General features: G+C 49.7%; 3 protein-coding genes across 20 annotated transcripts; all 3 read left to right on the top strand.

Moving 5' to 3' along the window:
- Positions 1-8,466: 8,466 nt before the first annotated feature.
- Positions 8,467-66,194, top strand: GLCE (glucuronic acid epimerase). Of its 12 annotated transcripts, XM_054214612.1 has the most exons (7): positions 8,972-25,497; positions 25,976-26,076; positions 29,371-29,554; positions 29,675-29,736; positions 54,650-55,215; positions 59,367-59,612; positions 62,181-66,194. In XM_054214612.1, exons 5-7 carry the CDS (start codon positions 54,663-54,665, stop codon positions 63,203-63,205), a joined length of 1,824 nt encoding a protein of 607 aa, XP_054070587.1. In that variant the 5' UTR covers positions 8,972-25,497; positions 25,976-26,076; positions 29,371-29,554; positions 29,675-29,736; positions 54,650-54,662; the 3' UTR covers positions 63,206-66,194. The 12 variants fall into 12 exon arrangements, 11 of the variants coding, with proteins under 11 accessions (XP_054070588.1, XP_054070586.1, XP_054070587.1 ...); XM_054214605.1 differs by lacking the exons at positions 29,371-29,554; positions 29,675-29,736 and having other exon boundaries at positions 8,972-9,651; positions 9,695-25,497; positions 62,181-66,192; XM_054214610.1 differs by lacking the exons at positions 29,371-29,554; positions 29,675-29,736 and having other exon boundaries at positions 8,972-20,237; positions 25,452-25,497; positions 62,181-66,192.
- Positions 66,195-74,184: 7,990 nt separating this feature from the next.
- On the top strand, positions 74,185-89,658 carry PAQR5 (progestin and adipoQ receptor family member 5). 3 transcript variants are annotated; one of them, XR_008468546.1, is made up of 10 exons: positions 74,262-74,687; positions 77,385-77,437; positions 77,857-78,089; positions 78,390-78,517; positions 78,631-78,836; positions 79,492-79,618; positions 84,989-85,085; positions 85,613-85,754; positions 87,052-88,575; positions 88,707-89,658. XR_008468546.1 is itself a non-coding variant. In XM_054215186.1 (9 exons), the coding sequence occupies exons 3-9, from the start codon at positions 78,039-78,041 to the stop codon at positions 87,297-87,299; spliced, it is 999 nt and encodes a 332-aa protein (XP_054071161.1). In that variant the 5' UTR covers positions 74,185-74,203; positions 77,385-77,437; positions 77,857-78,038; the 3' UTR covers positions 87,300-89,658. The 3 variants fall into 3 exon arrangements, 2 of the variants coding, with proteins under 2 accessions (XP_054071161.1, XP_054071160.1); XM_054215186.1 differs by lacking the exon at positions 74,262-74,687 and adding an exon at positions 74,185-74,203 and having other exon boundaries at positions 87,052-89,658; XM_054215185.1 differs by having other exon boundaries at positions 87,052-89,658.
- Positions 89,659-91,231: 1,573 nt separating this feature from the next.
- On the top strand, positions 91,232-109,196 carry KIF23 (kinesin family member 23). 5 transcript variants are annotated; one of them, XM_054215394.1, is made up of 24 exons: positions 91,232-91,370; positions 91,515-91,584; positions 91,714-91,842; positions 93,637-93,742; positions 94,424-94,560; positions 95,185-95,294; positions 95,886-96,056; positions 96,980-97,021; positions 97,456-97,568; positions 97,716-97,837; positions 98,409-98,511; positions 98,837-98,916; positions 99,007-99,126; positions 99,660-99,819; positions 100,358-100,525; positions 100,754-100,911; positions 101,297-101,470; positions 102,157-102,336; positions 102,706-103,011; positions 104,928-105,158; positions 106,175-106,257; positions 106,550-106,631; positions 106,744-106,814; positions 108,395-109,196. In XM_054215394.1, exons 1-24 carry the CDS (start codon positions 91,360-91,362, stop codon positions 108,408-108,410), a joined length of 2,943 nt encoding a protein of 980 aa, XP_054071369.1. In that variant the 5' UTR covers positions 91,232-91,359; the 3' UTR covers positions 108,411-109,196. The 5 variants fall into 5 exon arrangements, with proteins under 5 accessions (XP_054071369.1, XP_054071371.1, XP_054071372.1 ...); XM_054215395.1 differs by having other exon boundaries at positions 91,306-91,370; positions 91,518-91,584; XM_054215396.1 differs by lacking the exon at positions 96,980-97,021.
- Positions 109,197-117,746: the final 8,550 nt, after the last annotated feature.

The following is a 117,746-nucleotide window of genomic DNA, read 5'->3' as shown; positions in this document are numbered from 1 at the left end:
CACGGCATGGCACGAGGTGGGTGCCGAGGGACCCTGGGGAGACTCTGAGCCCCCAGCCGCGCCGGGGGGCAGGATGGCACCCCTCGGAGCAGGGGGAGCCCACGGCATGCGGCATCCTGCACCGCGTGGTCCCCGGCCCATCGTGCTGTGCAGAATGGGTGCTGACTGGTGTGGATGCTGGAGGGGGACAGGAGCCCAGCGCGGTTGGGGTGGCCATCAGCATGCCCTGGGCCACAGAGCCAGTGCGGTGCCCTGCCCTGCCCCTGGGCGCTTGCCCCATCCAGAGCTTTGCTTCCCCCCTGCTCCCTCCCTCCTCCTTGCTGGGGCCATTTGGGCAGGGATTTGATGCCTGAACCCCGCTGCCTTCCAGAGCCCATCACAGCATCCACCCCGTCCTGGGTCATAGAATCACAGAGTGGTTTGGGCTGGAAGGGACCTTAAAGCCCCCCCCAGTGGCACCCCCTGCCCTGGGCAGGGACACCTCCCACCAGCCCAGGTTGCTCCAAGCCCCGTCCAACCTGGCCTTGAACCCCTCCAGGGATGGGGCAGCCCCAGCTCCTCTGGGCAACCTGGGCCAGGGGCTCACCGCCCTCAGGGGGAAAAATTTCTTCCTAATGTCTAATCTAAATCTCCCCTCTTCCACTTTGAAGCAATTCCCCCTCATCCAGTCACTACATGCCCTTGTAAAAAGTCCCTCTCCAGCCTTCTTGTAGGCGCCCTTCAGATACTGGAAAGCTGCTCTGAGGTCTCCCCGGAGCCTTCTCTTCTCCACGCTGGCCCCCGCCCCCCCCAGCTCTCTCAGCCTGTCCTCGCAGGAGAGGGGCTCATTGCCGTAACGGTGCAAAGCTGCGCTGCTGATACTCCTCGTTTTGCCTGTGCCTTTGCCCGTGAGCTCTTGGTTCACCCGGGGCAGTCATGGCAGCTGTAGGAAGGTGTCAATGCAGCAGGGAGCCCAGGTCGGTGCCCTGGGCGGCGGCGGGGGCTGAGCCCCCTCTTCCCCAGTGCCAGCACAGTGCTGGAAGCTGCCCCCCGCACTGCCTTTTGGAGGCATGGCCTGAGCGAGGCAGAAACCCCCCAAAACTGGGACACGCACCTTCGCGCTCTTGTTTTTCCTGCAAGCCCTGCCGTAGCCCCTCCTGCATGAGGTAAAGGGGCAGGGGGGCGGCAGGGGGGCATCAGGGTTCCTTGGGTGACCCTTTGTGCCATGCTGTCCGTCCACTCCAACGGCCTCATCCCGGACCCGCTGGGATGCCGGCACAGGGACCACCAACCTTATCACTTAGCCTAAAACCAGTAGCTGATTTGGGCGGTGTGGAGGAGCTGGGCTGTGCAGTCGGCTCCAGTGATAACGGTGAAATCTGGAGCCAGAGAGGAGAAATCATTTGACGTGGGGCCGTGACACAAACTCGGTGGCTGAACCTGCTCTAGACACCCTGATAGATGGGCTGGGTAACGATCCCCCCTGGGTCACGTCCAGGGCTGCCACGCGATGGATGGAGAGACAGCGGCGCGCTCTCAGCTCCCCGTGAAAATGCAGCACGAGGTGAAGATCCCAAAGTCGAGTGTTAGTTTTTCTTAGCCCTGGCTAATGCGGGCTCCTTGCCTCCTCGGCGGAGCGGCAGGATGGAAACGGAAGGCAGCTCAAGGAACTGAGCTGCTCCGGCGGTGTCAGCGTGGGAGAGGGGCTCCCCTTCCCTCTGCATCCCACCGCATCCCTCCGGGGGTGTTCTCCAGCTTCAGCTCGCTCTGCAAAGAGCCTCCTCGGCTCCACACTCCCCATCGCGGCTCCGTCTCCCTTCCAAGCTTCGGCCAAGGAAACCAAACCTGCTCAGGGTCTTTGCAAGAGATCCACGCTGCGGAACGGAGCCGGGATGTCACCCCCCGGACCCACGGGCTGATCCGCTGGGGCACGGACCAGGACGCCTGTTGACCAGCGTTGCCGCAATGACAGCCCACGGCCTGTAATTAAGGCGGCTGTTTCAATCAGGGGATGATGTAAGCTCCTGCTCACCACATCCAAGGGAAAACCAGGACAGCTGCAGCCTCCTGGGGCTTGTGGGGAAATAAATATCTCCCCCCCGCCACCCCCCCACCCTGGCAGACGGAGTTACGGTGTTTCAGGGATATCTTTCAGCTACGCTCCCGGAATGACTCAATTTGTGTGCTTTCACATTGCCAAAGACGCCAGGGAAAAAAATAAAAATAATGTGGCAGCATCACGTGGCCGAGGAAAACACGCTCATCTCAATCATAAAGAAGAGTTAATTACATCTCCCTGCTCTCCCTACGTTTCGAGGCAATTATAAACAGAATGAATCATTATGCGTCTGCTGATAATCATTTCCATTCCGCATCCCTGCTGAATCGCAGGGTGCCGAAGCGCTCTGATGCTTGCAGCATCTCCAATAAAATAAAAAAAAAAACCAAAAAAAACCCAAAAAAAACCCTCCAAAAAAACACTCCAAAATAAAGCAAATTTGGCTCTTTTTTGAGCATCGGGGCGCCCAAAGCAGAAAGATTTTGGGGAGAAATCATGCAAAACATCCAAGACACGGGGCTGCCGCCCTGGCGGGAAGCTTTTGTAGGGCAGGAGGGTCTCGCGAGCCGTGCGGGCTTTGATTTTTATTTTTTTTATTATTTTATTTTTTTTTTTTTTATTATTTTCCCTTTGGAGGAAGGCGATGGGGTTTGGGGACGCCGAGAGGTGGAGCGTGTCCCCTTCTGCCGCCGGTAGGCTGCCCGCCAGAGCACGCATCACCGCCTTTTTCCAGTCGCGCATATGGTTTATCGCGAGGAATTTGGTTGCTCCTCCTGTTTTTGGGCTTGACACGTGCCGGGACGTACGTCCCCCCCCCGGCCGGCGCAGCGACGTGCATCCCACCCGGCACGTCGCAGGAGGTATATTTTGCTGCCCCGAAGCATCAAAGCATCTTGCAGGATTTCAGGTCCCTGCTCATCCTGACAGTGGTACCCAGCCCGGGGTGTTTTCCATCGCTGGTGGGCAGAGGAGGGCAGGGTGATGCTCAGCAGATGGTTGGGGGGAAACGCTCTCCGAGGGCGGTGGGTGATGGGTTGCAGGATGGAGGCAACATCAAGGTCACCGCTGCCACGATGAATCCTGAGCTGCTCACGTCCCGGCGAATGAAAAATTAACGAGTTACTTCCCCTTCCACCCGCAGAAGCTCCGTCAGCTGCCGTTTTTGCTCCGCGCCTCCGGTTCGTCGGATGTTTCCTTTGGATCCCAGGAATAAATGATTGAAAGATGTGAAAGTTGGAAAGGGGGGGGTGGGGTTGGGCGCTGGAGCAAGGCGGGTACCAGCAACTTCGGCTCCTTGGCCAACCCAAACCACGGCTGGGATGGGAAGCGATGCCCAGAGAGGAGCTGCTCCCTCCAAGCCCGGGGTCCGCTTTGGTTTTGGGGTTGTTTTTCACATTAAAGCAACAGGAGGCTCGGAATCAGGAGCCGGGGAGGCAGGGGGTGAGGTTGGGTAATGACATACCTCCTGATTAATGCCTTCCCTTGGCTGGCTTCATTATGGTGATTGCACTCTGGCTGTAGCATAGCAACAGCTAATTGTTGGTTGGATGCAAAGTGCATAATTCCCTGTATTAAAATTTTATTAAGATATAATTGCATTCATCTTGCAGCAGCGGATGCTTCAAAGATGCCGAGAGGAGGCGGCGGCGGCGCGCGTTGGGGCTCTGCCGGGTTTACCCCGATCCGCCGCTCCAGTTGATGGGTTTTCCAGTGATGTTTGAGCCCCCGGGACATCAGGTCTGGGCGTCGGGATGCCGGGGGTCCGCAGTGCCGGAGCGGGGCTCGGCACCGGGTTTCAGGTGGGAGAGGGTTTGGCTGAGGGCACCCGGGCTGCGGCGCCTCTGGCACGGAGTACAGCACGCGGAATATTCCCTGAATAACCCTCAATATACCCATTTTCGTCCCTTGACAAATGAAAATGAGGATTTGAGATGAGAGGTGATGAAACGCTGCCGTGTGTCGATGCTGCGGGGGGGGCGGCTGCTGTCAGCAAGAGAAGGTTTTTTGCAACGTGTTGTTAAGAATAAAACTAAAGTAGGAGCTTACGGCTGCCGACAGCCCTTTGCCACCCTGGTGCCACGTCCCTGCTCCTCCGAAACCCAGAGCGGGAAACCTTAAAGAAACTGTATTTATTAACAGTATGATCACCCTTGGCATATTCTATTACTAAGTGGTCCTGGTACATAGATATTATTCACTTAAGTAATCAATCACTGCCAACAAATTACAGGATACAGGGAATGAAATTAGCAAAATGAACTATGGATGTAAAATTCATTTGAAATTCAATTTAGGAGCAACATTAGCTTTCAATTAGTCTGCCCAACTGTTTGAGCATCATTTTGTCTATCAGATTTTTAAATAAATGTAATTAACCTTTGCTGTTAAATTGTTGTTGATTTCATTGATATAATTATTATGCGACTCCTAATATTTTGCTTGGATGATATCTCATTAGCTGGTGGCTTCTAATTAGGGAAACGAAGGACCGGTGGTGATTTCTGGGTCTTCCTGTTGCCTCTGCCTGGTGGGGCAGGGGAGGGAGATGCTCCTGAGCCGGGAGTTTGGGTGCGGAATTTTGCAGAGGGAGGGGATGGGACCTGCCCCTCCTGTGCCCGGCACAACTGGTCCCAAACTGGTGGAGCTGGGGACTGAGGAGCAGGGGGTGCCAGGGACAGGGGAAGGGCCATGGGATGCAGGACCAGGAACACGAGGAGGATGGCGGGGGGGTTAAATTAAATTTGGAATTAAATTAAGTTCTGGTTTTCGGGCAGTAAAACCAGTTTGGAAAGCGGGTGATTCCCTGCAGAGAGGAGGGTCGGGGACCGTCCCGCGGCAGGGGGGAGCGAGAGGCTCTGCCGCAGCCACCAGCTTCCCCTGCCGCCCTCCCGCCCCGCTTTCGAGGGGGGAGATCGATGAGATGGGGGAGTTAATTAAAGAGCAGTAACTCGTTACAGCCCCATTTGAGGAGCTGGGGGTCTCGGCACGGGCAGCAGCTGAGCGGGGCCCCAGGTCATGGGCAGCCCCCCCCATCCACAGCCCACGGCCCCAGTTGCCTTTTTTCCCCCCAAAAGCCAAATACCTTTAACAGTCACTTAATTCCCATGAGTTATTTTTGGCAGGTACAGCTTTCCCCCTTCAGCTCCGTGGAGTTTCGTGAGGTTACGAACCAAGCTAATATCTGATATATAGGGCTAATTCTGCCCCTGTTGAAGCCGATGGAAATGTTTCCATTGACGTCAGCGGGAGCAGGATTGATCTCCGCGCATGGACTATTTGTTCCTGAGGTTTTAAGAATTCATTTCCTCCTTCCATTGCCAGAGACAGATCGCAGCAGTGGAGGTAGAGGACTCGGCTAATAACCACACATTAATACATGAATCACCAGCTCGGAGCCCGGTGCGGGGGGAGGCGGAATGGAGAAGAACCGAGCTTGACGTCGGGCTGGCGGAAAGAAAGGATTTCGCAGACAGGGCACAGCGGCTAATCTGGAACAAGATAATAATTGCAATGTAAATTTATAAATTATTTTTTTTTCACCCTAGCATGCGAACCGCATCTTTTAAGCTCTATTTAAATGCATTAGGGCAGAACGGGGCCGCTGCTGAAATCCCTTATCCCGTGCTGGAATAAGAGCACCTGCGGGATTTCTCTACAACGTTCACTTCGAGGACACCCTTTGCTTTCGGAGAGACCCCTAACAGCGCTTAAACAAGGCAGGAGAAGCCCACGTGCCGTCACGCCGGCCAGGGGCAAGCAGGAAGGGGCCTTGAAGTCGTTTTTTGTTTATTAGTTTTTAGTATTGCATTTTAATGAAGGAAACTGTCACTTTATTTATTCTCCCCCCTCATTTAACGATGCCTCCCGTACAGCGCTTCGAGAGCTTCTCACACGGAAGCGGCGAGATGTATTCCGCGCGACCTGCTACAGCCACCAAAGCGCGCGAAAGCGCGGGTGGGACGTGGAACTCGTTTGCCATGGCAATGCCTCGGCGCGGCTGGCTGCGCTGGCACGCTGCCTCTGCGCGCCAGGAGGAACGGCGGAAGGCAATAACCTTTCATTACCCTAAAATCTCCTCGCAGCTTACCCTATGATTTTGTTTTCACGGCGTGTGACAAATAAGACTAAGGACCAACTTAGACAAAGGAGTGGGGGTGTGGCGCGTGTTGATCGCCATGGAAACAGTCTTTGGGGCAAGCGAAAAGAATAATTCCTTTAAGACTATTCCTGCGCTGCAAAGCCACTAAAATCCCGCCGTTTGAGAGCCGCGGCAGACGACCTTCCCCAGCTCATGCCACAGAACCAAAGGGCAGCACCCAGTTCTGCACTTTTTACACACATTTTTGCCTACCTAAGTGCGTCCCAGTGACTCCCCGCCGAGTCCCAGCGCTGCCCGTTTCCCAGCCCTTGCACGCCGTGTGCTGGGGCTCCCCTGTGTTTGCATGAGAGAAGATAAGGCCGAAGGACGGTGCTTTGCAACCCCAGGGCGAGGTGGTGAAGGCGAGTCCTCGCCTCTAGGAAACACCTTCCCGCGTCTGCTAATGAGCAATGACAATAATGCTGCAATTAAGCCACTCGCTGAATGTCTTCTTACTCGGTTAATTTAAGATCAGTGGAAGGTCAACCCGCCATTTCCAGCCAGAGCTCCCTAAACCTGGATTTTAGCACAGGGAGTCACCAGTGGTATAAAAGACCTGGAGGCAGGTGGGCTTGGATGAGGTGCAGAACAAAACCAAGCAGAAATAGAAGGAAAATATTGTCCAGCTGTTAAAAAGGAGAGGGGAATTAGTCACCGACAACGCTGAGAAGGTAGAGATTCTCAACACCTTCTTCACCTCCGCCTTTCCCAGCACTGTTGGGCCCCAGGCCTTGGGAAGAGCGATCCAGGCTGGTGCAAACTCAGCCCCGCCGCCAGTGAAGGAGGAGTTGGGATGCAAATCCTGACAATATCTGCCCGAGGGTGTTCAGGGAGCTGGCTGACGCTGTGAGGCCGCTCTCCATAGTCTTTGAGAAGTCGTGGAGATCAGGGGGACATCCCAGGAGACTGGAAGAAGGCTAATGTCACCCTCATCGACAAGACAGTCTTAAAGGAGGATCCAGGAGATTGCAGGCCCATGAATCTTAGTTCAGACCCCAGGAAAGCTATGGAGTGAATCCTCCCGGGGGCTATCACAAGTGAAGCACGTGATGGGGAAAAGCCAGCATGGATTCACCGAGGGCAAATTGTGCTTGACCAACCTGGTCGCCTTCTACGACTAAGTAACCTGCTCGGGTGACGAGGGGCGAGCAGGGGACATTGTCTACCTGGGTTTCTCCAAGGCTTTCAATGGAGTTCCCCACCACCACCTGCCAGAGAAACTCATGCGTTACTTGAACACGCATTCAAGGTAATGCTTTAAACATCTCTGGGAAATCCCCTTAATTAGCATGCTCACTATTTACGAGTGGGTGTATGTCGGCAGGGAGTCACTGGGACGCACTTAGGTAGGCAAAAATGTGTGTAAAAAGTGCAGAACTGGGTTGCAGTTCTACCCTCCTACCGAGGTTCTACCCTGCAGAACGGGCTCCTCTTGGACACACTCTTATCTCGACGCCATTCCACAGAGGACACATCTTGTCATCCCGTACTTAGCTCAGAGACCGGGAGCGCGGTCCCTCTGCGGGATTTGCTCGCCTTCCATGAGCTCTCGGTACGGTAATCCTTCAATAATTCAATTTATTTGATCAGAGTTTCGGTTAATCGTTTCTACACCTCGTCCAGGTGGATGTGCAAGGGCACAACTAAGTTTAATTGTTTCTACATCTAGTCCAGGTGCAAAAGGCCCAATTAAGCTTTAATTTCAGGAGTGCAGCTGAAGTTCGATCCGAGTTATATTCCCATTTTATAGAAAGCGCTTACGTGACATTTTAACCGTGTTCTTTTGAAATCAACTTTACAGCAAAGGAGGCGATTTTTAGTAAAATTTAGTTCACATAGCAAGCAATTACTTTGACTTCAAGGGAAAACTAGGCATAAAAAAAAAATAAAAATGTACAATAACATTTGTAAAAGGCGAAGTTTTCGGGGACCGCGGCGCAGCTGCAGCCCAGCCCCGGCCGGGTCCCACCGGGAGAATTCCCGCCCCAGGCGGCGGGGGTGGCCGTCCCCGCCACGGCCTGCCCTGCCGCAGGAAGGCGCCGTCCTCCAAGACCGCCGAACCCGCCTCTAATTACATTAATTAACCCCCGGCCCCGCGCCGACCGCTCCCACCCCGCAGCGCCCGCACCGCCCCCCGCCACGTGCGCGCTGCCGAGGGGCGGGGCGCGACGCAGCCAATAGGCAACGCCTCCCGCGCCCTGCAGGCCCGCCCCCCGCATCCCATTGGCCGACGGCGGGCCTCGCCCACACCCGCCGTTCTCGCGGGAAGTAGGGGCGGGGTCGCACCGCCCGCTCCCCCCCCACTATACCCCCCCCCAGCCTCCGGTGTTAGGGTTTCGCCGCGGCCGCCGAGCGCTGCCGGTCACCGTGAGGCCTCACCGCCCTCCCCGCCGGTCACCTATGTCGGCGGCACCGCGCAGGTAGGGGCGCGCCGGCGGCTGGAGCGGAGCGGGATGAGGTGAGGCCGTGGCTGAGGGGGAACGGAGCGGGGCCGGCACAGGGTGGATGGCATGGGAGGGGAGGGGCGGGAGCGGCCCCGCCGGTGCCCCCGGTGCAGCGAGCCCCTCCCGCCGCCGCCGCTCCCCGCCCCGCCGGCGCCGCTGTCACGGCGCGCCGCGCGCCCCGCGCCGCGCCCTCCCATTGGCCAGCCCCGCCGGCGCGCCCGGCCCCCCCCGCGCTCCCATTGGCGGCGCGGCGGGAAGGCGGGGCGCGGCGCGGCCCCTCCGTGCGCCCCCGCCTCCCCGGCGCTGGGGTTCCGCCGCCGGCCAGGCCCGCGCCGCCAGGTAGGGACCGGCCCGGCCTCCTCCGCCCCGCGGCGGCAGGCGCCCACTCCTTGCCCCCCGGGGAGCCTCTACGGAGGAGCCGCGGCCCCTCCTCAGGCGGCTCCCTCTGTTCTCAGCGGGCCGCCGGTAACGGCAGGCTCGGGGCTCTCCCCGCGGCGGGTTGTGTCATCCCGCGGCCGCTCGCGTGGGCTGGGGAGGGAGCCGGGGCCGGGCGGGCTCCCCGCCGTGGGGTGGGTGCGTAGCCCGCGTTGTGAGGTTTGGGGCTTCCCTCAGAGCCCGGTAGGGAAAATGCAGGAATAGGGGCTGTGGAACGCAGGGATCCGCGGAGGAGCCCTTTATTCCCCACCTGGTGGGTCCCAGTGCTGCGAGTCCTGCCGGGAAAAGCCCCACTTGAAGGTGAACCGAATTCTGGAAGGAGTAATTGCGCTAATTGAGGCCTCCCCGTCCTGGTAAAACACCGTGTGTTTTGTCCAGGGGAGGCCGAGCTGCCTCCTTGGCCTCAGCGCTGCCGTGGGGTGTTTGCTGGTGAGACGGGAGGAGGTTTGTGTGCGGTGGGAAGAATAAGGAATGGTGTTTAATTGTGCGACATGGCTTCTGCTGGGCTGGAGGGGTGTGAGGGTCTTCAGAGGTCGGCTCCTGGTGCAGAGCGAGATGCTGCTCACTCTGAATGTGGCGTACGGGGACAGGCCGAGGTGGCCTGGGCAGGAGCTGGGGTGTCCCTGGGGACGGGCTGAGGTGGCCTGGGCAGGAGCTGGGGTGTCCCTGGGGACGGGCCGAGGTGGCCTGGGTGGGAGCCGAGGTGTCCCCGCTGGGACGCGGCTGCTCTTCATCTCCGTCCAGGCGTTTTGTGTGCGTTTGTGTCTGCACCTGAGATGTTGAGGTATAACAAAGATGCTGTGAAGGCACTCGTCGGAAGGCCGAGATGCTGGGTCAGGCATTCGTAAAGCCGAACTCAACTTGGAGTATTTTCTTATTCTTTGCTTTTTCACTGGGAAGGTAAGGTGTGTTGGACTCTGTCAACACAAGCAAGCTCTGTTTCAAGCTCTGTTTCTCTCTTGTTTCAAGCAAGCTCTGAAACTACCGTACCAGCAAACGGCAGGTTTCCCTTCTCTGGAATTAGGGAAGTAACAACCACCTGTAAAATATCTACCTGAAGGATCCCCACGTGCTTCAAGGTAGCAGGTGTAAGGAGATGAAATCGGCTTTGTTAGGAAGGCTGCAGCTAAGTGGGGTTTGTGCTGGAGGTATGTTAGTACAGGAACTGTCACCCTCCTTAATGGGACTTAATTCAAAGAGATGTGGCCTATATGTGCTCTTTGTTTTGCCTCCTGGAATTCACACCCACTCGAACGGTGTGAAGAGGAGAAAACCTCATCAACATGCTCTCTGGGAAGGGGGAAATTAATGTCCATGTTTTTTTTGTAAGAGCTAGAATGAGTGCAAGTGAGTACTCGTATAATGAGGTCAGTACGTGCCAGGATCATACGTACTGTGTCTTCCTTCAAAATACAACGTGCGGATCAGCTGCTGCAGACCTTGCACATGAAATGGTGGAAGATCTCTCATAATGAAAGAGATTTTGGGCACTTTATTGTAAGACAAAGTCATGAGAACACAAATATGACGTGCTTATGCTGTAGTTGCGGATAAGGCTGAGCGTCCATGAGCTATTCTGCTTCTGCCCGTTTTGAGAATCGTTAAGAAGGATGCATGACAGTAGCATTATGATGCAAAGTTTCAGCTCATATATTCTGCCTTAAAGCAAAATTTTAATGTTGGAAAGGCAAATACCTGCAGCTTCCCAGGTAGCTGAAGAGGATCCGTGTACATACAGGAGCGTGATCTTCCAGTTCTTCCACGTGGTGCTTGTTGGCTTCAGGGGAATGCAGCACCTCAGACCCCAGAAGTGTGGGGTTTGGAGTTGGTGGTTTGTTGGTTGGTTGTTGTTGGTTTTTTTTTTCTTTTACTGTTAGGAACTTGAGCCTTTTGGCTTGTTCCATTAGACACAGGAGTTGCCAGTAGTTAATAGTTCTCCTACTTAGAGCTGGCCACGCAAGAAAGGTTTTTAAGGACGCTATGTACCTCTAAACTTGGCCAGTTGTAACAAGCCTTAACAATATTTAACATATCTGTAGAGGCAGCTTGCCCTACTAAGGTGTTCTTTGGCATAGTTGTGAAATCTGGGTGAAATATTGCTCTCTCTTTATTTAAAGGCTTTGTTTTTCACTTCAGTGAACCGCTGACCCTTCTGATACAGTTGGTGATCAATAAATATAATTGAGGTCAAAGGCATCTCGGTTATCCAGGTGCTCTTTGTACCTTTTTAGAAAAGCGAATCCTTTCTTATCAGGATGTGGCGTAACTTCCATGATTATTTTGGCAGCCCAGCTTGTGGAATGGCTTTTGACACTGTGCTCTAGTAAGGTAGAGAGACGTGCTTTAATAAGGAGATACTGGCACATGTCCCTTCAGGTGGTGCCTCGGGAAGTCCTTTAACTTTTCAGCAGGCAATAATGTCACTGCCTGCATTCGGGATGGTAGCAGTTCCTTCTTTTTTAATGATCAATAAAAGTATCCTAAAGCACTGCCTGGACGAAGCCGCCCCTTTTGTATCACGCAGCGTGTTACACAGCTAAAAATTAGTAGGGACCTGAAATGATTAGTAACTGGCTGGTGGCCCAGAAAGAGGGAAAGCTGGGTCTGGCAGCATTTGACAGTAATTTTCTGTAAGACAAGTGTCCTTAGCTCTTTCATTGTCCAATTGATTCCTTAACAATAGCGCTCCCATTTGTAATGCTGAGTCTATAGTGCTACTCCAGCAGGGAAAACCGGAGGTGCGCTGGTCGCAGGCAAGTGCGCGTGCTGCCGTAAACAGGAGGGCTGGGGCAACTGCTTCAGAGAAATAGGTAAAAGATGCTTTAAAAAAAAACAAAAAAAACCCAAAAGCCCCCCAAAACAACATTCACCAGGAGTGGCAATGGTGACCCGCGGTACTGTTGTAACATGAGCAGGTGATCGTCAAAACTGCTGTTTTGTGGGTTTTTTGCCTAATGATGGTCTTTGGTGTTTTCTTCTTTCTTTCTGTTCAGGGTCTCTACTCCTTTGGTGAGAAAAGGGGAATAATAAGCGGAATTTCACTGAGTTTATATTTAAAGTAGCTTTCTTTCTCTGAACACTTAATTGAGCCGTAAGATTAAAAGGCATCTACTTGCGGTATTCCTTAAACTGGTTACTTCAGTACTCGGGTATGTTTTTAATGAACCAGCTTTCATGTCTGAGCCGCAGTCAAAACTTCAAGATCTAATTTCTGCTGGTTTTCAAAGCAAGTTGACTCATCAGTTTAACCTTGTGCTGCAGACCTAAAATGTCGGAAGATGTTCCCCTTTTTTACAATATTGCCATTTTTCCCCCTAATGCTGAAATGCTGATGCTCCTAAATAAAATGTGGGGAATAAACACTTGTATTTAGGGACTATGTGCTCATGAAAGCGAGCCTTGTGCAACTTTAGCTTTTCTGTAGTTACGCTGGATTTTTGCTTAGCGTTTCTAGCACAAAATGGAAATTTGCTTTCCTGTCAGCCCTTGCTATTTTCTTGACTCCCCCCTCCGTGCTCCACACTTGCAGCTTTTCCTCCTGTTGGTTTTTTTTCACCTCGTCTCTTCTTGGCATCCTTTTTCCTTCCTGCTCCTTCACAGTGTCTTGACGACGCTGGAACGTGGCATGTCCCCTCTGCGTGATGAGCGGGCTGCCGGCGTTTTCATCCCTCCTCGCCTTTGTGGCCACTGAACTTTGTGCCGTACTGGCCGCCCGAGCCGCAGGTGAGCCTCGGCCCTTGCTTTTGATCTGGGGGAAGCAGTGCGCAAACCTGCGGCGAGTTAGAAGGACTTTGAAATGATCTAGCTAATATTTAACAAAGTTTACTTGAAAACCACGCGTAGCTTCTCGGCTGTGTTTTAAATGTTAATATTGAATTTGAAATATTGGAGGTGACAGATAAAATGTATGGTAATGAGATCCTTCTAAAGAAAGCTCACTGCTAATTCCAAAGGAAATGAGCTTTTAATTAGTGTCTTATCTCAAGTATGCCACCTTTTCTTTTTTCCTCGTTCATATTGCTTGTATTATTAGAGTTAAAGATCAGCTGGTGTCCCCTGATATTGGAACCAGTTGGCTGGTGTCACTTTAGAAAATCTGATTTACAGACTCCTGATTACATGTACAATATAAATTGGTTTGGCCAGGAGCTGGAATGTATTGTTGTGTAAATCCACGCTTTTGGAACCGAAGATGTTCAGGGAATACCCATGCCGCTGCCTGTGCAGTAGCTGCTGTATAGATCGAGAGTTTGGAGCACTGGATCCCAGCTCATTCAGGAATGATATATTCCCCGTTTCATTGTAAGGAAAACCTTGACACAGAATTTTCTGAAGCAACTGTAATTACTAAGCAGTAAGGTTAGCCACTCAAAAAAACCCCAACCCAAACAACCAAAAAAACAAACAAACAAAAAACCCCCAAAAACAAGCAACGAAGAACTAAAACCCTTTTAGCTTGAGCTTTAAAATGTATCTCCTGCTGACCTTGGTAAGGTTAAGAACTGTAAGTTTTATGTCTGATTACGGTTCTTTTCAAATGGGTTTTCCACGGCAATATTAGCTGAAGAATATGGGAAATAGCAGGTAAAGTTTTTATACTTCAACAAGTGTGCATGTGGTTTGGATCCAGATGGAGAGATGTGCCGAGATGATTTGGATTACGGAGTCCAGCCTACCTAACGGAGCTCACTTGAGCCAGGGATTTCCATGTCTTGCGGGGGCCGAGGTCTCAGGGTTGTTCCCTGGAGAAGGTGCTGGGGAGGTGACATGGTCCAGTGAGCACTCGGCAAGTGGGAATGGTGGTGATCCGCCTTTGCTGGGGTGTAGGGCTAATGCACAGACCCATGGAAAAGCAAGAGGAGGGAAAACTGGAGTGAGCGAGCGTAAAATGAGCTTGACTTGGCGGTGGAGCACTTCATCTTCTCCTACCTAGCGTGAACGAGGAAGGTTAACGCCTGGTTTAGCTTCTAAAGTGGCTTCAGTCAAGCTCAGTGTTCTCTGTACTGCTTCTTGCTTTGAAAAACGAAGTCTATTCCAGAGGATTAGAGCTTTTTTTGTGTCCCTTGTAGGGTGCTTGGGAGTTTAGTTTAGGCTGTGTGTTTCAGCGAGAAGCCTCCTGAACAGGCAGGTTGGACAGGAGCGTCCCCGAGCTGGTCTCGCACGGGAAACGGGGGCTGTTGGTGCGTTTCTTTTCCTCTCTTTAATTGCATTAAGGGCTGCAGGAAATTCCAGAAAGTTTTGAAATAGAAGCGGTTTATCAGGAGCTCCCAGAGCCAGTGAGGCTGCAGGGCTTCCCTTGGAAGTGCAAACTCAGGATCTTTGTTTGCGCTTCTCAGTCTTGGAGATACCAAAGGTTGAACTCGCCTTCAGTAAACGTGTCTGGGGCTTGAAAAGGCAGTTTTGTTCCTCTTAAACTGGCTTCCATGTTGAAAGTTAAATGACTTCCCCGTTTCTTCCTGGGTGTGGTTTTCCTGAAGAAGTATTTTTGCTGTTTTCCTTCTCTTAGAGAAAAAAGGAAGTCTAAATCTGAACAGAATGAGCTGCTTTTACCAGTTATTATATTTAATGAATATTTGAATTTCCCATAGGAATCTTCTCAACAATACCAAAAGATACCAATTAATTCCTGCAAAAAAAAAAAAGCTTGAAGAATTAAAAAATTGTTTCTAGGGGTCAGTCGAGATGGGTGAATGCCACCCACGCTTCCTACCCTGCTTCGTTAGCAGCCCATTAGCTTGGCTGCAGGCGTTCAGCGCCATCCTGGCGGCAAAGGTAGCTGCGGCAAGAAAATCATCCTTAAAAATCATGCCCTACAAGTGCAGTTCTTGTTGCTTACAGTGGGATACATTCCCACGAAGGACCTGAGGCTTCCGGATCTGCAGGCTTCCTAACCTCCCCAGGGCGTATCTCCATTTCATTTTTGAGAGCTTGTGGTATTTGCCGCGTTTTAAAATAGAGCTGAGTTGTTTAAATGGACCCGAAGGGTATCCAGTCAGGTAACCATCACACAATATCTGATTTCATTTTTTTTATTCATATTTTCTCTGAAAAGCTGTTGGATTGCCTCGTGTAGTTTGATGTTATACGAGATGGCTAGGTACTGTTTTGACTGACTAAGAAATAATGGATGGCTGCTGGCTTAATTTTCTTTCTAATGATTTGTTTTCAGCTGCGTTTGAGCAGGTGTAAGGGTTGTTAAATTGCTTATTGAGCTGGCTGTTTAAGAGCATGGTTTGCGTGTGTGACCAGTCGTCGTAAGCGGGGTTAGTGAGCTGACCTGAGTGTGTTTGGTGGCTGAGGGTCTCAAGACTTCAGAGAGAGAAGATGTCACACGTCTGCAGAAACTTCTCTCGCATTAACATACATTTCTGAAAATAGGGTTCTGGCTTGTGGTTTGAAGGCGAGGGGACTTTGAAAATACTTTTTTTTTTGGTCTGCGCCCATTTGATTTACGTTTCTGCTCTTTGATAAGCAGAAAACTTTTCCTTGAGCGTATATTGTTAAAAATGTTGACTTTGATTTTTGGGAAGTTGAACCGTGGCTTCAAGATGTATTTATTCATCAAGCTCTCCTGTTCACAAAGGTACCTGAACACCAAGTTGGGTACAGAAGGCTGCTGCTTATGTTGTCTTAGCTGATTTTCTTAAGTTCTTTTAAAAAAATAACATTGTGTTAACTGTACTGTGTATCTCAAGCTGAAGGACTAATCGGCTCTTGCCGTCCCTGCTGTTTAATGTAGGCTTTCTTAAAAACCCTAAGAAGCTTTCCTCTCCTCCTAGGGCTTTCAGATGTCTCTCTCCCTAATGATAAATGTCAACAAATGAGATCAGAGCATCTTCTGCTGCAGTAAGGGGGAAGTCGTTTACTCAGTGTGGGGTGGTTTGATTTTTTTTTTTTGATAAACTGTTTCTCCACGTAGCTGAGGAACCAAAATAGGTCACATACTTCATACCGCAAAGGCGGCAAGCGTTTTGGTGATGCGCGGTTGCCAGCGGGCTCCACTGGTGCTCTGGGACCGTCTGGTTTTACTGGAAGGGAAAATGAGGAAAACGAAGGATGAGGCATCTGTGGGAGATGAAGATGCTGAGTATAATTAGAGTTGTGATACTCTCTTTCTTTTTTATTTTAATCTCCTCTTAAATAGAGCTGTGCACCTCTATTTCATGTTATAACTGGTTTTGAGTAGGTTTTTTTTCCTTGCCCACACGATGAATTTGCAACGGAGCTGCCATACGGAAGGTGAATTTAGATAAAATCTCTGTTATATGCCAATCCCACAACCGAGGTGCTGGAGATCTGCGTGCTTTGTACAATGACAGCCACCTTCCTCCACAGCTTACTGGGTTCTGCTATATTTTTCGTGCACTGAGTATTCTTCCAGAAAAATCTGCATTTCCCAGGAAGTTTAAACTGTCAGAAAAGCTGCTCGCTTTTGGGTAGGTGGGAGGAACAGCTTCATCCTGCTCAGCCATATGTTAGTGGTAACTTAAAGCCAGCGGGGCTTTAGGATTAGAAGAGGGTAAGAATTCGGTCACCCCCACAGCCCGGACAGCCCAGGACCCCCAGCTCTCGGTGTGTGGTGTTACACCTCTACCGCTGCCATTTCGCTTGCAAAAATGCTTCTCGACGCCTGTGGCCTCGCAAGCACCAGGCTGTTTCTCACCCCGAACACGCTGCCTTTGCCCCAGCGAGGATGCCCCTGCCACCAGCTCCTGGGCTTGTGTTCCAGCTGCTCTGCTTGGAAGCCTGTCCCTCGCATCACAGGAGCATTGCAGCCAAGGGATGTGGTGTTTGTCTCCTTTTAAGCTATTATTTTCAGCGTCTCCCTGGGCAGACAACGAGCTTTCTGCAAACCACCGCTCTGTAGCTGAAACTTCAAGTACCTCCAGTGGGTCAGTGCGTGCCACCGATGCCGTGCTCAGCCGGACTGTAGCACTTCTGTTGGAAACCTGATGGATGTAACTGGACCTTGGCACTGGGAGGCTTGGCAAAGATGACCAAGGGACTGGAGCGTCTGTGTGCTGAGGAAAGGCTGGGAGCCCTGGGGCCTGGAGAAGAGCAGGCTGAGAGGGGATCTCACCAATGCTCATCAATAGCTAAAGGGGGGGTGTCAGGAGGATGGGGCCAGGCTCTTCTCAGTGGTGCCCAGCGACGGGACAAGGGGTAACGGGCACAAACTTGCCCATGGGAAGTTCCATCTCAACACGAGGAGGAACTTCTTTGCTGTGAGGGTGGCAGAGCCCTGGCACAGGCTGCCCAGAGAGGTGGGGGAGTCTCCGTCTCTGGAGACATCCCAACCCCGCCTGGAGGCGTTCCTGTGCCACCTGCTGTGGGTGACCCTGCTCTGGCAGGGGGTGGGACTGGGTGATCTCCAGAGGGCCCTTCCCACCCCTGGGATTCGGTGAGTCGTGAGCCCCCCAGCAGCAGAGCGTGGCCTCAGCGCAGGTTCTGCAGCAGCTTGCCGTGAAACCCCTGCTCGACGCGCAGCACCTTCCCACCTCCCTCGGCACCGCCGTAATTCCTCGCTTGGACGCCTGCGCGCCGCGAATCCTAGGTGGCCAAGCAAAGTAGGTCAGTTATTTTTAAGTGTTATGATTAATTTATAAATGCCATCATTGTGTAGAGGTAAGGTAGATCTGAATACTCGGTCTTACGTGATGGGTGGCTGTTTGCAACAGCAAACTGGCGCTTTTCAATAGACAAACGCTTTTGTGTGGCAGAGCTAGAAGTAAGTGGAAAGGATTATTTTTAAGCTTTAAGCTTTGCATGTCTGGAGATTTTTCTTTAACATGAAATGGTTTTAGAACAGAAAAATCTTCCGTGGTATGTAATGCTTCCAAAACCCTTGGCAGATGGGTAACTTTGTTTCCAAACATCAAATGTTTTAGCTGTTTAATGCCTGTTTTTAAGCATGAACAGCACTCCCGGAGAATGTTCATATTAAGCCTGCTGGGAATTAGACTTTTAAAAGAACTGTTGCTATTATGTTATCACAAAACCCGAAGAATTATGGAAAACTTAACGCAACACTTGGTTGCCTTTGCATAATATACAAAACAACATCACAGTGGAAAAAAGAGGGGAAGTACACTCATACCCCGGTGTGTGACCCTCTGTAGTTACTGGAAGGTGTATATTTGCTTAATTCTGGGAGGGAAATGGCTTTATATGAAAATAAACTGCGCACACACACAAACACGTTTTTGATGTGGGGTACCAAAACCCTTCAACGCTCAGTGGTAGGAGTGAGATCAGCCCCGTGCTGAGAGGTGAGAAAAGGCGTGCTTTTGGGTTTAACGTCTGCCACATGCTTCCCCTGATAGTCACGGGTCTTATTTCCAGTAGAGGTTTCAATTGAGGGCTTTTTTATCCCTGACTGCGTAGTTTATTACCGCTCTGGACAGGAGGCTATGGATCCCTATTGGTCTAGCCTGGAGAAAGCTTGTCGCAATACACATCTGGTCCTTAAACTCCTAGTTGATCTTTGAACTACATCTAGAAGTAAATATTTGGTGCCTTATATCTTACAGAAGTATTGCGTATATAGAAGGTGAATTTCTTCTTAAACTCTAAGGGGAGAGGGTCACGAAGCCGAGAGTTACAGTGAGCACCAGCAGTGAAGGTTAGGCTTTAGACAAAGGATTTTGCATAGTTCTGAGTTTTCTTGGAAAGGGACGTCTTGGCAGCGGCATTCAGAAACAGTAAAGTATTCTTGGTATTTGTGGACTGTAAAATTTATGGAGTAATAGATATGCAAATGGGCTGCCACAACACTGCAGGCTGTATAGTAATGTGTAAGTGTGACACGTTCTTTAGCTATTTGCAGAAATTGTCTTTCTTGCAGGCGTGAGATTTATCAGGTTCTCACCTTTTTAAAGATATAATTCTCAAGTCTCTTACCTAAATACATTTTTAAAAATTTTTTTTGTTACATTTTATGGTATCGGTGGCATGAGAAAACGAGAGCTTATGGATCATTCGCAGAACCGCCACGTTTTGATGGCCCTTTTTCATGTTCAGAAGACTTCAGGTGATGCTGTGTTTCTCTGCCACTTACTAAATTGCTTCGTCTCCTGACACGTGTGTTTATAAAAAAGGGCACAGTATCAGGAGGTCCGAAGCTGATCTATTCTGTGCCTGGCAAACCTGGCTCCGGTTTACTCTCGGCATTTGCCAGGGGTGCAGCGCTCGCAGGCTGCGTGTTCTTGTGATGCTGGAGCAGCACATGTTGACCCTTGTCAGTCACGCGCTCTGATTTTTGCCTTAAATCCACCTGTGTCATCCTAAAAAACCTGTCTTACATCTAAGTTTTTAAACCTATGTAAATGAAAAAATACGACTGTCAATCTTGCCCCTTTTTATAGTGCGTGGTGTCTTCCCTGGCACGGGTTATATAGCGTGCGGTTCTCAGCCCACGTATTCTATCCTGTGCACAATCCAGGGTGCAGAGCTCATTGCATTTGCTTGGAGATGTGGGCTGTAACTGGAGGCTTAATCCCTGCTGCCACAGCTACTTTAAAATGATGCTCTGTGCTAGAGTGTTTCTTGCTCCAGAAAGACCATTGACCAGTAAAACTTCTTTTTTTTCCCCCCACATTTGAGACTGGTCCTACTGGTTTCAGTCCTTACGTTTGGTTTCCGTTTGAGCAAATGGAGGTTATCTTGCCGAGATACGACTTGGAATGCTCTGTGCTTTAATACTCATGGGATTGGTAACAAGTTCCCTGCCTGATTGACAGTGAATTTCAAATTTTGCTGCTATAAACTTGGCCACTTCTCCAAGAAGATTTAAGCTTCCTTTGCAAAATGTTGCAGCATAGAAAATACCTAAGGAGAGGCTTGGCTTGACATGCGACATGGCGTTCTCCTTATTTTAACAGCCGCTGTGACTGACGGTAGTGCACATCTCCCCTTAGACAGTTCCCCAAGGTGGACGGACTCCTCGGGGAGCGGAGTGGGGTTTCTTATCCTCTGGTCTGGGCTGCCAAGGCAAACCCACCCGAGCCCAGTGCGGACCCTTCCAAACAGGAGTTGGCAGCAGAGGCGTTTGCTGTGGCTGGAGGAGAGCCCGAAGTTAGACCTTGGATGGAGCGTGCTGCGTTTCCTTGGAAGAAAAATGGCCAAACTCGCTTGTTCTGCTGCACGGAGGAGCTGGCAGAGCCATCCCCACGCCCTGCGCACGGTGGGTCTCTTCTCTCTTGGCATCCGAGTGCCCTCTGCTGGCACTCGCTCCTGCTTCCAGGGATGGAGCTTGGTCTGTGGATTTGATGTCACTTCTGTGCATCGCAAACCCCCTCCCCTCGGTACCCGGGGATGATTCGGTCCCCTTGGTACCCCAGGATGATTCGATCCCCTTGATATCCCAGGACAGCTAGCCCTCCTGCTGTTCGCCATCATTTCTTATGGGACACGCTTAAAAAAATATGTGTATTCCCCCGTTCTGCATTGCAAGCTTACTGTTGGTCTAGCTGGGGAGCAGGGGTCTGCGCGGAACCAGCGGGGGCTGCGTGGGGGAGGCTCGCGAGGCTGCCGAGGATGGAAAACGAGACGCCGCTAAAACCAGCGCAGCTGGGAGGGCGAAGCTGAGGATGGTGTGGCTGTTCTGCAGAGGTTTGCCCTGCTCGGGGACCTGCGGGAGCTCCTGCTCCACCTCGGTGACTGGAGCCAGGCAGGTCCTTCGCATTTATCCCAGAACTGTCTCCAAAATAATTTAGTCTGAGCATATTTTTTTTGTAGTCTTATTTTTTTCATAACCCAACAGGGTAGATCAGTCTTAAATGGGCACTAAATGGACACTTCTTTTTTTTTTTTTTTTACTCTAAATAACCTCTTTGCACTACGTTGCAGTCGGTGCAACCAGCCGTGTTGGGATTGAACGCTTGGGGAGGATGGTTTTCCTGCCTCGATGGCTCAAATTGAGGGACTTGGGGCAACAGCCGGCGCCTGGTTTAGTTGGGTTTAACCCCGTGGGCTTGAGTCAGGCCGGATCCTCTTTCTGTGGGACCAGAAGTTCCCCTCTCACCAGGAACAGAGATGGGTAAAGTTGAACACTGGCGAAAATCCGAGTTGAACACAAATCGGCTACTGAAGTGAATATTGATTACTTTTTTTAAAAGTATTTGGCGGGGTGGTGGTGGTGGTACAGTATTAGTGCAGCTTTGTTGCATGTGGGTTCAGACAATTAAGAACCCCACGTCCGCTTTGAATATTTCATGAATATGCATGCTGTCCTCCTACTGAGGAGTTAATTGGGTGCTCTCACTTTAACCACCTTATTCCAATTGAAAAGCGCTCTCAGTGAATGACGGATGTCGGTGTGAAGCTCCGGGTGTTCGGCGCGCTGGCAGTAGGCTGCTGCGCCTGCACCTTTTCTCCTCTGCCCGCTTCCCGCAGGCTGATGCCAACCTTAAACCCGGGAGTCCCCGCTGGCCTTTGGCATCTCAGGGGAGATATCGGGTTGCAGCTTCCACCATGCTCGTCTGACTGTCCGTACCATCGTCCTGTGCAGCTGGGAGGGTCTGGAAAAAGCATCTGTCCCTTTCCCGTGGATGGGCACGAGACATTAAGAGGAGCCGCGTTGATCACAGGCGTTGTACGAGAGCAGGAATCTTGGGGTTTCTGGCCACATCAGATACCTGATCTGAACTGGGTAACTTGAACCCGTCGGATTCTTGACTCAGATGGGAAAATATTAAAATGCAGCTGAGCGAAGGAATTGTGTGTCCTGCCTGTGCCTGTAGATGTGGCTCAGTGTCAGAAATGTGCAACAGCTGGAAGCAGAGTAGGGATTTTTTTTCTCTTAATCTTGGGCTTTAGAAACAACAAATTCTGTTTTATAGATCACTGAAGTAAAATATGAGGTCTTACTCTTCTGCCTGATAGAAACGAGATGAAATCCTCCTATCTGGGCATGAAGAGAAAATGTTATTTTTATGGATTCATGAGAGTAATGTGGACAAAATCAGTTAAACTAGCTTTGGACCTTGTCTTTGGAATGTATCGTGAGGGCCTTAGGATGAGGTCCTCTGGCTTCTTCTGCAAGTCCTTCTTGGGGGGCCTGAGTACTTGTCTCCTCTGTAGCTTTCCTTAGGCCGTCCCCTCTCCGGTTAGCTTTGCCTGCAGTCCAGACGTTCATTATCAGAGACGGAAAAGTCTTATTCTTTCATGTGAGGCTCTTAAAACTGTGTACAATAGCTGGAGTGACGCCGTTGCCCAACCTTATCCTGCTACTGGAAGGGCTGCGCCTCCTGAGGCAAGCTGTGGGCAGTGACAAGTAGTCCTTTTTTATCTCTTTTTTAAAAAAAAAATAAATTAAAAGTCAATTTAATGATTTAAAAAAATTTAATTAAAAAAAAATCATCACAAGTCCTTGCTGTTTGAATTGCCCTTTAGGGTATTGCATTCCCACAGTGTTTTAGAAAGCGTCAGCCTGTATCTAGAAACAGGATTTCAACTTCAGTCGGGAGTTTGGAATTGTGTAAAATCTGTGTGCTTGGCTATTTGTTTTGCCGTTCTGCGACTGGCACGTACCTATTGCTGTAACCCAGCAAGTTGTTAACACCTTATCTGATAATGCTGCTGTGGCTGTGCTGAAAGTGCAGGTTGCGAGCAAAGGCTTCTAATCGCCAGGTACACGTATTAATGACTTAGCAAACCCTGCTGGCATCTCTATGATTTCCGAAATACAATAAAAAGGGATCCAAAGCTTCATCTTGGGGCTGAAGCTGAGTTTGGAGAAGTGACGCTGAGTGGAGGGAGGCTTAAAACGAAGCAGATGGCTGGGAGCAGAGAGCAAAAACTTGTCTCTCCTGTTGGTTAGAAATCTTTCATTTTGTGCCTGTACCCGGAAAAGCCCTCGGTAACCGTGCAGCTGCGCATATGTGAATTTTTTTCCTTCAACCTGCAAGTCAACAGATTTTCTGTTGAGGTGCCCCCTGAGGAAGCCGACACATTGGGCTGCTGCTTCCAACCTGGCTTTGAGCCCCTCTGGAGGGAAACCAGCCGCTCTCCATCCCTTGGGGTCGCCTTAAGTGTCACTTGTGCCTTCTCCTGCTGGGTTCCTGTCCCTCCAGGAACCCTCCACCTACAGCCGTCCTGGTGGAGCTGGCTGAATGTCTCACTGCAGTGGGATCCCCCATCCCTCTTTCCAAAGGTCCCCCCGGGGATTTCTGTGCTTGTGGAGCGCTGCCCTCCTCCAGCCTCCACCGCAGGCTGTTTGCAGGAGCCGCCTCTCGCTTTGGGAGGGAAAGGGGGGTTCCCCCCTGCCCGGCTGCTCCGGGCGCAGCCTCAGGAATCTCCCGGGTTTATTTCCAGGCTCTGCAGCTGGTCTTTCCGCAAGCCAGGAGCAGAGAGAAACCCGGCTTGGCTGGATTGACTCTCCTGTCCGTGTCCAAGCTGTTGCAGAGACGCTCCGTGTTTATTCTCTGCTGACCCATTGTAACCAAGCCGCCCGGGACCACAACGGTTTCTGGAATTTTACCAGTATTTTAAAGACAATTTCTCCTCGATGAAGAGGTGCTAAGATATTTCTGCTGCCTATGTTGAAAAATAGAAGGAATGTGCAAATCCAAAGTGTCAATGTGTCTTGTGCCTTCCAAGTCAAACATGTTGATTACTTTTAAAACTTGTTAGTCAGACACAAGGTAAAGGATTTGTCTGGGCAGAATCTTCTAGACAGGTTTGATTTGGGCAGGAATAGAATTTCTGCAGTGCCGGCTGGTTTTTCTCCAGTTAGGGCTGGTTGGAAATTGCGCAAAGGCACAGCCCTGTTGAGGGAAATTTTGGGGACCTTCGGCAGTAGGCTGGAGTTTGGGAGAAAGAAGCCACAGTGTATGGAAAAGAGCCCATTCACTCCCAGATAGAAATATTGCCAAAAAGAGGTATTAAAAATCCAGAGGGCCCTTAGGAAGTGACTGCAGAGCATCCCAAGCCATCATCTTCTTGGTGTGGGACACGTAGCCCGTGTGTTGGCACCACCCTTTGTGTCCGTTGGACTGCCTCGGATGAAAATATCATTGTTTTCTCGTGGTGAAATCTTGTATTTTTTCTCTGGGAGTTGTTCCCGTATGACCAGAGTGCAAAACGGGGGAGTTCTCGCTCTGCCACTTGAAGGCAGTAGGGCGAACTGTTAAATAATGAAAATAAATCTCTTGGGGGAGCCAAGCGAAGGGCTTTCTGGTAGATGTTACGTGAACGTGCCGCGCGGTCTTTAAAAATCCATGTTTTGTGTAGCGGGGTTCTCGTCTTCTGCAACCTGGCTGGAAGGGGAATACACGCGGTGCTTTGCTGGTCGGGTTTTGGCTTTGTTTGCTTCAGTTTATAAATAAGTGCCAAGAAAATGAGTATTTTGTTGTAAAGATGTTTTCAAGGCCACGTATTTATTTTTTAAAAGAGAATCAGGGAAGACAAGCTGACAATTTAATGGTGCATGATGCACTAATAAAAATGTCTGTGCGGTTGCGTTTAATCCTTGAAAGGAGAGAAAAGAAACAGAGCAGTTATCAGCATTCAAAAGGCAAGACGCAGGCTTAAACGTATGCAAAGCCTTGGAGAGGGACTGAAGAAACGTAGTGGTACGTTGCAGAAAGCTTCTGACAGGCACATCACATCTTTGAAAGTAAGATTTGAATTATTAGAGCTGCCTTTGTTTATTAAATTGAGCCTCCAGCGAGAGGATTATAGGGAGAAACACCATGCAGGCTCCAGTTGCTTTGGCATCCATTTTAATGGGTGATTAAAATTTACTTTCTTGAGCTAATTCGGGAAGAGAATTCAAATAGATTTTTTTTTTTAAAGATCCAGGTGTGTATTAGATACCTAAAGAAATAGACTCCAAGTGCCCGAATAAGCCTCCTTTTATGGACTCCAGTTTGCTTTTAGCGACGGGTAATCCTTTTAAAACAAGACTTCTTGAAGGCAAACTCCAACAGAAGAGTTTTTGTTTAATTTTAAATTGGGAATGCGAGGGAAGGATGCGGAGAGCTAATAAGAGAGTAATTATACAGGCTATTGCCAAGTTGAGGAAGGGCAGAGACCATTAAAATGCCATTTTAGGAGCTAATTATATGGTGTTTCGAGTCGATGCCCATGTCCTGATTTCTGTTTCATCCACGTATAGCGTGTATTTAGGATGCTGTGTTCATGACATCTAATTTCTATTTTGAGGAACTTTAGGCCACTGTATTATGAAATACTGTAAAAAAAAAAAAAAAAAAAAATCTCCCAGCCTCCATAGGGTTTGTGCCTGTTGGATTTGATTAGGGAACATGCAAAAGCAATAAAGGAGATGGAAAAACCTTAGCAAATATTTTTGGGACCGGCGCACATACCATAAATAAAGCGTTGCAGTGGAATTTGGTTAGTTAAATCTCTTCTGAAGCTCATTTAATAATTCCAGAGCCTCTGCTACCGCTCGGATGTAGCCAGCTGTAATTTGTTTCGAGGTTAGTCTTTGACTTCTGTTTTATTAGTTTTTCAGTTGATATTCTTCCACTTGTGCAGCTTCTCAAGTGAAACTACATAATGGTTTAGCTAAAACTGGGAGCCTTTAGATAGGGGCTTTAAATTGGAATTCTTCAGAAAGGTTTAATGAAAGCTCGGCGTGAGGCAGATGTCAGGATTTACTCCTCGGCCGGGCAGGACTGCGGTGGGCAGAGCAGATTAGGCTCCTTTGCAGTTGATGTGCTGCCTGGAGGAAGTGGCATTTATGCTCTTGATCCTTCAGTGATTCTGCATGTCAGGAGCTGAGCCTTGAAATTCGTCAGCAGTGCTGTCTTAAGAGCAGGCAGGACTGAATAAGAGGATTTTTACAGATAGAGGGGGGAAAAAATTCCACTCCGATGGCTGTTGCAGATCCTTAAGTACTTCAATTTTTCCTTTTTTTTTCTTTTTTTTTTTTTTCTCTCCACATCTCCCCTGTAGGAAATCGGAGAGGGAAAACACTTCAACTCACCAACCGATACATTTTTGAAGTTGAAAAAGCTGAGATGCGCTAGAATTCAGAGACCTCCCTTTGCTTAAAGGTAAGAAAAAGGAGCAGACCCTTCCTGTTCCCTGCTTACTAAATGGCTGTGCTGGGTTAACGCTGGGGCTGGAGTTTCTGTAACGTGTCTAAACGGTTAACGTTCACCCAGTTGACGAACTCGCAGCTGCGGAAGGCATATGGCATTGTGCTCAGAGGAGGTGTCGTGGCCGTAGCCAGGTTCAGCCAGCCCCGGAGGACAGGACGCCACCGGCGTGTTTGTGCTGCTGGGGCGGGTGTTGGGGACAGCTGAGGGGTTCTCATGCCTCAAACCGCATTTTCAGAGGTTTTTCTTTTCCCCGTTTTGGATGGTAAGTAAGCTCGGTGACTGCTGAAGGATGCTGGGGAGGGGAAATAGGGTGGAGGCGGCGGAGCGGGGGGGGAATCGCAGTTTGGAGAGGTAGTAGTTGCACGAATTTGCTGAAAGGTGGGAGTGGGTGAGCTGTCGGTGCGTTACCATGGCATCCAGGAATTACTCCAGCGCCTGGCAGCATCAATGGTGAATTCTTCTGGGTAAGGTGGTGTGTGAGAACAGGTCTGCATGCTGTTAGCCCCGATGTTTGTTTTTATGTGAGAAGTATGTTAATTACCTTCTTTTGTACATTGCATATCATTATCCACGCTGTAAGCGCGAGCTGGGTAGCGTAGAAGAGGCAGGATTTTTAACCTATTGTACTTACACAGAAGCTTTGGGATACCGTATAAAATACATATATTTAACTGAAGCTCGGCTTTCTGTGACTCTAATTTTTGAGTAGAAGTTTCTCCTTGTGTTAAAATTAGTGGTGGTTTTTTTTGTACTTAAACAGTTTCTTTACGAGTTGTGGTGTATCTCGCTGTGCACAACTTTAGGAAACCTAATTCAAAAGGAGAGATGCAAAAACTGGGGGGCGGAAAATCTTGTCGGGGGTTTCCAGCGTGCCTCCCGTCTTACAGCTGAAAGATAAAAGCTCTTTCGGAGCCGTTGTACCAGACATGGGATTTCAAAGCATTTCGAAATGATTAAAGGAAACTTTAAACTTCTGCCCAATAATTAATACGTGCTGTTCTCATGTGTTTAATGTGAAATTGGTAAGTCTTATTTTTCAGGCTCTTGCCGCTGAATTCGTTCAGCTTGGGGGGAGTCCTCCTGTGAATCTGCCGAGGTTTATTGCAGAACTCGATGTACAAACGTCAAGCCTGCGCTGCTGTGTGTGATCTGTCATTTCCAATTACTTTGTGCAGCAGGACTGTCTCGGGCACAGAATGCCTTAAATTCTCTCGTCGCTTTCGAATGAGCAGAAGAGAGCAGCTGTGTTAGCAATTAAAATCGTCAGGCAGAAGTAGGAAATGAATTTTTAACCGGACAGACAAAATTGTTTGGAAATTAAGGTGGTGTTTGCGAAAAAGCATCCATTTTGTGTTAGTGCTCTGTGCCTTTCCAGCCTCTGTGCAGCTGGAGCAGAAGACAAACACACTGAATCCCTTGTGGGGTTTTTTTTTTTATCAGTTGCTTAAAATTTTCCCTCTTCTATCACTTGCTATATTCTCCGACTCTACTCCTCAATTGTTTGACTTGTCAAACTCATCATCCTTCCCAGATTTCTTCAAGCTTAACTGATCGTAGAATATGCTTTTTATTAACATCGAGGGAATAGAATCCAAGAGAATACCCCTGTTTAGTAGGGGAATAAAGTTTTGCTGCCAGGTTTTAAATATATATCCTCTTAAACGTGCTTAGCAATCTGCTTATGTGAGCATCATGAGGTTTTATATTTAAAGTGGAGTGATTTTTATTTTGTTTTCTTCTTCAGGATGAAAGTAGTTGAAGATCTGAATTGTGAGGGACAGATGAAATTAAGCTGCAGAAGCAGTGATGGCAATCTACAAAGCTTTAATGTGTTAATGTAGTCTGGGCATTATACATATTTAGAAGCAGTCTAGATTGAATCCTGGAGAAAAAGCAGAGTTATTCATAGACTCCTGTCTTGATCGTGTTTTCCTGTAAGTGATGGATGGTATGAAACAGGGGTTTGAAGGAGATGCTAAAAATTATTTTGCTGCTGTTAGAACTGTATCGGATATTAATTGCCCCCAAGTTCAGTTTCAGTTTAAAAAAAATCCAGGGGAGGGTGGTAGCTGAAAGAATGATGTTTGCAAAATTTCCTAGCTTTGTGTAGACCTTGTCTTTTTTTTTCTTCATGAATTATTCAAATTTTCAAGTAAATACTATTGCTGTATTTAATGTGTTTTAAATGACATCGCATCAGTTAATACGGTGAAGGAGAAGATCTGGGTGGATTGGTAATGAATTTGCCGGGGGGAACAGCAGCAGAGAAGCTATTGGCGTAGACTGAACAGTTTATTTTATACAAGCAGGGAGCATTTTAGCATCCACTAAAAGGCTGTTTTGACAGACCAGGACTGAGACGCTTTCTGGAGCCGGTGTCTCTATTCTAGCACGTTGCCCTGACCCTGGCCGGAGCCTCTGGATGCCCTGCAATATAAAGTAATAATTTATAGGTTGTCAGTGGGGTTGAAAGGGAATACAGAGTGAATGCATTGAATTTCTAGATGAAAAAGGGAGCCTGTAGCATCCAGAAGAAAATAGGTTAGTGTTATTTTTATTTTTATGCTTGAACATTGAACAGCTGTTGGACAGAAATTTTCGGAGAATACTCTGTTCCTGGCCATGGAGGGTGTGAGGGTGTGTGGGTAAAACTTCCTGAAGGAACTTGGGCAGTATTGGTGAAAACAGAACGTTTTGCCTGCGTGTTCACTCGTCCCGCTTGCTACTCGAGGCAGGAGCAACCCGCTGGTTGTGCCCTGGGGGTAAATACGCCCGTGGATACTGGGTTGTGTCTTCGACTTCTGCGTCAGTCCCTCTTTCATGTGACATCTCCAGGTCAATATTGCCTTTCCAAAGCAGCGAGGGTGTTCAGGACTATTTTTGGAGGCTGATGCCCTTCTTTGAATCAACATCCTTGTTGATGGCCTCAATTGATGATTCCGGAGCTGGTTGTTAAATTAGCTTTTTCTGTAATAATTCTGTGATGGTTTCTTGTTCTACTTGTGCTTCAGTGGGAACTGTTCAGCTGGAGTAATTAGGATGAAGTCTTTTTAGGTGGCTTGATCTATCATATGTTTAAGTAATTGAGTCTCTGTGCATTGAGGGCACCTGCTGAAGTTTAAGATCCCCTTTAAAATGCAAGTGGCCTTTAGACAGAAGAGAAGCTTTATGCTTTTCATCATTGTTGTGTTAATTACGGCTTCAGCTAACTTCTAACTAGCAGCATCTGAAAAACTGTCACTTCAGCAGGTTGTGGTGAACAAGGGGGTGTTTCAGTCGCGTGACCGTCCCGGTGCTCCTGTGCGTCCACCTCCCAGCTCATCAGGCGCTTCTGGGATCTGCTGCCCCGTGGCTGGGGGGAAGGAGATCGTTGCAGCGAGCCTGTTAATTGCTTCTCCAGTGACCTAGTTCCCTTGCTGGAAACAGATGCGTAAGCTTTCCCTTCCTCCTCCCTATTTTATGATGGTGGTGGAGTCTAGATGGGCACATCCAGAGCCACTTCCCCACCGGGGTGGTTTGTTGTGTTTGTGTTTTTTCTTTCTCTCCGAAGGACCAGTTTCTGTTTGGAAATTTCCACGAGCTTGGTGTATTTTGTGTCGTTTCCCTGCGGAGGTGAGACGGGCTGCGTTTCGGGGGCTGTGCCCAAGCGTCCTTTTCTGTAGCTACCGGGGAAATGTCACATCACCATATTTTATTACCCTCACGTGGGAATTTGTTTCTCCAAGCAGATGGCAAAACAGTGGTTTGGTTAATTTGTACCTACTTGAAGTAAGTCTCTAAATGTGTGTTAAACCACTCATTTATTAGGCCAGAGTATATTACTGATGGAGAAGTGATGTTAGATTACAAGCCCAAAAACACTGAGGAACTGGGCAGGTATCTGCAACTAAAACAAAACCAGACAAAATGTTAAACCGACTTATAACTGTTGGAGCAAAGAGTTGCTTACAAAGGACTGCGTAAACTCTTGTTTACAAAGGAGAGTGGTGGCCGTTGATGCTCTGAGAAAAACTTGCACCATGAAGAATTTTTCTATTAAATTCAATATTTCTCCTATAAAACCTCCTTGCGCTGTTTGCTTGCAGGCTTGGCTCGCAGGGTAATGTACATCCGATGGCCACTGAGATGCTGCCAGGTGCATGCTGGCCACTACTTGCCCAGTTGGGCACGGTTACGGGCTGCACCCAGCCTACTATTAGTCCTCTGTCATCACAAAAAGATTTGCCATCGCAGTCAAAAACCGGTCTTTCAACCGTGTCCTTCACAGAAGGTGAAACTACTTTTTTTTTTTTTTCTTCTTGGAGAAATACACCTGGCAGAAGGGGTATAATCACTTAATAGTTAACTAACACTAATTACTAATTCTCTGAAACCTGCAACAAAATAGTGTTTGTTTTCTGCCCGACATTTTGGGCTTTGTAAAGTGTGGTCTTTCATAAGCATGTGGCTCTTCTCATGCTTTAGTAGGTACCAGGTGCCGCAGAGATGCTGGTTAAATTCTGCCCTGGTGTTCTTGTTGCCGAGGAGTTAATAATGCTCTGGGTATCCTGATAGGAGGAGCTGCAGCTGCACATCTTCCTTTATCTTCCTGCTGTTCCCACTTTGGCAGAGTGTCTCTGAGCATCTCCCAAGTGGTATAAATCGAAGGGAAACTGGCCCAGGAGCCAGCTGACGGCTGGGAAATACTGCCGTGCCCTCTCTGAGGGTATCTTGGAGTTGCGCAAGCAGTTTCTCGATGGCAAGGGTTGTATCTAATGGAACAAAAGGAAGCTGAGCTAACAAGAACAGCAAAACCAAAATGTGTTTTGGTGGTGTGTATTACTGAGGCTATCAAAGCTGATACCTGTGCCCAGATCAAGTTGTTGAGAGTAGCTCTTGCTGCAGCCTCTAGCAGCAGGTCCTGGGTGGCTCGATGGTGACCCCAAACAGCTCCCTGGGGGGTTCTTGTCTTCTGCCACCTGGCTGTAAGGAAAATCCAGGTGGTGCTTTGTTGGTTGGATTTTGGCTTTGGGGCATGCACAGGCTGCAACCAGAGCATGGGGGACCTTCTGTCAACCGGGCACCTTCTTTTAGGTGTGGGGACCTCAGTAACTCCAGGTGCTTGTGTTGGGGAAGGTGGAGGAATATCCATCCGTCTTATCTTTGCCAAAGTGCTTCTTAAATTTGACAAGAGAAGGAGCGTGACTTCCTGGTACTGTGAGGAAACATTCCCGACGCAGAGTGTTTTAGTACGTTTGTTGCATTATGAGATTTCCATTAGTGCCAACTAATTACGTGGACCACGTTGCATTTGAGTTGCAATTACATTGACCGATGTACAATAATTAGCTTTAATATATGTTTCCGTGTGTAGGGGAGATTTAATTGCTTGCTGGTTTTTGACAAAGATACTGCTATTTTCGGTAATTGGGTTTCCCCTGTCTTCCGCAAGTGACTCCTGAGAACTAGTAACCACTCGAATAGGAAGATGCAGGCGCCGACAACTTCTTTGAGATGGATGTGGCATTAGCGTTCTCTCTGTCAGCTTCGCTAATGGTGTTTTCTACATGTTGCTCACAAGCAAGTACTTTGCCTTCGCATCCGTCAAACAACACTAAAGCCATGCGGGTGCGTTTCCTGTAACTCCGTGCGAGCTCCAGCTGGAATGGAAATGCTTTTGGGTCAACCTCCTTGGTCTGCGGTAACGTCCGTTAATGGAGGTAGTCGTCTTCCACTTTTGATGGTTGCCCTTAACAAATTTTATAGCAATCCACATGTTTTGCACGGCAGCGCGATGCCTCTGGCTGTCTGACGTGGTGGGTTGATGTCTTCTCCACTGAAATACGGGGAACCCACCTGCTTTCTGTCGTGCCCGGCAGCCAGCAGTGTCAGCGATGCAAAGGGCAGAAGTAAGCGGTAGTTTTAGCGTTTCGTGCCTGTATTTGGTATCTTCCAGGCACCATCTTTTCTGAAAATGATCGGCGACACGAGGAAAGAAGTCAAACCCGCTCCATCTGCATTATTAGTCAATGCTTCTAATGCACAGAATAGAAATGCTTATAATGCGTAAAATAGAAATGCTTATATACGCAGAGAATATTTAAATATGCTTAAAATGTTTACTTTGAAAAGTCTTTTTATTTAGATTGTCAGTAGAGTTGCTAGCACAGAAATGCTGTGAATCGCTTTATCCTGTCTGTATAGGCCGTCTCTTGCTGCAATGCACACTGCTGAATGTGTTCGGCATAAACAGGACAATCAGCGAAACTATTGTTAATGCTTAATTGCTAACTGGATCTTTGCTTGTTTGCAGATTTTTTTTTTTTTTGGCAATGCTGTTGCCAGTTGCTCAAAAGGAAAACACCCCACAAAAAACCCGCTTGTGAGAAAATTATGCTTGCAGTGCTGCTTTGGTCAGTGGCAGACCTATCGTCAATAGTGCAAACTTTTTAAAATAACTAAGATGCAACAATAAAGCCACAACAAATATTAAATACAGGCGCGTTAGAAAATTTCAGATAATGCTCTGAAGTGTATTGCTAATAAACCATTTTTATAGTGGCGTGATGAGTTCCATCTGTGGAGTGATTTAAGTGTCTTCATCTTAATAGCTCTTTTGCCTGTAGCGATGTTATATGGTGAAGATTAACGATGAGGTATCGTATCGTTGTCAGTCTCCACACATTTTTCTTGATATATTTTCATTAGATTAATGACCTCATTGTGGGACAGACATAACTTGTCTATAAAGCAATCGTTGTGTTTGTGTATAGGTAGATTGATAAAGCTCTCCTCCCGTCGTGGTTGTTCGTCGTCTTTGAACTCCACGTCCCTTGTGTTCATCATCTTGCACGATGGCGAGCAGGGAACCGGGGTGGGCTGGTGCTGTGCCCGCTGACTCTCGCTGGGGCCAGTCTTCTCCAGTATTGAAGTTTTCTCCTCTGCCTTCAGTGGAGGGTAAGGTTTGGAGGTCAGCTCCTGCTGTTTCCGAATACTCTCGTCTGAAGGATGGGGAGGGACTCTTTATCAGGGAGTGTTATGATGGGACATGGGGTAAGGGTTTCAAACTGAAGGAGGGGAGATTTAGATTGGCTATTAGGAAGAAATTCTTTACTGTGGGGGTGGTGAGGTTCTGGAACAGGTTGGCCAGGGAATTTGTCAATGCCCCATCCCTGGAGGGGTTCAAGGCCAGGTTGGACGGGGCTTGGAGCAGCCTGGGCTGGTGGGAGGTGTCCCTGCCCAGGGCAGGGGGTGGAACCAGATGATCTTTAAGGTCCCTTCCAACCCGAACCGTTCTGTGAGTTTCCTGTGTGTGGAACTGAGCTGTCTGAGCTATGAGGACGTTCATAAAGTCTCTGGAAGGGAAGCTGTTGAGTGATGACTTTTCATCAAGTGGAGATTTCCTCAAGCTTGTTGAGCGCTGGAGGCTTCATGCTGGATATATTTAGCCATGGATAAACAGTTTATATTTTCTTGTATTTTCGGTAAAGATAGTTTCATTTTGGTAAAAGCTCTTCCTCCAGTGAGGCAAAGGTATTCAAGTCTTAAAACACTTAATATTTATTCTCTCTATTTGCAGAATAGGGACTCCTGGTCTCTAGAGTTTCTTCTGGTGACCTGAGCGTCTGTCACTTTTGCTGTTCTGGGATGTAGCGAATGGTGCTAGTCGTTTGCTGTGAGGCAGCGGGAGTTAACAGAAAACACTATCATCAGAGGGCTGAACCACGGCATTCAAATATTCTACTGCCAGTTTAAAATTGGAAATACCATACCTTTTTCTGAAACCTGCACAGCAAAACCAGATGTTCATACTAACGTAAAAATAGGTAAAAGCAGCGCAGTAGTATTTAGATGAGCACTGAAGAACTGCTGCTGCAGAATGTGCTCTTTCTTGCTTTAACGATAAAAGGTCTCCCAGGAAATCTACATAAAAGTGTTCCAGGTCGGGAGGTAATCCTTAATCCACTCGTCTCCTCTTCTTCCCCGCTTCCTCCGGCAGCGAGGTGCGTGTTTCATGGTTTCCAGTAGAGGATGTGGAGGGGAGAGAGGCCAGTGCTCCTTGTGTAACTGGGTTGCTCGGGAACCCTTGCTTCAGTGTTTTCTGTTCAGTGCAAGGATTTGTACCTTGGACCTTGGCTGTGGAGATAAGTGAGCGAGAGTCACTGAGAGAATACGGAGAACATCCTCTGCGTGGCTCCTGGTTTCTTGCACATGGAATTTTTGCCTATGCTGATCGTTTGGGAAATACTTCATAATGAAGGAATTCTGAGTTATATTGGACCTACTTAAATTTCAGGCTGTTTTTAAAGCTTTTTGAAGTTTGCCTTGATTCTCCCCGAAGTAGCTAACTTGACTGCGTCCTTCCTGTTTGTTCTTTCTTACTTTGAAATCTTCCTTGCTATTAAGCTTGTGGTGGCGATGCTGCCTACCTTTTGCGGGGGAGAGCAGGCGCTGGGCTGCTTGATGTTTCACAGCAGTTTATTTAAAACAGAAAAATCGACTCCTACTTCTGCAGGGCAGAACTTACATTGGAAAAAACCCCAAACAGGTAAACCACAAAACTGAGTTTCTTTTAGCAACAGGAACGGATGCATTAAGAGGTGATGGTTTAACCTATTTTGGAAAAGAGGATGATCTTTTCCTGCCGGTTCTGTCTTGCTGTCCCAGTGCGTTGTACGTGTGTTTGCATGAATACATATTCATACATTATTTATTGATAGGGGAGAGGTTGGTAGTTTACAGTCCATTAGATTCAGTCTCAGAGTAGTGATCAAAGACCACACGTCTATCGCAAATCATTCCCTTTTACCTGAAGCGCTGGGGGAGACGGAGGGAATTATGGCCTCTCTTTGCAGGAAAACAACTGAATAAGACAACGGCCTTTATCCTGCTTGTTTCATGTTAATAGCTGTTTTTTCATAAATGGAATTCTTTAAGAAGTAGCAGGTAAATCTTGGGATTCTGAGGATTTACATTGTGCAGCTTCTGTCAAAATATCCCCGTCTCCTGAGGATATTGAATGCATCTTTGCTGATTTAAATGGGGCTACTCAAAGTATTTGGTGTAAATATCGAGTTCTGATTTAACTCTCCTGCCCTCCTGATAGGGACCTAGGAGGACTTTGCCTGCAGCATCTCCGGGCTGGTGCCTGCCTGGATTTTAGCAGGAAAACCGGTGATGTGGAATCGACCGCCGCCACCTCCAGTCCCTGCTGGGACGGGGGAGTTGCTTGCAGGCTTCGGGCAATGCCCGTCGTACGGGCACAGGGTAGAAATTTGGAATCCAGAAGTGAAATTGTGTCTGTCTTGAAGTCTGTAGCAAAACTCCTGTTAGCTAATGCGTGTAAAATAAGATGCAAGAAGAGAGTAGGAGACAAAAGTCTGGGGTTGGGGAAGGGGTGCAGAGAGAAGTCAGGAAGCAAGACGCTGAGCTGAGGTTGTGCACATCTGCAGTCTGTGGTGGTGAAACCGGGCTGTTCCCTGAACCGTGTCTCCACCAGAATCCCACAGCGTTTGGATTCACTTGCATGGCAAGTTGCAAGCCAATAAAAAGTCTACAATAAATGGAGGTGAAGAGTCAAAGACTTAAAAAAATGTGCGCTGCTGTCCTTGGGGGCTTGCTCTGTGCTATGTCTTTTCTTAAAACAAACTGCCCGCTTGCCTGGGAAAGAGGGGAGAGCATTGCTGCGTGCCAGCCTGCTCCCAGTGAAATGGTGTTTTTGGCTGCAGCGGACAGTAATTTTTCTCTCCTACTACTCACTTTTAAAAAGTATTTGGTATTTTAAAAAGCAGAGGAGGTTCAGTGGCAGGTTACCCTGTGGTCCTGGCTGATGTAGTGTGCTGGGTGCAAGGGTTTGGATGGGCACAAGTGTAATCCAGAAATGTCATGTACAAGGATGTCTGGCCCCAGGTCATGAGCTCAGCTAATCTGGGATGTTTAGAAGTGTTTAGGGGGAAGGGTTAGTTAGGAGAATTCATTGACAGCAGCCGCTTAATGCCAAAATAGTTTACAGACAACATCGTTGTTGTAGGGGTGCCACAGCATCCTCAAGCACGAGAATCTTTACCTGGTGGCCGCCTGATGTTTAGCACGGAAGGCATTAAACCCCGCAATCCCAGCTGAACAGCAGCTCCAGAAGCCCATCCTACATTTTTTTAATGCGAAAATCCAACTGGGAGTATTGCCGGAGGGCTTGCAGCTGAAGTTAATCCAATCAAACTAAGAGCCCGTAGAGGAAATAGAAACCATCCTGTAGCCACAGACCAAAATCAGTCTGCGCTTGTTAGGATTGAGGTTGTTCCACTGTTGGTTATTTCCCTTGAAACACATGAAGTATCTGTTGTCTGTGGCTTTTGTTTAATGATATTGCTAGACACTACGGTTGACGCTGGGGTTTTTTTGCATAAGACTGATCCCAAGCAGAAAAAGAGAAAGATTATGTTGTCAAGAACAATAAGTTCGGGTTGCAGCTTTCCATTCTGTGGGTTGCTCGGCATTTAGAAGTTGAAGAAATTGGAGTGCCACTTCTTAAAGAATAGCTAGCATCCTGTTATAAGATTATCATTCAGTGTATTGCAGCGGGGAGAACAGCTAAAATCTGTCTTGGAGAAGTGCGGCCAAAGAAGATCGTTAGAGACTCCCTCTGGATTAACATTGACTGTAAATGTGTGTTTGGAGCTGAGCACTGTCTCTTTGTAAATTCGTTTCTTTCCTGACTGTAAGAAACTGCAGTCAAGACACCTTCAGTCCTCATTATTGAGGTGGAAGTGGGAAGGAGCCTTAGTTACAAAGGCTAATGGAGAATAGAGTTTCATGAGAAAGAATGGTTGTGTACAGTGAGGATATTTGTGTAAGTTTATGATTTCTGGTGTTCAGAACTAGTTTTGTGGCGAGGATGTAAGTGGCCCAGCACTGGTGACGGTTATTGCGTAGGGAGGAGGTGTGATGGGAAGGACTGTGCCAACTTCACTGAGACGCTGCTCGCCGGTCGTAGCAAACCCAGGACTCCGCATGTCGGCAGAGCTGCCTCCTGCGCACGGACGTTACCACAGCCTTTTCTGCCCAAATGGAAATGACGCGAGCCTCGTCTTCTGAATCTGTCGTGACCCCAAGGAGTTTGGAGTGATTTCATCTCTCTTTCTAGCCCGTGAGAAGCAATTCAGCGCAGCTGTCCCTCCAGCTCCCTCCGAGGGATGGAGGTCTGGTGCGTGGGAGGGCGCCTGGCTTCCCACCCTGAGAACCCCCGGAGGGCTGTCAGTGGGCTGCGCGGAGAAGAAACCATCAGTCCCCTCCTTGCAAGGGTCTGCAGGACCGCCTAAGGGCAGCTGCTTGGCACAGCGAAATCCAAACCTACCCCCTCCCAGCAGAAGTGGAGCGGTCCCTCTCCTCATTAGGAGACGGCGGCGGGAGGCAGCAAAACCGGACTCTGTGTCGTGCTCCCACAAAAGTTGAGAAATGACTTCAGGACATCCATGAGGTCGCAGGGCGAATCAGAAGGGGCTCGACAGCCAGCGACAGACGGGTAGAAAACACCTTGGGAGCTGCTTGCTCACTTCCATCTCTTATATCTCAGGACATCCAGATGAAGCAAAGCTTTCTTTCCCTCTCCCCCCCCCCCCCCCCCTTTTTTTTTTTCCTTGAAAGGCTGAGGCTCTTTTCTCTTTCAGGTTGAGTTACTGTGTCTTGAGGTTGAGCTGGACAAGGGAAACTTGCTTTGGAAGAGAGTTTGAGAGCTTAATTGATCATTAGGACTTTTTCGTTAGGTTAAGTGTGAGTTAGCCTGAATTCAAAAGCACCAACTGGAAGGACGTAGCCACCAGAGTGTACACGGGCCTTTTTTTTTGCCACAGTACAACTTTAAAGTTTCCACTTTAAGCTGTTAGACAAACTGCATAGAGCCATTATTGTAACATCTATCCTCCATTAACTGTTTCTAAATGCTGTAAATACTAAACACAGTAAATAACTTTTTTTTTTCTTATTTCAGTACAATTACTACCTCCTTACTAGGGAAAGACATGAAAAAAGGAGTTTCTTTATGGGAGGTGTGGATGTGTTTCTGTAAAGCTGCCTTTCTGAAGGATAAAACTCTTAAACTTGCCGAATTCCCATTAGACTGGGATGAAATTAAATCAACTGCTCCGGGAAATGACATAAATATTCCATAAACAAACAAAACCCAAACAAACCAAATCACCAAACAAGTTTCTGATTGTAAGAACTGGTTTTGATATCCAGGCGCTGGAGCAGAGCGTGTGTGTAGAGATGCGGGGTGGGTGAGACCTGGCCTTGAAGAGGGCCCCAGGAAGGTTCCTTCACAGAAGGGTGCCCTGGGTCTGCCCCTGCTGATGCTCTCCGTGTTGTCCGTGTCCTTCTGGAGTGGTACCCGAACCCGGGCAGTGCTCTGGCTGCATCTGCACGTGTGCTGAGGAGAGCAGAAGGGTTTCTGTGTGGATACCCATCCTGGTGTGATTTTTGCCATGAGAGCCTGGAGACAATTCTGCACTGCAGTATAGCCTCTAGGTACTTTAAAAAAAGAAAATTAAACCAAAAAACCAAACAAACACAAAAGAACCCCAAGGCCATCCTGTTTAGTGGGACAACTTCTGTCTTCTCCTTGTCCAGTTGATTAGTCCTGTCTGAATAACTTGCATTTGTTGAGATTTTTATTTTCCAGAGCACGTCGTTAGTTTATTGAGCATCCTGTTTTCCACTGTACTTCTAATGCTTTCCTAAATTTGCAGCTTTACTGGATGATGGAGGCTGTCATTGTTAGTGGAAAATATTGAACAGCAGAAGAAGGGTCCTGCCAGCCATGCCCTGTGCCCGTCCACTCAGTGCTTTACCTCCTGCTCCCCTGGTAGCTGGTGATCTCCAGGAGTGGTGGCTTCCCTGGGCCCTTCTGCACCCGCCGGATGGAGCAGCCACTTGGCGTCCTGCCTTCCCTGTGAAAATCATAGAATCACAGAACAGTTTGGGTTGGAAGGGACCATAAAGCCCACCCAGTGGCACCCCCTGCCCTGGGCAGGGACACCTCCCACCAGCCCAGGTTGCTCCAAGCCCCGTCCAACCTGGCCTTGAACCCCTCCAGGGATGGGGCAGCCACAGCTTCTCTGGGCAACCTGGGCCAGGGGCTCACCTCCCTCCCAGCCAAGAATTTCTTCCTCAGATCTCATCTCAATCTCCCCTCTTCCAGTTTGAAGCCATCACCCCTTGTCCCATCACTGCATCCCCTCCAGGGATGGGGCATCCACAGCTTCCCTGAGCATCTAGTTTGATGCAGCTCAGCATCTTGGTGCTCTTGGTCAAATAACACCCCTGGGACCCATTCCTGGTGGAGTGCAGCTGCTTCTTAGGCTTGTTTGTGTTTGGTTTAAATAGTATGGGTTTAAATCGTGGATGAAGTACTCCTGTCTACAAATATTAGAAGAACTGAGATATCCTGATGCTTAAAATATTGGGGTAGAATGCTTGTAAGGTGGGAATTTATTTTTCAAGCAGGGCTAGGCATACAAAAGTCACAAAAATTAAGGATTTGGCACTACAGTAGAGTTTTAATGTCTGGTATTTCCTGCTGTCTTTAAGAATGAAGTCTGTTTGCTCCAGCTGGCAAAACTATTTAAACTTAGACGTGGCCTTCCCCAGTAGAGCTGGAAAATAGATAGGCACAGGGTGTCCCCCGGCCAGGTCCTGCTGCTGCGTTTGATCTCTGATCCCGCATTGTGGCTCGGAATAAGAAATCCGAAGACTTTGCAATTCTGTTTCTTACAAAGGAAAGCTGTCTTGACTGATCGGCTTCGAATTATATTTTGTTTGCTAGAATTTTAAAGCTAGACGTGCTGCCAAGCCGGTGTTAGGTCCTGGGTTGGGTGTACAAGCCTATAATTGTAGGTGTGCATCCCAGTTTTGTTGGAAGAAAAGAACTGAAGGAATCTTGAAAATCAGAACAGAGGAGCCATAGACAGAAATATTAGTCTCTCCCTGTGCAACAGTTCTTTGCACTTTACTGACCTGCGTCTCTTCTGAAGAGAGATGTCTTCTCTGAAAACCTTTTATCTCTTCTCAGCAGTTGTTCTGAGCTTTCCTTTCACTGGTGGGTTTTTTTTTTTTTGTCTATTGGATGTTTAATAGTAATCACCTCCTGTACTTAAAAATAAATAATTCACTGTCACGGCCGTACAAAATAATTCATGACCAAAGCAGTTTGCTATCGAGTAGCTTTCAGCATGCTTTTTATCACTTCTAATTTTGTTCAGCCCTCCCTTTTCATTCGCTCTTCGAAGGAGCGGAAAAGTAGGATTTAAAAAAAAAAAAAAGGTAAAATAAAAGGACATCTCTATCTTATACTTTACTACATGCCTACTACGTGCATTCAGGGGCTGTATTCTAAAAAAACAGAATTAAAGTTTCTGTTGTGCCATACGTAAAGGCCAGCTCAGCCTTTGCGGTGAACTTCAATAAAACCAGGATTTGTGCGTTATCTTGGTCTCCCCAGTACCCGGCGCTGCCGCCTCCCAGTAATCTCTGGCGTGCTGAATATGAAAAAAATCTAGAAACAGAAGGTTTCCAAACACATTTGCCAGGGTTAATGCCAGAGTCTAAACATAAACTCTGCTGGGACAGACTGTTATTTGGAGAATGAAGTGCCAGACGGAGCTTGGTTTGAAGGATCGGGAGAGGGAAACGCAGCAGCTCTCCCCAGAAACAGGCGTCTCCCCAATCCCAGACCCCGCTGCCGGGTGTTCGCTCTCCTGCTTGACCCTGCGCCCCGTTACCTGCAGCTCGGACGCCCTTCCCTGGTGCGTATATCTTCACGTACGGACCCGTAGGAAGGGTTAGTTCGGAAGCGGGGCCGCGCACAGGCGCTGCTCTATTTCAGTCCCACGTGCTGCCGGTGGCCGAGCCGCGCTCTCAGACCCTGAGGTGGCTGTCGCCCAGGTCCCTGCCCTCTCGGCTTCTCCTTCACACCGGCGCGGACAGAAAACCTTACGCTTTGCCTTCCCGCGTAGCTCGTGTTTACCAATAGTGAGCTTCAGCCACCAATACATTCCATGATGTGCTTTGAGGAAAAGTATTTCCAGTGGTTTTTTTTCTCAAAGTGAACAGTGTGAGAAAAATACCCATGAAAGAAATTATAACCAAAGCTTCAAAACTCCCTGGCAAAATCCTTTATTAAAGTTTTAAAGTGGCACTGCTTATTGTCGTTACCTTCAGAAATATTGAGTTGAAGCAGCAAAAATTCCACTGACGCCTTTAATTCTGCAATTGAGTAACTCCCATCAGTAACTCTTTCCTGGAGAACCATCTGTACGGAGTGCCAGGGTTTGCTAAGCAGGAAAAATGAGGCATTTTTAGCCAGTTCTTCTAACTTAAACCAGATTCGATTCATTTCTCTGCCATAAGCAGTGTGACTTCCTTAACCTCTGCTTTTGTGTAGTGAGAAAAAGCCAATGAAGCTGTACCTTCAGAGGATGCGCGAGTACCATTGCGAATGGTTTGTGCCGCTAATGAACTGTAAACATCAGTGAACCAAAACTGGGGGGTTTGGGGGCTTCCCAGGGATTTGAGCTTTCCGGGGAGCACTTAGAGGCAGGTGATGGAGGAACTGCTAATGCACCGACTGCTGGGCACTGGCTGCGGCAGCGCCGTCCTCCGGGAACCTGCGTATCCATCGCTTACTGGAAGATGAGCCCTGATTAACTGCAGAAATTACGTGAAGCTCCCTAGCCATTGCCAAACAAAAGCACGCTCTCGTTGAAGATGTTGGACCGCGTTTTTCAAAGTTTATCTGCTTGATTATAACCGTGTCATTTTTAGGGCAAGGCGTGCTGCTCTCCAAAGTCTTGTGCCCACTCCTTTTCAATGGTGGCAGCGTTCAAACTAGAAGGGTTCTTCTATTTTTATTCGCATGCTGCATGCGAGCAGGCACGCCAGATACTTGCCAGCTGTCCGAGTTGTAATTTGGAGCACACTTTGTATTGAATTCTTGTAGGCGGTGTAATGAGTTGGCAGCAGAAGCGCCTGCATCTCCGTCCGGGAAAGAAAACACGGCACCGTCTTTCCCACTGACATGCAGGTTGCACATCAGGCTGCTTAACAGCAGGAAGAAAATGATGATGTTCTAAATAATTGGGATTTTTTTAAGTGGAAACTCCTAGAGGGAACCTGGTGGGGAAGAAATGAGAAACACAAAGTGAACTTGGGGCTTTCTGGGCAGCAAGAAGAGCCAAGAGGTCTAACGCGGTCGGGGGCACTGAGCTGTGCTGCCTCTGTTGGCACCGGGGTGAAACATTTTCCTTTTCTGTTCATGTAAAAGGTGTCCCAGAGCATATGCTGAGAGCAAAACAGTTAAATGCATTTTTTTCAGAATGAAGGAAGCTCGTGCTGCTTCAGCTGCTCGATACTTACAGCCATTATTTCCTAATTCATTAGGAAAGCAAAGGAGCCGGCCCAGCTGCGAGCTGGCTCAGTGTCACGCCTGGGGGACGGCGTCATGTCCTTTGGTGAAAGAATTTAGTCGCAGAATGTAATTGCTAATGTGTACATAACTGCAGGAGACAACTTCCAAGGGTTTCTGATAAGCCAGTGAAACGTAAAGCGATAGTGAAAAATCTCATTTGGATCCTAGGTTGTGTGTTCACTTTCCATTAATTTCCAGGGAAGACGTGTGTGGAGCGGGCAGGAGCGATGCTCTGTGCCAGCAGCCGCAGCCCAGCTCTGGCGGAGAGGGGGTTTTTCATGTTTCCCCCTCTTTCCAAAAATGAGGGAAACCAAGCTTCGGGCTTTGCATTTCAGTTCATCCCATGTGTGTTTTCGGCAGGGCCAGGTAAGCGGGAAGAGACTTCCCGCATCTGGATCGTGGCAGCCGTGTGTGATGTGCAGAGCTCGTCCTGCAGCGGGCAATAGTATGGCGCTGGGTAAAGGAAGACGTGGCTTTTTTGTTTGGTTAAAGCTGCTTGGTTAAGCACAGGGTTGATATTTAAATTCTGTTGCTGTAAGCCGTAGGCACGCTAAGATCTGTAACCTCATGGGTGATTTGTCCTGCGTTGTCGTGGTGTGTGCACCTTAAACACTGGGGGTTTTGTACGATTCATAAATCCAGCCTAGAATTAGGTTGGAAATCCTGGGGCTGTGGCTTAAAAAGCCACAAAGGGGGTGGGTTTTTTTCTCTAAAAGACCCTCCAAACTTTACTGCAGGTACCTCAGTTTTGATAGCTGTTCACCATGCCATGAAAAGAGGAGGAGGAAGGGAAAATTCTGCTTTTTTTGTGTCTTAGCAACCTTAGAGACCTACATACGTGCGTAACGTTGAGCTGCAGAAAAGGATTTCCAAAGTAGATGCGTTCTGACTTTTTAGGGCTAAATAGACCATGAGTTGCGTGGCTTATCTTCTTTCCAGTGGCATGATCAGAACTTGGATTACTGCCGCTATACTGGATCAGTCCTTGCATTACAGGAGTTTTAAAGGCCGGTTTTCGTGCTGGCCTCCAGCAGAAGGCTGAGATCCGAGTAATGAGTTTCCGGAGGGGTGGCAGAGACTTCAGCTGGACGCTCCTGTCCCTTCTGTCCCCTCTGTTCCCCAGGACACTTACACCGGGCCATCTGTGCATTCAGTTCAATACCTGGCTGAACATTATCCACCCGCTTAGAAAGTGTGTGCTGTGTTACTGTTTAAATATATTATCTTTCTTTTCCTTATAATTTGACTATTCCTTGGCTGTGGCTTAAATGTAAAATACCTTCCCACCTTTAAGATAAAGGTTATAATGATTTAAGCAGCTGGCAGGTACTGCAGGCTTTCTGTCAGCAAAGTTGTTATGGGATATAAATCAGTGTATCAGTCCATTAGAGATAGTGCTGCCAAAAAAGTGTGTTCTTTATACGTTAGCACATTTCCACAATTATTCTGCGTAACGGAGCCGGTACATGGGTATTTGGGGATATGATGTGTTGTGAGAATCAGAGCTGTAACTGGAGCTGTTAAATGTTCTGTATCATGCGTATTCCAATAAGCAGTTAAAGTAACTTTTGGACAACAATCACTTCTGAGCTCAAAATGCTTGGATTTTGGGAAAGGCAGTTAGTTGCAGTGAAAGCCACAGTGCTGTTGGGTGGGAACCAGTCCCCACGTTTCCGTACCGCGCGTGTGCCGGCGCAGAGCCGGGGTGGGCATTGATATTCATTGAAAATTTTGCCGCTCTCCATCATCAGTATAAAATGCTTCTCTTTTTTAATAAGTCAGTAACAAATAGGAGCTGACACGATAACGCAGTAGTTGCCAGCGCCGATGATTAAACGTGGTCTGTGTGGAGCCTGCAGGACTGGAGAAGCCGAGAACAGAGATGCTGCGGAGGCTGTTTTTAAGGACAAAACCTGTGTTAATCAGGGGATTTCACTTAGGTAAAAACGCGTGGCTTATTAATGTAAGTAACTGGTCAAATTGCACTCTTATGAGCCTTTCAGGTTACTTGCCTTTATTGCAGCTAAGGATTATTCAAATAGTTGGAGTGCTCCGTGTGTGAGCTGGCTGCCCGGCCTCCCCCGCGCCGGGGGGGAGCTGGAGCATCACCCCTGGGTGCTGTGGGGATGAGAGAGAGAGAGGAAGGACGTGTGCTGTGCTTGCTCTCACTTTCTTGATGTGAAGTCTGCTTTTTCTTCCTCGGGGCTGTGCTCACGTGCCTGGTTATGAGGAAGTTACTCATGATCCAGAGGAACAAAGTGATCCAATGGCTTGTTCTTGCCAGCCAGGCTGCACCGAGGGATGGAGCCGATGATGTGTCTGTGTCCACAAAGCAGCGAGTGCTGCCTGCAGTGGCCTTTTTTAGGTGTTTTGTACTTGCTCTGAATGATTGACCCACAGTGAGACCTTTCCTGACGGTCGGCTCATCACGTCTCGCCAAACCGCCCTGTAAAGAAAAAGGCGTAAGGAAGGGGCTTCCCCTGTTTGGTTTATTGTTGTGTTTTTACTTTATGGAGACAAGTAGTTGGAATGAGGCATTTTACGTTGTTCTAGGAAGGTAATAACGTGCTGCTGAGCAGAACTCACAGCTCTAATGCCTGTGCCGGGCAGTGCAAGCCGAGCACATACCTCTGCTGGCTGCGCGAAGTGAAATGCAGTTACAGTTGTTATTCCCCGCAGGTCCCAGGATCACTGTAAAGCAGAACCGACAGTTCAGTTACTGCTTAAAGTTGCTAAACCTCACCCCGGTCACTGGGGTTGTTCGGTGGGAGCTCCTCAGCCCCCAACCTAATCCTTGCTGCGTGTGTTCCCTGCGTCCCCTCCCGGCTGGCATGTCCTGGGACGTCAAATCTGCTGTCAGAAAGGCAGAGCTGAGTGAGAAGCCGTTTGAGCTGAATGTGGTGGCAGCGGCATCCGGGAGAGTACAGGTTGGGGCTGAGCTGCCGGAGAGCAGAGAGGGACCTGGCAGTCCTGGTGGACAAGTTGCTCAGGAGCCAGCGATGGGCCCTGGTGGCCAAAAAGGCCAATGGTCTCCTGGGGGGCATCAAGAAGAGCATGGCCAGCAGGTGGAGGGAGGTCATCCTCCCCCTCTGCTCTGCCTTGGTGAGGCCACATCTGGAGCGCTGGGTCCAGTTCTGGACTCCCCGGTTGCAGAAGGACAGGGAACCGCTGGAGAGGGGACAGCAAAGGGCTACAATGATGATGAGGGACTGGAGCATCTCTGTGCTGAGGAGAGGCTGCGAGCCCTGGGGCTGTTCAGCCTGGAGAAGAGCAGGCTGAGAGGGGATCTCATCAATGCCCACCGATATCTAAAGGGCAGGCTGCAAGAGGATGGGGCCAGGCTCTTCTCAGTGGTGCCCAGCAACAGGACAAGGGGTAACGGGCACAAACTTGACCATGGGAAGTTCCACCTAAACACGAGGAGGAACGTCTTTGCTGTGAGGGTGGCAGAGCCCTGGCACAGGCTGCCCAGAGAGGTGGGGGAGTCTCCGTCTCTGGAGACATCCCAAACCCGCCTGGACGCGTTCCCGTGCCACCTGCTGTGGGTGACCCTGCTCTGGCAGGGGGTGGGACTGGGTGATCTCCAGAGGACCCTTCCCACTCCCACCGCTCTGGGATTGTGTGAGAGGCCGGTCGCGGCCATAGCTCATGCCATCCAGAGCGCTGCTATCGAAAGGGTGCTGTGAGCCCGGTGATGCGCTGGGCTCTCCGGTCCTGCCCCAGGAGAGAGCTCTGCTCCCTAAAATGATAGTGTGAGGCTTCTGTTATAGCCCTTAATGCCGCTGTCTTGAGATGTGCTTGGGCATTGCTTTCGAAGCCTAAATACAAGGGAAACTGATGGAATGGTTTCATCTTTTGCTTCGTTAATCTGCGTGGTAATGATATAATACTTGATAGCTTGGAAAGAGGCAGTGTAATGCCTCCGTAAGCAGCAGCTAGTTTTTGGAGTTATTGTTTGTGCCATTAGCGAGGGGTTTAATAGCTTAATCCATCTGGAAAGCAAGTAGATTTATTAGACTGTGCAATAAATGGGTCATAATTGCGGCAGCAGTCCCTGCTAACTGGTTTTCCTGATACGGCATGAAAGTATGATATACAAATAACTGTGGAGTTTTGTCGTGATGTTCTGTGCTAGATTTACTAGGAAAACAAAGGCACCTTGAGAGTCTCTTTGGTGCCTGAGAGCCTGGAGTGGCTGGGAATGGCTGGCTGGTCCGAGTGCCTGCAGACTGAGCAGTCGTGCAAAGAAACACGGAAAAAAGAAGCTATTTTTCTATCTAGTTCAGATCACAATTATGCTTTGAGCTATACTAGATTTTTTAAAACGAAAAGGCTGACGAATGCTTTTTAAAGCGTGCAGCATACTCAGGAGCTGAGAAGACCGGTGCTTGTGTGTGGGACCACCGTAGAGAGATCTCGTGTGATCCGCTGGCTCCGTCAGCGCGCCTTCCCAGCGTTGGGCGTCTTACTGGGGATTCCTAGAGAAGCCGAGGTTGCAGGGGACATCTGGAGATCATCTAGCCCCACCTCCTGTTAAAAGCAGGCCTTAGACTCGGTTATCCAGCTTGACGCAACTCGTCGGTTTCATTGCAATGAAGTGCGCAAGTTTTTTCCGATTTTCCAATTTTTTTTTTTTTCCAGCTTGAGATCATAAAACGTTCCTGATTGCAAGCCAGTGAAAGGCCCGCGTGTCACTGAAAATCCAGCTCTTGTGTGGGGCGATAGTTTGCTCTGACTCGGGTTACTTGGGTCTGTCTGTCCGGCGGGCAGGAGGAGACGTCTGTCCCCGTGGGAGCAGGGCCAGGGTGGGTGCAGTCGCTCCCGGCGTCACTCCAGGCAGCAGCTAAACCTGTTGGAAAACCTTGCAAATGGTGTAGCGTTGTGGATACCAGCCCTGAACGTGCCTTATGCTGAACTTAGATGAAAATCTCAGTTCCTAATAAGGAATGATAATGTCCAGATCCATAGAAAAGTACTGTGAGTTTTTGAATTAACTATTATAGAGCAACAGACTTTGCTGATGCTTAATAATAGATGTGTTGATACAAATAACACTGTATTAGGCTCTAATTGGACTGGAAAACTGTAGGATAAGCTGCTGGATATGGCTGCTTCGCTTTATATTTTAGCTCCTCTCTGTCTAATCATCCCCAGATGGAGCACTGGGAGCAGGGAGGATTAGGTAGTAAATCTGGGCTAAAGAGCCGGCGGAGAGGCTGGTAATCGAGATCCAGTTATGGCAGATACGTTCCTTTCTGTTTGTACAGTCTTGTCATTTCCTAGCACTTAAGGAAAAAAACCAAGCAATCTTGACAACGTGCTACGTATTAAAATACTAACTGAATACGGGCTTTGTGCAGATCAAGTATAAATAAAATATTAGAAGATAGGTTTGTCTCTTGGAACCAGCTTGCCCAGGTTAGCATTCTGATAAGTTGTTCATATCACCAGAATATTTTTTAATGTTTTTTCCTCAACGCATAACGCCTCTGGGTCCAGTGATTTGCAAACCAGTGCCGGTTTGTAAGTGTAATGGGGAAGCAAATGCGTAACGAAGCAGGTGATAGGAGGTGTATCCAAGGAGCCAACAGGAGCAGATTGAGGACGCAGGTAAGACGTCTTTGGGAAGCGTGGAGCTGTCAGGAAGTTAGATGATTCATAAGTCATCACATTTTAAGACGTAAGTAAGCTTTGGCAGAGGATCTGAAATTTTACTGTCATTACAGTTATCAAAAAGAATTTTCCACAGTTTTTGAAAACAGTTCCGGAGTTCTTTGTTTTTTCCATTATCTAACATTGTAATGACTGGCCTAAATAGGATTTTGCTGTGTGTAATAAACAGGAAATGGGGAAAAAAATTCTGTTCGAGGGTTGTACGTAACTGAGTATAACTTCTAGGTTTGGGCATATATTGACGTTCTAGGCTTGTTGCTTTATTTTTTTTTAAATTGTGCAGTGTATCTTCTCTTTAAATACTGAGTTTTACGTATCTCAGATCGGCAGTCACTGTTCAGGGCGGTTTTTTCTCTGTACTAAATGGCTTAGTCTGGCACAGAGGCTTCAAAGTAAATAGGTAGCTTATCACTATTCAGCAGAAATCCCTGCTCTTAGTAAAAATACTGTCCTTCCTCCTACCGAGCCAACACTGAGCCCGTGTGAGAGACTATTCGGAGACCTCCGAGACTCAGCGGGCAACTTACTTTTGATTATTGTTTAAACGTGGAGAATTTCAATGTGAATGCTTTAACTTGCTGCCAACCGACCTGTTCTTGGGAAACGTGCTTTGTGATGTGGTTTCTTGAGTCCTTACTGAGTTATTTGTTCAGGAAGGCGTTTAGTATTTTTAACCAGCTCAAAACACTTGGTGCTCTTTGCTCCTGCCGTAGGGTGGTCGCGGGACCGTGAAAGTCGGGCTCTTGCTGCACGTGAGGCATCCTCGGGGGCTTTTAACTCGAGTTAAATGCGAGTCGTCTCTGTTGGCTGGAAAATCATTGATCTGGTTTATTAAAAGCTGATCCATGCAACGCGAGCAAAAAAGAAATAAATGATGGCACGGAAGTAGCCACCGGCGGCTCGTATCGCGTGTTTATCTGAAAGCACAGTTTGTATCTCTGTCACCCAGGTGGAATGGGAATAATGGTGAAAAACAACTAAAAGCACGTGGCCAGCAGCTGTATTTCTGTCTGCACTCACCCTGCTGTCACTGTCACCACAGTGTCACCGGTAACCTGCACAGATGGGACCTTTGGGAGCTGGGAGAAAGCTTTAAATAATTCTCGCCTCTCGCCTGGGAAAATGCATCAGCTCTTGAACAAACTGTTGCGTCCAGTGAATCACACGCTGCTGTCTTAATGGTTTTTCTTTTTGAACTCTGAATGGCAGTGAGACTTGAACGACACCTGGAGATGTCTTGTTTCAGGAGGGCTCTGGACAGCAGGATGGCGTAGTCCTCATGGCAGAGCCTTCCCTTTCCCCTTGAAATACGTGGAGGCCGTGGAAGCGCAGAGCCCTTGGGGACCGGCGCGGGCACTGGAGGTAAAACGCTGTGGTGGGCAGATGGAGATGGCAGCAGCAGCACTGACATCTCACCCCGCTGCAGAAACCAAAGCTCACTTTCTGAAACAAGGTTGGGATGGTAAGTCTGAGGATTGCTGCAGGTTACCCCCTTCCACGCCGCTTGATTTGAGGTCACCACATCATGTCAATTAAGTGCTTTTCCGAGTGCATCCTCCTTTTCCCCCCTCCTGAGGGGCACAGACGGTGCTTCTGTGCCTGGGGAGCTGCATCTTCCCACCTCGAAGATGTGCCGAGGTCTTCCTTGTGCTGGAGAACATCGCTTACAAACGCAACCCTGCACCAAACGACTGCACCGTTCCCTGCTGGATGTACAAACAGCCGGAATCAATAGTGGTACCCAAGAGAGGAGTCTCCTGTGTTCATCCTGTGCTTCGAAGCTGAGCAATGACGAGTGAAGCACCAGGAGGGATCCCGTGCCGAGCGTTTCTGCCTGGGACTTGGTGCCCGTCCTCTGCTCCGCCTGCCCATCACATCCCACAAAGCACGGCCAGCCATCCTGGTGCTGGTTTTGTGAGCTCTCATCAGGAAAAGAAATTGCATTTCGCTCTCGTGTAAGGGCCACGAAAAAGGCAAACTGCCTACCAGGAATTGTAAGTTAGTTATTTTAGCTCTGTTTTGAAAATACAAGATGAAAATGAATGTCTTGAATGTGTCCATCCCTGCTGCGTTGGGAAGGAGCGCGGGGCATCAGACCTCACGCTGAAGTAAGCTACAAATGGTGAGGATCCAACAGCAGCACTGCGTTGGGGCTGGGAGGACGACGTGCCACAAGACACCTGTTAAAACAGCCAAAATGGGGAGCGGTGGATCTTTGAGGAAAAAGCCCCTCAATAAAAACCTCACAAGTTGCCCAGAAACAGCAGGGAACTTGCTTTGCCGAGGAACCACGGCTCCTTCGCTTCACCTCTTTGTAGGATTTACTAGAGAAGTTACTATCCTCTTTCTAGATTTTATTCTTCTTTTTGCTTTCCCTTTTTTGCTTCCAGAGTCGTTCAGACTAATACAAGGGCTGTCCTGTCCCCTGGATGTTTGGTATTTACCGTATGGAGCGTGGAGCAGAGGCATCTTCATTCCTGGGCTTGAAATTTTGCTCTGCTGTCTCAGGGTTTTCAAAAAGAAAGAGTCCTCTTACTGGTTTTCGACAGTAAATCCAATCGTTGTTACGGTATATAAAATGCAGTATTTTATAATGCCAAAGGGTAATTTAATGTTGATAATATAAACTTTAAAAAATTAAAACCGAAGGACAGAAGTTAATGAAATGTCAGTGGTCAGATGAGCTCGAAGAAAAGGCTCTGACGTTCAGTTAAAATTGAGTTCAGCCTCAAGACCTTTGGTAGACGCTGGTGGTGTGAGCCTAAATAGCGTTCCGGAGGATTCAGCTGGGAGGATTCAGCGGACACATCTGTGCGTGGAAGTGTTCCATCAATCTCATCGTTTGCTGCAGTGGAAAATTTATCTCTCGGAGAGGAGGGTGTGATCTAACATCTGCTGGAATTTGCCATTTCCAGAGTGACACTCCTGCGTCACTCCCACTGAGGTATCGTAGTGGCACGTGGGGCGGTTCGTTGGAATAGTCGCATCTTAGCGGTTCTGGGAAAACCAGAGAAATGCTGAATAGCGTGGTAGCTCTCCAGGTAATTCCCACACCTGGAAGGGAGTGAAGCGGTGAACGGGAGAATGAGTGTTCGGGCCGATGTTGGCGTTGAGCGAAAGGGAACGGTCAAGTCAGCGCTCGTTGGAAAAGAATTTGTGCGTGCATATATATCTATGTACGCGCACACATAAATACATGTGTGTGTATGATTTTCCTCTTGAGTACACAGAAGCCTAGCAATAGTCTGGACTTCAGGAAAATTCTTACTTTTAACATATTCAACACAGTTTTGCAGATCAAAAAACCTGTCTTATGAGGGACTTTCTAAGAGAGAGATATATGTATTTTTAGAACCCGAATAACTTGGTTTTATGTAAGACCTGAGTACCAGAACTGCATCTGTCGTTCTGATACACAGCTGGAACTTTGGATTCCTCATTCACCGCACGGAATACCAAGATTTGTCCTTTTTCCAGGCATCATTGATAAAGCAGCGGTAGCAAGATTTTATTTTTATTTAATCCAGTTGTTCTTTACATTAAAAACAGTGTTCCAGACGCCTTGACACCTCACTTGAATGGGCAAAATAAGTTCCTCTAATGGCATCCCTGGTTTGGGGGTACAGTTGAAACGAGTTGTTCGCTCTGTAAGAAATGCTAGTTCATTGCATTTTAATTAGAATTTATGTAACGATTTGTACAGCAGCTACGTAAGTGTAAACAGTGTGAAAACTAAACCAGTATTAATTTATAGATCGTTTGCGCTGCTGCTGCTGCGGGCCAGCGTCAGTAACAGCAGCGCGTCGCTCTGCTGCAGCCCTTCCTGTAGCCCAAAGCGGTAATTCGGGAATTAAAGGAAATTTAGCCAGACCTCCTGAGGAGTATTTGCCCTGTAAACCTGTAGCTCCAGTATTGAGGGATAAGGATCGGCGTCTGTGACGGACAGCGAGGCGTTTGGGTGCGGAGCCTCAGAGAGGCGAGGTGTAGCTGTGCCGTCCTGCAGAACGAGGAGGAGCAAACCTGGCTCTCGTGGATGTATTACTCACACCTTAGAACTACTTTCCCGTGTTGTGCTCCTTAAGTCTTTTAAATACGGTATGATGAAATCCTTTTCATAAGGGCAGCCGGGGAATAAACCAATTTAACACAGGCCTTTCGTGGGTTTAAATTACCTCTTTCTACTGCTGAAATCCTGAATTCTTTTTTTCGACTGCAGTTGAATAAAAATCCATCTATCCATTTAACATGTAATAAGCCCCTCTCCTGCACTGCTTTTTCTAGATTATTTTTTTTCGGTGACTGGTGAGACTTAATGTGATGGTTCTCAAAATACTCCACATTTCTTTCCCAGTCCTTTTCGGTTCATTTATAGTTCATAAAACCTAAATCTTTCAGCAGCGTTGCCAGGAAGCCGCGGATGCGACTGGACCCGACCTGCAGCATCTCCTGCTCTTCCCTGGAGCCGCGAGGGAAACGCTTGGCACCGCTCCGAATTCTCTCCCGTCCGAGGCCGCAGAACCCAAATAAAATAAAAGCTGTGTATAATGGCACAGCCGGGACCTTTTCACAGCTGGGGAATCTGTTTAAAACCCTGGGAATGGGGTAATAGGGGTGTAAAAAGCGTGGTGATGGTGTTTCCCCGTCCCTCTCTCCCCATCCCCTGGTAATCCAGATGGTTTAATTAATTTTTGAGTTTTATAGGTAGGGGTGAAGTGTGTCAAAAATGTCGTTCCCTATTTAAAAGTGAATTATCCCTTTGCGTAAAAAGAGCAGAGCGTATTTGTTGAGGTCATCCTGAACGCATCATCACTAAAAATTATCTGCTGATGCAGAAAATTGGATTTATTCTTATGCTAGCATTTCCATAAAAATACAATTATATATAAATTTATGTTCTCTAAAAGCTTGTAGTAAACTGGGCTTTCAGAAAATAAGACACTTATCTTTTAAAGTCCAGTTTTAAATGACCAGATGGTGCTTACAGTATGGAAGCATAAAACTGGTGAGAGATAATTGATTATTTCCATTTAAAAAGAGGGGGGGGGGGCGTGAAACTCGAGGTGAAACTCCTTTTGATTGCCGTGTGGTTAACTCCTGCCTATCAGCGGGATATCTGCCGTATCTGCAGCCCTTCCTGGAGCACCTGGTTGAAATCACAGCTGGACTGCGCTGAACCGACCCCCCCGGGGGTGTCAGATGGGGCTGCAATTAAGCAAAGGTTTAAAACCGAACCCAGCGGCTCTGATCCTGCGGCTTACTCGGGAGGCGAAATTAAACTTCTGTTTAATAGGGATTTTATGAAGTGTATCTTCAATATTCCGGCGCATCTGAAAAACGTGCCCGTCGTTCGTTTGAAGGACTTCACTCCTCAGCAGAAGTAGGGTCTTCGGAGCAAACGTGCTGAAATCACCGTCAAGCTGGGGATTTATTTCCCTGCTGCTCAGCCTGGCTCCTCGTCGGGGCCGCCGCGGAGGTGGTGGAGCGCGCTTCGTGCGGCGGGAGGTTTGTCTTGCAGAGGAAAAAAATAAAATAAAATCCTGAGAGAGGGTTTCCATAGTTTCTGCCTTCTCCCCGGGGAGCAGGACACGTGAGCCCGTGGAGGTCCTGCCCCCGGTGACAGTCCCGAACTTTCCCACTCCCCCCTTCCCTGCCCCTGGCTCGGGGCCGCTGGCGCCGTCTCCGGCTGCATCGTCCTCCCGTACCAGCCCGCTCGCTCCTCCTCGTACGCGTTAGTGTTTTAAAAGCACATTTTAGGTGCGGTAACGTCAAGAATCGATCCAGCCTTGAGTGATGAGTTTCATCTCAGAAAATGTTTATGGCTTGTGCTTAAAAAAAAAAAAAAAAAAAGGCCAAAAATAGCCATCTGTGTTTACATAGGTATCTCGGTGATTTCAGCTGTGTGAACTACAAATATTTCCAGGCTCCCGGTCGGTTTTGATGGTAGGGCTGTTTGGTTGGAAATCCCTCTCTCCTGGTGCCGGGTAGGTGGTGGTTATATTCTGCTGGGGATTTCTCTTCCTCCTGCGTGCTGAGGCCAGTGGGAGTTCATTCCCCAAGTCCCGGTGGCTGCTGAGCGTCTCATTAACATCGAGCTGGTAATTTAGAAGCGGTCGCCCCGCGATCGCTGCTGTTCCTTTGCGTCCTTTGCATTTGGTGAAACAATCTGCTGTGGCAGGCTGTGTGGGAGGTGAGTCGTGACTTGGTACGTTTGAGCTCGTTGCTTATGGAGAGCTGGAAAAACCCAAATTCTCTTCCAGGTGCCCCCACCTGTCCCCTTCCCACCCGACACCACCGTGGCATGCGCGTGGTGATGGTCCCGCCGGACAGGCTCCACCGGGGCTCCCAATTAGCGGAAGCGTCATCTCCAGCTGTAAGCATTGCTTCTTAAAAGCCTCTCCCCTCTCCGTTTTGCAGGTATGGTGTGAATATGCGTTGCTTGGCAGCTCGGGTCAACTACAAGACTCTGATCGTCATCTGCGCCCTCTTCACCCTGGTGATGGTGCTGCTCTGGAACCGATGCTCCTCCGACAGAGCCGGCCCGTTCCCCCGCAGCCTCGCCGGCCCCGAACGCCGAGGAGCCGCCGCCGCAGCCTCCGAGAGCGACCCGGCCCGGCAGCAGAGCGAGGAGGCATCGCCCCAGGAGCAGCAGAAGGCTCCCCCCGTCGCGGGGGGGTTCAACGGCAACAAAGCCCCCGGGCTGAAGTACGAGGAGATTGACTGTCTGATCAATGACGAGCACACCGTTAAAGGGAGGAGGGAAGGCAACGAGGTCTTCCTGCCGTTCAGCTGGGTAGAGAAATACTTTGAGGTTTACGGGAAAATTGCGCAGTACGATGGTTATGACAGGTTTGAATTCTCTCATAGCTACTCCAAAGTATACACACAGCGAGCACCTTACCACCCCGACGGGGTCTTCATGTCCTTCGAGGGCTACAACGTAGAGGTTCGAGACAGAGTGAAGTGTATAAGTGGCGTCGAAGGTTGGTGTCGAGTATTTTTTTTTTTTTTTTTTTTAAAGAGTTAAAATGCTTCTGAATATTTGCTGCCATCACTTGAGATGCAAAATGATCCTAATTTTGTTGTGATAGACTCGTAAAAAAACCCACTTACTCTGAGAAGTGGTGCGCGGTCTCTGCTTCATGCCAGGTTTTCCCAGCTCCTCTCCTGCGTCTCTGGTTTTACTGGTCGCAGCAAACTCCAGAGCTGCCAGGACGCTTCTCTTCTGGTGCTGCCGGCAGGTTTTGGCATTGCCGTTGGCACTTGTTGTATGTGTCAGGGAGGCCACCATTATTGTAAAATAGAAAAATGAAGATTTTATAGCTACAGCAGTTGGGCCTTCCCCGCTGGACTGCTCCAGAGTGAGCCGGGAGGGTTTTGCTCAGCAAGGGTGACGTTGGCTCTTGCCGAAGCTTGTCCTGGGCAAGGTCCGGGTCCATCGGCGTCACCGTGCCCGGGGCAGGCAGGGCATCTCCCCCCCGCGCCCTGCCGCTGCCCCCAGCCAGACGAGGAGGTTGCGGAGAACAGCTGAAGGGTCAAAAAGCTCTTCAGCCGTTGAAGCATCCCTGAATAAATATACGGTAAAACCTTTCCAATTTGCACTTTTACTAAACCGTGCAGTGGGTAATTAGGACGCAAGGTCTTCCTGCATCTCGGCAAAGATTTGATGGCAGAAAATTCTTGTCGAGCTTCATATTAAAAAATTAACGACTTTATAAAACTGTTATGGAGTGTGACACTGTGACCCCTCATAAATTAAAGACCGACTTTCACTTAAGGAATAAAATATATTAATTTTCATGCATCTCGGTGATTGGCGATGCTCGGCTGTGTTGATATGAGCTCTTCCCGCGAGATGGTCACTGCGGGAAGCTGGCACGTCAAGCAATTAATTTATCTGCAAAGGATTCACACAAACAAACGCATAGGGTATATCAGTTATTATTGGGGCGGGGGGGTTGTTTCATTGTTTTGGGGGCTTTTATTTATTTTTTAAGGTTACTTTCACTTTTTTATTATTCTTTTAACTCTCTTCCTCATTACACCTGCCAAGGAAGGGAAACGGGGCTCTGAAACTGGGGCCTCTCCCGAAGGTGCAAAGCCATCCTGGTAGCGGCACGTCCAGTACGTGTCAATGTTGCCTTTCTCAGGTTTACACCCACCACGAGGGGTCGAGGAGGTGCTTTCCCTTTCTAATTACTACGGTCATTGCCGATGAAATGCAGCTTGGGAAGATAAATAATCGCAGTGGGGACTGCTTTTGGGGGTGGGCTCAGACCTAGGTCTTGGAGCCCCACCAGTTGTTGTATGAAAGGTGGAAGATGCGCGAGGTGCCCCTGGGAACCAGACTCTGCAATTCTTGTTTTTTTCAGCAAAAAGCCAAATTTTAGTAAGAACTGCTTGAGAACCGGGAGGAATTCTGCAGCCTCTTGCCTTGCCAGGTGCTCCGGCAAGGTGCTGTGCGTGGCTGCTCTCTACTTGAACCTGGAGAGAGCAGCCAGTTCAACGCTCCACAGGGGCCTTATTTATATCTAGAAACTTTGCTTTTTTGCAGCGTGTGATTTAAGAGCTGTCGTTATGAAACGTGGTGCCAGAGCCTGGGTTTTGTAAAGGCAATAGAGTTATTGGCGCCCGGCAAACGGGTCGGAGAAGAGAAATAGTTGTAGTTTGTAGAGAAGGGGGTTTAATATTCAAACACCTTCTCAGACAGTTTTAGGCTCTTGCCTTGCATCTTTCCAGCCCTAGAGATTCTCCTAGTGCTGCATGATGAAAAAACCCTCGTGTTATATTTTCACCTTCTCTCTTTCTGCAAGGTTAATGTGTTGTTATGTCCTATGACCTGGAGAATTTAATCTTGTCATCTTGTATAAATTTCAAGTAAAGCTCTTGAGCAGATTTTCTTTTTTTTTTTTTTTTGCATATTTCAGTCTCAATGAATGCACCCTTAACTGAAAACGCTTAGCATTAATACGCGAGCTGGCTTCCAGGAGTGGAGATAATACATGCTATTTAAATATTTCCCGTGATGGTTTTCTCTTCAGGCAGCAGTCAGCCATCCCATCTCCATCAGTAATATTTATTAGTAACACAAAGCACCAAAATATGTATGAAAAGTGTATCTTTTTACACTTAGTTTAAGTAATCTTTTCATTGTACCAGATTGCAGAAGAAATTGGTTTCTGAGCTTGACGTTGCCAAGGGGGAAAATGGTGCAAATGTCAACTTGTTTATTTTCATCTTCTTTTTTCTTTTCTTACGTGTGTGCGAAGGTTGACAGTATGGAATATCCTTGGTTTCCTGCAGGAGGGTCACAACTACATATTCTCACTTTGGATTCATATTTAGAGGTTGGGTATTTGTGCCAAATAAAACTCCAGACTTTAGGAGAATCCTGGTTTTATCCCTGTCTTAAGTATCATGTGTTTGCGTGCTTATGGAGGTATGTGGATAAATAAGTCTCCTCCACATGGTTTGTTTTCATTTCCCACGCAGCTGGTGATGCAAGAGGCAGTTTATGGCACGAGGGAGGGTTTTTCCACCCAAAACGCAGCTCCTGGGAGCCGGTGAAGGGCAGGCAGGAGCTCAGCGGGGCTTTCTGCAGGTGCTTCTCTGCTAATGGTGGGATCGGAGGGTGGAAGTTTTATCTTGAGCTACGTGACATTGTCACGTAGGTGGTGATGGGAGACTCAACATGAGCAGGAAATGTGCACTTGCAGCCCAGAAAGCCAACCGCGTCCTGGGCTGCATCAGTAGAAGCGTGGCCGGCAGGTGGAGGGAGGGGATTCTGCCGCTCTGCTCTGCTCTGGTGGGACCCCACCTGGAGCACTGCCTCCAGCTCTGGGGCCTCAGCACAAGAAGGACATGGACCTGTTGGAACGGGTCCAGCGGAGGGCCACGAAGATGATCAGAGGGCTGGAGCCCCTCTGCTGTGAGGACGGGCTGAGAGAGCTGGGGGGGTTCAGCCTGGAGAAGAGAAGGCTCCGGGGAGACCTCGGAGCCCCTTCCAGTACCTGAAGGGGGGCTACAGGAAGGATGGGGAGGGACTCTTTATCGGGGAGTGTAATGATATTTAGGAAGAAGTTCTTTGCTGTGAGGGCAGTGAGCCCCTGGCCCAGGTTGCCCAGAGAAGCTGTGGCTGCCCCATCCCTGGAGGGGTTCAAGGCCAGGTTGGACGGGGCTTGGAGCAACCTGGGCTGGTGGGAGGTGTCCCTGCCCAGGGCAGGGGGTGCCACTGGGGGGGCTTTAAGGTCCCTTCCAACCCAAACCACTCTGTGATTCTATGATTGCCTGAGCTCATTTGACGGGTTTTGCATGTGAAACGCAACACGTCGGGCTACAGAAGATGTTCTCTGTTGTCTTCCTGCTTTGAACCCTCTAGAGAGGTGGTGCTCCAGGGGGTTCTTCTGCTCGGTGCAGACTCTTTCAATCTAAAATCACTCAAACCCTAAATGAAGTGTGCTCTCCTGCAAGGCCTTTTGGGACGGGGAGCTGCGTGCGGAGGGTTAATCCCAGGGACAGCGGGGCCGGAGCAGTGGCTCTGAAGACAAGGGGCAGCTTTGGGTGGAAGAATCGGGCCATATTGTGCTGGTGCCGCGTGGAGAGCCTGGCTGGTCTCCGCAGGCATCGCTTCAGACGGCGCTTATAATACTCTTAGGGGAGCCGAGGTAATTGGAACAGATTTGTGGATGCTGGGTAAATTGCTCTTTCAGCATCGAATAACTCTTACCAAAATCTAGTAATAACATATACACTAAATTTGCAAAGATTTATGTGGCATTAAAGGGATTGTGTTAGATGTAACATCGTTTGGAGATTTAGTGGTCTCTGGGGTAGGCGGGGGAAATCTGTTAGGGCATTTAAAATGTATTTTAAAATAAGGATGATGCTTCGGTAAACAATTAAATGAGAATGTATGGAGGACCGTGATAAGGACTTCTCTGCCACTCAAATCTGTTTAGTCTTGGCTGGTTACGGATCTCTGTGTAAATGGGAGCAATTCACTCCTTGAACAGGACTTTCCTCGAATCGAAAAATGGTGAAGCCTAGAAATATCGTGAAGGAGCGATGGGTTACGGAGGAGGACTGCTTTTTGAAAACACGCCGCTAAAATACTCCTTTCCTTCCTCTCTCGTAGGCGTGCCGTTATCCACCCAGTGGGGACCTCAAGGCTATTTCTACCCCATCCAGATTGCACAGTATGGCTTGAGTCACTACAGCAAAAACCTGACGGAGAAACCGCCTCACATCGAGGTGTACGAAACGGCTGAGGAGAAGGACAAAACCGGCAGGTCCGTGGACTGGACGGTGCCGAAAGGCTGCTCTCTGTCCACAGTGTCTGATAAAGCCAAGTTCACCAGCGTCAAGCAGTTTGTCGCTCCAGGTGGGTTATCCGAAACGCGTGGCAGCTAAGCCACGTCTGTTAATTTGCACAGATGGTGCCAGGGGAGCTTTAACTTGCTGGGATTAATGTGTTTTCCTTCATCCTGCGTGACTTCCCATCCTTAAGATCTCACCTGAGAATGTCATCTCATTTCTGTGCCTCTGGAGTTTTTCTTTTCCTCCGTTTTCTCTCCATCACTGCTTTTTCAACATTATTTTAATGAAAAAGTGGGTGAGCATGTACATGGTGGGCAATGAGAAGCTACAGTCACGTTTCCTGAGCCGTTCAGCTTCTGTCTCAAAATAGAAGCAAAAAAAAAAAAAAAAAAAGGGACTAGTTGTGAAGCCTGGGAAATAGCGCTGACGTGTGATAAGCAGATGTTGACAGATGATAGATAAGGTCTATTTTCAGCCTGGAGCAAGCGTAGCACGTGCAGCTCTCCGGTTGGATCGGGATGCAACTATTCCTGCAAAATTTGAGACCTCAGCTCTGGTTAACCCGAGTTGCCTTGAACAAGGCAGCGGGAGGGAGCGGCTGCCCCTTGCAGGGGACTCTGGGGGAGGATGGTGAAGATCCAGGGCTGGGTCCGGGCTCTCCTTCACCTGCGGACGGGCAAGACGCATTTTGTTGCCGTCTCTTCAATTTACCGTGTTCTGTTTTGTACTTAGCAGGGAAATTCATTATTTCATGCAAGAGTTTCCTTTGTGCTAGGACGGGCTCATTAATAAGGACATAATGTATTTTCCCTCAATCAATACCCATTAGAATTAATGAGTCCATTACTTAAAAAGACAATGAAGTAATTTTCAGTTGGCACCTTAGGCCCAGGTCTCTAGGGAAAAAATTGTCGAACACTCTTGTGTCTTTGTAGTAGATAAATACGGGGAGAGGAGAGGCTAAAAGATCTGTTATGTATTCTCTCCTCATCCTTTATTGATGGCAGAGTAATCTGTGGGGCTCAAAGGCCGTGGCGTGCATGCACTCGTCTTCGATGGCCTTAAGTAATGGATTTATAGGCGCTTAAGGCAGTGCAAACAACGGGCAGCCTTTAGTTCTCCTTCCCTTCTTAAAGCTCTTTCCCCCCCCCCCCATTATCATTCACTTTGTTATCACACAAGCATTTATTTAAAAGGAACCATAAAACTTACTTGACAGGAATCGCGAGTGAGGTTTTTTAATTAGATTTTTCATAGGAGCAAAATGTTGTGGCACAAAGCGCTTGGCTGCTTCTCCCGAAGCGGATGCTGGTCTCCAAAACTCAAAGGAGCGAAGCTTTTACCGTAAAAGATGGGCAAACGTGACATTCGCTCAAAATAATAGGTACTGTACAGTCGCACCTTACAACACGTTGCAAAATGCCATGGATTAGTTTGGGAGATGGGGAAGAGCCTCCGCCGTGCGGGCAAAGCGGGCTGCAACTCCTTGGTCGCCCGTAGAAATATTTGTGGGGCATTTCACACCGGGAGAAGGAGCAGAAAGGAAACAATTGCCTGCCTCGCGCGGGAGAGTTTTCTTCTATGGAAAGCCGTTAATTTAGGATGACTGTCTTAAAGTGTTTATCATCCCTCTGTGCCTTCAAAGCTGCAGGATCTGCACGCAGCCTTACAAACTAATTAGCCCTTTGATCTTCGAGTATAGGTTTTCTGGGGAGGAGTTGATTTTTACATTTTAAAATCTAGCCTGCGAGAGAACGCTGGATTTCATTATGCGGTATTGCCTAGGAGCTTTATTTGATTTATTTTTTTTTTTAATTAAACTGAGTTTTGCCAGTGGAGAGGTTAATAAATACTTTAGCACTCTAGTTTTTCTATATTCTTGTCTTTTTTCCGCCCGTTAAACTAATCAGTGCACTAGTTTTTGGAACCATCGGGTCGGGAAAGAAAAAAGTTGCAGATTTAAATATTAGTCCCGGGGGGATCCTAAGTACCTGCCTCTCGGCTCTCCTGGCTTTTTTGCTGAAAGCGCGGCTTTATTCAGAAATGCGACTGCTCAAGCGGCGCCGCGTTTTTGGGGTCTTTTCTGCCAAGTGAAATTTTCGCTTTGGAACAAAAGGGCGGTTGTCGGGTTATATTTTGAATTACAGAAGTGGAAAATCAGGCGGCATCTAGGTTTTTGCAGCTTGGCTGCTGTGTCCCGTCAGCATCCCACCAGCCTGTCCAGTAAGACATCCCTGTTGGTGGCCCGGTCCCTTACCCCAGGTCCTGCTGGTGTCTCTCGCACCCCTCCGTCGATCGGGTACCAGCAGCGTCTGATAAAGCCATCGATCGAAGAGCCCCCGGCACTTCTGCTCCGCAGCAAAGTGCTGCAGCGGGTTAATGTAAGACGCAAACGCGATCTCCCTGGTGCTGCGGGAGTCGCCTTCGCTCACGGATTTACTTCTGTGCTTAATTAAATAATATATGATAGCGCGCAGAACGAGTGATTGAATTATTGATGGGCTGCCCTAAAAGCTTTTGGCTCCTGCCTGGTAAGAGGGCTTACCTCTGGAAACTGCACTTCACAGCTTAAACGTTTTGGAGAAACAAGTGCTTTCCTGCTGAACAAGGCTTTTTTGTGTTTGTTTTGCAGAAAATACCGAGGGAGTGTCTCTGCAGCTTGGGAACACCCGGGATTTTATTATTTCTTTTGATCTCAAATTCGTAACGAATGGGAGCATTTCCGTGGTTCTCGAGACGACAGAGAAGAACCAGCTCTTCACCGTGCACTACGTCTCCAACACCCAGCTCATCGCTTTTAAGGACCGAGACATCTACTACGGCATCGGTCCCAGGACTAGCTGGAGCACCCTCACCAGAGACCTGGTCACCGACCTGCGGAAAGGCGTCGGCCTCTCGAACACGAAAGCCGTGAAGCAGACCAAAATCATGCCCAAGAGAGTGGTGAGGCTGGTAGCGAAGGGCAGAGGCTTCCTCGACAACGTCACCATCTCGGCCACCGCTCACATGGCGGCTTTTTTTGCTGCCAGCAACTGGCTGGTGAGGAACCAGGACGAGAGGGGCGGCTGGCCCATCATGGTGACGAGGAAGCTGGGGGAAGGATTTAAGTCCTTGGACCCGGGCTGGTACTCGGCCATGGCGCAAGGACAGGCCATCTCGACGCTGGTGCGGGCGTACCTGCTGACGAAGGACCACGCGTTCCTCAGCTCGGCTCTGCGGGCCACGGCGCCCTACAAGCTGCCGTCGGAGCAGCGTGGGGTGAAAGCCGTCTTCATGAACCGGCACGACTGGTACGAGGAGTACCCCACCTCCCCCAGCTCCTTCGTCCTCAACGGTTTCATGTACTCCTTAATTGGGCTGTATGACTTAAAAGAAACGGCCGGGGAGAAGCTGGGGAAGGAGGCGCGGGTCCTCTACGAGCGGGGCATGGAGTCCCTGAAGGCCATGCTACCCCTCTACGACACTGGCTCAGGGACCATCTACGACCTTCGGCACTTCATGCTGGGCACCGCTCCCAACCTGGCCCGATGGGACTATCACACCACCCACATCAACCAGCTCCAGCTCCTCAGCACGATAGACGAGTCCCCCATCTTCAAAGAGTTCGTCAAGAGGTGGAAGAGTTACCTGCGAGGCGGCCGGGCCAAGCACAACTAGAGCTGACAACCAAACCCCTCGGGCCTGCTGCCTCCCAGAGGGACAGCTTCCAAGGTTCCCTCGGAAATTTTTTACAGACCGTTTCAAAGAAGTGATCCTTAAAACTGATCTCCTGAAATCATTGCATTCCAGTGTGAAAATGTTTGGGTCTGATGGATAGGATTCAGGAACTTCACCTGTCCTTAGTGCTCCACCATCTGCACGAAGCAAAACCCCTTTGTGCTCCTGAGTTTGGGGACGGTTTCGGGGGTGGGTTTTTTTCCTTTTCCTAGGAAAATATTTGCAGAAGCCATACAGGTCTCTAAAGTCCAGCACTTGCCTGAAAAGTTAGTCTGTGGCCTCTTTTTAAAATGGAGTTACATGTGTATGTGTTGGAACAGCGTAACAGATCATGTGGTGTAACACCGTAAATGTGTATTTACTTGTAGCCTGGGTAGTGGACAGTGTATCTTTTTAAAGGTTTTTTTTTTTAAATATGGATTCTTTTCTTGAGGTGAAAAATACACCTTCCCCCCCCCCCCCCCCCAAATTCTCTGTATGGAGCTGCTTTATCTGTGTGGTTTCTTTACAGACGTGTGGATGGAAAACACGCAGACAGCGTTCAGGCTTCGAAGTCGCGTCACGTAAGCACAACTTGCTGGGGCTCGCGGACCTCCCAGAGCCTGCAACCATCCCACCCCCTTGAGAGAACCAAATCTACCATCGCCCGTCAGGTTTGCTGGTGTTGTCTCCACCCCGGTAGCTGGAATTTCTTGTCGTGGAGCCCGATGTTTTGTACTGTACTTTTTAATTACATCTGAGAAGTTTCTTCTCAGAGGCAACTTCATTCTTTGGGAGACTTGTCTTGAATTCCTGAGTGTGACGTGGAGCTCATGTTGCGTAGCGCGCAGGAAATTCAATTGGAATTAATTAAGGTTTTCCTGTGGTGATTTTCATTTTTAACCTGCTTGAGAATATCAAGCATTTTAAAAATTAAAATCCCCCCAGAGGGCTTTCCAGCTCCACCTGTGCTTTAATACCAAGTTTCACCTCTGGCTATTGTCTTACTCATGGTGTAAGGGGTCGTTACATCTCCAGCGCTGGCCTCTTGGGTGTGCTTTGTCTTCATGGCTCCGCCAACGAGCAAGGGTGCCCGTGCACTAGCCCAACATGCACGGCCCAACCCAAACGCTTTCACTGGACTGTTGTAATGCAGAAGAAACCAGGCGGTTTCTTTTTCCTATTTATCAATCCTTTACACCCATTCGTTAGTTAGCCTTCTCGGCGTGGAGCGTCCTGGTTGAGTAAACCCAAGCGATCGCGCCATTCGATCAGGGGTGTTTGGTTTGGGAGCGTAGCAAATATCGCCTTGTCAGCTCTGCTGAGACGTGCTGGTGTTTGCTATGAGAGTCCCAGACTCCAAAGCTCCCGGCGGATGCCAGCATGGGAAGGACGTGTATTAGTGATGGGGTTTTTTCCACCGATCCTACTCCATGTTGTACATGTAGGTGGGGGTTGAGCTTAAGATGTTCATCCTGAGGACAAAGTTCATTCAAATCACAAAAAGGCTGGGCACAAGGACAATATGCATCTTGATTTTTTTTTTCCTTTTTCTCTATTTTTTTGATGCTTTTTCTATTTCTTGCAGATATTTGAAACAGCTTTGTAATTACTTGATCTTTGCAAACGCATGCTACGATCATATCAATTAATATGAGAAGTGGATGTCACGGAGAAATTTCAATACCAAAGGTAGCAGAGGTGAATTTTTTTTTTGCGTACACATGTACACATACACACGCGCGCACACACATACAAAACCCAGAAAAACGTGCTTCCTTTACGAACGACTGGTCCTTACTGCGAACACAGAAACATCTTTCTCCTGCGTATTTCCTCCGTCTTTTGTCCCGTTTTGGATTTGGAGAATCTAGAGAGACTCTTTGGGTACTGCTCAAGAGATGGTATCGGTGCCTTATGGAGGCCACAATTTCCTCTTTTTCTTTTTCTTTTTCTTTTTTTAATGAATGCTAGTTGAAAAATTGCAGTGTCGCTGATCTTTCAGTGCATGGTGAGAGTCAGCCCGGCAGCTGTTGGATGGACGGGTGAGCTCCGAAGCGTAGGTTGGCCATGCCAACGCCGTCGGTCCTGGCAGACCACCTTATCCTTAATGTCTCCATCGCGGTTTTGTTGGCCTTAGCACACGTGGAAATTAAACCAACCACCATCAGAGGTTGTAGAACCGAAGCGAGTTCGTGGTGGGGGGGTTCTCCTGTTATTTTTTTTAATGGAGTTGTGCAGTGGAAGAGGATTATTGGGCATTGGTGCCCATAACTTCACCGAATTCATTTAAGTTGGGGGTTTTTTTTTGGTTTGTTTTCAGTCTTCAAACTGACAAAGGTCTTAGTCGCTAAGATCTGTTTAATCTTTCCGTGAGGCTTCCTGTACACAGGGACACATAGTGCGCGTGGGTGTGTGCAAACCCGTGACACACAAGCACAACTGTACAAGTGTGGCAGTGCTGTTTTTCTTGGCCATTGTGCAAGACATTCACTGAAAGCTGCTATTTTCATTCACCTTGTAATTGTTATGTTATTTTTTTTCTACCTTTTTTTTTTTTTTTTTTTTACATGTGGGATATACACCATGTGTTAAATATGCAATAAATTGTTTACAGGATGCTCTTGTAAAGGGTAGTCCTTTGTAAAGCTGTACAGACTCCGCAGTTTAAGCACAATGTGCACATGTTAGTTTTATATACGGCGAGACATGACTTTTTGCAGAGGGAAAGGTTCTACTATGTTTATATACAAAGTAAATGGATCAACGTTTGTGCTTAATGTAAAGCTGCTTTATAAGACTGTAAAATAAATTTTTTTATCTTAAGACAAACGCGGGGCCTTTCCCTTATTTCAGTTGGTACCTTCTGCCCTACCTGTGGTTGCGGGTGAGCCCGGATGAGCAGCGGTCTTGGTGGTTCTGAGATGACCCCTTCCAGGGAATTTTAGCAGGTTTTTATTCTAAGGAGGATGGAAAATGTTCTTTCTTCAGCGGTTTGGAGTTTGCTGATTCGGGGTAAGGGCCGCAGATGTCTAGTCTCTGTGGGCCCAGGTAAAGTTCACGCAGTCTGTTGCCAATGTGAGTTATTTCTGCTGAATGCATCTCGTTTTGAGTTCATAGGGGTTTTGTTTTTTAATAATTTTAACTACCTGCTCACTAAAAAATACCCTGACGAAGACGACAGGTGGTCCGTCGTCTACAGGCTGAGGTTGCTTGTAATGCACCAGTCTTTTAACTCCCTTTTTTCAGCTAAAAATGCGCGAGTCCTCCCCAAAATCGGGATGGAGGTCACCTCTGCCGTAGCCGCTCCGTGCCTGAAGTGACGCTTCCCCCCTTGATGCAGAAGTGCCGGTAAATCGCAGCTAACTTTGCCCGGTCGAGGGAAAGTGGGCGCCTCCTTGGCTTGTAATCGGTACCTGCGCCCAGGCTGCCACGTTTGACTCGGTCGTGAGTGATTTTGTGTGACTGAAATTGCCTGGAGGAAACCTTCCGCGGCTGCAGGACCGGCTCCCAACTGCTTGGGTGAAAATATTGATTTTCATTACTTAGCAGTTTGTTAAAAAACCGTATGAATCGAAAATAGAAGGGGATTTAAATATGTTGTCTTGGTGATGGATTTGAATGTTTGCTGCTCAGTTTGTGGTGAAAGGAGCTACATTTACCATCTGCCTGGAGTGACTGATAACTCCCATGTACGCGCCGCGCTTCCCGAATGTTAAATAGCTGCTTCTATACTTTACTAATCTCTTCCAAAACCGGCAGGAGCTATTTAAATGCCAAACACTGAGCATTTCGGCCTATTAAACGTGGTGGAGTTCTGCAATGGTGAGGTGCAAATGTTGGAAGCCATCCTGGCTACTCGCCGGCTTGGATCTTTAGGACAGTAAATATTTGAAGAGCTCCTCGCCTTGAATTTGTATCTCTAAGCAGCTTGCATAGTCGCTCTCGTTGGGTTGAACTGAAGGTGGAACAGGATGGAGAACCTTGTGTTAGCGGTTATCACTGCTAACGAGCAGAGGGCGGGAGGGGGGAGTCTGTCTGTCCATACCCGAGAGGACAGACGGGTCCCGTGGGTCTCCTGCCCACCACCACGAATGGCCGTTCCCCCGCGGGGTAGAGGAGGAACCTTCCCAGGGGCCACCAAGCCTTTTGCGCCAGGGCGTTGGTGAGCCCTCGTGCTGTCACCGCTTCATTTCTCACCATACTTGGGTGGCTATGGACAACCTGCTGCTGGGGGCTGTCCCGAAGGAGGCAGCGTGAAATATTTGATGGCTAATTACAGTGAGGTCTGGCTTCTGCTGCTGACGTGGGGAGGAACAAGAGCTTCGGCCCAGCCTCAAGCCCTTGAGGTTCTGCTCTTGCCTCCAGTGCCTGCAGATGCTGGTACCAGGTCGTGCTCTGGTGGTGGTGAAGGTGAGGTGTCTCTCTGTTGTTTTTTGGGGTTTTTTTTCCTAGATTAGTCTAGATTAATAGCATTTGCTGGTGGGAAAATGCTCCACGTGCAGCCTCCCTTCTGCATCGTCCCGCTGTGGCTCCATCCCTGCCTCCATCCCTGTCCCTCCCGGCCCCCCTCTATCAGAAATGCTGCTTTAAAGAGTTTTCCCTGTTTGTGAGCCCAGTCTCGTTGCCTTCCTGAGCTTAAGCGATGCCATCGCCTCCAGGCACTGCCTTCTAAATGGATTCATCATGCTTTAGTGGCTTTCTGCCACCCCGGTGAGGAAACACGAGGGTCGGAGCAGCTTCTCTGCATGGCAGGGCTCTAGCGAAGGAGGCGGCAGCTTCTCCACCTGCGCTGGGAGACACAAAACGGTGTTTCCTGGGCCCCGGCGCCCGTTTGCGAGCGAAATCTTGGGCTGAACCTTTCTGGATGTGAAAAGAGGCTTTGAGGATGCTCGGGAAGAGGTTTGTTGGTGCCTGCAGAGGAGGCTGCGAGGAGGCTGTGTGTGGCCGGGGCTGGCTGCGTCCCACGGCGGTGGCCTGTGGGACCCAGCTCTGCTCCCCCCAGCACCCCCGCGCACCTCCCTTCGGCTGCTCGTCTGCAGGAAGCACCAACACGGACTCGTTTCTGCAAAGCCTGTTAACTGGGATGCGAAAAAATAAAATAAAAAAATAAAAAAATAAATAAAATCCAAATGGCATCGCTTGGGTGGGGAATACTAACCCATTAATTTGCTCATAAAGAAGCCTTTTTATTGAAATCCCTGTCTTTATCCCAAGTGCACGCAGGGCTTGGCTGGATCTTATTAACCGCTGCGATGTTCCACTGTAGCTTTTTGTTTTTCCCTGGGCCTTGTTTGAACAATCAAATGTCAGCAGAAGCAGCTGGTGGTAAATGCCATTTCCCTCTGCCCGGGGCCGGTGGGACTGGCTGCTGGGCGCTTAACCCGGGATGAGCTGCTTAGAGAGAATTAAATATTAATACTGGGTATTGCTCGCTTTAATGCGCCAGGCCCGGCTTGCGCGGAGCGGGGCTGGATCCAGCCGTGTTCGCGGGGGGCTCCGGGGAAGTGATGATGAGGAAGGTGCCAGGGACGGCGAGGAAGGGCCAGGGGGGATTTTCCCCCACGGAATCACAGCGCTCCAGCGAGGGTTTGGCTCTTCTCCCGCGATGGGGCTCCTCCTCGGCACCTGCTTCCCTCCCCGCTGGTTTTTTGGAGCCGCTCTCCTCCCTCTGCCCGCAGTGTCCCCCGCCTCCGCCAGAGATTTAACGGTAATGTCAGCGCTGGCACATTCCTCCATCGCACACGCCCTGCGAGCAGAACGTGTCAGCGTATTCATTTTGTGATTAAAAATATTAATTAAGGCAGGCTGGAGCCAGAAACGTGTTGCATGGGGCCCACTGCGTGCAGGGGCCGAGGGGGCAGGGGCTCCTGCTCCCTGCCCGGGATGTGCCGGGGGGGTGATTTTGGCCGGACCCCCCTGTTTCCATCCAGTCTTGGCCACCTCGATGCTCCTGCCATCGCTTTCCAGGGGTGGGGGCTCCACAGGGATGCGGGAGGTGGGGAAGGGGCACTGGCGGAGCAGGAGGGGAGGGAACGCTGGGGCGAAGCCGGAGCTGCTCCGCCGGCACCTCCTGGGCTCGATGGTGACCCACGGTGGGCTCTGCGAGACCCCCAGCGCCGTGGGGGGGAGGAGGCTGGGAGACAGCGGGTCCGGAGATGGGGGTGGAGGGGGGGAGGGTCTCCAAAGGCGTTACGGGGCTGCAGTGGGGCTTGTCCTCTGCTCGCACAACGGGCTCTAACGGTGATGGTGGAGCCACTGATGATGCTAAATTTTTGTCTTTTTTTGGATGAATTTAAAATGTTCTATAGTTTTGGGGCTCCTGGAGCGACCCCATCCCATCGCAAAGCCCCCCGCCGCGCTGGCCCCAGCTTTCCCTGCCTGGGGCAGAAGCGGGTAAGGCTGGGGTCCTGCTCGGCTCGCGGGTGCCGCCTGCTTTTCCGCATCCTTCCCAGTTACTGCAATGACACCTGGAAAGCCTTTTGTGGCCCCGACTGCAGCAGAGCTGTGCCTGAGGTGCTGGAGCGTGTCCGGAGAAGGGCAACGGAGCTGGTGCGGGGTCTGGAGCACAAGTCTGGTGAGGAGCGGCTGGGGGAGCTGGGGGGGGTTCAGCCTGGAGAAAAGGGGGCTGAGGGGAGACCTTCTCGCTCTCTACAGCTCCCTGAAAGGAGGGGGTAGCCAGGGGGGGTCGGGCTCTTTTCCCGGGGAACAGGAGATGGGACAAGAGGAAACGGCCTTAAGTCGTGCCAGGGGAGGTTTAGGATGGATATTAGGAAAAATTTCTGCACTGAAAGGGTTGTCAAGTATTGGAACAGGCTGCCCAGGGCGGTGGTGGCGGCACCATCCCCGGAGGGATTTAAAAGCCGGGCAGACGCGGTGCTTAGAGGTACGGTTTAGTGATGGGTTTTGTCAGAGTTGGGTTGATGGTTGGACTCCACGATCGGAAAGGTCCCTTCCAACCCTGGCAGTTCTGTGATTCTACGAGAGCTCTGCCAGTGCCGGCGGGGCTCGCGTTGTGCTCGGGGACCCGCTGGCGAGTGCAAGTCCCGCGGGCAGCACGTGGCGCTAATGCCCACCGAAGCAGGGGGCCGTGGGACGCGCCGCAGCCCCTGCCCCAGCCCCGTGTCACCTATGGACGTCTTGCAATTCCACAAGTCGGGCACATCACGAGCTCGGCTCCGCTTGGGTCCACACTAGCACGAGGTCTGGACCAGCTGATGGCCTTCATTTCGAATAGCTCCAGCTCACAACAACTAACTTTACAGACAACCGAACTCCCTTTTACGGAGGAAAAACCAACTCGGAGCAGCGGAACAAACTGTTGCATTCCTATTCCGCAGTTGTCCCCTTGTGAAGTGTCCCACGTTGGTGGTTGTTGGTGCAGCCGGGGCCGCAGCAGCGTCTGCTGCAAAGCTGCTGCTGGAGAGGTTGCAGGGGGGACCCCCGGTCCTCCCCGACCCCCCCGTGTGCTGAGCCTGGCGCTGGGGCACCGCAGGATGGGGCCCCGCGGGGCTGCGGGAGCTGGGACGCGGCGGGGCGGTACTTGCGGTAGACCATGAATAACACGGTGAAGAATTAAATGCGCGTAATTAAACATGCGGGCTCAGGGCTAAATTAAATATTAAGCGGTTCTCCCCTTGCACCTCCCGTCGGCGGCGATGCCGCGGGGCTGGGGGGCCGCCTGGGGAGTCCGGCAGCTCCTCTCTGGGAAACCTGCCCGGGAGGGACGGGATGAGCCCTGCCAAGGTCCCCTCTGCGAGGAGGGTGGGAGACCAAGCTGGCAGGGAAGCTGGGCTCAGCCCAAAAGCTGGTTTCAGCCCGAAATCCGGGCTCAGGCTGCAGCTCGCGGGGCCCTGCGGGTGCCCAGTGGCCGGCCGTGGCTCTCCCCGGGGCTGGCGGGGCTTTACGGGCAGCTCCGGGTGCGAGGTTGGACCCTGCAGCTCCCGCTGAGTCATTTTTTGGAGGGCGGATGTTTATCTGCGGTTCAGCAAATAGACGCCGTTTTTCTGGAGTACAGCCAGCTGGGAAAAGTCACCTTTTTGCTCCCGCTGCCCGGTTATAAGTAAAATAAAAAGCAGGGAGTGATTAAATCCGGAGTGCGCCGTGCCGGGGAGCGCAGGGGGTGCAGCCTGGGCCGGTGAGCTGTGTCCACAGGCGGGATGAGCCCTGGCACCCACAGCACGGGCTCTGCTCCGCTCCCACGCACGGGGGCCACCAGCATCCCCTGCCCCTGGGGGGGGTCCCTGGGCTGTGGGCACGTCTGGGCTGGGGGTGCGCATCTGGGCTGGGGGTGCGCATCTGGGGTGGATGCGCACATCTGGGCTGGGGGTGCACGTCTGGGATGGCGGTGTGCGTCTGGGATGGGGGTGCACGTCTGGGGTGGATGCGCACATCTGGGCTGGGGGTGCGCGTCTGGGGTGGATGCGCATGTCTGGGATGGGGGTGTGCATCTGGGATGGGGGTGCGCGTCTGGGGTGGATGCGCACATCTGGGCTGGGGGTGCACGTCTGGGATGGCGGTGTGCGTCTGGGATGGGGGTGCGCGTCTGGGGTGGATGCGCACATCTGGGCTGGGGGTGCACGTCTGGGGTGGATGCGCATGTCTGGGATGGGGGTGTGCGTCTGGGATGGGGGTGCGCGTCTGGGATGGGGGTGTGCACATCTGGGCTGGGGGTGCACCCTGCAGGGGGCTGTGTCTGTGCACAGCCGGGGGGACAGAGGATGTGCGGGGGTGCCCAGCGCTCCCCAGGCCCCGAGGAGCTGCAGGGCCGGTGGCAAAGCAGCCGCGGGGCCAGCGCCGTCCCTCTCCCCGAGCTGTGGGGTGTCCCCCGTTGGCACCGCTCAGCCCCATGTCCCAGCAGTCGTCCGCTGGGCCCCCAAAACCCGCACTGGGGCTTTCCCACAGGCACTGGGAGGCAGCTGGGAGCTTCCCCACTGCAAGTTCCTTTTCCCAGTGCTTTGACCCCGGGAACAAGAGCCAGCAGAAGCTCTTGGCTGGTTTGTGCTCGCCGCTGTTTTCCAGACCCCCGGGACGTCCTGCTCGCGCGGTCGTATTTCAGCTGGGTTCCTATTTTGCCGCGCTGGGGCTCAGCCGTTCAGCGCTGGGAAGTTCCCACTGGTTTGAAACTCGTTGCGCCAGTGGCACGGGAGGCACCGTGGGGCTGGCACGGCCTTTTGCCAGCGCTGAAAATGCCGGTTTGGGAAACAGGAGGTTTCCCAGGCTGCTTGTACCCGGGCACAGCGCTGGGAAGAAGGTCCTGCCTTGGGCCGGAGGTTGCGCCCAAAGCGGGGTCGAAGTACTCGGGTAGAAAATCTCTCCTCTGCCGCTGCCGGGCAGAGCTGCCGCCGGTGCACGAGCCGCCAGTGCGGATAAATGCAGATGGATTATTTGATGGGCTTGTGTCAATGATCGTGTAAAAACAATCAGGAGTCGTTTCAAAGGTTTTCATGGTTTTATTACAGCGCAGCAGCAGACTTCATCCTTTCCAGCTCATTTGACCGGCTGCAGCTCATAAACCTGGGCAGGCAAGGGGACGAGTCGAGTAAATCCGTATCGTGGTCTCTGCGGGCAACGGTTTGGAGGAAAAAAGAGCCCAGGAGATGGTTTAAAACACATGTTTTCCCCCTGCTCGCCGCTCTCCTGGCCCGTAGCCCTGCGGGGACGGGGGCCGCGGGGGGGATGAAGTCAGTGAGAGCCTCCCCCGGGAGCCGAGCTGTCCCCTGCCCCGCAGCTGGGTGCAGACGTGCCCGTGCCCAGCCCGCCCCGCGCTCCCAAAGGAAATCCTAATTTTGTGCCAATTTGCTGGCAAGGAGGGAAGATGCTGCAGGAGCTGTGGGTGACCAGGCTGCGCCCGGTTATCCGTGGCACAGCTCCTCCTCCAGAGCTGTGATGAAATTGTCTTCCTCGTGCCGCCCGGGGACGGCTTTACTTTCCTCATCCAAATAAAAGGGCTGTTTATAAGCCCAGCCCTGCGTGGGCTCAGGCTGGAGCGTGAGCATCGGCTTCCGCTGGCACGTGTCCGTCCCCGCATCCCTGGCTCATCCCTGCCTCGGCGGGATCCCCCCTCCCCGAGCTCCCGGTTGCTGCCAGGGCTGAGTTCCGTGGTAGCAGAGGTCGTGGCCACGGGGGCTGGGTTTTGCTGGCGAGATCTGACCCTCTGTGAGGGGGTCACTTCGTTCAGGAACCCGTTACTGGACCCACGGGTGCGAATCCCCGTGCCTTCCCCATAGCTGCTTCCCGCCGGTGGGTCAGCCAGAAGGCTCCGACATCGGGAAACGGGCACCACCTCGGCCCCGGGGCATCCCTCCTGGGGGAATAGCACCCGAAAGGAGATCCCAGAGCCCTGGGAAGCCGCCGTCGGAGAGGAAGCCGTGCTGCAGGGCCGGCAGGTGAGGGTTAATGCTCTTATACCCAGAAACCGATGCCAAGAGACTTTCCCTGGTGATTAAAACACGGAATAGTGCTGCACATCCACAAGCCCTGCTTTCAAACGGCCCTAAGTGCTTCTCCCCGCAACCCGTGAGCGGTGCATTACGCCTGGCTCCGGTTCTTCCAACTACTTAATGATAGAGGAGCAATGCCCGCGCATCCCTCTCCGGACACCCGCGGTCCTCAACCTAGCCCTCTGTTCGAATATTGTGAAACACGTTACCAACGGCCGCAGTAAAAATAGAGGCTTTATCGGGGGGGAGAAGGGGAACCGCGCTGGGTTTCGCAGCCGGGGCAGGCGAGGGGAGAGCCGGCGGCATCTCCCGCTCTGCGGCGGACGAGGGGACCCCTCGGGGTCCTCCATCCAGCCGGGAACGATGTAAGAACTCTCCCCAGTTTGGGAGCACCTCCCTCTTCATCTATGGGAGGGTTTTAACTTTGCGGTCTCTTTGGAGACGGTTCAGCAAGTTTCGGGTGTTTTCCGGCGCTAAAGCAGAGGGGCCTGGGAGCTGAAGATGCACAGGGCGGTCTGTGAGTTAATATTTTTTCCTGCCCTTATCCCGCTTCCTTGCGGCCGGGCTGCAGCTAATCCAGTGCGCGATCTGAGAGCGTTTGGCCGCAGTTATTTCCGGTTTTTATTTTGTTGCCTTTTTCCTGTTCCACTAAAAGACGAGCCAGAATTAATTTGCTCCTAATCTGGGAAAGCAGCCGCCTGGGGCTGACCCATCCGCCGCCTCCTTCATTCCCCCCCTCCCCAGTCCTGCGGGGACCGCGGGGACCGTCCCGCCGGCTGCCGGCGGCCTCCGAGGGCTTTGGGCAGAGCCTCCCTGCCCTTCCTGCCGGGCAGCCGGGTTTGGCAAACCTGCCCCATCCCGCTGCCTACGCCCCGGCCGGGCTCCCGGCGCGGCTGGGCCATGTGGGCTGTGTTTGTACACAGATGAGTAATCCCATCACCCGGAGCCAGCGCCGGCGATAACGCAGCATCCCACCCAGCCCCGCTGCCGGGAGCAGCGCCGTAAGTACCGGCCGCTCTGCTTTTTCCCCCCTCTCCCCGAATCGTTTCAGCTGGCTGCCTTTCAGGCCGCCCCGGGGGATGCCGAGGGTTTGCACGGCATGAGCTCGCCCGTGGGTCCGCGGCCGGGAGTTTTTCGGGCGCGCCGTGAAAAGATGAAGGTGGGCAAGTGCTGCCTGCGGCGGGGCCGGTGCCGGGGGCCGGCAGGACGTCGCTTTTCCCTGCCCTCCTGCGGCACCAGCAGCCGGTGGCTGCGCTGATGGTTTGCAGGATTTATGGAAGTTTCACCCGGCAGCGTTTTAGGAGCGGGACGGGGCGCAGAGACACGGCCGTCCCCCGAGGAGGGCGGGTGAGAGCTCTGGGTCTGGCAAAGAGCTCGAGCACGTGCCTGAGACGCACTGGTTTTGGGAAGCCTGAAGCCCGTGCGTATGCTCGGAGCTGCCTTTGCGTCTCAGACCCCGAGCGGCCACCAGCAGCCACCCGCAGCAACAACAACCTCCCACAAAGCCTCTGCTGTTCTGCTGGAAGAGGTCTCGGCATGTCCCGTGCTGCTGGCTCCGGCGCCCAGCGCTCAGAGGAGCCCAGCCACCCGTTTTACAGTTCAACCCGACTCTCTCCTTGCGCTGCCGTAAGGAAAAGTCATAAAAGTTAATAATTAACAGCTAAAATATTTTCCCCTCCATTGAAAGGCAGGGGCTGCCGGCCGGTGCTGTGCGGTGGGAGGGCGGCTGCAGCCACGCTCTGTGCCCGCTGGAGCCAAGCCCAGACCCGCGGCGGAGGGAGGGTGGCAGGGGACGCATCAGGGACATGTCAGAGACAAACCGCAGCCTTTGAGGACAAAAGCTGGTGCCAGGCAGGAACCTCCCCCAGGTGAACCTGGCACGAAGCAAAGGCTCCCAGGCTGGACCTGCAGCCTGCCGTGCCCAACGTCCCCACGGGGCTTCGTGCGTGGCCATGGGGGGAGGATGATGGTGATGAGGAGGAGGAGGAGGAGGTGTGTTTGCAGCCGGCTGGGTGAGCCTGCAGAGTTTGTCGCCCGCAGAGTTTGTCACCTGCTGTTTGCAGAGGTCCCCGTGTGCCCCCATCCCTCGTCCCCCGCCGCTGCCAGGGGAGCACCGCTCCCCGGCTGGAAAAAGTCAGCCGAAGGAGCAGGAAAACACGGGACCGCAGGGTGTGCCCGGGCTGCTGCTGCGCCCCGCAGCTCCGCTGACTCATTTTGCTCTTAAAAATACAAGTTCTTCATTAAGCCTGGGCCTGGTGCTTCCCACGTCCTTCCGCGGACGCAGCCCTGGGCGGGGGCGTGCGGTGGCCGGGGTTCGCGGGGCTGGACCCGAGCCCACCCATGTCAGGGCTCCCGGCCAAGGGCTCTTTGCAAATCAGGGCGCCCGCACCCCGCGGCGTGCCTTTGTGAAGAGCTTGCGCGGCTTCCTCGGCATCACCGAGATAAGAGACATTATTTTTGTTCCGTCCCATCATCGCCCTCATTTGTGTCTCTATCAGATGTGCGGCGGGGGGCAGGCAAAGGCAGAGCCTGTGCCAGGCAGCGCGCCCTTTCTGGAGCACGCAAATAACCAACGGCACCCCTCACTCCCTGCCTTCATCCCTGCCTTCACTCCCTGCCTTCATCCCTGCCCTCACCCCCTGCCTTCATCCCTGCCCTCACTCCCTGCCTTCATTCCCTGTCCCTTCATTTCCTACCCTCATTCCCTGCCCTCACTCCCTGCCTTCATCCCTGCCTTCATCCCTGCCCTCACTCGTGGTGTGACCTCGAGGTGCTCCAGGGCCATGGGTGCTGTTCCCGCATCACCGCTGGCTCTGTTGGGGTGATAACAGGGAGTTTCACTCCCTGCCCTCTCTCCCTGTCCTCTCTCCCTGTCCCTTCATTCCCTGCCCTTGCTCCCTGCTTTCACTCCCTTCCTTCGTTCCCTGCCCTCTCTCCCTGTCCCTTCATTCCCTGTCCCTTCATTCCCTGTCCCTTCATTCCCTGCCTTCATTCCCTGCCCTCCAGCTGGGTCCTGAGGCTCCGGAGGCCACCACCAGCCTCACGTCCCCTTTCCAGCACAGCGCAGCGCTGGAATACCGGGGGGCTGGGGTGGGGCTGCCTCCTCTGTGTAGCTTTGCGGCAGCACGCCTGTAGCACAACAGCCAAAAAAAAAAAAAAAAAAAAAAAAAGCAAAAAAGCTCCTGCTTTAAGTCTAATCTTTAACTACAGGCATTTCCAATTTTATTTTATGCTGGGTTTATTGCTCTCCTGCCTCGTTAATTTTTTCCCTTCCTTTAACCGCCTCCCAGCCGCCTCCCTCTGCCCGGGCACTCCCCGCGCGCGGTGCCCCGTGGTGTTTTCCCCGTGTCGGTTTGCACCGGAGCCGCTTGGCCCTGCGGAGAGGTAGAGTACGGGCAGGGAGGAAGAGCAGGGGAGGACGACGGCTAACGCCAGGGCTGGGAAAGGGCGGCGAAGGGGTTTATTTGGGCCTGGCAGGTCCCTGTGCAGCGCTGGCGGTGCTGGGGCTCGGTGTGTCCCGGTGTGAGGCTGCGGCATGGCAGGGGCAGCCGAAACGCCGTGGCAGGAGCGGCTCTCGGGAGGCTGATCTCACCAGCCGAGCCTCGGGCTCTCTTCTCGCCCGGCTTCCCCCGGGCCAGGTGGTCCCTTGCGGGAGGGTGCAGGAGATGATAATTCTTTTTTTCGCCTTTATTTCACAGAGCAGAGGTGGAGGCGGAGGGGGCAGAGGCGGCGCTGCCGAAGCCGCCAGCGGGTGAGTGATGGAGGGTGGAAGGGCTGTTCCATGGGGAGCGGGTAGACGGGAACCAGCCCCGGCACCGCCTGGGACCCTGCGTCCTCCCCGCTTCCCTGCACCCCGCGGACCCCCAGCCCCTGCCCAGGGCCTTCTGCGTGACCTCGAGGTGCTCCAGGGCCATGGGTGCTGTTCCCGCGTCACCGCTGGCTCTGTTGGGGCGATCACAGGGAGTTATCCCTGTTGTCCCTTTGGGCGGTGGGCACAGGGACGTGCTGTCCTTCTCCCCCTGCCCCTTTCGGGCTCAGGTGGTAGGGAGGGATCCCGACATCCCCTGCAGGGATGGATGACGTCTCCCATCCCCGTGCCACGTGTGGGTTTGGGACCCCACGCGGGGACACTGTGCCACATCCATCCCCACAAATGCTCGTCTCCCCCAGGCCACCCATCCTGAGCTCCGGGAGCATCTCTTCGGCCATCACGGGGCAGCCCTGTCCCCGTCCCATCGCATCCCCGGCGGGGTGTGAGATGCGGCCAGGCGGGGTGTGAGGCACCGCCAGGGCTCATCCCCAGGGAAGCTGAGCCGAAAACATCCCTTGGAGCTGGAGCCCCGACCCGCACGATGCTGAGCCTCAAGTTACCCCGGCTGCTCAGCATCCACCAAGTGCCTAAGGTCAGAGAGGATTTTTTCTTCCCTAAGCACGAGGCTCGGTGGGGTTTTGGGAGGTGACAAGCGGGAGCAGCGAGCCGGGGTGGCCATCCCCACCCCGGGACAGTGCTCAGCCCCTTCCTGGGACCACCTCCCGTGGTGGGGACACAGCTCTGTCCTCACCGCAGGGTCCTGGGTCCTGAATCAGGGGCACCCTCCTTTCAGCAGCCTTTCTTCCTTCTCCTCCCGTTTGTCCTTCCTTCCTTCTCCGATTTGCCCTTCCTTCTCCTCCGGCTGCCACCGGTGCCAGTCCTTGCCTTGCAGGGGTACCAGGAGCAGGGGATCCTCTTCGGGTATCGCCCCCCCAGAAGCTCGGCAGCAGATTGCCTCCTCAGCGTCTTCCAAATGACGAATGAGACGCTAAATATCTGGACGCATTTTGTACCTGCCTGGTGGGTACCCTGTCCCGGGGCTTCAGCATCCCTGGCGGGTCTCCGGGCTGGGAGCAAGGCTGGGGGAGCAGGGACGGGGGACACCCAAGGGTGCGATGCTCGCCTTCCCACAGGTACTTCGTGTGGACCCTGGTGGGGCGGCTGCGGGGGCCGGGGGGCCGGGAGGACCCCCACGCCTGGCCCCTCCTCGCCTACCTGCTGACCTGCTGCATCTACCCCCTGGCCTCCAGCTGCGCCCACACCTTCAGCACCATGTCCACCCGCGCCCGCCACATCTGCTACTTCTTCGATTACGCCGCTCTCAGCATGTACAGCTTGGGTGAGGACGGGCACGTCCGCGGGGGTCTCGGGGGGGGGGGGGTGTGCCGGTCCCCAGCTTTTCCCCAGGGACGGGGCTGAACCCTGGGTGCTCAGATGGCTCATACCCACGGGACAAGCAGAAACAGCGGCTGCTTGTGTGTAGTTTCTCCTCCTCTTCCTCCTCCTCCTCCTCCTCCTCCTCCCTGCAGTCTGCTGCTTAGGAGGGACCGGGAAGCATCTCTGACACCACCAGAAATAGTAATTTGGGGCTGGGTTTTGTGTCGGGCAGCCCTGGGACGGAAGCCTGGCTGTGTGACACTCTTCGGTATCTGTAGTAAACAGAATAAGAAAAAAATCCCCCATTAAAGACAAACGCTGCCAGTGAGGCGGGTGGCACCTGGCTGGGGTGCAAGCCCAGGGGCGGCGGCGGCAGCAGCAGCATCGGCAGCATCCAGGGTCTGCCCGTGGCACAAAACACCCCCAGTCCCTCCTGGAGCGGTGTCTGCAGGAGCTGGTACCTGAGGGTCCCCTTGATTCGCTGCTCCCCTGCCTTCATTCCCATCTCCCTCCCCTGAGAGCCCCCAGTGCCAGCGCGAGGGTTCACAGCTGTGTCCCGGAGGATGCGGAGGGTCCCACGGGAGCTGGCACTGACCGGGCTCTTCCCGGACTTCCAGGGTCGGCGCTGGCGTACTCGGCGTACATCTTCCCTGCGGAATGGGTCAACAGCACCTTCCACCGCTGCTATGTCCCCATTGCCGTCTTTAACACTGTCGTTAGCACCAGTCTGTCCTGCTATTCCAGGTAAGCTGCTGCCTTATCTGCCCTGCCTGCTACAGCATAATCATTAATTAGTATTATTAATAAAGGTTTTTAATTACAGGCTGTATTGTAACAATAGGAGCCTTAAGCTCGGGAAGGGGAAGAAGGGGACTTTTGGTTTGGGAAACGCGTTGCTCGTTGGCGCCGGGAGAGTTTGATGGTCGAAAATGCAAAGCAAATGAGGTGGCTTTAATTTTTGAAAGTTCAGAAGGTAATTTCGTAGGGTGCGTGTGCCCGGCAGGAAGATACCCATGCCCAGCGCCTTCTTTGGGCCGTTGTTTTTCTAACATAACCTGCAAAAAGGGGTGGGCTCCTGGGCCCCCAGCCTCTGAGCAGGGGGTTAGGTTTAAACACGCACGCGGTCCCGCCAAAGGCACGTATCAGCCGAGATGCGGTGTGCATGAGGGTGTGTTTACACGTGTGTGTGTGTGTGTTTGTGTGTGTGTATAACAGATTTCCAGAGGAGGAACCTCAACGTTCTCGCAGCCGATAGCATCATTTTTAAAGTACGAGCAGCGTTGCGTGCGTGGTATTTTCTTCCTGAGTGGCATGAGACAATTTGTTTGGAATAACTGGAATGTCTCAACTGCTCCTCTGCTTTCCAGCGACACATGCCGTGCTCGATCTCTGCCTGGTTTGGGGTTTGTTTAATTCATGGTAGTCACCTCCCTGAAGGCTGTGCTTGTGAAGCGCTCCTGTCTGCTATCGCGCCGACGTGCAGTTTGCTTCGCAAAATGTACAATTCCCATTTTCACAGCTGCTGTGAATCGTTTGGCATTATCCTTTCCTTGTATTTTGGGGTGGCTTTATATTTTGAGGTGTCTTTGCGGTTTTTTTTTTGGGGGGGAAGGGGGATCTTTGCCATGTGGTCGCTTGTCGCAGCATCACGTAACCCCAGGGGGGCTTTTCCTCCCCGGCTGCCATGGCCCAGGCAGCCCCCCCGGACCCTCCCGGCCCAGGGCCGTGTTTCCACGCTGCTGCCTCGGCAGGGGGAAGGATGCTCCGGTGCCCTGGCGGATGCAGCAGGAGGAATCCGCTCCCGGCCGGCTCTGCCGCAAGAGAGGGGCTGCGGTGGGGCGGGATGCAGCTGAGCATCGCCCGGCCTTCCCAAGGGGCAGAGTGCTAAACTCTTGATATTCCTTACGGATCCTGCAAATTTGGCTCATCTAAGCCTCTGTTGGGTAGGGGAGGATTCACTCTCCTTTAGGTCTGTGAGTTACTCACGGGAGTAACCCCCAGGGGTGGAAGGTTTGGACTTATCCTTGGTGTTACTGAGCAGAACAGCAAAATCAAGGATCTCTCTTGGATTGCTCTGTAGATAACACCCGCTGGGGCTTGGTGTTTTTTCCTTATATTCCTCATTTCTTTCTCTTTCTTTTTGTCTCTTTCCCCTCTCTTATTCTTGTCATGTGCGTGTCTTTATTGTCTCATTAGATGGGTTTAGAAAACGAAGCTCACTGACCATGTGCTAATCCCAGTACTTACCACTTGAAGATAACACTTAGGAAAATACCAGCAACTTGAGATCAGTTCCAGGTTAATTTGGAATTTAAGTTTAAAAAAAATTCTCGATCTGCAAATGTCATTGTCAGCATCTCTCTACTACGAAACTGTTATGTGAAAAACATCCGACAGGTGCTACGTGATAGAATAGTCTCAGTAATTTCCATTAGAGAAGTAGTAAATCCATTGAAGGTCAGTTTAAAAATAAATAAAAAAAAGCATCCACAAAAGATCCCTGGGTGAGGAAGAATACTGGATAGACCATACCAGTGGGGGCCAGCAATGCTGGTTTACCCCCGTGGTGGTGAGCGGAGCCCCCGTAATTCACCACTGCACCCCGTGCACACCAGGTCACGCCTGGGGACCGCGTTAGCCATGGGGCTACCAGCATCCCCGCACCCCGCGCGTGTGAGCATCTCAGCTGCCTGTCTCTCCCCTTCCTCTCCTCTCGCGGGCTGGGGCTGGTGGGGCTGCAGAGAACAAGGGAGCACAGTTTTGTGCCCGCCCCACACCCTGGGTTGCCCGAGCCACAGCTGGCGGGTTGGGGACAGGGAGGCGGCAAGGGCTGGCCACCCCCGCGACCTGCGTGAGGCCACTGGCCCCATTTCCCACCGCAGGGCGCTGCTCACCGATCGCATCCGCTTCGGTGTCACCCTGGGCTGAGTCACGCCAGCCAAAACGTCCCTCCATGGCGGGGGCGTTGGACGGGAAACCGCATTGCGCAATGGGCGGTGATGGTTCCGAGGCGGGCGCAGGGCAGGGGACGTGCCCGGGCACTCCTGCTCCTGCCCGGCTCCCCAGGGCTCAGCAATGCTGTCGGGGCTGCTCCGCCACCCGCACCCTGGGCAGGGCTGGCTCCAGCAGCCGGGGGGGTCCGTGGCTGCCTGGAACCGGGGTCACTGGAGGGGAGAGGCGGACATTTCGGAGAGTTTCATGCTGATGTTTCATGACAGGCTGAGAGAGTTGGGGGGGGTTCAGCCTGGAGAAGGCTCCAGGGAGACCTTCCAGCCCCTTCCAGTCCCTAAAGGGGCTCCAGGAAAGCTGGGGAGGGACTCTGGAGCAGGGAGGGGAGCCGTGGGATGAGGGGGAATGGTTTTACACTGAAAGAGGGGAGATTTAGTTTAGGTATCAGGAAGAAATTCTTGGCTGTGAGGGCGCTGAGCCCCTGGCCCAGGTTGCCCAGAGAAGCTGTGGCTGCCCCATCCCTGGAGGGGTTCAAGGCCAGGTTGGACGGGGCTTGGAGCAACCTGGGCTGGTGGGAGGTGTCCCTGCCCAGGGCAGGGGGTGCCACTGGGTGGGCTTTAAGGTCCCTTCCAACCCAAACCATTCTGAGATTCTGTGCTCAGGCTGTCAGTGCTGGGCTACCTGAACCCAGCTGGGCTTCTGCAGCGCGGCCAAAGGCAGTGGCAACACACGCTCAGCCTCGTGACGTGCCCCATGAAGGTCCATGGGAGTACGGGTTACTGCTGAGGAGGATGCAGGGACTTGCAGTGGGGTATCTGAAGAAAGGCTACTGCACCAAATTTTATCAGCTTCTCAGGAAAATTTTCCAATCCTAGATGGCTGGTTTACGAGTCAACAGTAAGATTTTTGTTTGGTGGTTTTTTGCATCCTTTAGCCTCGGAATGTTGAATTGCCACGCAGGGAAACGTGACGATGGACTGAAATCATAGAATCACAGAGTGGTTCGGGTTGGAAGAGACCGTAAAGCCCCCCCAGTGGCACCCCCTGCCCTGGGCAGGGACACCTCCCACCAGCCCAGGTTGCTCCAAGCCCCGTCCAACCTGTCCTTGAACCCCTCCAGGGATGGGGCAGCCACAGCTTCTCTGGGCAACCTGGGCCAGGGGCTCACCGCCCTCACAGCCAAGAATTTCTTCCTCAGATCTCATCTCAGTCTCCCCTCTTCCAGTTTGAAGCTATTACCCCTCCTCCCATCACTACATGCCCTTGTAAAAAGAAATAAGTGTGTTTATCCTTCAAATGGCGCCAGATACCTCTGTCACGCTGACATAGAGAGCGTCTGACTGCGTCCGTCCGCCCGCTGCAGGATGAGCAGCTGCACAAAAGGTCTCTTTCATGCTGGAGGATTTGGCATTTCCCTGCAGCCATCCCCGGGAAAGCAGAAAAACCTGTACGGGCTTTTCTTTCACGAGGAGAACAGAGCACGCCTAAACTCTGCTCCATCGCGTGCCATCCTCTGTGAATAGGGCACTGTCCCCGGGGTTACCGTGCGCCCGGGCTGCGATACGGTGGCTGTATTTTGGCAGCAGGTTGGGTCGGGACATGGCGGAGGGAGTGGGAAGGTGCGTGGCCAGGGTGAGCGCAGCACCCAGCAGCAGCGGGGGAGCAGGACGGGAGGCCAGCACCGGGCAGGTGAAACCACGGTAGGAAAATACAGCGGGAATCATGCAGAAATACAGGAGAAAAGAGAGCAGGAGGCACCTTCAGCATCATCGCGGTGTCTTCTGAGCAAGGCACAAGCCATGGTGGAAGGCCAAACGGAGGAGGAGCAAGATGAAAGCCCTTGCGCAGTTGGTGGCTCTTGAGCACAAGTTGAATTGTTGGGGTTTCAACCCATATTTTGGGTCACGTTGACAGAGCCCTTCTGCTTTGCGGGCAGGTCTGTTGTAAGTCTGCTCTCAAGTTGATCTCCCGGATTCCACATTGGGCTAAAACCCTACCAAAGCTGGTCTCTCCCAGCAGGGAGACATCGGGGGGAGAGGTTTTCCGTTCCCGGGCTGGAGCTCCTGTGGCTGCGGCGGGATGCCAGGGTGATGGGCTCGCTGCTGGAGCCCTCCCCGGGGCAGGAGCATCCTGACGCCCGCTCTGCTGGTTTGAGGCTCCCCCGGGCTTTCTGTCTCCAGGTTTCGTTTGAGTTGCGTTCCCCGCGCGGCCGGAGCAGGCTCGGGGCTCGGCACAGGACTTGCCACCCAGCTCCAGGCTTTAGAGTGTTTTTTTTCGGGGACCTGGGTGGTCTTTTATTTTGTGATTTCAGCTGTGAAGTATGTCCCGCATTTCAGCAGCGTGATTTCCTGGGGAACAAAATGCAGGATATTATTCCCTGTCCAGACGTACACTTTCCTCCTCATATATGGTATAACCACCAGGCTGCTGCTGCCATTATAACGGTGATGTCATTAAAAAGCAACTTGTTCAACTAATTTAGTTTGCGATTTCAGTAACTCTCTCCATGCCTTCTCTGAAATGACAAAGTCTTGGCGGGATGTAAAAGAGGAGGATGCTGTGACATTTGGTGCATTTCAGACACAAGCTGCAGTACAGCTTAATTAACAAACAGTGACAATCCCAGCCCGAATGCTGCACTACCTACACAGCCTCCCAAACCAAGGCAGATGTGTTTTCCGTGGTTGCTGCGCTCAGAAAGCTGGGATTCAAAACCAAGAGTGAAATCTCGGTTAAAAACAACTGCAGGGGCGGCAGCTGTTTAAAGACCGGCTCTGTTCCTACCTGCTGATGGGTAACGGTTAACGAGCAATGGTAGAAGAAGCAAAATCAGCCACGCCAGGGTGGCGTAAAAAAGATTTTCAGAGCTGCAGAGATGCACCTGCGAGAGCCAGAGCATGAAACAGGGGAGGGGGGGCCCTAAATCCTTCCTCCCCCAGCTCAGGGCTCAGCCAGGGAAGGTTCGGTCGCGTTTTGCTGAGGGTGCTCGCAGCTTTAATGCCGTCGGCGGGCAAAACCACGCAGCCGTCCGTGGGGAGGGCGTCCGTGCAGTCTATACACCGCGATTCGCAGTCCCCGGCAAAGAAGCGACAGAGAGCCCAGCGCTCCCGTCAGCCTCACCTGCCGTGCTGCGCCGCCTGAAACGCCCGCTCTCTTCTCCTCTAGGTTTCTGGAGGTGGAGCGGCCCCGGTTCAGCAAGGCTTCCCGCACCCTGGCCTTCGTCTACCCGTACCTCTTCGACAGCATCCCTCTCTTCTACAGGGTACGGCCCACCTTCACAGCGCCAAGGCATTTGCAGGGCTGGAAATAGCAGCTGCTTCTTCTTAGTCTGAAACTATTTGGGAAAAATATGCCAGCCTTTTTTTTTTTTTTTTTTTTTAAAAAAAAAAAAAGGAAAACGAACTCCGGCAGGAAAAGAGATTTGGGTATTTTTTCCTGCACCTATTGATAGGCAGATTCCTTCCACTTCAAAGCGCCGCGCTCAGACTTCGTGCTGGAAAGTCACTGCCTTTGAAAGCTGCAAGTCTCCCAGTTCCTAAACTGGAGCGGGGTGGGAATTTTGCTGCAGTGAGGTCTAAGGACGGGAGGCGCGGGGCTGGGGTTTGCAGGAAATGGAGGTGACAGCTCTCGTATTGAGCCCTGGCTCCCGCATCGCGTGCCCTGTTGTTGGGTGGTGGGCAGCCGGAGGCGGTGGGGGCTCAGGGAATGGCACTGCTTCCTTTAGAAACGTGTCGTTCCCCTTTTTCCCTTGCTCGGTACCCCTGGGGGGACGCCCCTCTGCGGCTGCAGTTCTACCTGTGCGCGGCGGAGAGCTGCACGGAGGCTGCGATCCTGCTCCACTACAAGCACACCGTCTTCGCCTTCCTCACCTGCTTCATCTTCGCCAGCCACCTGCCAGAGAGACTCGCGCCAGGACACTTCGACTATATTGGTAAGTGCCAAAAGGGTGAGCTGGCGTTGTTTTCCCATTGTTTTCAGGAAGAAAGCGCATTAATGCGCGAGCGACTCCCAGAGGTTATAATATATTCCCTGCTGGAAATCCGAAATGTAGTTTTGCATCCAAGATCCAGCAGTCCTGCCGGGGTGAAGCGGGTACAGCTCCGGAAGCCACGCTGGTTCCAAAATGCTTCACAAAGGGTTTCGTGACCGCAAACACTCATTTCTAATGCAAAAAACCCCTCACCTGTGGCACAGCGGTGTGTCACGGTGCCGTGTCAGGGCGCTGCAGGAGCAGCCGCCGAGGGGACTGGGTGTCCGTCCTGGCCGCGGGGGTTTTTTTCCCGTTCCCCCCACCACGTCGTGCACAAGCGCAGAGCTCCTCGGCACCTCGCCTGTGCCGGCACCGCCGCCCCCACCTGCACCTCCCTCGCTGCCAGGACAGCCGGCGGCTGCGTTTTGGAAAGGCAGGTCTCTGCGCTCTGGCGGCGCAATCGTAAAAGCCACGGAAATTAGTAGGATAAATATTTAAAAATGTGATGCCCGGAGGCAATGGACGTTAGGCAGAAGGTCTCTCACAGCGGTGTTTTAATGGAGCCCAAGGAGTTTCTTGGTGTTATTGTTTGAGAAACCCACAACAATTTATTGTCGTTTAGACAATTATTCTACCACTAACTGACTCCTCCCCACCCAGGAAGGGGAATTGGGAAAAAAACAAGGAAACCCAAGGGCTGACATATGAATAGATTTAATAGAATAACACTAAATAATTAACATTAATAACACTAAAGAACCAATATTGATCCCAATACCAATAGAAAACACATAAAGATTATACTCAGCCCATTCTATCAGAGGAAGCCGTGCCCTCCCCGCAGGGACAGCCAATGTGGGACCCTGCGAGCGCTGCAGCTTTGGGAGGTAGGGAAGGGCTCAGGGCTCCAGCAGCGGAGCAAGGAGTTCCCAGGATGACAGCCATCAAGGGAGAGAGAGAGAACTCCTCAGCAAACTTTCTAATTCATATTGAATGTGCCGTTCATGGTATGAAATAATCCTGTTGGCAGCTTGGGTCAAGTGCCTGGGTCTCAGTCCTCCTCATCCCCCCACCTGGCGAGCTCGAAAACACTGAGACCTTGAAATCCACACCCCAGAGCTGGCAATAAAGTAAATATTTTCACCAATTCAGACAGCAGAGTCTTCTAAAAGTGCAGTTTTCCCCATCATTAGAAAGGAAATCAGTCCTCTGTCGCTTGCACCAGGACACCTGGTGAGTGCTTTTGCCTTTGCTGCAGGGCACAGCCACCAAGTTTTCCACGTCTGCGGGATCATCGGCACGCACTTCCAGATGGAGGCCATCATGATGGACATGGCCGAGCGCCACGACCGGCTCCTGCCCCCCGCGCTGCTTCCCTCCTCCCTGCAGACCCTCGGCGCGATGGGCATCTGCGTGGCCGTGAGCCTGGCTGTCATCGGGCTCTGCTCCATGTCCCTGCGCTTCATGCTGGAGCCCCTGCAGAGAGAAAAACCACACGGGCATTAGGCTTCGGGTCTCAAAAGTATTTATGCTGCTCCACAGGACAGACCCTAAACGATAGGTGTATGGTATGGATGAAGAGTTTATTTGCCTAAGCTCTCTGAGAAAATGTTTATTTAAAATTTTCTCGAGAGCAAAACATATTGCACTGGTTTTTGTACACATAGCTTTAAAGCTGGGAGCAATTATGAAATGCTTTTAATCAAGTTGCTATTTCACCTCAAGAAATATTTAAAATAATCTTAACCTTTTTTCTGTAAAAGGGAGATAAGTGCTAATACTTTCCAAAGCAATAGGCATTCATCAGGTCTGCCTTACGGAGGAATCAGGGGGGCAAGTGAACGTAGATAACGCTGGTCATCTGGTGACGCGGATGTCCTTGTCATCAGTCTAGACCGATAGCCAAGACTCCTTGGCAAAGGCACGAGCAAGGGGTCTCCCAGGGGCTCCCTAACTAAGGTTTTCACCTTGAAAGTGGCATTATTTTGAGATTAAAACCTCAAATATCCCTGTTACACAGCCTTACACAAAACCCAAGTGCCTGACAGATGTGGGATTGAGAGAGACTAGAGTTTGCCTACGCTTTGAATTCAGCTATCTTTAATCATTACCCGGAAAGAGTTATTCTAGAAGAACTCTCCATGGGACGTTCTTCCAGAATAGCTTTATTTTGGGTCCAATTCCGGTGCCTAGGTAAGTCCTGGGAAATTAATTCCCATGGGAGAGGTGAGCTCCCGCCTGCGCGGGCGATGCGATTGCCCGGCGGCTGACGCAGCCCCAAGCGCGGGGCACGGAGGCACCATCCCTCCCTCCTCATGCCAGGCACCTCCGTCCTGAGCTCATTTGTGGCATCAAACGTAAACGGAGGAAGAAATACCCACACCCACCAGGCGACGACCTGGACTTCCTTACAAGCGCTGTTTTGTACCCAGTGTTTAACACCGAAGCTGGCTGCGGGCAGCTGTGCTGTCCCGAAAAGGTGTTTGACACCCTGTTGAGGGCACTGAGAAATTCGTGACTGCCACATCGAGCAGTGATTTCCCGGGTGTTGCTGGAGGCGGGACCCTTGGTCGGAGGGTGTGACTGGTGGTAGAGCCATCACCTCTGAACCGCTCTGGCTTCTGGTCCCGCTCACACAGAAGAGTGTTTTTCTTTTCATGAATGAATAGGATGGGGGTGTCTGCGGAGAATAAAACATCAGCTGAGCAAGAAGCGTCAGTCTGTGCAGCGGAGAGACACGAGCACTGTCGGATGAAAGGCAGGAGTTAGAACAGCTGAGCTGGTAATGCACAGGGGGTGAAAACCTCTAATTTTAAAGCATTTTCGGAGTCAGAGCTCTGCTCATGCAGCAATAGCCTTATGCTCCGGCTGTTCCTCCTTGTTTTCCTTTGCTGCTGCATCTGGATTTCCCAGGCAGAAGCAGAGAGCCCTGGAGAGCCCGGTCCGGGAGAGGGGGAGGCAGCCCGCGGGGACAGCTCAGCTGGTGGCTCCAGCCACAGAGGTTGTCACGTCGGATTTACCTAACGCCGCGCAGGAGGTACAGGAACATGCAATGCAAAGATTACTGCTGGGGAATATTATCAAGCTTCTTGATAATCATACGGGTGTATAATTTGTTTTGTGTATAATTACCTCTATCAAGGTATAATTGATGCACTTTTGAGTGACAATACAACGGCTCGTTAAATATATTATGGGACAAATAAATCTTTTGAAAAATAGCTTTCTTTTGAAAGCTGACCAAGATTTATATTAATATTTATAAGCACTGGAACATAATTGTTTATTCAACAGTTTTATTTCATTAAAAGAGAAAAGTAATATAACTATCGCACTGATATATGCTAACCTGATTTCTATAGTTTCATAAAAGCACTGTCTGTGAAAATTAATCACTTCAGAGATAATTGCTGATAACTGCAAAGCTTATTTACCTTGTATACTCGTGTGACCGGAAAGGAATCTGGCTCTGCGTGCAAGACGTGATTTAAGAGTCTGTAAAACTTCCCTGAATCATTATGCATTTTCTCTTGGTCATTTAACTTTTGAATTTGGGAAGTCCTCTCATCCTCTTCAGGTGAAATCATTTGTAGGAAAACTACATGAAAAAATGTAACACCATATTACACACTACCGTAATCCCTCTGGATCCTGCAGTGCTTTGCATGGACCCTTTGGCACATCCTTTACACACTGAACGAGTGAATGTTTGATGTTGAAGCAGCACAGGTCAGCCAGATTTCTTCTTCAGCTGGAGACAGGCATTCAAAAATCTATTCAATGTACTAAATTTTATTCACATAAAGAAATAAAAACTCTGTCAAATTGTTACAAGTAAATAATACAGGATATTTATTTGTTGGAACGTGTTGTTTTGTTGTGTGTCTGTGTCCAATCCGGAGCAAATCCCAAATGGAACTATTAACTTTATGACCAAATCCCAGAGAAAATCACTCATCCATCCCACGGGTATCGTTTTCCAGGTGGGTATCAGTAGGCTGGGTTTAATTTATTAAGTCCTAAGCGGTCTGGGATCGACGAGAAGCAAGACGCTGCCCTGGCAGCCAGCGGAGATTTTTGCTGTGAGAAGTGCAGCTCCAGGCACTGTTATCTGTTAGTTCCCAGGGCTTTGGGAATTCAGGCCAGTTTTCAGGGTGGCAGCCCCAGTTTTAGGGTGCAGGGCAAGGACAGTCATGGCTTGTGAGGAGCTCCATGACAGTGGGACTGCACGCAGGGCTCTGGTTCTGCTCCTGGAGAGGTCAGCTCAATTTTGACCGCTTGTATCCTTGATGCGTGTTATGAGAACATTAAGAAATCCACCTGTTCCAATGTACTTTAAAACACTGTTGAAGAAGTGAAGGCTGGCCCAGGAGAGTGGCGTGTTCTAATAGCGGTCACAGTAAAATTCAGCTTGTTGGGGCTTCTTTGCACTTTTTTCTTTTTTACTTTTTTCTTCGTGAGGAGATAACTAACAATGTAGTTAAATTGTACTAAAATAAGAATTGACTGGCACCAGTGGTTTAACCGAGCTTCAGTCCAACAACCAGAAGCCTTCAGAGCTGCTACGCGGGGTTCAAACCCGTTATTTCATCCTTTACCCCAATTTCCCCATCATGGATTAGAAGTGTGTTTCCTTGTCAGGAAGTCGGTCTTTCAATGGACTTGTTTGGCTGGCCTTTTTATGTGTGTTGTAACTTGACATTTTAGGCTTTGTTTTCCACCATTAAGCATTTGCTGCAGGATAGAAATTAAGTAATTCACCTCCAGGCAGGTAGCGGCTCAGCCACAGGGAGGCCCTGGCACAGTGAACTTGCTGAATTACACCTCTCTTCCTGAGCCCCGACCTTTATTTACACTAAGTAGCTAAACAGGCAAATACAAGACAAATCACAGCCCTGGGCGCCTTCCCCGGTAAGGCTCTCCTGGCCTAGCCTGAAGCTGGGGCGCTGAACTCCAGCGACATCTTGTCTCCGTCCCCTCTTCAGCGTGTGGTGGGCTGGCTGCTGGAGTAGCGGCCCCGGGGTGGGAAGGCGGGGTGCGGAGGGACGGCTTCCCGCTCCCCTGTGGGGCACCCAGAGCCCTGGGCACGGAGGCTTCAGCCCTTTCCCTGAGGCAGGGCCTGGCTCCGGCCTCCAGGCCCAGCTCCAGGCTCACCCTGCCGACAGCACCCCCGGGCCCAGCCCCGGGGATCACCGCAGGCCGCGGCAAGGCCTCAGGGCTCCCGGCGCTCCCTCCGGGCCCGGGTCCTGCCTGGCTTCGGGGCTCCCAGGCCCCGGGTCCGGTGCTCGGTCCCCGCCGCCGCCGGTTCTCCGCTCCCTGCGCCCGCGGGCCCAGCAGGGGGCGCCCGCGCCGCAGGACCTCGCCCGTTGGGGTCGCCATGGCGACGCCTGCGGCCTCGCGTCGCCGCCGTGCGCTGCGTAGTGACGCTCGGCGCGTACGCGCGCGCTGATTGGTTAAATTTGAATCGCGGCGAGCGCGCAGGCACGCCGGTCGGGGGCAGTGCCGGAGCCCGGGCCGAGAGGCGGCAGCGCCTGACTCTATCGCGACAGCCCGCCCCCGCCGCGACATGATGGCGACGTAAGTCATTCCCCCCTCCCCCAGCCCCTGCTCGGCGGCGGGGCCCGGTTCGTCCCGGGTCCGGCGGGGACTGGTTGGGCTCGGTTCGGTCCAGCGCCTCCCGGTCTTGCGGGGCCGCCCCTCACGCCTCCCTCCTTCTCCCAGTAGGGCCAAGAAGCCGCGGAGGCCGATACTGAAGAAGCCGTCCAACCCCAGCCTGAGGGACCCCGTGGGGGTGAGTGCGGGGCCCGGCTGAGGCGGGGGGTCCGGGTGGCGGTGAGGGGCCCTGGGGGCTCGGCCCCTGCCGCCATCCGGGGCTGCTCTGAGGGACGACGTGCCCTGTGTGTCCCCCCTCCTCCCCCAGGTGTACTGCAGGGTGCGGCCGCTCAGCCGCCCGGACCAGGAGTGCTGCATCGAGGTCATCAGCGACACCACCGTGCAGATGCACCCGCCCGACGGCTACAGGATATTCCGCAACGGGGAGTACCGAGAGGTAACGGCTTGGGGGGCGGCGGGGACATCCGTGTGCCCTCCGCCTTGGGGCTGTTCTCGGCTGAAGGGGCTGCCTTCCAGCCTGGAATTAGGGATCGAGGTCCTTTTCCCTGCTGTTGGTGTTTTCCGCTGGCTTGAGGTGTCTCTTGCAGTCTGCAAATCAGCAGTTTGTGCTTTTGGGAAAGCGAATTTTCAAAACCAGAAAACCACCTAGAGCTAAAAATGCACCCTTAGTCGTTAAATATGTTCTCCATACATGAAAAGGTTTTTTCTGCAGGGTGGAGGAGGGGATAAAAGGAGCAAAAGCAAAGCTGTCAAATATTTAGACTGCTTGAAGGATCCCAAACTTAAGTTGGGCAAAAAGCAAATGCTTCCCTATTTATGGAACGGGAGGGGGAAGCTGTAGGTTATGCATACAAAGCTGTCGTGAAGGGTGGAAAAGTAGCAGGTCACAGGACAGTTCATATTATTACTTGTTCAATACAAATCTCTTCTGGAAGAGGAGGGTCTAGGTCACGCATACAGAATAAGTAGCCGGGGGACTGTAGCACTGAGTATGCTTTGGTAGTGAAAAAGTTAACTGCAGGTTCCCAACACTCAAAATGAGACAAGGTCAAGGTGTTTCTAAGAAAAAAAAGTTAGTTGGGATGCAGAATACTTTGTTTCCAATTTCAGTATGGGAAATTCTTATAGGAAGTACATAAAGTGATCTTCAAAGGCTTAAATAAAATAAGCAAAGATTAGTTAAAAGTTCAGTAAACAAACCTTTGCTCAAAAACTTAAAATATCTACATAAGCAGGTGTTTTGATTGAAAAGTGACCAGATTAATAAAAAAAAAAAGTATACTGAAAACCTATGGCTGGAAACTGAGGCTAGACAGGAGAAGACACAAGCTTAAAACAAAATTATGAAATGCTGGAACAACCTAACTTTGGCCATTGTGGGTGTTCCTTTGCTCAGTTCTTGTGTAGGTGATGGTGGGAGCTCAAACAGAAATTTGAGCTTGAAGCTGGAAATTGTGAGAGTCTCTGATTGCTGTGAGGTCAGGCTTTGTGATCGTTCTGGTTATTTCTGGACTTAAGCTCTGTAAAAATGAGGCAGTTGCTGCTTTTCGTTATTGTGTGAGCTGATGCAGGCAGGACACGGGAACAACCACAAAATCATGGATGAAAGGCAAAGAATAAATTTTATCTTGATACCTTGCGGATCGGGGAATCCCTGAAGCAACACCTGGGCAGAGGCACGCAAGCAGGGGACGCAGGCACTGCAGAGTGAGAGGGAGTCCTTATTAGCAAGAGAGTGAGAGCTCAGGCTTGCTCTTTTCACCTGCATTTCAAGGATTCGGGCAGGCAGAGTTTTTCACTGACCTTTGATCATCTTCAACAGCAGTGCAGGAGTCTCAGGCAGGTTCAATAAAATGCCCCTGAGCCCATCACAGGCCTACTTTATTTAAGTGCAGGTGTTGTACTTGTCAAGCACATAAGACTAAAAAACAATTCGTGTGATATCTGTATTTTCCAGCACTCCACGTGCAAGTCACTTGAGAGTGTTTACTGTCCTCCTCGCCAATCTTCTGTTACTTTCCAACAGTTACGTATATCTTATTCTCAGAGTAGTTACATTGGAGTAACTGCCCATGTTCAAACACTGATATAATCCTAAAGCAGAACCTTTATCATTCTGGTAAGCAGATGGAAAACAGTTCTAAGGTATGAAACAATGAAGCATTTTGAAGCAGTTGACTTCTGGACAGGGGTACTTAAGGTTTAGGATGACATATCTCTCTTTCTCCAGACACAGTATTCATTTAAAGAAGTGTTTGGCACCCTTGTTGTTCAGAAGAAGGTTTTCGATGTGGTGGCTAAACCTCTAGTGGAAGATCTCATTCGTGGGAAAAATGGTAAGCTAGTTCTTGTTCTCTACCACTTTTCTGTATGTCTACTGTGCATTTTCTTGTATTGCTATGATTTCATATGCCTCAATGTTTTTTAGCTTGTCTAGGTAAAAACACGTATACCTTGTTTGCAATGAGAATAGCTCCCCTATACAGCATCCTATTTACCTTTCTTATGATGTGCGTGTTACTTGTGTCAAGGTCTAATCTTTTTGTACGCCATTAACTGGAGAAGACTTTCTTTTGAAGAAAAGGATGACTTATCTGCCTAAAGAATGATTATGGAAATAAATCAGTTCGTAGGGCTTGATCTCCTGGGCGTGGTTTGATATCACGATGTTGGTCCTTGAAGTATCTGGCTTATGTCAGACTCCTCAGTAACACTCAAAAGAAATCAGTCTTCCACACCTGGGACTTAGTGGCTTCCTTCCATTTTTCGTTTTGGCTTCCAAATGTGCTCTTCCCAGAGGGTGATAGGTTGTAGTTGAAGTGGCTATCAGTGAGAGATGCAAACATCATGATGACAGTGGCTTTTGATAGGCTGGAATAGTTTCGGGTTTTTTTGTTAACTGTTCAAAAGGAGTCATTGTTTTTTCCAAATACATTTGACCCAAGAAAGACAGTATGATTTTAACAGCGTTGGGTTTTTTGAGGCAGCAAGTGTGACTGTGTAACTGTCCCTCCTAGGTCTTCTTTTTACATATGGCGTGACAGGCAGTGGAAAAACACACACCATGACAGGATCTCCTGGTGATGGAGGACTTCTCCCGCGGTGTTTGGATATGATCTTCAACAGTATAGGACCATTCCAGGCCAAGCGATTTGTGAGTAGTTTTACACTGAATTCTCCACTGGATAAAAAGTTCTGTTCAAAGTGTTTATCTCCTGTCTAGTCAGGTGACTGGAGCAGTTTAAAAAGAAAACCAACCGAAAAGAACCCATCCCCTTGAGATTTGAAGAGCAGGGCCAAGGAGGCAGGTGTAATAGCTGGGACAGACACTTCATGAAGACGCATGGTCTGGCCATTCTTACAGTTGTCACTCTTTCATCAATTAACCTTTTTAAAACAATAAAAGGAAAGGGGAAGCTTTCTGAGTTATGGAATGAAATCCAGACACGAGATACAAAAGCCGCATGAAACTGTATCTAAAGTCATATAGGAGATAATGTGAAGCTTTTCTTGTGGTCAAACATCTCTGGAGTTTTGCTATCTAAAAATATTTGAAATAAGTATTTTCCGTGGGAGCTTTTATGAAATATTGTTATCTGGGAAATATCTGTTTTCTGTCAGATCTACTTCACATTAGCCCACAGATTGAGCGTTAGTGAGGGGCATGATATTTGTTTGTCACCAGACAGCTTGACCGAATAATTTTGCTTTGGCCAACACGTCATGCTCTCTAGTGTTTGTCATTATACTGTCTAAACGTACTATACTCTTTGCTCAGGTTTTTAAGCTTGATGACAAGAATGGTGTGGATGTCCAGTGTGAAGTAGATGCTCTCTTAGAGCGCCAGAAAAGAGATGTCATGCCTGTTCCAAAACCTACACCTGGCAAGTAAGTAGCTATTGTAACAGGCAGAATTAATGTAGTTAACATAAACCACAGTAACAGAATAACACTTTCAACTTACCTTGGTCTCTATCCTTTCCTTGAAAAAATGAAAGAAAAACATTAAGGGAAAGTTAATGCATTTCACGTGGTTTGAGCAAGTGCATAATTAAGTATTTAGATTAGAAGACTTAGAATCAGGCAAGAGAAATCTATTATTATTTTTTTTTTGTACCTGCTAACCCATGAGTATTTGCCGAGTAGAACTACTGTGAAGTTAAACTTGAGGATATTTTGCAAAATAGTGAGATTGCCGCATGAAGGATAGAAATGTTGACTATCCAGGAATTTTGCAAAGCATTTCTTACTGCAGCCAAGTACAGTGGTGGCAGATGAAAGTTTATCTACTTAAACTTTTCAGGGTCCTGTTTTTAAATCTAATGTGACTGGATGTGTTGTCATTAGCTGCTAGCGTGAGCACTTCTATACTCAAATTATACTGTCAATAGACTTGCTTTTTAGCTGTGTAGTCGCTGTCTGACATGTTAGCTGGCTGTGGATGCTCCACTACAATCACTTATTGGGTGTGTTCAACAGGCGACAAATAGACCCAGAAATTGCTGATATGATCAATGTGCAAGATCAGTGTAAGGTGGAAGAAGTGGATGAAGATAATGTCTACTGTGTCTTTGTCTCCTATATTGAGATCTACAACAACTACATATATGACCTCTTGGAGGAAGCTCCCTTTGATCCTATAAAACCAAAGTGAGTTTTACAAATACTTTTGTGGGAACTACAATATGTCTTTGCGGCTGTAGTCTTGATGAGTCTGGCTCAATTCATGGGAATCACTTCAAAAAATCACGTGAAAAAGATGATGGCAAAAGAGTCTAGACAATCGTATTTAAGCGTGCCAAATACTGATGGTTGTTCTGTTGGTGCTCCCTTCCCCATTATAAAGGGAGATTAATAAGCAAATATTTAATTTGTTAGGCAGCGTGTTGTATCCCACTGAGCTTCTAAGTCTGTTCATGCTATCCTGTAACTACTATTCCTAGCAGGTGACTGCAGCTTGAAGAGTAAGCCGTTCCGTGGCTGACATTTTTCTCCTGGAAAGTGTATTGGATGACAGTTGTTATTTTGTTGTTGCTTTACAGTTAATGCAAGTTTGCATGTTATTTCGCTTGATGCCAATCACTTCCATAGAAACAGAAACAAATAGTCTCATAAATGAAATTCTAGGTATTTTTTGGAAAGACTTGTACTTGGCTGGTGTCTAAAATTGGTAAATCTTGAGAACTTCAGAAAAACAGTCTGCAAATTAAACTTTGAATATATATTTTTTTAAAATTCTAAATCCATTAAAGAAAACCCTAGGCTTATCCATCATTACATGTGTTAATTAAAGAGTTGGCTGATTTGCAAAGACTAACTAGAGCAAAACGTACTATTGCTCTGAAACATCAAGAGCTGCCTCCAGAGTGCTAATTCGAAATGAGTTTAAATATCTGTGACTGGTTTTTAAAGAATGAAGTTATTTGGTTTAGTTTTGTGCTTATGTCCAAAAATCCACCTGTGCAGAATCTTGGATTATTTCTATTTGTGGAAGCTACAGCGTGTTACATATGAAAAGACTTTAGACGCAAGCTGAATGAATTAATGTTTTTTTAACCCTGTTTTTTTGGTAGGTGGAACAATTGCAACACTCCTGTGCGAAATGGTGACTTTATGTATGTGCATGAGTGTATTATTCCCAGTATTGAAAAGCCAAATTTTCTTTTAGTAGAAGCAGCAAATAAACTGACTGATTCCCTGTCTCTTCTTGCTTTACTAGCAAATATAGAACGCTGTTGAAGCCATCTTGCTTCTGTATGAGTGTACGCATGTAGAAAAACAATAGCTGCCATCCAAACCCATGCTTTACAGTAAGAATGGTAATTAAACGTAGCTTCTAAATTAAAGCAGTAGCTGAAGTGTAACTAATCTTGGCTGAATGTGTGTGTCCATGTACTTGTACTTCCTCTTCCATCTGCTGTATGGATAATTGGCATATTCACTCTGAATTTTGTACTTAAAGAAAATTTGCATGACACAATGTATTGTTTTAAGGAAACTCCACTCAATTTTAGCGGTTTGTTTTTTTTATTTCCTCCCTATCCTTAAGACCTCCGCAATCCAAAATACTTCGTGAGGACCAGAATCACAACATGTATGTCACAGGATGCACAGAAGTAGAAGTGAAATCTACAGAAGAAGCTTTTGAAGTGTTCTGGAGAGGTAAATCTTAGAATAGAACTTCTTAAATTCAGCATGGATGTGTAATCCACGACACCATCACGCTGAAAACAAAACTGGCTTAGCCAGGTGGCAAGCCTGTTAAATAAAACGGGTTTTTGGAGGGATTGTTTTTGTTCTTCTAAACAGGTCAAAAGAAGAGGCGTATTGCGAACACTCAGCTGAATCGGGAATCTAGTCGCTCTCACAGTGTTTTTATAATAAAGTTGGCTCAGGCACCCCTGGATGCGGATGGAGATAAAGTGCTACAGGTGAATTCTGGGGCAGGCTATTAAAGGGGATCTGTGTGAGCGTATGCATGTATTTGTAGGTTAGAAAAGGTGGTGAACCTTGCAGCACGGCCTGCCAAAACAGTTGCTGTGTCTTGAGCGCATGCATCTTGCTCGCCAGCAATTTCATTTTGAAGAAAACAGAGATGATTAATTTTCTAGTCTTTGGCAGAATTGGTCGTCTTTTTGTGGTGAAAGTAGAGGATTAAAATAGAGTGCGAAGCTGCTTATTCCTTTGTTCTTTACTTCTGCTTCTTTTGAGCAAGAACTGTTAACAATCTAAAACCTGGAGGATTTGAATGAGTGCTGTTATATCTATGTTGTGGATGAAGACAGAAGGCATCTGCTGAACATACTCGCAGAAATAGCCAGTGGTGCACAGCTTCTTGCATTAAAGGCTATAAAAATACCTTCAGATTTTATTTAAAGGCACTATGCATTCTCTTTAAACATGCATGCTGGTTTAGGCTTGGGGGGTGGAGTGGTCCTTGCACCCTGTTAGAAGGAATATATTGCTAATCTTTAGCCTAATGTAATTTGTTCTCTGTAACAGGAGAAAGAACAGATCACTTTAAGCCAGCTGTCTCTAGTTGATCTGGCTGGAAGCGAAAGAACTAACAGAACAAAAGCCGAAGGGAACAGGTTGCGAGAAGCAGGTACGTGCCACCTTTAGACAGCCTGGTCATTTCATGTGCTAATATATGCTCGTATTAGTGTTGTCTCCTAGTAAAGACATCCTAGGGGGAATTGCAGTGTTCTGTTATGATGTTCGGTTGTCTGATTTGATGACCTTAAATCCTCCAGTTTGGAAACCACAAGTTTAGCAGCACTTGCTCTGCTACTTAGATCGGTTGGAGCAGTTATCTGTAACAAATATAACTTAAGTCCACACAATTTATTCTTAACTAAATTGCTGAATAATTTGGGAATGTTATCCAAATGGCTGCTTACAGAGATTTTTGTCTTGTTTTCTTTTCTAAGGTAATATTAATCAGTCCCTAATGACATTGAGAACATGTATTGAAGTTCTAAGGGAAAACCAGATGTATGGATTAAATAAGGTATGCAACTCATTATCTAATTATCTTTTGATTTGATTAAGATCTGGTGTAATGAAAGCTTACTAGATCTTTCATGTACTTTATTTTAAGATGGTTCCGTACAGAGATTCCAAACTGACTCATCTTTTCAAGAACTATTTTGATGGTGAAGGCAAAGTGCGTATGATTGTATGTGTTAATCCTAAAGCTGAGGACTACGAGGAAAGCTTGGTAAGTCTCTTGCAGATCTTACCTCATTCCCTCCTACTCTTTTTTTTTCATGTTTGTTACTGAATTCTTGTACTTCGTTAATAGATGAGAGGAATGATAAATTTGTTGCTTGGGCACTTTAGGCAATCAAATATAATATTGTAAGGTAAATGTGCCCTCTAAGTCTTATTTTTCCTCTTAAATGTTACAACTGCTACTTGCTTGTAAAATAGGAAAGGTTTCTCTTATTGACGGAGGTCCAAAGAGCCATGTTTAGGTGCTTAATCCCTACTATGACAGTATTTGCAAAACCTTCAGCTATCTGCATAGTCGGTTTCATGGTTCCTTGGGCGCTGAGTTTGGGGAGGTGTTCCTGGGAAGGCTTCTGGTTGCTGTGCTTCAGGATCTCAGCTAGCTAGTTGGGAACGACTGGAGACTATAGCTTGGTAATGTCTCCTCTGATGCTTTTATTGACCGAAGGTATCGCTTTCAAACTTATGTTGGACTGCATCTGGTTAGTCTTGCTGTTGGGCATGCATTTTGTTCTTTTGTAGCAAGTCATGCGCTTCGCAGAAATGACGCAGGAGGTCGAAGTTGCGAGACCTGTTGACAGACCGCTCTGTGGCTTAACGCCGGGACGGCGCTTTAGGAATCAGGCCTTCCAAGAGGAACTCTCACGGAAACTGGAGATGCGGGGCGGCCCAGTAGATGCAGGTAAATACTAGAATGTAGGTGGTGACAGCACAGGCTTTTTCTGTTGTTAGGAGTTGAAGGTTATATTAAAACAAATTATTTGAGCCTTGCAAATGCAAAAGGAACTTCACTTAACTGTTAATTTTGAGCCTTGTCTGCAATAGGTCCCGCTGTTTTCATACCACAGCGCTCTTTGTAGTATAAACTCAGTTCCTGTGTACGTGTTATCGGTGATGAGTTGCATTCACGGGCCTGTTATTGCAGCCTCCAAAAGGAAATCGTGCTGCGGATGATACTTCGATGTTCTTGTATGCTTAGGGCCTACTTTAGAAATCAAGAGTTACCTGGAAGTATTATAAAGCAATGAATCGAGAATGTCACATTTAATCTCTTCCCAATGCTATCATCTCTTCTGAAAACTTCTAGTTCTCGGTAATTATTCTAAGCTCTGTCTGCTTCGTGATACCGTGGGATGGATGATCTGTGGCTGTGCATTGTCAAAGGGAATTTTTCTGTTCTGTAGCTTGCTGACAGACTTCCTTGGCTTTAAATCTTACAGAAACAGAAGAGCAATCTGTTTTAGAAACAATTCTGCAGAACTTTCCTCCATTGCCCGCATGTGAGCTATTGGATATTAATGATGATCAAACACTTCCAAAGCTTATTGAAGTCCTGGAAAAACGCCATAAACTACGACAAATGTTGATAAAGGAATTCTCCAAAGCTGGTAAGAATTTGAACATAAGTGTGGAGCTAGATGGTTTTTGGCATCCTTATTACTACTCAAGGGTCTGTTCTGTACCACCATAAAATAAGTATCTTGTCTAGATCGATCATTTAAAAAACCTTTTTTGAGGTAATAACTGATAGTGTTAAAATAGTAGGGGAAGAAAAGAACTGCTTTTGATATGGTGGAGATACGGTGAGGAGATAAAACATATCGATTCTCTTGCAGTGCTTACCTTTAAAACAATGCTGCAAGAATTTGACTGCAGTGTTGCATCCAAGGAAAACTATATTAAAGGAAGACTGTCTGAAAAAGAGAAAACAATAGCGGGACAGAAAACAGAAATAGAGCGCCTGGAGAAGAAAATTAAAACTTTGGAATACAAGGTCAGTTTTTTCATTGCCTAAAGCTAGGCACAAAATGCGCTTTTCTAGGTCCCATTTGGCAAGTTTCTTGACATCGGAAGTTGCTTGCAAGATGGATACCAGAAAAAAGATTAAAAGTATTTTGTGGGGAACTTTACTGAACGCTTTTTAGCTTTTTGGTTTTATTATGAGGTGAGGTGCTTCTTAATACCTTAAGATGGGTAGCTTATAAGGAAAGCTGTAAAATCTCTGGTACTTTTTGGAATGTGGACTATCTATCTGGATATAGTTGTACAACAGCTAATATATTCTAGTATATGTTAACAATCAAATATAACTAGCAATTCTGGGCTTAGATGGTTGCACTTCTAAGAAGCATAGCCAAGTCCTTCCTCTCTTCCTCCAGATTGAGATCTTAGAGAAAACTGCAACAATTTATGAAGAAGACAAGCGTAATCTTCAGCAAGAACTAGAAAGCAAGAGCCAGAAATTGCAGCGTCAGGCTTCTGACAAGCGTAGATTGGAGGCACGGTTTCAAGGCATGGTGGCAGAAACAACCATGAAATGGGAGAAGGAGTGTGTGAGTACACTGCCATATCCATTAAAAATCCATAATGGAGCAATGCTGGGGGGAGCTGGGCCTCTTGGTTTTGTGAGAATTTTTATATAGTAGTAGCATTAAGAATGGAGATGTGTTTGGCTTCAGTTATGGACTTGAACAGCCATTTTGCACTTAACTTTTCTAAATATGGTATGATAAGGCAAATTCCTGAAGGACTTTTGGTGCAGCTCGAGCAGCTCTCTTAAGCACTTGCTCACTTCATTTCAATACTAGAACTACTTCTTTTGGATTTGTGGCACTTAAGGAGGGATGCTCTTGTTCTGTTGGTTGTCAGTCGAAGCCTAATGTCAGGGTTTCCCCCCTATCCTCATGTAAACTCTTGCTCAGATATGCATTTGGCAAGCAATAAGGAAAGGAAATCTGAGGGATTAACTTTTACTGCTGCAGGACTATTTACTACTTCAGGACCATCGATAGAACTACAGTTAGACATGCTCCCATTTGTCATAATTTAGGAAGCAAAATGATTATGGCATTAAACATGGTACTGTTACAATCTGGAAAGTCTTTCTTTATCTTGCTATGTCGTCGTTTCCAATAGCTTTTATCTCAGTGGGGAAGAACTTCATTCCGTGTGGAATATGCTATTCCATTCAAACTTTCAGCACACTTACTTCATGCTTTTCCTCGCTTGTCTTTGTTAGGAGCGTCGGGTAGCAGCAAAGCAGCTGGAGATGCAGAACAAACTTTGGGTCAAAGACGAAAAGCTGAAGCAACTGAAGGCCATTGTTACTGAACCAAAAAGTGACAAGCCAGAGAGGCCTTCGCGGGAGAGAGACCGAGAGAAGCCTGTTCAGCGATCAGTGTCTCCTTCACCAGTACCTGTAAGTTGCCTTTAAAACACTTCTTGATATAGGGAAAGGCATATTTATAAGAATGAACTAAAGTGCAGGCCAGTTCTCTTCAGTGGTTAAAAAATAGTTCCCAAGCCCAGAATTTGGATAATGTAACTTGATTTGAATTCTTCGTCTCTCATTGTATTTATCAGTGCTCTTTATTTGTGCTCGTACCTTCTAACGCTATTCGTTTTGGAAGAATACCTGATTCTTAATGCTATCACTGCAACACTGTACGTGTCCAAACCATAGCTTGAATAGCTGAATTGTAACTGCACGTTGTCAGTATCTATTGTTTTATTGCCTTACAAGTTGACGGTTCTGTGTGTTCACTAACTTCTTTCCTGTTCTCTCTAGCCTTCTAGTAACTTTATTGCTCAGGTCCCTAACAGCCAGCAGCTCGTGAGCAACCCGCAGGTTCACAGGCGTTCTAATTCTTGTAGCAGCATTTCTGTGGCATCCTGTGTTATGGAATGGGAGCAGAAAACCCCTTCGCACAAGCATACCAGTGGCACTTCTAATGCCAGGAGTAGACAACAAGAACCAGAACAAAGTAGAGACTGTTACACCTCAGACAGAAGGCGAGGGATGTGCTGGACTGGAGTCATTGAGGTTCCCAGGCGTAGAGATGAGCTAGAAATAGAAGAGGATCAATGCTGCAGGGTTAGTGCTGTTCCTGTCAAAAGCTAAATGTAGTGTTGCTTAGTCTGGCTCAAATGCTCATCAACTACCCTCTTACGTTGAGCACACCTAACACAGATGGGAGTCTTCCCTTAAATGTATTTCTCATAGGACAGTACTGTTTCAAAGTTGAGTTTCACCACTCGCTCAGTAGAATGACTTCTTAACTTGATGTTTAGAAACTCCGTAAAAGCAGCATGTGCGTAGCTTCTTGCTAGTGAGTAGATAGGTCTTGTAGAGAACTCTGAAGTAGCTATGCTTTTTCTCTAGTCCTTGTGTTTTAACTTGTGTCTGTTTCCTCAAATCTATCTTGCAGACTGCAATTTACCATAGTCTGTTTGGGCAGCTGAAAAGGTGGTCTCATGAGCCATGTCTGCAAATGTCTGCTGGAAATAGTGCTTGGACAAACATCTCATTTGTGTGACTTAACTTTAACTTAACTTAGTCTTCCCTAACTTTCACATCTGCCTTAAAACTGGGGGCTTTGCTTACAGGTGGGAGTTTTTTCTCTCATTAAACTGGTGCGTGCAAATGTTTGTATCGGTGGTGTCTCTGTCATGTTGTGGCACTGTCGCAGTGGCTCAGGTAAATCAAAGAGAATTATACAACCCCAGCCTCCTGGGAGCTTCTCGAGAGGAGGAAAGCTTATTGTGGTATGATTCATTTCCGACAGTGTTCTCAGAGCTTCTGTCGCTTGCTGGCCCTTTGAAGTAAGGGACATGCTTTTAAGCAACTGCTATTCCAATGAACCGATACAGGAAGCACTGTCAGCAGAGTGAGGGATGTGGGCTCTGCCACAGGAAAACGTGACCAGTAGTAGTGTGCCCTCTCCTTAGAACAAAGCTTCTAAGGCACCTTGGCAGAATCGTTTCAAAATACCATCAACAGAAATAAGTACTTGCCCACTAAAAGCGGGGGGGGAAAAAGTATTGAAATTCTTTTTTTAATGGAAGATTTTTGGCTGAAAGCCACATTTCCCTATATACTCTTAATTTTGAAGAGCTGCTTTGGACTTGTAAGAGGCTTATCTGTAAAGGGTACATCCAATCTCATGTCTGTTGATTGAAGAAATCCTAATTGATGCTCATCACCTGAAAATACAGTGGATATAATTTGCAGTCATAGGTTTGGATTGTGTAACCCCCCCCGTGATTTGGAGGTGTCTGGCATTAGTATGTAAGTGGAACAGAGAGTCTGCAAATACTCCTTCAAAAGCCCATTCAAAGATCTTGAAGGCAGACAAGTTTTTAAACAAGTTTCCAGATATTTTTTTTTCTGATTTCCCTGAGCAACTGACAATAATGTTCATAAAATAAACATGTGAGCTTCAAGCACTTCTCATGGGTTTCCAACAGCTGAGTTGAGAAGCAATAGCACTAGGACGGGGGACGCTTCCTCTGCTCCACTCAGAAGTGTTAGGAGGTTTTGTATCCTTCAGAGATGTTGGAAATCCATACTCAGTCTGCTTGCTTTGCCACCTCAGCCATACATTTTGATCCATGAATGCACCCATGGAAACACAAATGTCTCTTTTCTGGTTGGTTAATATGTTCATAGCAATCTGTTTTGATTTGGAAACTTGGGAGGAGCGTTACCAAACATAAAGATGTCCTCCTTGAGGAAACTTGACTAGGTATGGAATGCAACAGATTGGATAATGCTGGACTAAAATTTACAAGAAATAGGAATTGGCACAGAAATAATCTGTTAATAATTTTATGCAAGGCTCTTGGTAACGGTGCCTTTCAGGATGCACTCGTAAAGCGTTTTAGGAATGAACCTTTGATCTTCATACAAACACATCTTAACCAGACCTGCAAAGTTCACTTCTGCTAATGATATCCTTTGAGAGATTTACTATGTGCTGATTTCTTCTGATTCTCTTCCACTCTGATCAGAATGCACCTCCGGTTCGCCTCAGACACAGACGGTCGCGCTCAGCTGGGGAGAGATGGGTAGATCATAAGCCACCTTCTAATCTGCCCACTGAGACAGTCATGCAGCCGCATGTCCCCCACGCCATCACGGTGGCGGCTGCAAGTGAAAAGGCACTAGCTAAGTGTGACAAGTATATGCTGACGCACCAGGAGCTAGCCTCTGATGGGGAGATTGAAACAAAACTAATTAAGGTAAAGCAAACACCTTCATCATGAACTTGTGATAACCCTGTCAAAACCTATTTCTGGCAATGTGTTTGTGGTCGGGCTTGCGGAAAGGTACGTTCGACTCAATCTGCTGAGGAATTTCACTTGAAAGTTTTGTGCAGTCGGATTCAAGGGAGCCTTTAAATCTGAAAATACTTTTCTTGAACTTTGTCGTTACTTCATATAAACCATTACAAGCTTATCTCAGTCATCGTTTTCCTTGAAAGTAATTAAGTGGGTTTTTTCCTCTAGTAACATGCAATAGTCCATTTGTAGTGAAAGCTTCTTAGACTTGTGGCTGCAGCTAATCTTGTGGAGTCAGTTGTCTTGGAGTGATGTTATTCGATTTCCACTAGCGGTATGAGTAAGCTTGCTGCCGTGATGGATGCTCAAATGCTCCAGGACATAATTTCTAATAGTCAACTGACAAGCAAATTGGTGAGACAGACTAGGCTTTGAACGCTTTTAATGCTTGTGTCCCAAAATGCTGACTGTACTTACCTAAGGCAAATTGAGAGCTCTTTGTACGTTGTAGCAAGAAGCTTTTGGTTCATTTTTCTTGTAGTCCCAGGCCTTCCACTATTGCCTCTTTTTCTGTTTGTGTTTTTAAAAAGGCCCTCACTCCTGTAAGGTAGACTTGTAGGTCGCAGCGATGTTTCCAAAAGCAAAGTCTTGCATAGCTGACCACCTACCTGTGGAATGAAACTATTGGAACTAAGCCAATGACCTGATCCCTGTAGCATTACTTCGTCATTGTTATCGTACAGAAATCGTTTGTTGTAGTAGCGACTTCCCCATAGGTGTCCTGCATGACCATCAGGGTAGATGGTGTTTGCTCTTTATTGTCCTGTGTATAAGAAGATATATAATGGGGGAGGTGCGCATACGCTTGCAGGCTACTAACCTGCAAGGAAATGACAGTTGTAAGCACTTAAGCTTTCGTGTGAAAACTGGCACCGTAGCCGTCATACTGACCTTCTTAAACTGCTTTTGGTTTCCAGGGTGATGTGTTCAAAACCAGGGGTGGAGGACAGGCTGTGCAGTTCACAGATATAGAGACTCTGAAGCAAGAATCTCCAACCGGGTGAGCTGTTATCTTAATTTTAGGTTTTCACATTGCTGGAGATCTGTCGCTCCGATAGTGTGTGTGTGTGTAACTGCTGCTGGTCCAAATGATCGAACAGGAAGTTGTTGCATCTAACGTGAAATCATATAAAGGTAACTCAGGCTTATAGATACGGTGCTGCTTTTAAGGCTGGTCTGCTGCTGAGAGCAAGGTATTTATTTAGAAAATATAAGATGTATTCTTGTGTGTGAGAATCTGCCAAAATACGGGATGCTTGTAACTTTTTTTCACTCACATACTCCTCTTTCAGTCGAAAGCGAAGATCATCCCCTTCTAATCCTGACCCACCTGAGGATGCTGCGGAATCCGAATGGACTGATGTAGAAACCAGAGTAAGCTAAACAGGAAGAAGGGGGAGATCTCATGCTTGATCTGCACGAGAACGTGGGGTAATGCTGATAGCTGGGGGGGTTAGCAGTAGAGACTGATTTTGTGTCTCCTCAGTGTTCCGTGGCAGTGGAGATGAGGGCAGGGTCAGCTCTTGGACCTGGATACGAGCATCACGCTCAGCCCAAGTAAGTGCATCTCTCCTTTGTAGCTGGGGTATTGCATTCTCTCCTGGTAACATCTAAAGTGAGATAAGTATTTTTTTTCTCCCTTGACCTGACCGCCCTCCCTGCTTTAGGTTTGGGGTACACGCCTCCTTAATACTGTAAGATAAGCAGGCTTATCCAGTGTTGGAAACTGGTGACAGGACAGATCTGTAAGAGACTCTAAGCAGAATTATTAACTTGTCTTCTGGGTGGAACTCTGGCATTCGGTGCAGTGAGCAAAATGTCAAGTTTGATCTTGTGCTGTCTTGACTGTGAAAAGCTGGGAACTGTAGGATGCCTGGCACTTCCAGAGTGGCACAGGGTTGGGGATGGCAGTGACTAAGTACCAAGCTGTATCCCTCTTCTTCTTCCCCCCCCCCAGCCTTTATCAGATGCTGATGTAGTAAAATATATTCATTTTTATATCTTGAGATAAATTTAAATTAAGTAAAGTTACAAATGCCTTAGGATTCATTTCAGTATGGTTTAGGGAGGACGAAACTGAGACAACTGGGGACTATACCTAATGGTAGTCTCGAATGTAGCTGATACTCCAGCTGCTCTCTGCTGTGTAATTGTGAGGGCACCAGCTAAGGGAGCATGGGCTCTAGTCATGCCGGAAGAAGCTTTCCTCTTTCAAACACATAGACAACAATCTGAATTCTTCAGGGCTGTCTTATCATTCCTTAACGTGGTGGGATCAGTGGCAGTTGCACACGTAAATGTAAGTTCACCACGTCAGAAGTCCCAATTTCTGGCAAAAAGTCCAAATGATCCTGTAGTTTGTGAGGCTGGTGCCCAACACTTCAGCCCCATGTCTAACAAAACACTTAGTCAACAAAATATATGCTTCAGATGAGAGAGTTTTGTCGAACTAGGTGTTGTGGAACCGAATTCAATATCCAGATTTGGCCTCTTGCAGATAGGTGCTGGCAGTGCTGTGGAAGTCGCCTATTCAGCTCAGGGGAAGAAAATTTGCAGTTTTGCAAGACATGTTGACAGGCAGGAGAGAGGGCTGGAGAGGTAAAGAGGTTTCTGTGAAGCCGAAATCGACTAAACTTATTGCATTTGGAATCCAAAAAGTCTAGAACTGTAGTGGAAGGGTATTTCGGAGAGTATCTGACACTAGTAATCCCCCTTTCAGATAAGGTGACAAATAGGTGCCTTTCATGCACTTTATTACATCCCGTATTGGAAACTGGGACCTGCTCAAGGTGGCTGCTGCTACTTGCAGCCCTGCTGCAGCCTTGTAACGTTGTAGTAAATCCTTTAGTTTTGCCTGTATGTTGAGTTGGAGCCTGTATTTATTTAAACTTATTTAATAATTGAAATAAAACTTTGATTTAAGCTCATGGCTGTCTAAAAAAGAAAACAAAGTCTTGTTTCTTGCTAAATGAGCTCTTTAGTTGTGTGTTAATTGTAGTATCTTAGCACAGGACGTGTGTGACACTTAGGCATCCAGCAGAATAGGTAAACGGGCTATTGACTACTGTTAAAGAAAACTGCTGCTCTGTGAAATCTGACTTTTATCTAAAATCTGGCACTTTATTATTTTTTTTTAGGCGAAGAAAGCCATGAATTTGATGTACTACTGTGTTGGAATCCTCTTGATTTTTATCAGACTGATGTAATACCTGCTGCCAGTGATAAACTTGACACACTGCTTTGTTCTTGCTGCAGGCCTGTATATTTAGAATGGCCTGTGCTAGGCAATGGTTAAATGGGAGAGACTTTTTTTTTTTGATCCCAAAGAAGCATATGTGTGGGTGTGTATATCTTCAATAGATGTAGGGGAGTTCTGCCATTGCGTCCTCTGGACTTCTGAGGAACGCCTTCTGTCTCGTATGTATGAAGCCCTTGTTATTAAGCTGTATCTCTGTAGACTAATGACACAAGGCTTTTGCCTTGCGTTTTTTTCAGCTTTTTCTTTTTATAGTGCAAAAAACTTCCATTCTGGACACTATCCCTTCCTTGTCAGGTCCTCTGTTTTGAAGAGGCATAAATGCTGCTATTTATTTAGATGCAGTAACGCACTTTAGGAGTGTTTCTATGCCATTTCATATTTTATTATAACTTGCAACAGCTTGGTAATATGGATTTCCTCTTGGAAGAATTACCTTTGATTATTTAATACGCAAATCAGCTTGTGAAAACCATTTCAATCTTCAGACCTTCATAGTAACGAAGGAAGAATACTGAGTGATGAGTAACAGTGACTTGACATCAGACCTACTTCATTTTGTAGTGCAAGTAAATAATTAAATGTTTTACATCTGTAGATATGGGGTAAAAGTAATTTTCTCACAGAGAAGGTGTGAGCTTTATACGTGTGGCTCTGCAAACATGTTAAAATAAAGACTTTCTTTCAATGGCTCTTACAAACAATGTTCTTGTTGCTTAGGCGTATGTGAAGCTGCAGAAGCTACGGTAAGCCCCACGGCATCTTACCTGCTCTTGTGCAAAGAGCTGTGAATGGATGCGCCTTTCGGGACACATCTGAAGCTTAAACCAAGGAATTGGCTTGGATCCCAAGATAGGTTTTGGACAACCTTATCTTCAGGGCTGCCAATCGCTTTCAAGGGTAGCTGGTTCCATTTTGAGTGAGTGGGTGCCTTGTTAAAAGATACTGAAGCTTTGAGGTTTTTCCAGCATAGGAAAAAGCTTTTGTAACTAAGTAGCTTTAAAAACCAGGGAATTTCTAAAATTTTTTTTAAGGGAGAAGAGTGAATATATGAGTGCCTGTTCGTAGCTGGTATAAACAAATTTATTCTTCAGACAGACCATGAAAAGGCTTATGTTCTAAAGAAACACCATCCCTTCCACTGGTCTCTCAGCTCCTCAGCTGGAGCAGGAAGCTGCACAGCAGCAGTAACGACTAGCACTAATGCTGTCCTCCACGGTGGCATTAACGTGAAGAACTGTCTCGATTGTAGTCACTCTGAGAAAGCACGCGGCAGAGTGTTATTATTCTATTGCCTTGAGCAGGCAGTGCTGCTTAATGGTTTCAAAGACTTTCTGCCCTGGCCTGGGACACCAGAAGCCCTGGTTCAAAACGCTGGGAGCAGAGCGAGCTCTGTGGCAGGCAGGTGCTTGGAGCACAAGGCTGGTGAGGAGCGGCTGGGGGTGTTCAGCCTGGAGAAAAGGGGGCTGAGGGGAGACCTCGCTCTCTGCAACTCCCTGAAAGGAGGGGGGAGCCAGGGGGGGTCGGGCTCTTCTCCCAAGGAACAGGCCATGGGACAAGAGGGAACGGCCTCAAGTTGCACCAGGGGAGGTTTAGGATGGATATTAGGAAAAATTTCTTCACCGAAAGGGTTGTCAAGCCTTGGAACTGGCTGCCCAGGGCAGTGGTGGAGTCGCCATCCTGGAGGGATTTAAAAGCCGGGCAGATCTAGCGCTTAGAGGTACGGTTTGGTGATGGGTTTTGTCAGAGTTGGGTTGATGGTTGGACTCGATGATCTGAAAGGTCCCTTTCAACCCAGGCAGTTCTATGATCCTATAATGTGTGCTCAGGATGCTCGTTGAAGTAGTTTTGCTTTTATTGACTGCCTGACTAATTAGTTAAATGCAATGTCTGAGAATACAGCTAATAAGTCATAAGTGGCAAACAGAAGAAAAACCAGTGAGGGGAGGAACGTGAAGAAAGGCGTGGGTGGGTTTGAGAGGCTGCTGTGAACTGGAGCTCCGTGCCATGCTGTGCGGGGCTGCACGGCCAGCTCATGCCACTAGATGGGGTGAAATAACCATCAGGGGCTGGGGCTGGATCCCTCCTCCTCTTCCTCCTGCAGGGAGGTAGGCTTTGCCCCGGGAACGTGGCGGGGAATTCCGCCTTTCCACCTTGCAGAGTCTTGGGGTACCACTAACCGTGTGGTGAGTTCCCGCTGGCACCCACCCTCCTCTGGGGGAGTAGGGATAGGAAGGGCAGCCAACAGAAAAAACAAAAGAAACCTAAATAAGGCCTATGTGCCGATTTCTGTCACTTAAATTAACTCCTCATACACTAAATAATCTACTATTAATGATGAGCCAGCTGTCAAACGTGTTATCTCTTTGACTTGGAGTCAATCATCCTGTCATCAGCATAAATCACATTGAAAGTGTTACTGGGGAAACCTGGGAAGGAGACATGAGAGACTGGTATTCGGAACTTTGTAAAGGGAAATATTTAGCTGCGGAATGTGGCTTCGTTTGGGTCGCTTCAAAAGCCACGTGAAAGGCGTTTTGAATTAGCTCTCAAAACGCTGGGGGTTTTTTTTATACCACTGGTGGCAAAGGATTTGTGGCTAAAGTGTTTATTTCTCAGTCCTTGCCAAGTTTTGGTGTTTTGACGCATAATGTTCTGCAAGAGCTTTGCTCAGAACTCTTTTGTTTTGAAGGAGAAAGCTGTTAAGCACAAAGAAAAAACAGTAAAAAGTTGCAGCCACCTTGTCCTATTATAAAGGCTAATCAAAAGCGCAAATGTAAGACCTTGCTGAGGAGGGTATCTGCCCTTGCCGGGGCCGTGAGGGAGGTGGCAGCGTGGTAGTGACTTGTCTGGAGTCTGTGACTTTGTCCCTCGAGGTCTGTGGCTGAGCCAATGGTGCTGCGAGGCGCCTCTGAGCAGAACTAAAGGGCAGGGTGAAGGCTGGGCTGGTCATCACCCCTGCGCAGCCAACGCCATCCTGCGCCTCCCTCCTAGCTTAATTAGTTACGTCTTTAATTATTCAAATGCTATTATTACCTCCTGTGGTGGGTGGCATTGATAACTTTAAAGACCGAGCTTTGTGAGTTGCCCTGGCTTCGTGTTTGGAAGGAAAACGGAGCTTGGATGAGGCCGTGGGCTCTTTGGGAGGAGGTGACAGCCCGTTAGCCCGGAGCAAGGAGGAGACAGGGGGACTCTTGCAGCAGCGATGGCAGGAGGAGCTCAGCGTCCCTGTCAAGCTTGGTTTCCTAGCCCAGGTCTAGCAATGTTTTTCCATCAGCAGAGTTGCGCTCGCTGCCACTCAATCGCATTCCTCTGAAGTCGTTCTTCACGTCTTTGCGTCTTCTTCACATATTTACTCTCGCACATAGCCCTGGCAGTGTTTACTCTGCAAAGATTCCTCTAAGACTCAGCTAAGCACACAATTTACTCAGCTAACAGGGGCTGGCATTTATTGTGGGTGTCTCTGTGTACTTGTCGTTCTTTAGTCTCCGCTGACATTCAGTGGGAAGCGTTAAAGCAAACAGCAGCACGCAGTAAGAGGGCTGCCTGTACCAACGCTCCACTCTGGAACAGCGGAACAAGGCTGCCCGCTTGATGCTGGCCAGAGCCGGCTCCCACCCCTCTGCTGTCAGTGAGGGTGGAAAAGCCTTTCTGAAGTTAACAGGCTTTTGGGAAAAACTTTCATCTTTGGAAATTCATCCTTTTTTTTTTTTTTTTTTTCCTTCATTTGTAGTGGTTTATTCTCTTTTTTTTTTTTTTCCCCCCCTTTGGCTTTGTGCTGATTGTAGCTAACGCTTCCCAAGAGCGGGTACGGAAGTAGCCCTGTGGAATAGCTCAAAGTTCACGTTTCTGGCAGGCAAGCTTTTTGGGGGGGGTTTAGCCCTGAATTTGTTATTGCCCAAAACCAGAGCGATTTCTTGGGCTAGAGCAATTTATACAGCAGGGGCTCGAAACCCAAGGGCCCCTGGGGGGGTGTCTCGCTGTCAGCAGCAGGAATGTCCGCCTGGAGGGCTGGGGTCCCCTGGCGCTGGGCTGGGGTCCCCTGGCGCTGGGCTCAGGCCTCCCTCTTGGGATGCCTGAACCTGTTGCTGGGGAGAGCTCAGTTAGACATGGAAAGAAAGTCACCAAAGGCATGATAATTTATGTGATTAGTGCTTTTCTTCATTTAAACAGGGCTCATTGTAGGTCCTTCGTGTTTCTGCCAGTCCTCCTGTGGCCGACAGCACCATACCGTACTCCAGCGTGATGCACCGCGCTGTTTCGCAGAGGCTTGTAGCCCGCTGGTGAAAACAGCTCTTCAGTGCCCTTGTTCTGAGGCTTGTTTCTGTGATTTCTGGTCCGGGTAGCCAGAAGCCTGCAGAATTTCAGCACGTCAGCCGGGCGCTTCTGTCTGGAGGAGAGCTGGTGAGCAGTGGGTGCCCTGCTTGGTGAGCAGGCCTGGCGTCGGAGAAGAATCTCGGTCAGTTTTCTTGTCCTTTACTTTCTTAGCAAGCCAGGATTTGGCAGGAGTACTGAACTGAATCCCTGTTTACCTTTTGAGGTAACAAATTCCAGCCACAATGGGCTGAAGTCTGCAGCTAACGCTGCCCAACCTTCCTGCCAGTTCGACTCGTCAGAGTTTCCTACTGGCGAAGGCTGAAGGCTCTGGACTCTGTTGCTCGGATGTTCTTGGCATTAATTGGCTGCAGCCTCTGCTGAGTAATGAAAAGCAGAAGAATAATATGCGGGCTCAACCCTGAAATCGGAGACACAGGGAGCTGGAGGAAGGCTGTACTTGAGCTGGGGCTGTTCCAAAGTCTGCCCTCAAAAAAAACCAAAAACAAACGGGTCGAGGTAGGAAAGTCCAGGACACTAATCTCCTTCCAGGTCCTGCTCTGCCCCTCTGCGGCAGTGAATCACTGCTAGGGCTGGAAGTACCAGAGGCCTGTAGGATTAGCTGAACTCTTCCCAGTGAAGTTAATGGGGTTTTACTGCCTACCTCGCTAGCCTGCCTGCTCTTCTTGCCAAGCGCTTTGCAAAATAAATAAACGAATTAGAAGGGGGGGGGAAAAAAAAACAAAAAGGGGTGCCTGCTTTCTGCTGCTGTGCCAGGCTGAGTTCTGGCTGCCCCAGAGCAGGGAGGAAAACGCCGATACAGAGGAGCCTGTTTGCTTTTGGACCCGGTGGCTCCTGCGCCCGCTTCACGCTTGTGTGCTGACACGCTCCCACCCTGCCCCCACGGCCACAGCTGTCCCCAGCCTCTCGGGCAGGGACCACCGGGCTCCCCATCCTCCCGTCCTGCCGGGGGGAAGCTGTTTGCAGAGTGGGATCAAAGGCATGGCCACAGACCCTGCCTGTTCGGGGGCTAACACGGGCTGGCTGAGGTGGGACTCGGCTTTTGCTTCCGCGTCGGTGCAGAACGTGTCTGCTGCGTCTGCCGAGTGAGTATCGCTACCTGAGGGCAGAGCGGGGAGCTCGGCGCCGCTGCGTTGTCCTTGCTGTGTGACGGGGAGATGGAGTGGCTGCAGGGGCAGGCACTGACCTCCGATGTAAGAATCTGGGTTCTCCTGCCCCGTCTCCATCGGACGTGTGTGATGGATACAGGAATTCATCTGGCGCTGAATGACACCTCCCCAGGTCGGGGCTGGGATCAGAGAACAGCCCCTGCAGCATCCTTGGGCTACGCTCACTTTTTAGTGCTTATTTTTGCTTCTACTAGTCTTTCTCAGAGTGAACTGTTTCCTATTTTCTACTCCCTTTTGTGGTCTCCTCTCTCATGTCCAACCCTGATTATTGCAGAGCCTGTGTGGCCGGGATTGTGGCTCCGTGACAGGGTAGCGCTGGCATGGGGTGGTCCACGGTGAGGTGGCCTCCGTGTCCCCCCAGCGCCATCCACGGCGATGGGCTGCGGGTGGTACTTAAGGGCCGGGCACAAAGGCTGAAAGCTGATTCTTAAGAACTTGCAGGAATAAGCTTTAGATTGCCCGAAGGAATTAAAATTGGAGTTGCTGCTCTTCTGAGAGGCTCGCTGCTCAGGGCAGGGCGTGAAGAATTATAAAGCAATAAACCCGGCAGGTGCGAGCAGCCCTCGCGAAATCATGGCAGCAGATGAACCGCTGGCAAAGCCTGTGTTGGGTGGCGGAGCGGGGTGGCACTGCCTGGGGACAACACGGGGAGCAGCCTCCAAGGGGTTGCAGTTGGTGAAAACCACCTTGAACCTTCATACTTAAGGCAAAAGCGTTTATCTTACCGGGGAGGGCAACTGATGTGAAAAAAGGCTGGTGTCTGTGACAACCCGGCAGCGCCTGTGTCCCAGGGACGGGGCTTCGTCCCTCCTTATAGACAGGGCAGATGTTTATGTGCAGACCCCCCCTGGCAGCACTGGTGGCCGTCCTCCTTTGGGCAGGACCAGCTCCAGCAGCCTGAATGACACGTTAAGTAACGATCTTCTCCAACGAGCCGCTCCGTGCTTCCCAGAAATAGCATTTGTCTCCCGTGTCTGCCTTGATTTATGTTGAGTTCAGATGCTGTTAAAAATAATCCACCCGCCTGCTAAAATTGCACTGTCTCTTGTTATAGGCAGCTTTGTGGATGAAGCGCCTATAAAAAGATGGGTAAAAAGGGGCTTGGGTGGTGGTGGGGAGCAGCAGTTGTTTTCTGTAGGAAAGATGTTTGTCCTTTGCCGTGGCCGGAGACGCGGTCTGGAGGCAGGGATAGCGTTGGCACAGTTGGATCACCCTGAATTGGCTCCCGGGGAAAGGCAGCCGGGCTGTTCCCGGTTTGTCCCTGCCCAAGAACTCGTGTCACCTCCCCGAGACTGGACGGGCAAGAGTTAAACACGTCATTTAACCCGCGGTTCAGATCAGAACTCTTTAATTGGTGAGCAAGGAGTTTTTGCTGGTAGCGGAGAAGCCTCCTCCTGCCCCACAGCTCGGTGGCTCTGGAGCTTTGGATCCTTGGGTTTATTTTTAAAACACCACGAGCTGCTCTTTTTGTTTTATTAGAAAAAAAAAAAAAAACCTAGAGCCCATAAAATACAATTCCCTAGGATAGAAGGCTAATCCTCTTATTTCTACACATTTCTGGATGATTAAATGGCTGGATTATTTAAGTAGTGATTTGTTACTAGATTGCATCATCAAGGAGATCTAAGGCATAAATATTAGCTTTGGGCTTTTGGCTCTTTGCTGTTGAAAGGAGTAGAAGGTGTTCTGCAGACAAAAGCCAGAGAAATTAAATTAAATGAGCATGTGGAGCAGCGGGTCACGGTGAAGTCCCTAAACCCATATTGGCTCGCGGAGCTTTAACCTTTACCGAGAACACGCACAGTGAGTAACATCAGCTTTGCCTAGTAAATCTTGTGTCCTACTGCGTTCCCACGTGAGCTAGCCCTTCTGCTGTACTTGGGAACGGTTCGAAACCATTTGTTCTCTTCTCGGGCTTGGGTGAGCCTTTCCCTTGTGCTGCTCCGAGCCCTGGCAGCCCTTCGTGTGGCCTCTGCCTGGCCAGCGGAGCCAGGGGGGGGTGGCTGGGAGTCCCGTGGCAGCCCCTCGCTCTGCTTCCCCCATCCCACCCGCGCCGTGGGTCCTGTGTGGTCACCAGTCCGTGCGCGAGCAGCACGGGGGGGCAGATGGTGCTCGGCTGTGCCGTCACCAGCTCTGCTCCCTCCATCCCCTCTGCCTGCCCCGAAACTCCCCCGGGACCCCCCAGCCGGGGGATGCGGCCTTGGAAGGACAGCTAGAGAAACAGCGGGAGCTGTTAATGAGGGTGTTGGAGATGCTCTGGAGAAGGGTGGCCTCTGGAGCATCCTGCCTTCTCCTGGCACGCCAGGAAAAGTGAACGGAGGAAGACCTCGATGCTGTGCTTCATCATTTACTGGTGGTCCTCCCGAGGCGTCAGTTCCCCAGGACGCAGATGTGGGAGAGAGATCTAGTTGGTGCCGCTGGAAACATGTGGCTATTGCAGGTCAGACGTTGGTGTTTGATGCTCCCAAGCTGGGGCAGCCGAAGGTGTCAGGAGTGGAGCGCATCGTCGCGGCGCCCGCGGGCTCGGACAGCCCAGGCAGCTGCGAGGCAGCTGGGGCAGGGGATGTTCTTCTCGCGTTTTCCCCCATCAGCGGCCAAAACCCACGACAGCGAGTGCAAGGAGAAACACAGGAGCGAAGGGAAGCAGCTCCACGTGCCCAGCCGGCTGGATTTTACCTTGATTTGACTAATGAGGCGTTAAGGGGGTTCGCGTGCCAGCCAGCTGCCCCAATCCAGCCTCCTGCACCAAGCAAGGCAGGGCAGGCTTTGGGGCACAAAGCGAGGACCCCAGCACCCTTTTCTCACAGCACCCATCGGGTCTGATGTTCCTTTGGGTGGAGGGGTGGAACAAGGAGAGAGAAAGAAAAGGGAAAATCCATGTAGGAGACAGCTGGAGGAGCAGCCGGGGGTCCCCGGAGGAGCATCCTCCTCCTCTGGGTCCCTGGCCAGGCTGCGGTGGCGGGGGAGATGCTGTGAAACATCTCCTTCCTTCTCCCCTTACGGTTTCACCTTTCCTTGAGATCAGATCAGCACCGACCGGAATACGCCTAATTGAGTGTGGTTGTTTCGCACTAATTGGTTGTTAAGGCTCGTTCCTGGCGAGCGCTGGGCAGTGTTTATCACGTTCAAAGGGCTGTCGCTCGCCGCTTACCTGCCAGGCTGCCTTTGCTCTGGCTAAATGCTGCGAGGTGAAAGGATCTTGGCGCGGAGTTATAGAGGAAAAGCTACGACGCAAAAGGGTGGAGGAGGTAAAGGGAGAACAGGATGGTTTAAACGGCCGCGGCGATGGCTTTGACAATAAACCGGGCGCAGCAAGCGACTGGGAGCCTGCCAGTGCGAGGTGACGGGGACAGGAGCACGCGGGACGCGGTGCTGTGGGCACCCCCAGCCTCGGGCGCGAGGTGTGAGTGGAAAAAGCGGGCCAGGGAGCTGCGGGCAGAGGGCTGTCAGCGTTGCAGAGCTTAACGCCCTGTGTCCCGCTCCCATTTGGATGTTGTCGGGGTGAAATGAGCCTCCCCCTGCCCGGCACTCGGGACCGTGGCCGCAGGGTGCTGTCGGGCGATGGGGCACCGGGGGCATCGTTACCTCCGTCCTCCCCGGCTCCCAGCCTGGGACACCCGCTCTCCCTCGGGGCTGGCCGGGCAGCGGGATGGAGCCCAGCGCTTGGTCGGGTCCCGCCACGATGCCTGCCGAGTGCTGGAGGGGCGCCTGCGATTTGGTGATGGTTCT

The sequence above is a fragment of the Rissa tridactyla genome, chromosome 9 (genome assembly GCF_028500815.1).
Source record: "Rissa tridactyla isolate bRisTri1 chromosome 9, bRisTri1.patW.cur.20221130, whole genome shotgun sequence".
Taxonomy (NCBI): domain Eukaryota; kingdom Metazoa; phylum Chordata; class Aves; order Charadriiformes; family Laridae; genus Rissa; species Rissa tridactyla.
Note: the sequence above shows the minus strand (reverse complement) of the source record. Positions and strands in the feature narration are given on the sequence as shown.

What these genes read in the sequence shown, in the direction of transcription:
- GLCE (XM_054214612.1), top strand. Translation starts at nt 54,663, where the DNA reads ATGCGTTGCTTGGCAGCTCGGGTCAACTACAAGACTCTGATCGTCATC. An exon ending in GTGTATAAGTGGCGTCGAAG is followed by an intron (nt 55,216 to 59,366) that starts GTTGGTGTCGAG and finishes CCTCTCTCGTAG; the next exon opens with GCGTGCCGTTATCCACCCAG. An exon ending in CAAGCAGTTTGTCGCTCCAG is followed by an intron (nt 59,613 to 62,180) that starts GTGGGTTATCCG and finishes TTTGTTTTGCAG; the next exon opens with AAAATACCGAGGGAGTGTCT.
- PAQR5 (XM_054215186.1), top strand. Translation starts at nt 78,039, where the DNA reads ATGCTGAGCCTCAAGTTACCCCGGCTGCTCAGCATCCACCAAGTGCCT. An exon ending in ACGCATTTTGTACCTGCCTG is followed by an intron (nt 78,518 to 78,630) that starts GTGGGTACCCTG and finishes GCCTTCCCACAG; the next exon opens with GTACTTCGTGTGGACCCTGG. An exon ending in GCATCCCTCTCTTCTACAGG is followed by an intron (nt 85,086 to 85,612) that starts GTACGGCCCACC and finishes CTGCGGCTGCAG; the next exon opens with TTCTACCTGTGCGCGGCGGA.
- KIF23 (XM_054215394.1), top strand. An exon ending in CCAAAACCTACACCTGGCAA is followed by an intron (nt 95,295 to 95,885) that starts GTAAGTAGCTAT and finishes TGTGTTCAACAG; the next exon opens with GCGACAAATAGACCCAGAAA. An exon ending in AGATGTATGGATTAAATAAG is followed by an intron (nt 98,917 to 99,006) that starts GTATGCAACTCA and finishes CTTTATTTTAAG; the next exon opens with ATGGTTCCGTACAGAGATTC.